This window comes from Schistocerca nitens, chromosome 1, assembly GCF_023898315.1.
Source record: "Schistocerca nitens isolate TAMUIC-IGC-003100 chromosome 1, iqSchNite1.1, whole genome shotgun sequence".
NCBI lineage: Eukaryota > Metazoa > Arthropoda > Insecta > Orthoptera > Acrididae > Schistocerca > Schistocerca nitens.
In genome coordinates, this window is record NC_064614.1 from 948,352,261 (window position 1) to 948,490,019 (window position 137,759).

The window sequence follows — 137,759 nt, forward strand, 5'->3', positions numbered from 1 at the left end:
TCCCAATGCGAATTCCAATAAGCACGAAATATCAGAGTGGCTAAAATCTAAAAACATCGATTTCGAAGACGGTATGTTGAAGAAAGAACTTTTAGTTATAGTTAAAAATCACAGAACAGCGCACAACGAATATGCAATAGATGAAATGGTGAAGAGTGCAGGGAAAACTGTTCTCAGAATTCCTTCGTACCACTGTGAATTAAACGCCGTCGTGTTAGTGTGGGCCAGAATCAAAGGCTATGTTGCAGCTAAAAACAAAACATACAAAATGCCGGAAGTTAAAGTACTGCCAGAAGAAGCAGTAAGAACAGTGACTGCAGTGGATTGGAACAAGTGCATCCTCCATGTTGTAGAAAAAGTGGAATCTCAAATGTGGAAATTAGACTGCATTATAGAGGAGAGAGAGGAACAGTTTGCTATAAACCTCAATGAAAACATTTCAATTTCGACAGAGTGAACCTTGTTTCGTCATTTATCATTATTATTACTGGTATTGTTATTAAAATTAACAATTAATTGTGTTTGAATGGAGCGTTTTGTTAGCAACCTGAATGATGGCTCTGAGCACTATGTGACTTAACTTCTGAGGTCATCAATCGACTAGAACTTACAACTAATTAAACATAACTAACCGAACGTCATCACACACATCCATGCCCGAGACAGGATTCGAACCTGCGACTGTAACGGTCACTCGGTTCCAGACTGTAGCGCCTAGAACCGCACGGTCACTCCGGCCGGCAACCTGAATGAAAATAAATATGCTTCAACAGAATGAACTCAGTATAACATTATTTTAAGATTATTGTTAAATTTATTTCGTACATTGTTGCCCACGGTCTGCTGTGACAGCTCAGCAGCCAGCCGAACGCCACCAGCTGCAAAGAGTGGGCCAAGGATTTTCCACACTCCTACATATCACGTGAACACCGAATGCTTTCTCTGGACACTGTTTATGTTTCGTCCCAGCTCTCGGTGAATAGACTTTAGTCTAAAGTATTTTAGAATGTTAATTAATTGGATACAGCAACTGTAGTGATGAAGAAGCCATGGGTCAGAATCTATTGGTGGTTCACTCTATAATGACTGCATTGCTCTTTGAAAGGTTTGGAACAATCACATAGGTAAAGTTGGTACCAGACTGCAGTTCATTGGTAGAATACCAAGGAAATGGCCTGAGTCTCTAAAGGAGACTGTGTACAAAACAGTCATGTGATATCATAGAATATTGTTCAAGTGTATGGGATTCGTACCAAATAGGGCTAACAGGAGATATAGAATGGATACAAGATGAGCGGTACAAATCGGCACAGGTCTGTTCGAACTATGGCAGAGTGTCAATATGATGTTGAAAAATCTGAAAAGGCGCCCGTCTGAAGATATATATAAACTGTTCTACAAAGCCCTTCTTAGAAATATTTTAGAACCAACTTTAAGCGATAATTGAGGGTTATATTGGAGTCTCCTACCTATCGATCCTATAAGGATCCCAAGTGCAAGATTAGATAAATTACAGTGCACACAGGGATATTCAAGCAATCATTCTTCCTGCACTCCATACATGAATGGAACAGGCCTAATAACTTGTCTAACTGGACATACCTTATGCCAAAAACTTCATATTGGTTTGTGGAGTAGGGATGTAGATGTAGATCTTGAGGTATCATTGACTGTACTGGGAGATTAACTGCTTGAGGGGGAGTTGAAGGGATCGTTACCATTTCTGGAGGGCGAGATGTAAGGCAGTGTTATCGGCATTTTAGGATGAAATTGACAGTAGAAGAGGATTTTGCAATATTTGCTGGAAGTCCCTTTTCTATTATCTACAGTCTCACTAGGGGAAGGGAGGCTCCTGCCTTTGATTAAAATCGTTAAGTGCATTTAGTGGAATACAAGTAATAGTCTTAATCTTCATGAGATGACGATGCATGTGGGCCTTAGACTTGTATGAATGATGGTGCTGTGGGCTCCTCATAAAATTTTCTAGGCGATGGTTTTGGTTGCATATGGTTGTGGACTAAGTATTTTGTGAATGGAAAGGGGTTAGTATTGGGAAGGGAGAAAAGAAATGTAAGTGATTGGAGGCGAGTAGAATTGCAGCAATGTGGGGAACAGGTTTGCTGGAGCCTTTATTTGAAATGGAAGATGTAGGGTAGGTTATTGTTGATAGGATAGATAGATTTCAGGAATAACAAAATAATTCGCTGTGAAGCTGGTTGCAATTATCTTGGAAGAGAACGTGGTGTGTGTGGAGACGTAAGGAAAGTGGGACATGCTGATAGAAGCGAGACAGCAGGCTCCATTCTCAAGGATAGGGGTACATTGGGGTGCAGAGAGCTGAAACTGCAGGAGACGAAGGACATGCAAAGGTATTACAATTTTCTTCGGAGATGAGTTCTGCATCAGCTGGTACAGGAGGCAGGTTAGCTGAAACTGCCTGAATAGGCCTCAGCATAATCAGTGATACCGATCGACTGCTGTACCATCCTCAGCTGATAAGCAATACTGATGTGGATATGAAGGAGCCTGTTGTCAGCACACTGCTCTCCATGCTGTTGTCAATTTTCGTCACTGAAGCCACTACTTCTCGGTCAAGTAGCTTATCAATTTGCCTCACAAGGGTTGAGTCCATCTGTTTGCCAACAGCTCTTTGCAGACCCAGATATTCACCCACCCAATTGCTAGCCAAGCCCAAGAGCGCTAAAATTCTGTGATCTGCTAGAAACTGATGTTACTGGTGTAGCAACGTGATTGCCAGTGGAGACAGGTAGAGTAGGATAAATGGATACAGAAGTCTAGGCGGAGAACATACATTCATGGATATGAAAGGTATGCAATCATTACATTAACTATTTTGTGTAAAATACAAGACAGGATGCTTTGTGCAGAATAAAAACCTATATGAACAGGATACAGAATAAAAACACTCCCGCCAAACACGTTAGTACACTTTGTTAGACAAATGTAGTGAATTTTGAAAATCTGGTTAACATGAGATGAAAAAAATTCTAAAAAATAAGTTGCTTTCATATATTCTATATGGATGTATATTTGAGTTAAATTCATTGTAGTATGACAAAAAAATCCTACACAATTATAAGATGATCCTTGGATTATTTAATAAATATTTAAAGCTCACTCCTGAGATACACTTAGTTGTTTACATCTGGGTTTCCATAGGCATGAATTTCTTACGAGTGCATCCCCTCCCATCATTCCCCTTACTTTATCATTAGCGTTTTCACACACCTGAGTTGGAAACACTACTTAGGCGACTTTCAAGATGGCGACAAGTGAAATTACTCGTATGGAAGCTGCACAGAATTTAGCCGAGGAGCTTATAGTGACGTTTACGGAAGAAAAACGCAAATACATGTGATGGATACGGATATGGGCATCTTGTAGGAATCGTTTGAGAACATAAAATACACTAATGAGGAAGGTTTGAGACGAGGACGATGTTTAGTTCGAAAATAATTTTGGATTGAATAAAATACATTTTGAAATCTTTTAAAGCCATATTTCAGGCTGTTGTACAAAGTCGAATATAATTATGCATTATGCAGTGCCAGTTCATATTAAATTACAAGCAGCACTGAAATATCTAGTAACTGGAATCACTGCAATATACATGTTGCATTCTGAAAAGTGCTGTCTTTAATTTTTATGTTATCTACAATACACTGAAGGTACAATGGAAAGTAAGGTTTCTGTCTCAACAATTCAGTTTTGTTTTTATTTTCAGAGTTAGTCAAGCTTTTGATAGATCACAGGTGCTGTAAATGTATATTTCTTTTACCCACTTCATTTTGTAAACAAACGTTGTACTACCTCTCAGAACAGACATTATTCAATGCCGCCGCTAATGTGAACGCGTATGTTTATATAAGACTTTAAAGAGGGCCAAGATTACTTTTAAATCCCTAAACCCACAAATAAATTTCCATTTCACCGTAATGTTAATACTCAAAAGCTACAGCAAAAAATTAGTATCATTATATTGAAATAAAAAATACCTGGACAGTGGTATTGACTGTTCTCCAATGAAATTGATCTCAGCTAGTTCACTTCCTTAGTTTCAACAATTTTTAAACCATTTCATCACCCCAAACGATGGTGTAGTGTTAGAAATAAGTGTTTATAAGAAGTTGTTGGATGCTCGAATGATATTCCTATCGCACTGTCTAAGAACATTTTGCAACGTTAAATGTGTTTATTTACTTAGTTGAAGACTGCTAATATTTTGACATGACGCTATCTTTTCCCGCATATTAACAAACGGTTTCAGATATCTGCTGTCGAACTAGAGCAGAATGAGAACAGATCCACCAATCTGCAGTTGCTGATTCTCGTAGGCGAAGGTGGGGGAAGCGACATCGAGAAAAGAAAACGCCTTTCAACTTTCGTAACTTACGCGAAAGTTGATATGACAGTGTGCATGTAGGGTTCTTCTACATGTAAGTTGACTTACGCGAGCGGTGGCGGGGGGGAAGCACGTGTAAGAAATTCTTGCCTGTGGAAACCCTGCTTACCGTGACGTTGAGTGGCATAGATGTAGTTGCTGCATTAAAGTCTTTGGTAGGTTTTCCGAAAAGGAGGGGTTGGGACGTATTTTGTTTCTATATTTATATTTACCACAGTATTAAATGTCTCATCAGACGGGGATACGCGGTAAAATACCATTTTTGATTTTTTAGCATTTACGGAAGTAAACATTCATTCAGAAATATTCATATCTTCTAAAATACAAATCTGAAGATATTTAATACTCACAAATTCGTCATGAATAGTTGATACAAAGTACTGAGTTCAGTTTACCGGTGGTTAAACGTAAGTCGTAATCAGATTGTAATGGATGACTTTGTTACCAAAAAAGACTTGTAACAATTTTCTTGTGTAATTGACTTTCATCTCGTAGTTACAGTACACGATCGAATTGTACTCCAGTGGGCCGGGATCATGGGTTTATTGGATGATTAATTTCGGGCACATGTAGCCGAAGTATGCAAAAATTATTAAAAGCTTTAGGGGAAATATTCACGTGTGTGACCTGAATAGAACTCGTAACGAAAGCCCGTATTGTCAGTTTTCGCGTAGTTTAAACCACACATAGAATGAGTAATTAATTTGTTCAGAGTTTCCAAATATGTATTTTCTGTTGCAGCAAATGACGCCCTCAAAAAGTTTTTTGGAAAATGCAAAGGAGGAAATATTCGTGTATTTAAGGTCTCTATAGAGAATGGTGAGTTAAGTATATTGTTCTCTATAGTGCAATTGTAATGTTTGGAAGTAAATAAATGTTCATTAAAAGCTTAGTCATAATTTTTAAAAGCCCATCCAAGGGAGAGAAAAATAAAGTAATTGGTCAAAATCGCCCATAAACATTAAAAATATTGGCTTGTCACCAAGTCAACAGGAAAACGTTAAGATACTGGAGTCGTCTTCAGATTCTTGTTCTACCATCCTGAGTGATTATTTGTGTATTTGCAGTGCATGGCCTCAAGTGGATACTAAGTTGACTTCAGATACATGACACTTGAGGAATGTATTCATTTGAAGTGTCTTTTTTTTTTTTTCTTACTGCTGTTTTCTTTTTCTACATTCACTATGGTGGAAATTCAGTTGTCTATCGATCCTATTTTGACAATAAATATCAGTGTTACATAACAGCCAGACCATTACAATCAGTCTTTGACCCAGATATTACGTGTATATTGACTCTTAAGGAATATGTGTGGAACTACCTCGAATTTTGTGTTTACTGAAAGCAGCGCTGCAGAAAATGTGACTGAAGTAGCCATAAAGAGCTTCAGCAATTGGGTCACTTCTGGCTTGTGTGGCATGCTGTTAGCTGTTAAATGTGATTATACCATATGTTGGCAGGTTCAATAAAGAGTTAAAATTATATACACATCAGAAACAAGCTGCGCAATCATTAGAACACTGGATGGGCATACTGGTTGAGTGGGTGGTTGTGGCTGATTTATAGCATAGACTGAAGCCTAGGCTTAGTTGGAAGGTAAGCTTCGTTGCAAGTTATTGAAGCCAATGAATGTTGTTTTGAAATAAAGGCTGTGGCAAAAGATTGATCTGTAGGGGTGCTTGCGCTATCCACTTTTACACGATATTTAAGGCACTTTGCTAGGAAGTTAGTTCAGAAAACCTATGTTAGATAATACACAAGTCTACGAACCATATTTTTTTCACATATTATGTACATATATTGTACGCATAAACTACAAGAGACACTACATAACTGTTACTCAAAACCCTTTATGACAATACCAGTTTCGGCATATGCTAGTTTCCTAAAGTTGTTGAAGGCAATAATCCTGGACCATTCCTTTAAAAGGGATGGAGCCAATTTTCTTATCCACCATTGCCCGTTCTGGGATTGTGCTCAATTTCTAGATTACCTCATCAGTAGTGAGGTACAGAACCATGTTTTTCCTTCCATACTACGTACAAAGACATATTGGTAGAGTCATAAATGCTACATCTAATATGTACTGCATTGAACAGAGGTGCTGTGCAACAGTATGCCACCTAGGGATAAAAAAAAGCTAATGATATTGACAATATTAGAAACAGTAAGAAATAGTTCAAATTCCGGGATTACGGAAGTGTCAGATTCCACCCGTCTGCTTCTACCCATGACGTCATAAATATGGCGGAAATGGCTGATCTAAGCGTCTTCAATATGGCGCCAATGATGTCACTACATACACATGCCAACAAACACGAAAATATGTATAAATAAGACAATGTCTCCCTCCTAAAATACAATCAAACCGTGGGAAACTGGGGCGTTTTAGGGAGGGGACAAGCTAAATGTAGCAGTTAAACAAACAAACCGCGATCCATAAACACACAAAATGATGAACAAAAAAAATTACAAAATCTACTGGAATCAGACACTTTCCTTGACCTATATAGGTCAGCTGCACCAGACGATACCAAAACACCAATGCCTACAGCAAAAACTATGAAAATTGGAATCAGACATTTTCCTTGACCACAGCTGACGATACCAAAACACCAATACCTACACATAAAACTATGCAAATTAGAATCGGTCATTTCCCTTGACATATATAGGTCAACCATAACTACTGATACGAAAAAACCAACACCAACTATGGAAAACAAAACCAAAACACCACCACTTCTCCGCCCCTCCCCCCCCCCCCACACACACACACAGCGACATTAAAACCAACAAGACAACATCAACTAACACAACCAACTCATAAACTCTGCACCTTAATGACATATAACACCCTTATGCCATGGGTCAAAGCAGACGGGTGAAATGGAACGCTTCCATTTACCTCAAATTCCAGCATATCGTTAGAATATTTTGGGAATCATTGTTTGCAGAAGCTATTGTTTTGATTTTATGTTTGACACCTGACGTGTAGATGTGACTTATTTCTCAGAGCAGATATCTCTGTGATGGTTATGTGACCACAATGAACAAATATTAAACAATTTAAATTAAGATCAGATAATAAAAGTAAAATACAGTAAATCAAAAATATCTCTACACGGTTAGACAAAAAAAAAAAAGAGAACATATAAATAACAGATTTGTTGTAGTTGATTGTATTGAATACTCCATTCAAACTCTATCAATTCTCTCCCTTTGCATTTTTAACAGAAAATATGTAAATGATTACACATTGTGCCGCACCAATATTCTTTTGAGTGAATACGATTGCATCATGTATTCTGTTTGTTGGAGTATCCAGAAACTTGTGTATATAAAGTCGCTTGTGCCACAAAGCGGTGGTTCCATTTAATTCTTTGGATAACACTTTTGACAGGCTCGGTATAGCTCAGAAGTAAAACTTAGTTTCAAACAAATAACCATAAAATAAAGCAGGGATATGTCATGCTACAAACTTGTTCCTACTGAAATTTACCCCTCAGGGATTCAGCATTCATTGGCTGGATACTGGGTTGGTGATCTGAGGGTTCCTGAACTGGTGACTGGTAACGCCACCAGCCATCTGTCACTCTTAAGCTCTGGGTGTGCTTCAGCGACCACCATGCAGTGCAGTCATGCGGTGATGCAGCAAAACATTGTGTGTCACACGGAATGGGGATCTTGGCTTGACCGGCTGGATTAAGAGGATGGCAAAAACCAATATTAAAAAACCCCTCAGTTTCAAGGTGTTCTGTGTGCTGATGAGATGGATGACTGTTGAGGTGGAACAATCATTAGCAGACAACCTGCCGCACCTAAGTTATTCAAGGCTAATACAGGCATGTAGGGCTCTGTCCAGGTGAACGGTTATTTCCCTAGCTGCTAGTGGCCTCAAGGTGCAGCCTTTGAAAAATTTCCCTTCTTCCTCCCAGCGGAAAGGATGATCCTCAGGAAGGTAGCAACATCTAGTCTAACAAAGAGAACTCGTGTAACCAGTATTCCCAACTTTGAACTCTTTCAGAACTCTAGTTTGTATAGTAACTGAATACATGCTACTAGTAACAATGTATTTTTATTAGATAAAAGGAAAGAGAAGCTTTGACAAAGTCTTGCCATTTTACATTCAAAAGGGTTTAGAGAGAATTGCAGGTACATTAAGATCTATTACACAGTTGCTAAATGGGACAGTGTTGGTGGAAACTACAAATTCCCGACAAGTGAAAAAACTGTAGAAGGCCAAAAACTTAAGGGAATTTGCCATTGAGACTACATTAAATTACAGTAAAAGTGTTGTGACATGCAGGGACCTGGTGGATATCCCCAAAGAAGACCTGAAAATTGAGTGGCCCAAGAAGGCTTTGTAGAAGTGCAGAATATTGTGAAAAGGGTGCTGATATAATTAAATCTGACTCATTCATCCTCATTCTTAATAGTAAAAATCTCTCAGAACATATTTGGGTGGATTTTCTTTTGTTAACAGTGTGGCCCTATGTCCCCAACCCGGTGTGATGTTTTAAATGGCAGTGCTTTGAGCACACCACTCTCGGATGTAAGGTAGAAGCCATTTCTCGCAAATGTGGTAAGGCTGCCCATGAAGGAGTCGAATATTCATCTCCTCAGGTGCGAATTCTGTCTGGAGTAGGGATTGCTGTGTTTTTCTTGAAGAACAGAAGATACAGGAGATCAAACCTACAACACAGACCTCCTGTGATGAGGCCAAAAAGATTTATAAGGCCACGCAGCTGCCCTTATTCACTGCCTCCTTTGCTTCAGTTGTTTAACAGCCAGTTCAAGAAACCGATGCTGTTACACAAACTGAGGTTGCTACCATCAGCATTAGTACCTGCATTTGTCAGAGTACTTGTGCTGCTGGCATTACTTCAAAGCCTACACTTCCTCCCAGAACTTCAGACAAGGTCGTGGTAGTTGACATTCTGGAGCTCTCTGTTCCACAAAATTTTCAATCTAGTCTATCATCCACTGGTGCCACTATCGTGCTGTGATTGTAGCTCCAAAGCGTAGCCACGGGAAAAAATCAGTCAAGTGTTGACCACCGATGGAGTCTGAAAGTGAACAGTCATATGATGACTTCATCCTCTGTGATGTCTCTTATGATTCTTCTATAGAGCTAATGGACATTGGTGTTGGACTGGGGCAATCGTCATGCCCCAAGACTGAGCCTCCATCCATTAGGGGTTCCCCTCCCTGGCAGAAAGACCGGGTGAAAGTGAAACCTCTATAATAAGTGGCTCCCATTTTACAGTGGAACATTAATGGGTTCAGTCTAATGCAGAGGAACTGAAACTTGTGGCACGGGCACAATTCCTGTGCATGTTTTTACAGGGACCACATTTTAAGGCCACTGAAACCCCCTGTCCTACAGGGCTATACCCTTCACTGGAGAGGTGACATGGCTGGGGAATGAGCCAAGGGATGGGTTGCTGTGTTTATCAGTAACACACCCACTCATCTGATCTGTCCTTGGTTACTGATCTACAGGCAGTAGCTGTTGCAGTTCATGTGGGTCAGAAGATCACTGTCTGCTCCCTGTACTTAATGCCTGAGGATGTGATACGTTCTGAGGTTCTTGCAGGCCTTATTGTACAACTCATCTGCTTATTTCTCCTACTGGGTGGTTTCAGTTTCTTATAATGCACTTTGAGGTTTGATCTGTACTTGCTTCAGGGGCCGAGTCTTGGAGAAACTGATGTTGCCTCAGGAGCTGTGAATCCTCAACACAGGCAGTTCCTCTCATTTCTCGACTGCTACTGGTTCATTGAAGCTGGTTCTGCATTTCTGATGTATGTAGATGGTAGTAATTTGGCAAAGCAGTACAGTGGATGGGTGTTTCTGCTTGTCTGAATAACACGACGAAATACTAGTGGGATAAATTTTGCACTCTGTTTTCAGGATTATGGTTGAAGAACCTCACCCCAAGAAGACACAGCACCTCTCTTTGTCCCTTTGAGTGTAGGTGTAGCTTGTAATAATTGTTAATCACGTGCAAGACTCAGATGGTACAATGTGCTCGCTACAAAACAAACTGTATCTGTTATAAATTCTTGCCTCTGTCAAATCAGGCCACTTTACTTAATTTTGATCCAATTCAAAGGTTTATGAAAGTAGTTATTTTCCCTCTTTGTTACTAGAGACAGGCGCATTACAGTTCCTAAATGAAATATTAATTATTTGTCCCAGCTAGCACACAGTTACGTGAAACGAGAGATTTTAACTGCACATTGCATTCAGTTCTCTGAAACAATTGACTACCAGATAGTGTATTGTTCACTGTTTGCAAATTTTGATAAGTAAAGCTGAAAATAGTTACTTCAACTTCACATTTTTTTTTTTTTTTTTTTTTATACTGATTCTGTTTCTCTGACCAGTCTAGAAGACACTGCTTGATATTCTTTTATTAATTTCAGTTTTTAGGGGACGACTTGGTCTTTTGGGAAATGGAATTTCCATCCTAGTGGCTGATTTCACTTTTCATAAATGATTGGGTACACAATTGAAATGAATGTGATATATATTGTTAAACATTTCTTTTTACACACACCACAAAGCAATTGCCTACAGAGATTATCTAGAGCACAGTGTGTCTAACACAGAACAGAACAAAACTGAGAGCATACAGTGATTGTCCGTGGCTTATATCCTATGAACCAGTCTAAGGTAGGAAACTATAGCTTCCTAAACTTTTGTATTCTTTGCCTCTTTCTTTCATCATTGTATTGTGTTTGTATTGAAAATTTCCAAATATTTTCATGAAAACTTTTACTGAAGGAAAGAAATAACTAACTTAACTGGCTTACCAAAAGTTCTGGAAATCAGGGAATTTCAAATGTGTCAGGGAAATTTGAAAAAAAAAAGTAGATGAAATGGTTTGTTTACTGAGATGTCGTGCATCATCGCTAGCTGGGGGCAGCTGAGTATGTGCGCTGCTTCCCTACTCCTTCACTCGTACTGCTTCTCCCTTCCTACAACTTCCCGCAGTTTGCAGTCATTGCTGCCACCAGTTCTTGCCACTAGCCTAGCAGCTGCCGACGAGAGGCAGTGAGGCTTGGTTTGTTTGGATCTGATTCTCAGAGATTGTTGACGCAGCGGTCATGTGTCCATGAGATGTGTCTGAGTGACTGTGTGAGTGTGTGTGGCTCTCATTTTCTGACAAAGCCTATGGCAGAAAATTTAGTTCTAAGAGTGTGAGTGTCTTTTCTACATGTCTGCCTGCGGCTCATCGATCATCTTTACAGTGAGTTGCTACCTATCCTCATTATTATTGATTCTCAGAATATTTTCTCAAGTTATCTGTAGCATGGATTGATCACCGCAGATTCATTTCATCGATATGGTGTCTGTGAGACATGAACAGCTGACCTACGAGTGGATTTCCATGATGGGCCAATACCGCAGGCCATTTCTGTGGGTATCACTAATGGATCGGGCCTGCCGATCTGAAGCCTGTCATTTCCCACGAATGTGCAGGCCCTGCCAGTAGGATCTAGTCTCACCATCTGTCCGCAGGCTGAATTTGTCTATGCGTGGTGTAATGCAATGGTTTTTCGTGATTTATCCATGGATCCAGGACTGTGATGCCAGAGGCTATGGGCGATGGATTTCAGGAATTGCGACTGTTTCAGCACAAGCACATTGTACAGTGCGGCATTTTATAGGCTTTTATTTATTGTAGTACATTTTGGCACTTCATAAGCAGTTTATATATTAGAAAGCATGGACAATTAGAAGAAGAAAATTGTGGCAGTCGCTGGTGGTTTGTAAGCTATGCACTCGTATATTTCTCGAAAGAAATATCACACAATACCTGTAAAATGATAGGCACAACACAGTGGGTAATAACTGATGATAATGTACGTGGTAGAACCAACATTTTATTTTTGGCCACCTATAGTGTTGGTTTACACAACTTTTCCCTGCCTTATACACTTCTTTCTAGAGGCTTACTTTTTTCTGATGTTATTTCTGAAAACAGTGAAGGTATTTTAAATCTGTCTTGCAGCTCCAAGGAAATGCATATTTTTGTCACCAAATGTGTTTCGCTTTATTGAAGGATCATTCCATGTCAATTCAACTCTCTTCCTGCCCCTATCTCTGACCTTCTCCTTCTCTTTCCGTTCTCTGTCCATCTCCTCGTCTCACATCTGTCCATTTCCTCCTCCCCTGTCTCTGTCCATTTCCTCCTCCTCTCCCATTGTCCAGGATCTCCTCGTAAACTGGTCCAACACAACTCGCCAGTCGTGCAGGGCGACCAAAAGTATGGTTATTCTCACATCGTGGGCGACACTTCTTTTTCACCCCCACCCCTTTGATAAGTGGTCGGTTCTTAACCCACAGTGATTCTTCCTCAACAGTAAAGGATATGTGTACAAGTTTAGTTGAAATTGGTCTAGTGGCTTAAGAGGAGATGTAGAAGTTACATCACACACACACACACACACACACACACACACACACACACACACACACACACACACACACACAGGTATAGATAAGAGCAGATGTGGAACTTACGTACATACATAAATACATTTTTGTAATATATTTGCAACACCAAGTAGGACTGGAGATATTACAGCCAAATGATTTGGGAGATAACATTTTATACAAAGATCATGTGCTTGAAAATACAGCCCCATATGAAGTGAGGAAGATGATGAAATCAGTATGGAGTGTTACTCCCATTGCTGGCTATAACTGCTGCTACACACTTGAGCATTGAATCAAAAAGGCTCTGGATGTGTTGTTGGGTATAGGAGTCCATGCTGCCTCCACATATGCCATAGTTGATCTGGTATAGCAGCGGATTGTGTATCCCGAACCAGTCGTTCCACAATCATCAGGTGTGGAATCCAGTACCACCCCAAACCATAATACTGGTAACAGGACACTATGGTCATGCATAAGGCAACAGTTGAACTATCTCTCACGATGATGTCTCCAGACTCTAATCCAAACATCGTGGTACTGGCAGAATTGTGAGTCTTCAATAAAAAAAATGTCATTCATCACACCATTGCGGGTGCAAAAGCCTGTGGTGTTGACTCAGCGGTAAATGCAGCAATGGACTACTCACAGACGTTCCTCTCTGGTGCAAATGATGTCTAATGGTAAATGCGGACAATGCTTGTTGCGCAACAGGTTGAATTTGTAGTGTGATATAATTCGTAATGTGGCAAAGGGATCCATGACTGCCATGCACATAGTATGCCTATCATCATGTGTAGTGGTGCAACAAGGTGGCAGGCTGGGGGAAGCTTAAGTTCCACTACATATGGGCAAAAACTATCAATTGAGACTGGAGGAGTTCACAATCTATGCTCACTAAAGAGACTTACAAAGGGACCATCAGATCTGTTGAATCATGGATTTTGATGAGTCTCAGGCGTGTTGTAGAGGGAATGTCCTGAGTACCTGGGTAGCGGCTTTGTTGTGTGTGACAATCCTTTGTTTCCGAGAAAATCAATGTGTAAGTTTAATTTGTACTTTCTATACCTATAATTTCAATCATGGTTTGTTCAGCTGTAAACCTCTCTGTCGTTCATCACACCTCTCTTATAATGACTGCCAATGGAGTTTGTTGAGCATCTTGGTAACACACTCGCACCAACTAAACGATAAAAGATTGATTGCGCCAATCTTCATTGGATTCTCTCTCTCTCTCTCTCTCTCTCTCTCTCTCTCTCTCTCTCTCCTGTCAGTTCTACCCGATAAGGATTCCACAATAATCAAGAATGGTTCGAACAAGCGCCTTTAAGCCATTTCCTTCATGGATGAGTATATGCAGATATTACCTTTACTTCTATAGATTTTTTACCATTACAAAGTATTGAGTTGTATCTACAAGGAAGTCTAGATTCCAATCAGAAGTCTGATCCTATACTTGACAGGCTAATATTTTTTTCACTAAATGGCTGTGTAGGATGGTGTCAAATGCCTTCCTGAAGTCAAGGAACATGGTATCAACATGTGTGCTGCTACTAAAACTGCCATACAGAATTCTGTTTTAGCACAACAAGTAAGATGATTTTGTAATCTGTTCTATAACAAACTGAACAGGTATCTGAAGAAATTTTTCTGCAATGATTGATTTATTAGTGACATTATTACGGCAAAGTGGCCATTTTTGAATAATTTTGCATGACATAATCTAAATGATGAATAGCAATATGAAAAAAAAGCAGATGGCTAAAATTTCAGCCTATTGTGCCAGCATGGTAGTAGTGAACCTTGGCTGGTGTGCTACTTCCGGTTGGTCAAAGCATTACTCAAGTTACGGTGTGAGAGATATGCACAAAACTTCACCATCAATTTTCTTGGGAACTAGGGGCCATTGTATCAAAAGTCAGGTACTCGGGTCAGGTCTGTCTGCAGTATGTCTAAGACTAATCAAAATCTGCAATTAATAGATCTGGTGATCTTTATTAGAATAATTATAGACTCATTGAGAGCATTAGTATTGCCACAGTTTAATTGAGTTCGACAGCTTTGTAGATGGTCTAAGGGAACTTCTAAGGCTGTAGATAATGTAGTTGAGGATACTTAGTGGCCCAATGTACTCTCCATCTATGCACCGTCACAATGTTGTTGAATCGCAGGATCATTTGTCAAGATGGTGGAGTGGCATTGTGTTGGAGAGGGGGAGGAGGATTGGGAGATATGGGCGATGATCTGTTATGATGACTACCAGTAAAACCAGCTTCCTGGACACGGCTTGGTACAGCCACCAGGGCATGCGTTTAACATGCAACGGGTTTGGTTAGTGTTGTAAAACATGTACACTGTGTGATCAAAAGTATACAGACACCTGGCTGAAAAGACTTAAAAGTTCGTGGTGCCCTCCATTGGTAATGCTGGAATTCAGTAAGGTGTTGGCCCACCCTTAGCCTTGATGACAGCTTCCACTCTCGCAGGCATACATTCAAATCAGGTGCTGGAAGGTTTTTTGGGGAATTGCAGCCCATTCTTCACGGAGTTCTGCACTGAGGAGAGGTACCGATGTCGTTTGGTGAGGCCTGGCATGAAGTCGGCGTTGTAAAACATCCCAAAGATGTTCTGTAGTATTCGGGTCAGGACTTTGTGCAGGCCAGTCCATTACAGGGATGTTACTGTAGTGTAATCACTCCGCCACAGGCTGTGCGTTATGAACAGGTGCTAGATCATGTTGAAAGATGCAGTCGCCATCCCCAATTTGCTCTTCAACAGTGGTAACGAAGAAGGTTCTTAAAACATCACTCTAGGCCTATGCTTTGATAGTGCCATGCAAAACAACAAGAGGTGCAAGCCCCCTCCTTGAAAAACACAACCACACCATAACACCACCGCCTCTGAATTTTGCTGTTAGCACTATACATGCTGGCAGTTAATGATCACCGGGCATTTGCCATATCCACACCTTGCCATCGAATCGCCACATTGTGTACCATAATTCGTCACTCCACATAAAATTTTTCCACTGTTCAATCGTCCAATGTTTACACTCCTTACACCAAGCGAGGTGTTGTTTGGCATTTACCGGTGTGATGTGTGCCGCTTGACCATGAAATCCAAGTTTTTTCACCTCCCACCTGTCATAGTACTTGCAGTGGATCCTGATGCCGTTTAGAATTCTTGTGTGACAGTTTGGGTAGATGTCTGTCTATTACACGTTACTGACCCCTGTTTTGATGAAATAATCCAGTTCCAGATAAGGTCTTTGCTGAATTTGGCTTTCAAACTAATTGCTGCGTAGGAGATCTTAGTGTTTCCTTTTGGGGCTGGTTCCTCTGTTTATTGTGTAGGGGACCAGCCAGCTACATTTTGCTGACTTGATATTTTACTTTCTTCTGTTGGAGTATAAATTTTCAACAGTAGATTAAAAGACGATGACTTGGCAGCTTAAGGTTCTGTGCACTCAAGGCTTAATGGTGCTTGGCTGGCAAGTAGAGTGAGGACTTTAAAATATTTTATGCTATCAGTTTTGCAGTTTATAGTTTTTAGCAACATTCATCTTGTAATGATTTAGTAACTAATTTAGGAGTAAAAGATAGCACTGTTTGGAATAAATTCATTGTTGAAGTAGAGTGTCAAACACACACAATCCCCTACAGTATGCTGTCTGGACACAGGGGGGGGGGGGGGGCAGAAACATTGATGGGATTGCATTTCGGCAGGTGGACTAGGTAGAGCAAGGTGACCACATACCGGTAATAACGTGAATTATCAGTGAAGTTCAGAAAGTATCAGAGAATTATGCTACATTGTGCTGTCTAGACACAGTGACGTGAGATGAGTGGACACATTGGTGAGATTGCATTTCAGCTGGTGGACTAGGCAAAGCAAAGTGACCATGAACTGGGAATATCATGAATTATCAGGGAATTTGTGTGTAACTGCCCCACAGAGAGGGGTTACTTTGTAGTATCACGATCTTAACCACATAGTATGCCATCTCACATATGCATGTGCCTATTTCCTTATTCATGATTCTAGTTGGGACTACTGGCTTGTCAGATTACTGGTCGTATTGGCATAATGTGTTAATACAATTGATTGCAGACACTCTAGCTGCAGCGTAGTTGTTATGCTTCTGGATAGACTTAAACTGCTGAAACACACCTCCCCTACCATGTGGTGGCCCCTCACAGAGTAACCCCCACCATTACTGTTGGCCATTCGTCCACAGGGGCAGAGTTGTTTTGTGTGCGCTCCACTTGCAGTTTCAGGAATAGATGTAATATTACCATATTGGTTGCATCTCCTCCCCTTCCCTAAATCTATGAAGAAAACTTAAGACTAGGAGCTGTATTTCTGGGTGTCCAATGCAGTATATGTTAATATTCTGCTGCACAAGTTTTTGTGAACTAACCCAATTGTCAAAATATGCAGAAAAATAGAATTTACAATCTTGAAAATATTTCTTTTATCAGTAACGGAGGTAGCACTTCAGAACTTCTTAGAAACCTTTGCCGTGCACCTCACAGTGATTTGCAGAGTGTAGATGTAGATGTAGAAATGATAATGATAATGATAGTAATAAGAAATGCCCAGTGCTGCAATTTTATTTTGTCATGAGTACTCAAATAGCTGCAAGTATTTAAATTAAAAACTTGACATGACACAGTTCTGTTGCTACTTTAGGCACACAGATTGCTAGATTGGGCTTAATATTAACAAAATGACACTAGATACTCAAGGAATAAATGTCAGTGCAATACTTTGACAAGCATAAAATGATTTTGACACTATTTGTAAATTGTACTGCATGATGTTTCAATAAATTCCTCTTCCATTTCATGTTTCAGCACTTTGCCTGTAGATGTATTTTAATCTTTGTATGTTGTCTGTATTGTCACTCCTTTCTATGCATCTCCCAATTCTCTGTGCATTTTCTATAGAGTTTACTCTTTAGTGTAACGTCATTGTAAACATATAGTGTGCCTATATACTAGAAAATCTTAAGCAGGAAAAGGCAAGAACCGATTTGTCTTCACATGTAGTGTTGTAAATTCTGTTCTGGTGATATACATTTGTATGTTTCAGAGCAACTCTCTTTGGCAAAATTTAAAGAGGCAGTTGGAACATGGCAAGAAGATTTTGACAACTGTATTCTTCCTCTTGTCGAAGATGAGCAGCCATCATACGTATTATACAGGTGAGGACAGGGCAGTATTTTGTACTTTGGTTAGATATAGAAAGGTAGCATTATGTTAGTCTCCCTATCGCAGCTTAAAATTGTGGTAACCAAGATGATCATTTATGCTGTTAAGGTGTTCATAATCATTCACTATTCTACAGTAGCTTGAAGAATAACAATAATAAAAAAGAAAGTTACAAACACATATATCATGGTTCAACCTGTCCCTGGTTTGTCCTAGGTGCTTGTGGTAAGTGCAGTCTGATCATCTCTCTGAACCTTGCATTTACTTGTAAGTGGATGTTAATGTACTCATGCATAACATTGCTTGTTTTTTAATAATAAGTATATTAAATGGTGATTATGTCATATTTCCTCATACTTAATGCTCTCATTTCTATTATCTTAATGGAGTGGGTGTAACAATCTACTCCTCTTGTTAACAGTGTGATTTAGTAAAAGCATGTCTGTACTGCTGTCTATGCACGTGGGATCATTACTACATTGCGTTTCCACCTTTGTTGGCAAAAAACTTGCAATCAGTTAGTCCAACCCAGAAATTCATACATCTGTGATACAGTTGACATTGTCCTGCAGCAACATAGCAGAAATGTAATTTTGCCCAATGTGTCACAGTGTTTGGATGTAGGAAAATCATCCTGAGGATGTCAGTAAAGGGAATATCCTAAATTCAGTGCTCTTACGGACATCTTCCAAAAATCCCAGAAAGTGCCTGCCTTCTTCAGCCATCAATACCTGTTGGCTTGGAAGATAAACACAACACTGTCCCCTCTTTTTAACGACATTGAACACATACTGAAAAGAAAACTAAAAGCAGTAGCTGAAACCATTAATGACACAACATCAAAGGGTAGCTGGTTGGTATTAACATGGAGTATTCACATGTCTCACATGTGGTCAAAATTGACACATTGCATACGTTTGTAAATGAAAAAGAAATTACGGCACTCAGAAAAAGTCCTCAGTAGTAAAGGAGAACAAGTAGCGTAGTAAAGGAGAACAAGTAGCAAAATAATGCAGCCTCATTAGATTGTGAAGTAGTATTGCTGTAAATTTTAAGTGATTATTAATAAAATAACGGTAATATACAGCGAATGCCAAAACATTATGACCATTGCTCATGTGATGTTGGATGCCACCTGGTGGCATTGCGGTCATGTGACACAGTAAGGAAAGTATGTAAGCCGAGCAGACGGATGGAGGTTTACCCTAGTGAAAATATGGGCTGCAAATAGGGAAATCCATTGAGATAAATGACTTTTACAAAGGGCTGATTATTATTATGTAGAGCCTTTGAATGAGTATCTCAAAAACAATGAAGCTAGTCGAATGTTCATGTGCTACTGTCATGAGCATCTACAGAAAGTGGTAGAAAAACAGTGAAACTACCAGTAGCCACTAAGTAGTTAGACAGAGTGTGGGGTTCAAAGGCTTTTCTGCTATGTAAAGTATAGATGGTGATCTGTGGCATCTCAGCTGAAAGAGCACAAAGCTGGGGCATGCACAAGTGTTCTGGAGCACATTGTTCATGGTACATTGCTGAACATAGAATTCCACAGTAGATGACTCCTTACATGTTCCCGTGTTGACCCAATAACATTGACAATTATAAATGCAGTTGCCATGGGACCATAGGGATTTGACTGTGAATCATTGAAAACATATTGGCTCTTTGGACGAATCATGTTTCTTGCCACACCAGGTCAGTGGTTGTCTTCACAAAAGCCATCATCGGGGCGAAAGGCAGCTCCCAACATGTACTGCTAAGGAAGACATTCTCCTGTGCTTGCATGGCCCCTATGGTAGTAATCAAAGACATCATATCAGCCGCAGACCACCTGCATACCATCATGCTTGTCCATGCCTCGAAGCCAGAATCATGCTACAGTGGTTTGATGAAGAGGATGACAGTGAAATTAAGTTGATGTCTTGGCCACCAAATCTGCATGATGTGAATTCAGTGGAACTCTTGTGAGTCACTAACAGTGCTATCACCACGTACACAAATCAGCAGCCCATTGTTTATGGAAATTATGTGAGTGGTGTGTAGACATCTGATGCTACACACCTCCAACAAATCTACCAACAAATTGTAGAATTGATGGTACACAAAATCGGCGCTGTATTGCATTCCAAAGATGGACCAGCAAGCTATTAAGCAGTTGGTCAATCTTTTGGCTCATCAGTGTATAAACATATAGCGTGAATCCCTATAAGAAAAGAATAATTTGAAATTTCAACAATTTACAAGAATTACGAACATCAATAATAAACAAAACAACTATTCTTGTAGTATCCTTTAAACTTTCTAGTACTAATGATTCAAATATCAAAAACTGCTGCTGGGAATGGCAAAGTGCCCTTCTATGCATGAAGCAACAAAGCCCAGAATCTTCCAAAGATGAGTCAATTTATACAGGTGCAGAAAGGTGTGTTAAATAGCCCGTGGCAGATTCAATCTACCAAAGAGCCTTGTAAAATCAAAGAGCTTATGGAGCTGGTACAAAGTGTATATCTCTGCTCAAATTATCGTGCTGTAATTGAATCTTGACTTGTTGAAATTTAATTATAAAGGAGAACTAAAATTACATTACAGCACAGTTGTTTCCATAAAGTTCAGAGTGCACACATGTTAGGAGATAGGAGCAGGCTTTGGACGCCAAGCAAAAAGAAAAGAATGATGCTCAGTTGTTAAAGAAATGGCTGTCTCAGAGGTGGTGGCGGTTCCTTATTTGTACAACATCACATGGCTCCTTGGAGGACTGAATCTTTGCAAGTGTACATATTTGGCCAGTCTCTGGTGAGGTGGACTAGACTGCTTTGTGCTTTAAAGGTTACCTTACCTTACTGGAGTCAGTCAGTTTGAACTCCTTTATGCATAGAGTTAGTTGTCCTCAGATTATATATTACATTCGTATCAGAATTATTTGGACACAAGTACTATGCGCAATGAGATTACACTTTGAGAAGCAAACTAAATGAGAACATAAGACTGAATGACAAGTTTTAAAAACTTTTTTGTTTTTCTTCTACAGAGTCACTATTATTATTATTATTGTGAGGACTGTTCTTACATGGTTGCAACACACTTCCAAACCACAAAGTCAAAGAAAAAGTGGCTGAAAACAGGCGAACCCACTAAACCTGTTGTTCAGTCTTGCAGATATGCTGCAACCGCACACCTTGCCTTACCTACATGTAATAATAAACCATTTCTCCAAGAAATGCTGTCTGAAACTTAACTACTAACAAAAGTATTCATTAAATGTCCTCTCGTCTTTCATTGTTTAGAAGGATTGAGAGTGTAAGCCATCATTATCCCTAAAATAATGTGTTACGCTTCAAGGGACACACAAAAAAATACAAAATCACATGTATAGTCCATAGATGTGTGGTTTTTCCCCTTGCAAAAAGTGATCATATCCGTACAAAAAAGATGAGGAGGGGGGGACAAGACTGCACTCTTTAAAAAAGTGTGCACTGTCATTTGTAACATAAACTACTAATGAGCATGTCAGTGTGAGAAAAAAAAAGAACAATACTATAAACATTAGTGAATATTGGTCATCGAGCACCTGTCCGGCATGAACATGTAGGCTACCAAAAACATGTATATGATATTATTAATTTGCTCAGGTAGAGACCAACGCACATTCAATGAAAAATTTAAATAACACAATTTCTTCTTAGGAGTGTGCATATGAATACAATTTACTCATTTTTGCGTACTGAATCTATGCTTTCTTTATTTATTCTGCACTCTTCGATCTTCAATGAATATTCATTTCATATTTAAATCACCTAATGGGATCACCGGGGGATTAGATTGGATGTCACCCAACTTAACAATCCACTGCTGCTTACATAACAGCAAGATTTCACAAAAGCATGTCTGTACTGTGATCTATGTGTCTGTAATGTACAGTGTAATTGCACCATTACTGGCAAATAAAATGTTCCTCCTACTGACTCTTTGCAATTTTGTAACAAAGGAAATTACGCAGTGCAGCAGTTCAAAGAAATTTGCTCCAGAATCAAATATTCTGGAAACAGTATTGTCTATTTTTACTTTAATAAACATTGGCAGATCAGTTTCTTCTACCTCCATCTCTTTTATGTAATCATTAACTTCTGGGTCTCCTTGTTGTTGGAACTTCACAAGAAATCCACTAGATACTTCATTCAGTGAAAACTTTTCAAAATTCCGTACTATGCTCAGGCTTTGTGGGAGTCCCTTAAGGTTATTAGCAGAGAAATTATCCAAACTCCTGTCTGGTTCAGAATGTCTTCCAAACATCCCAACAGGTGTCTGTCCTCGTCTCAGTGAGTGCAGCAGTCTTTTATCCCCTGGGCCAAGTATGTAAAATTATTCATAAGTTTGAATAAAAACTTCTTTAACAACCCATCTATAACGTTTAGGATAATGCCAGAACTATGGGCATGTTGGAGGAGAATTTTATGCTGGGCAATGCAGTGATACAGAGCACATTCCAAGTTGTTTCACAGTGCAAAATCAAGTCATTATTGAAGGGAAACAACGTGAGAGTGGCCGGCTGCAGATTTAAAATATTTGCCAATCTTGTATTTATATTGTGAATTGTGCTAAAATCCAGACAAGTGCAAGTGTGACTCTCACTCAGAGTGTTCTGCACAAACTTAATTATTTCTATAGGTGGTGGTGGTGGTGGTGGTGGTGGTGGTGGTGGTGGTGGCGGTGATAATAATATTGTATGGCTCAGTGGCATTGTGAGAGTCTATATTTTGAATGCCAGTTTGGTGACTTGTGTATCCCTAACCTACCGCAGTTATCTGGCATAGGAAAGGGAGCCTACTGTTTAATGTGGAATTAAAATGAAGTGTTGTTTATGGCAACTCCTCACAGCATTGAGAGGTGAAGGTTCAGTTAAAATGAAGGGTGAAAAAATCTGTGGTCTGACCCAGATTTGATCCCAAGACCTCAGTTACCAGGCACATGTTTCTTTCACTAGGCCGCCAGGTCTGGTATGTATATATTTAGTTCATCTGTAGACTTTGATGTGGGAGCTAGTGAGTATCAAAATATTTGACATATCTGGCTGCATATTTTAATTGCATTGCCTTAGAAGCTTAAATTTTTTACACTTCCAAGGGGTCGTAAACCTTAGTGTGTGACGTAAATTGCAACTTTGAGTCTACCCATTCCTGAGAAAAGGGGGTGTTAACAGATGGACAACAGATGGCAAAAAAATATTTTTTTATGTGATATAAGTACAAATTAACAATTTCCAGCTCTTTTCCCTTGTACTATGAAACTTTGCTACTTGTAAAATTCCTTGTTCTAAGTGAACAGAAAGTACCCTATAGGTTTTGATGAGTGAGTTCACAAGAGTTTAAATACGTGACATAAATCTTTTGATTACTTTGGCTCAGAAGCTTAAATTTTTTTCCCGACAGGCAAGGGACTTTAGACCGTAGTAACTGAAATAAATCTCAACTTGATACCTATTCCCATTCCTGAGAAAAAAGTGTCTTCACAGGCTGGCAGGTAGACAACAGAGTGATCCTATAAGGGTCCTGTATTTTCTAACTGAGGTGCAGACCTCTAATTAATGTACGAGGTGCGGCTAGAAAAAAACCGGACTGATGCTGGAAAAAACATTTATTTACAATTATTTACAATTTCATGTTATCTCCTTCAATGTACTCTCCTCCTCGGTCTCTACACCGCTCCATACGAATTTTCCACTGTTCATAGCAATGCTGCAGATCATTTTCGGTAAGTCCATACATTACTTCCGTCGCTTTTTCTTTTACTGCTTCAACAGTCTCAAATCTAGTTCCTTTCAAAGCTGACTTGACTTTAGGGAAAAGAAAAAAGTCACAGGGGGCCAAATCAGGTGAGTAGGGTAGATGATCTAAGATGGGAATGTTGTGTTTTGCCAAAAACGTCTTCACTGACAACGCACTGTGAGCTGGGGCATTGTCTTGGTGAAGGATCCATGACTTTTTTCTCCACAAATCGTTCCGTTTTCTCCGTACTCGCTCACGTAGGGTAGCCAGGACGCTAATGTAGTAATGCTGATTCACTGTTTGTCCCTCTGGTACCCAATCAATGTGCACAATCCCTTTGATGTCAAAAAAACAATCATCATTGCCTTGAATTTCGATTTTGACATTCGTGCTTTTTTTTGTCGTGGAGAACCAGGAGTTTTCCAATGCATCGATTGGCGTTTAGTTTCGGGATCATAAGTAAAAAACCACGATTCATCGCAAGTAATAACATTTTGTAAGAAGGTGGGATCACTTTCAATGTTTTCCAGGATGTCAGAACAAATCATTCTTCGGCGTTCCTTCTGTTCAATTGTGAAACATTTTGGAACCATTTTTGAACACACTTTGTTCATGTTGAAACTTTCATGAAGAATCTGCCTAACACTTTCCTTGTCAACTCCTGTTAACTCAGACACTGCTCTGATTGTTAAACGGCGATCTTGTCGAACAAGTTTACCGATTTTTTCAATGTTTGCATCAGTTTTTGCTGACAATGGTCTGCCAGTGCGAGTGTCATCACTGGTGTCTTCGCGGCCATCTTTAAATCGTTTAAACCACTCAAACACTTGTGTTCACGATAAACAATCATCGCCGTACACTTGTAACATTACAAACGTTTCACTTGCAGATTTTCCTAGTTTGAAACAAAATTTGATGTTAACACGCTGTTCTTTCTGTACACTCAACATTTTCCGACGCACAGACAAAACGTCAACTACTTAAAACAGACGCCACGGGCAGACTGAGTGCAGGAGGCAGATGAAACTCGAGCAGTAGGCGGAGCGAGAGTCACGTGACAGGCCACGCGACTTTCAGCCTTATTGCATTCATTTTATTGTTTCACCAGTACTAGTCCGGTTTTTTTCTAGCCACACCTCGTAAATCAAGATCTGTGGATTGTGTTGTAAGGCTAGTAATTCTAGCTTAGAAAACATAGAAAGATAAACAATTAATGGAAGCTAAGAGAATCTCCTTGTGTTAACAAAATATTCTGTTTCTCTTTGCCTGTGGACATTTTTGTTGCATACTTAAAAGTATTTAGGTAACTAGTGAATTGAAACAGTGTATTTTTCCTGAATCTAAAACTGTTGATATTCAGTAAATTTGAATTTTATTGTATTTTGTGGCAGCCACTCACAATAAATGTAATTGGTATTGATTATTTGTCTGGTGTGTTCATATTCTAGTTTTAGATATGGTAAACTACAGTTGCATGTATAAAATTTTACATTTTGCTCCAAATAATCAAGAACCACTACATAGTCATTAAAATTATCAGCAACTGCATAGAAAACACATGGCATTTTAATCTGGCAAAGGAACAGATTGTTTTAAGAAGTGAACAATTTATTGAATGGAACCGTGAGTATGAATTATCAGTTTGGCAGGTATCATTGAGTCAAAGCTTAGAACAAGTTTCATCAAAATGTGTACCGACATCCTATGAGAAACAAGACATCACCTCAGAATGTGTTAAATGTTATATGCTACAAAATATATGGACCAGTGCTACAGCTTTGCTTAGACTACCTCAGGATAGTATCAGATACTTTTTGACTTGAGCCCATTGTAGTCAGAAAACTATTTACATGTTTCCAGCTGCAGCTATGCAGATGTACGTCACATCTTTTTTTGCCCAAAAGTGGAATGACATTTGGTGCACTACTGCCCTCAGCAATCAAGGAGACTACCGTGGTTTGGCAGTCTTCCTTCCACTCCACTGTCATGCTGTCAACACAATGGCCATGCTAGGCTCACCCATTGTTTTCCCTTGCGTAACGAGCCACACGTACAATGTGGTTGTGGAACCAGACTGGCAGTATCCTATATATTGGTGGAAGGTCTCCTTCTTTTGGCCCTTTGTACTATTTATTTGTATAGTCTTCCAAGTTATCTTTAATATTAGCAGATGATTCGTGGATGATTGAACTGGTCCTCAGTTTCCTCCTTGAAAGTTGTTTTTATTTTCAGGTATAAGGTTTTGCTTTACTTCTGGAGCAGGGGCAGGGTGATTGTGGTTGGGGCCTCTCTTCATGTTTTCTCAGTCTGGTACCCATGATCGATCCCCCATGCAAACACCACTCATTTATCCCTCTGTTTTTTCAGTTTTTAGATTTGGTCTACCCTTTTATGCCTTCTACTGTGTGTTTTTTAACTTCCTCATTTTATAGTTTGACTCCTATGACTTTAAGTGGGCCCTCTCTCTTCCACAAGTGACTTTGGAATCACGGGTCTGAAGACCTTGCCGTTTAGTCCCTTAACCCTCCTCAAACAATCAGTCTCTTGATATCTCAGAGTGCATCCTGTCAACCGATCCCTTCTTTTAGTTGGAGTGTGCCACAAATTTCTTTTCTCCCCAATTCTGTTCAGTACCTCTTCATTAATTACGTGATATACCCATCTAATCTTCAGCTTTCTGCTATAGCACCACAATTCAAAAGCTTCTATTCTCTTCTTCTCTTAACTATTTATCGTCCATGTTTCAGTTCCATACATGTCTACAGTCTGGACAAGTACTCCAAGAAAAGAATTCCTTACACTTAATTCTATATTTGATGTTAACAAATTCATCTGCTTCAGGAAAGCTTTACCTGCAATTGCCAGTCTACATTTTATATCCTCTCTACTTTGGCCATCATTAGTTATTTTGCTGCCCAATTAGCAAAATTCATCTACTACTTAAAGTATCCCATTACCTAATCTAATTTCCTTACAATCTCCTGATTTAATTTGACTACACTCCATTACTCCTGTACTGCTTTGGTTGATGTTCGTCTTATATGGTCCATTCAAGACACTGTCCATTTCATTTCTGCCAAGCCCTTTGCTGTGTCTGACAGAATTACAGTCATCAGCAAACCTAAAAGTTTTTATTTCTTCTCCCTGAACTTTAATTTCTGTTCCAATTTTTTCTTTAGTTTCCTTTAGGTGCTTACTCAATGTACAAATTGAATATCATTGGGGATAGGCTACAACCCTACAACCCTGTTTCACTCCCTACTCAAGCACATCTTCCCTTTCATGCCCTTCAACTCATATGACTGCTGTCTGATGGCTGTGTAAGTTGTAAATTGCCTTTTGTTTTGTGTATTTTACCCCTGCTACCTTCAGAATTTCAAAGAGAATATTCCAGTCAACATTGTCAAAAGCTGTCTCCAAATCTACAAATGCTATACATGTAGGTTTGCCTTTCCTATACTTATCTTCTAAAATAAGTCGTATGGTCAGTATTACCTCGCATGCTCCTATGGTTTTCTGAACCCCAAACTAATCTTTTTCTGTTCTTCTGTAAAGAATTCAGGTTAGTATCCTGCAACTGTGAACGAGTTAACTGATAGGTTGATAATTTTCACAGCTGTCAGCAACTGCTTTCTTTGGAACTGGAATTATTATATTCTTCTTGAAGTCTGAGGGTATTTTGCCTGTCTTTTGCACACCAGACGGAAGAGTTTTGTTGTTGCTGGCTCTCCCAAGGCTGTCGGTAGCTCTGACGGAATGTTGCCTACTCCCGGGGCTTTGTTTTGAATTGAATCTTTCAGTGCTCTGTAAAATTCTTCTTAAAGTAACATATCTCCCATCTCATCTTCATCTGCATCTTCATGTCCCTTGTGTAGACCCTCTGTATACTACTTCCAACTTTTGGCTTTCCCTTCTTTGCTAAGGACTGGTTTTCTATCTGGGCTCTTGATATTCTTAAAGCTGCTTTTCTTTTCTCCTAAAGCTTCTTTCATTTTCCTGTAGGCAGCATCTATACATCCCCTAGTGAAATATGCTTCTAAATCCTTAAATTTGATGTCCAGCCACTCCTGTTTAGCCATTTTGCACTTCCTATAAATCTCATTTTTTAGACATTTTCATTCCATTTTGTCTGCTTCCTTTGCTGCATTTTTATATTTTCTCCTTTCATCAGTCAAATTCAGTATCTCCTGTATTGTCTGAATATCTCTGTTAGGCCTTGTCTTTTTACCTGTTTGATCCTCTGTTGCCTTCACTGTTTCATCTCTAAAGGCTACCCATTCATCTTCCACTGTCTTCCTTTCCCCTGTTATTGTCAATGGTTGCCTAGTGCCTCCTCTGAAACTCCCAAGAACCTTTGGTTATTTTCAACTTACCTAGATCTCATCTGCTTAATTTTCTACCTTTTTGCAGTTTCTTCAGTTTCAATCTACCATTCACAACCAATAAATTGTGGTCAGGGTCCATATCGGCCCCTGGAAATACGGTGCAATTAGAAATCTAGCTTCGAAATCTCTGCCTTACCATTATATAATCAATCTGATATCTTCTGGTGTCTCCAGGTCTTTTTCATGTATACAACCTTCTTTTATGCTTCTTAAGCCAAGTGTTAGCGATGATTTAATAATGCTGTGTGCAGAATTCTACCAGGTGGCTTCCTCTTTCATTCCTTTTGCCCAGTTCATATTCATCTACCATTTCTCCTTCCCTTCGTTTCCCTACTTTCCTTCTATCGTATTCCAGTCCTCAATCACAATTAAATTTTCATCTCCCTAAACTATCTGAATAATTTATTTTATCCCATCATACATTTCTTCAATCTCATTATCTGCAGAGCTAGTTGGCATATGAGGTTGCGGTAGTTGGTAGGTGTTGGCTTTGTGCCTATCTTGGCTACAAATATGTGTTCGATGTGCTGTTCGTAGTAGCTTGCTCACATTCCTATTTTCTTCTTCATTATTAAACGTACTCCTTTATTATTACCTCTATTTGATTTTGTATTTCTATCCCTGTATATACCTGACCAGAGGTCCTGTGCCTCCTGTCACCGAAATTCACTAATTCCCGCTGTATCTCTTCACATTGCGTTGTTAGCTGCAACAGGTAGAAGACATGGTTTGTTGGTGCTACACATTTTAGCAGTTTTGATAGAGATAAGCTTACACTCCAGTGCAGTGTTCTTCTTTGGCACGCCATTGTAGAAGTGTGCACAGAATCAGGTAAGTGAAAAATCTGTGCAATACACGTGTGTGTATGTGTGTGTGTGTGTGTATGTGTATCTATTCATCCCTATGAAATCCCCAAACCACCTTCCCTACCCTCTGGCTCCTACCCTTGTAATCGCCCCCGATGTAAAACCTGTCCCATGCACCCTCCCACCACCACCTATTCCAGTCCTGTAACTCAGAAGGTGTACACAATCAAAGGCAGAGCCACGTGTGAAAGCACCCACGTGATTTACCAACTGACCTGCCTACACTGTGAAGCTTTCTATGTGGGAATGACCAGCAACAAACTGTCCATTCGCATGAATGGACACAGGCAGACAGTGTTTGTTGGTAATGAGGATCACCCTGTGGCTAAACATGCCTTGGTGCACGGCCAGCACATCTTGGCACAGTGTTACACCGTCCGGGTAATCTGGATACTTCCCACTAACACCAACCTGTCAGAACTCCGGAGATGGGAACTTGCCCTTCAGCATATCCTCTCTTCCCGTTACCCACCAGGCCTCAACCTCTGCTAATTTCAAGTTGCCGCCACTCATACCTCACCTGTCATTCAACATCATCTTTGCCTCTGTACTTCCGCCTCGACTGACATCTCTGCCCAAACTCTTTGCCTTTACAAATGTCTGCTTGTGTTTGTATATGTGCGGATGGATATGTGTGTGTGCACGAGTGTATACCTGTCCTTTTTCCCCCCTAAGGTAAGTCTTTCCGCTCCCGGGATTGGAAAGACTCCTTACCCTCTCCCTTAAAACCCACATCCTTTCGTCTTTCCCTCTCCTTCCCTCTTTCCTGATGAAGCAACCGTGGGTTGTGAAAGCTTGAATTTTGTGTGTGTGTGTGTTTGTGTTTATTTGTGTGTCTATCAACATGCCAACGCTTTCATTTGGTAAGTCACATCATCTTTGTTTTTAGATATATTTTTCCCACGTGGAATGTTTCCCTTTGGAATTTTCCCATGTGTGAGACTGCATGTACAAGACAATTTGTTGATTTAAAGTTCTGGATTCACATATTTTATTGTTCGTGTTGCTTCTTCTGTGTAATCTTTCTTTGATTGTATCTTTACTCTTTTGTATTGTGATATATTGTGAAATTCCGAACATTCGCGAGTGCCGTGATAAACTAGCACTGTCATCGTCAATTGTAAGCTTAAACTAAATTGTGCTCTTTTAAATTTTTTGAGGACAGTAGGCATATCCTCATTTAGAACAATCTTTCTCTAATTTTGTTGTACAAATACATGAGAAATAGATTAGTTTCAGAATTTTCGAGTGCTTACAAAATTATATTTTCGTAAGTTAGTGGTTCTTGTGTTTTGGATATGTAATTTAATTCATAGCAGCTGGCCGAAGGGGCCGTGCGGTTCTAGGCGCTGCAGTCTGGAACCGCGAGACCGCTACGGTCGCAGGTTCTAATCCTGTCTCGGGCATGGATGTATGTGATGTCCTTAGGTTAGTTAGTTCTAAGTTCTAGGGGACTAATGACCTCAGAAGTTGAGTCCCATACTGCTCAGAGCCATTTGAACATTTAATTCATAGCAAATCAGCATTTGTGGTTCACAGTTAAGCCAAAGTATGTGTCACCCCTGAATTTCATTGTATATCAAAGCAAATGAACATACATTTTTGAGAATTCGACCTGTTGAAGAGGCTGTTCTGGCAGCCATTGAGGGAACAGGGTGCAACCAACAGCAAATTGTGGCACATGTTGGAACAAATGGTGCTCATCATCCAGGCTCCAAGGTCATTCTTGGATATTCCAGCATCTGGCAGAGAAGGTGTAGAAGATCAGTCTTGTGCATGGAGTGCCAATGAAGCTAACAATTTGGAGCATTGTCTCAAGTACCGAACCAGGTACTTCGAAGTTTCTGTGACGTAGGCTGTCTCTTCCGGACCTGCACCATAGGGTTGAGAGCTGTAGGGCCCCCCTAAATAGGTCAGGTGTGCACTACACATAAGAGGCTGCTACTCAGGTAGCTGAAGGTGTGTAGGTTGCTCACAAGGTTTTTTTTAGATTAGGCAGCTCCCCATCCAATCAAGATAACAGTAGCTGTAGTAAATCCAAAAGCATCAGTGTAAGATCAAAAGAAATGCCTCCTACAGGCGAGAGTATTAAAATCTTAATTATAAACTGCCGAAACATTCGCTACAAAGTACCAGAATTTGAAGCACTCATGAAAACCAGTGAAGCCCACTAATACTAGGTACAGAAAGCTGGTTGAAACCTGAAATTGACAGAAGTGAGATTTTTGGGGAAAATTTAAGGGTATATCAAAAGGATAGGCAAATAGGACATGGAGGTGGTGTATTTGTCGCAGTAGTCAAGAAACTCAAATCCACTGAGATATAGATTGAAGCTGCACGTTAGACTGTTTGGGCATCACTCAGTATCAGGGGGTGAGCATAAGGTGATGATTGGAGCCTTCTATTGCCCACCAGACTCATCTCCTGATGTAACCAAAAACTTTAGAGTAAACCTCAGTTCACTTACACGTAAGTTCCCCAATCATACTCTTATCATCGATGGAGACCTTAATCATTCAACAGTTAATTGAGAATATTACAGTTTTATTAGTGGTGGGCGTGATAAATGCTTTCTCTGAAAACTAACTAGAACAAATAATTTGTAACTCCACTTATGATGGAAATAATATTGAATCTAATGGCAACAAATAGACCTAATGTCTATGAGGTTATCCACATCGAAACTTCTATCAGTGATCATGACGCGATTGTGGCAATAGTGATAACCAAAATACAAAGGACAACTAAAACAAGCAGAAAGATATACACGTCCAGTAAACTAGATAAAAAAAATCAGTAGTGTTATATTTCGGTGGGGAACTTGAAACTTTCTGCATGGGTCAGGAGTATGTAGAGGAACTCTGGCCCAGGCTTAAAAGAGTAGTAGACCACACACTGGATAGATATCTATGTAGTAAAACAGGTCATAGTGGGAAGGAACCTCCTTGATATACAGTAACTGTAAATAAACAAGAGATTACTGTAAAACAAAGTGTGGGGCTATAGATAGAGAGATGCTTAATGAAATGCGTTTGGCTGTGAAGAGGGCAGTCTATGATGCCCTCAGTGACTACCATAGCAGGCTATTGTCAAATGTCATTTCACAAAATCCAAAGACATTCTGGTTGTATGTAAAAGCTGTTAGTGACAACAAAGTTAGTGTCCAGTCCCTAGTGAATGAGACCGGAACTGAAACTGATGATAGCAAAGCAAAAACTGTAATGTGTAACTCCATTTTTAAATGTTCCTTTACAAAGGAAAGCCCAGGAGAATTGCACCAATTTAGTCCTTGTACCACTGGAAAGATGAAGAAAATGAGTATTAGTGGCAGTGATGTTTAGAAACAACAGAAAAATTGTTAAAATCGAACAAAGCTCCAAGCCCTAATGGAATCCCTGTCAGATTCTATACTGAATTTTGCCTGAGTTAGCCCCTTGTCTAACCATAATCTATTGTAGATCCCTTGAACAAAAAACAGTGCCCAGTTCTTGGAGAAAAGCACAAGTCACTCCCTCTACAAGAATGGTAGTAGAAGGGATCCACAAAACTACCATCCAATATCCTTGACATTGATTTGTTGTAGAATCTTAGAACATGTTCGGTAGAGATGGGGGATCCGCTCCTGAACTGATTCATAGAGTTGAATCTTTCAAAGGAGTGAACAATCAGTGATTCAGAAAAAAAGAACGGTAGCTCCAAACGTTTCCCACGGCAGAGAGAGAGAGAGAGAGAGAGAGACGGAGCAGATCAGCGGGGCCTCTGCTGGTCAGAGCACACTGCACTCCACACAACACAGCCAGCGCCGGCCTCTGCCATGCTTCTGCCTTGGCTGCCTGCATTGTGCAGTGCCTCATTGGATTTTGTGTTTCACATATGCCGTGCCGTCTCTGTGCTTCCTCTGCCGCGTGCAGTGTCTGGCGCAGCTTAACTTAGCATCGCACTCTGTCGGTGATCATTTCAGTCGCACGTCCTGCCCTCTGGGCAGTTGATGCGAGCAACAGGACAGAGAGCCTCCTAGCGGAGAACATAAGAACTACTTGCAACAACCTGCTCGCAAGAGAACGGACAATTTGTCTTGGAGCGGGTGACTGGTGGCCGTTCACCGCTCCCCCCACCCTCGGAACTCGCCCACTCAACGCTCATCCCACCGTTCTCGACTCTAGCCAGAGCGTTGAGCAAAGCAACTCAGGTGTCACTCTGGTCTCTGCGGTCTTAGCTCACACAGTAATACAGCTCGCGGCTCGACCTGCTTGACTCAGCGCCTCTGCATCGGAGTTCGTGTCTACTGGATATTGTTCTTCGTAGTACGTCTCTACTGGATATTGTTCTTCGTAGTAATACCACTATGTATATTACATTATTATGTTATGTATACATCATTTGTTTTTATTTTATTTTTATTTGTTTAAACTGATCAGATTAGGTTCCTGATGACTCCTCTTACTATAGGATTTTTATTATGGACGCTCGAATTTACACTTTAATTACGAGCGAACCGATAAACTTATTGCAAAATGTGATACACCAATATTTTCCTTGTTTTGTTCTGTGAAAGGCTATATGCAGCACTTTAGTCTTACAGTCAAATTTATATATATTTTTTTCTTATTCTCGTACGGATTTTGTGATTTTAGGCGTCTTCGGAAAGAAACGTTCACTTTAAAAATATATGGCTTGCGATGTATTTGTACGAGGTTAATGACATTTTAATACATTATAGCCAAATATATTGTTAATGTAAATCTCAAGTTACAACATTTTCCGATCACCCAAAAAACCACGATAGTGCAAAATAAATCAATAATCAAAAACTTTGTCATATCGTGGAAATTTCAATAAACAATACAAAATTCTTACTCATTATCTGTGTTACTTCAAAATAGGATCAAATAAGATCAAAATACAGGTATAGTACTGGAATAAACCAAGTTTAAAGGGCAATGTGCCTTCCATTTATTTTCTATTGTGAATGAGTGGTGAGTCATGAAAAAGAGCTAGTTCATTTCAGGGACTGAACAGTTCTGATCCAATCTCTGAAAAGAACAGTTTTGCCCATCTCTAATGTTCCGAGGTCAAACATAGTGAGGTATCTTGAACAGAATGACCACCTCAACTCAGGTGAGCATGGATTTAGAAAACATCAATCATGTGAAATCCAGCTCGCTCTTTTGTTACATGATATACTGAAAGCTTAGGATCAAGGCAACCAGCTAGATGCAGTGTTTCTTGATTTCTGAAAAGCAAATGACTCAGTACCACACCTACACTTAGTGTCATAAATATGATTGTATGGGGTATCAAGTGAAATTTGTGACTGGGTTGAGGACTTTTTGGTTGGGAGGACACAGCATGTTGTTTTGGATGGAAAGTCATCATCAGATGTAGAGATAACTTTAGGTGTGCCCCGAGGGAAGTGTGTTGGGACCCTTGCTGTTCATATTGTATAAACGACCTCGCAGAGAATATTAATAGTAAAATCAGGCTTCTAATAGATGATGCAGTTGTCTGTAATGAAGTACTATCTGAAAGAAGCTGCGTAAATATTCAGTCAGATCTTGATAATATTTCAACGTGGCTCAGAGTTGGCAACTTGCTCTAAATTTCCAGAAGTGTAAAATTTTGCACTTCACAAAACAAAAAAAAGTAGTATTCTGTAACTATAATAATAGTGAGTCACTGTTGGAATCACTCAACTCCTATACCTGGGTGTAACATTGTGTAGGGATATGAAATGGAATGATCACATAGGTTAAGTTATGGGTAAAGCATGTTTATTGCTAGAATACTGGGAAAGAGATTGCTTACAAATCGCTTGTGCAATTGGTTCTAGAATATTGCTCAAATGTGTGGGACCCGTACCAGATTGGACTAACAGAGAATATTGAACATATACATAGAAGGGCAGGACGAATGGTCACAGGTTTGTTTAATCCATGGAATAGTGTCACAGAAATACTTAAGGAACTGAACTGGCAGACTTGAAGACAGACATAAACTACCCCAAGAAAGTCTATTAACAAAGTTTCAAGAAGCGGTTTTAAATGATTGCTTTAGGGGATATGCTACAACCCCTTACGTATCTAGGGTTGCCACAAATTCTGGAAATCAGGGAATTTCAAATGTAACAGGGAAATTTGGGGAAAAAAAAACACTGGAAAAATCTCTTTTTTGTCTCATAGCATGAAATTGTTTGTTTAATGAGATGTCACTGGTTGGGCACAGTTGAGTATGTGTGCCGCTTCCCTACTCTCTTATTCTTACTGCGTCTCCCCTTCCCGACCTCCTCTCAGCTTGCAGTCAGTGCTGCCACCACTACTTGTTGCTAGCTTAGCAGCTGCCAATGAGAGACAGATGGAGGGGGCTGAGGAGTGGTTTGTTTGGATCTGATTCTCAGAGCTCGTTGATGCAGCGGACGAAGACAATGCTCATCTGTGCATGAGTTGTGACTGAGTGATTGTGTGTGCACTCTCATTTTCTGCCAAAGGCTATGGCAAAAATTTTAGTTGTGAGAGTGTGATTGTGTTGTCTATGTGCCTGTCTGTGGCTCAGCGATCATCTTTATGGTGAGTTGCTATGTATCCTCATTAGTGTTGGTTCACAGAGTATTTGCCAAAGCTATCTGTTGCATGGGTGATCAGTGTGAGCTCGTTTCATCAATATGGCGTCTGTGACACATGAATAGCTGTGCTGTTCACACGAAACCACAGGCCAGTTCTGTGGGTATCTCTTAACGGATCGGGCTTGCCGATCTGAAGCCCGTAGGTTCCACCTAATGTGCAGGTCCTGCCTGTCGGATCTAATCTCACCGATCTACCTGCAGGCTGGGTCTGTCTGTGTGTGGCATAATGCGGAGGATTTTCTTGCTTTATCCACGGACCCATCAGTGTGGTGCTCCTTGGCAAGCTAGAGGCCAAGGGCGATGGATTTCAGGGATCGTGACAGGCTCACCACAAGTACATTGTACAGTGCAGCATTTTAGAGACATTTTATTTATTCTAGTACGTTTTAGCACTTCGAAAGTAGTTTGTATATTAGAAGGTATGGACAATAAGAAGATTCTGGCAGTCTCTGGCAGTTTGTACAGTATATAGTTACGTATTTCTTGAAAGAAAATCATGCAATACCTGTAGAATAATAGACGTAACACTGTGGACAATAACTGCCAATAACAAACATAGCAGAACCATTATTTTATTGGCAGTCACCTATAGTGTTGGTTTACACAACTCTTCCCCACCTTATACATTTCTCTCAAGAGGCCTACTTTTTTCTGAGTTTATTTCTGAAAGCAGTGTTGCGACTCCAACAAAATGTGTATTTTTGTCACCAAATGTGTTTTGCTTTATTGAAATAAAATATCAGTGGTCTTAATAAAACATATATGCCATTTGGCATGCTTTCTCCATCTAAACACAGTTCATTACAAGAGATGTTTATGTTAATACTTAAGATTTTTGCTCACACATTTAGAAATATAGAAGTCTCTCTTTTTTTTTTAAACTTATGTCTTAACTTACCCTTGAGCTCTCAAAATTTGTCAGGAAGAAATCCCAAAACTTATCTGGAAATTGGGGAAATATCAGGTAATTTCACTTGGGAAAACTTGCGGCAATCCTGGTATCACTCACGTAGGGATCATGAGGGTAAGATTAGAATAATTACTGCATGCACAAAGGCAGTCCATACACGAATCAAACAGGAAGAAACCCTAATAACTGGTACAATGGGACGTACCCTGTGCCATTCACCTTAAGGTAGTTTGCAGAGTATAGATGTAGAAATCTCACTATATCTTTCCATTTCCCTTTTTAAATTTTCTAATCTACCTTCCCAATTAAAGGATCTATCATTCCACTCTGACCTGCCAAACACAAGTTTTGTTTCTCTTCATGACTATATCCTCTTGGGATAGTCCCTACCCAAAGATTCGAATGGGTGGACTATTTTACCTCTGGAATATTTTACCCAAGAAGATGCCCGCATCATACAATAGAGCTACATGCCATCGGGATGGCTGTAGTTTCCTTTTGCCGTCAGTCGTTCGCATTAACAGCGCAACAAGGCAGTTTTGGTTAATGTTACAAAGCCAGATAAGTAAATCATCCAGACTGTTACCCCTGCAACTACTGAAAAGGCTACTGATCCTCTTCAGGAGCCATGTATGCCTGGCCTCCCAACAGGTACCCCTCTATTGTGGTTGCACCTACAGTATGGCTATCTGAACCACTGAGAAATGCAAGCCACCCCACTGACAGCGAGGTGCATGGTTCAAGGGGGGAAGTTTAATTATAACCACCCTGTATTTTAAAAAAGTTATATCTGATACTTCCAGGACACTCAATATAATTGGAGTCGGTTAAAATGGAAGGTTCCTAAGAGTCTTAAATTTCACCATTATTAAACATACAGCTGTTTAATCGTAATCACTAAATACCACTAACATAAATCATTTGGGTGTGTTATTACTTCTTTTATGAAATACGCAAGTGGAATGCATTTTCGTATGAACCAAAATCATTAGAACTCTCATCAATGCTGAGTTCTGTTATTAAAGGCAAATAGATGTGCTAGTGGTATATAACTGTTTGTTTTATTCTTCAAAATTATTGCACTTATTGGCTTGGTGCCGCATCAGTAAAAATCAAGCCCAATAATTCTTAAGCCATCTCCAACCTACACTTCCTATTCTGAAGGAATAAAACATAAACTAGAACTTGGCTAAAGAATCAGATACTGATCCCCACTCCCTTTCATGATTCCAGCTGCAGCTATGCAAATCTATGTCATATCTCTTTTTGCCTAAAACTTAAATGACATCTGGTGTGCTACTGCTCTCAATAATAAACGCCGCACAATCAAGACGGCTAATGCGGTTTGGTGCTCTTCCTTCTACTTCTCTCAGAAGGAGCCCGCTGTCTTATGCCATCTACGCATTTGTTATGCCAGGCTCACCTATTGTTTTCTTCTGCGTAACGATCCACTGCAACAGTGTGGTTGTGGAGACAGACTGATGGTATCCCATATATTGATGGAATGTCCTCTTTTGGCTCTTCTTACTATGTATTTGTATAGTCTTCCAGATCCCTTATCTTTAATATTATCAGACGATTTGCAGATGGTTTCCTCCATGAAAGTGGTGTTTATTTTCAGATATAAAGTTTTGCTCTACTCCTTGAACAGGGGCAGGGTGGTTGTGGTTGCGGCCTCTCTTCATGTTTTCTCAGTCTGGGGCCCATGACCATGACCACTCCCTCATGCAAAGACTGCTCTTCTATCCCTCTGTTTTTCCAGTTTTTATATTTGGTCTACCCTTTTATGCCTTCTACTGTGTGTGTTTTAATTTCCTGGTTTTATAGTTTCATTTTATAGTCCCATTTTAGTGGACCCTTTCTCAAAACCCCGCTCAATGAATGAATGACTGAATGGATCAACCAATCGATCGTAAACTGGAGCAAATCGTATACAGCTACACCACTCTCACACCTATAAAAGTATTCAACTTTTCCATTATTACTTTCCAAAATGTTTAACAAAATAGACATCCATGTCAACGTCTGGAATTCAAAGCACGCATCCTTCGTGTACTTAACTGTGTTTTAACATAGAACTCCAGAATACGAAACAACACTGTGCTAGATGTACTGCCTCAGGATTAATTATCATGAACAATCTCACGCAGTCACTTAAATGAACACAGTAGCAGTGCTTTTATTCTTTGCAAATGTTGTAACAATAAGGACCTTCTAATTTAATAGCCAGGTAAAATTTATTTTTTTGTTTGGTATCAATCAATCACAGTGACATCCAACAGCATCCGTGGTCCGTGTTCCTGTTGTTCTTGCCAGATGCCTCTGCCATTGCCTTCGCTCTCTCAAGTGATGTAATACACATGCAACATAATATTGAAATCTAAAATAATATATTAGATTATGTGATTTTTGTCACTTTATAACTCCTGACAGAAAAAAATATCTGTAATCAGTGGCTCGACATTTTGATGAGTGGAAACATCCAAAAGAATTGTTCTGAGATCTACAGACAAAATGGTATTTTACATTACTTGCAGATTTCACACCATTGTCAGGAGACCCTAACTTAGGTGTTAACTCATCAACAACGGAGAGGTGCAGGTTGAGAGAGAGAGAGAGAGAGAGGGGGGGGGGGGAACAAGTGAATGAAGGAACAGATTGGAGTGAAGAATATAATTACAATGTAATGAAAATGAAATATGTGGATAGGACAAGTAGCCAGGTAAATGGGTGGTAGACATGCAAAGGCAATTTTTGCTGGATAAGGTAAAAAAAGACCAAGGTGAGGACGAAATGCTCTGTGGGCAAATTACACTAGAAAACATCCAAGAGCAGTGTGAATGTATGATCGTCATCATCATTTCTCCACATGAAAACAAAAAAATTACTTCAGTAATGATTGGTGCAAATTTTCGTCCCATGATAAAAGTTATGGAGAAAGTCTCTTACAGAAGATGTAAGATTTCAACATTGAATTCTGAATGTAGTCAGAAAGACTAAACTGTACATCTGCAATTAATGTGAATATCATGCACAGCAAGTCTTTATTAGACAAGACTGACTCATATTGTTATATTAGGTTTATGACAGTGAAAATACATGTTGAACCTACTTGCAGTGGAAGTACTGTAAGTACTAGTGAAGATATTGTCAGAGGTCGTATGTCTGGTTTGAAATCTGTTACAGTGATTCATGTAGTTGTGTATGAAATTGATGTTTTATAAGCCTTGGTGGCTTAGGGGTTTATTTGTGTTCCTGAACTTCACTGCAGAATTTTTGGACTAGGTTAATGTTTAATAGAAATGTTAAGAGGAGTGGAGTGGTTTATGTTTCAAACTTTCTATTTATAGGTTGGACTCAAAAAATACATCTGGCTATGAATGGTTACTTATTAGCTGGTCACCAGACAACTCTCCTATCCGCCAGAAGATGCTTTATGCATCAACAAAAGCCACACTTAAACAAGAATTCGGTAGTGGACAGATAAAAGAAGAACTTCATGGTACAACTTTGGTAAGTCATGTAATTTTGCTTCTTAACTTATCACTCGACTTTAAAACTAAACAAAAGACATACCTTCCTAACACTGGGGTTTTGATAATCCGCTACATTAAATGTGAGTTTTCACATACTGTGCCAAGTGGACAGAACACAGCAAATGAATGTCTGACAGACCACAGCAAATGCATGTCTGGCAACTACCTGTAACCATGCTTCTCCATTGCAAGAACCCAGCCATCATACAGCAAATATGCTGTCTTCTTGTTGTGTTGGAGGCCTTTGTGAGGCAGCAACGGTCTTCAAACGATGTGGTGAAAGCTGGATAGTGAGCAGTTGTTGAGCAACAAGCTGCACTACTACTTGCATTCTTTAATGTGTGAATGGTACTTTTCTGGGAAATTGAATGTTGATATCAACACAGGAGCATTAAGGGAAGGCCTGTGCTGTCGGATAAGCCTACAGCCATATACAAAGATCACACTGTGGCTACAATTTCCTGGAGAGAAATGTGTACAGCTCTTAATGAATAATTTTAGGCCCTGGAATTGGGATAAAAATGCAGTTACATGTTCATTAACTTAGACTATGCATTAGTTCATGTAGTACATAAAGCTTTTTCCTACATGCAGGTTCGGTATATATCTTGTGAAAGCAATAATTCTTCCATTTTAATGAACTGTGGTATGTACTGCATTTAATCAAAGATTTTGTAGATGTTTCTTCAAATGACAATGTTGCTCATAAAAACTTGTGATAGACATTCAAAATAATATTTTTTTAAATTGTCTTTTTTGTTCCTTAGTTCTTCAAACAGGTGCTGAAAAGCATTGAACAATTATATTATTTCATTAATAGGATGAAACCAAGGCATTCAATGGCACTATTGTTGTCAATGTTGCCAATAAAAATGGACAAAGCAATTAGTTGCTTGTTCACTGGCATCCCAGTTACAACTGTGGCAACAATGAAATGGCTGTGGATAGCGAAAGCCAACAGTTGTTCTGCAGCTGATGCTGTCCACCACCAATATGAACAGAATGCAGTACTCAAACTTGTACCTCACATCCAGTTAATAATAAACAGGAGAGAAATCAGTGTCTTTCAAAGATTAAAATCCTTATTTGAACTTTCGGCTACATTTCATACATCAAAATGTACAGTCTGAAATATGGTGAATAGTAAGTAACATGCAATCGCACCTGAACAAGGAAATTTTGCTAAGTGTATGTACTTGATTATTGGTGAGATTTCACAGTGGTCATTATGTATAACGATAAGCTAAGGTATTTCTACAAAGCTGTTATAGTGTTACATGCAAAAAGTCTGCATCTCATGGTCTAGTAGTTATAGGGTGTATACGATCCGGGACAACCGGGAGATCCGGAATTAACCCGGGAATTTTTTCATCTGGGAGAAAATCGAGAAAACCCAGGAATTATTTAGAATTCCCAAATTTTTTTATTGTTCTAGTTTTCAGTTAAATTTTTGTAACTTTGACTGGTAAGAACCAATACTCTAACAAAGGATATTATTGTATCTCGCTACTACAGAATAATACTGCAGCAATAAAACATGAATGGGAGAAAAAAACGAAAATAAAACTTAAGTTGCAAAGGAAATGCGCCATATACAAAACAAAACAGCGGTCATACAAGTGTCTGCCAACAGCAAAAGTGTCAAATGTAAGTTGATTTTTGGATAGTGTGTGATGTCTCTGCTAGGGGAATCCCCGTCGCATTTAGAAATAAACTTTTCTGCAGACAGAAGGGGATGGGGTTATACGAGCTGTGTGGAATAAGTTGAACTGGTGAATGCCAGTTGCTGTTTGTGTGGTTGACTGGGTTTGCGAATGATCGCTGCGTTGTTACAATTCCTAGCTAAATCCATAGATCCCGACTACCAGAGTGGAAATAAATGACTAACATGAATAACAGGTAAGAAAGATTACATATTATCTTCTCGGTGTATCCTCGAAAATGAAATTTTGACAGAAAAGTTTTGGCCAGACTGCTACACTAGTAAGGCCAGTTCAATGACATTTCGTTTTTTCGAGTAGCTGAACGTTTGATGAACTTTGATGAGGTAATAGATTCTCTCCCAGAAAGGAAAGCATGCCAACTAAAGCTGTTGCAAGATTAGAGAGAAAAAAATGCTAGGACTTCAGGATTGAAGAATTGTGTACTGTATTGCTTGTCTCTTATCTTTACTGGTTTTATGTATCCTGTATTTAATTTTATGTCACACAAACAGAGAGTTATTGGCTAATAGGCAATGAAGAGTACAAATTTTCTGAAGAGCTGTTGTTCTCACGATTACAAATAATCCCATCCAGTATTAATTGCATTTTTTTTTCTTTTTTTAAAGAAAAGGAGAGAGAGGGGGGGGGGGGGACAGGATGTCAAACCAGTCGATTGGGAGCAGGAGAGGCACTACAGGACATTTTAATTTCCACTGTCCTGAATGTAGTTTGATGGCATCAATTACAAAATATAACACGTTTGGAGCGAAATATAGTGATAGCGATTGAAGAACGCTGTGTGATGAGGCATGGCACTGCACTTTAGCACACTTAAGACCAAATAACATGTCTTACATTTCCTCGAACACACATGTTTTATGTATCAGACTCTTCACAAAGTTGTGGACTACAAAATTATTTTTGAAAAGTCAATTTTTTAAAAATTTTGGCATCCTTCCTCAAACACTCGAGGGCGGGGTTGCCACTAACTAGTTTTGCCCCAGTTATGAAATATTGTAGATCCAGGGCTGAGCACAGAGCAGTCTGAGTTGTAGTGGAGAGGTGGGTAGTCTCCATGTGACCCGCGTTTACGTTTAGTGATTTTGCTGTTTCCTCTTCGTTTATTGCTCTCACGTCAAATGAAAACAAAACGGATTTCTGTGGCCGGGAGCTATCAAGTGAATTAAAATACATTCATATAATTATGGAAGGCTAAAATGTGCTATTAGTTACAGGTTTCATTTTATTTCCTCCTTTCTGACAGTCTAGCATTAATCGCTTTGCAGAACAGTGAAGTCATTTTTGTCACTTTGCTAAAGAAATTTGCCTTTCAATAGTCATTTCCACTGAGGCTCTCAATTTATTTGAAATGAAGTGTATAATCCCACACTATTGGCTAGTTTCAACTGTTCGCTGCATTTCAAGTGCACTTTTACATCTTCTAGAACATATGGGATTATGCCAGAAGAAGGAACCAAACATGAGATAATACAGTACTGGTACCCCAAGAAAATTTTCATCTGGACCTGGAGATATGAATGTGTACTTTAAGCTGAATTATGCATTTTAGTATGGTTCACAAAATTCCAATGCTCTTTGAGTATCCTCTAATGTCTCGTTTCTTTATGACAATGTGAGACCTTTTAATGTTTTACACGTACGAACATACAGGCTTCCTGCGTCATCGTAGCTGTGCAAGCATGGTGACGCCTGTTATGTGGTGCTCTCTGCCAACTGCTGAAACGAACCTATTTCTAACAAGTTGTGGGAAAAAATTGCGAATGGTTGTTTGAAAAGTGTTACTTTCAAAGTAAATTTCCTTTTATGCAAGATGAACTATGTGCGAGAATTTATAAGAAGTCTGTTAAACCCAGAGCGTTCGACTCCTGTTTAAAAATCAACTCTTTGAGGAAGACCATTTAGAAGAAATTCGAGCCCAGAAGATCAGACATTTATGTCATTATTAAAAATTTTACTGGCTTATTTGTGTAATGTATCTTAAAGCGTAACGCATGCAAAAAGGATCAACATTATATGTGAAAGCTTAGCTTCTCTTGCAGCTTATTAATCTTATAGATCAATACTATATGTGAAAGCTTTTCTTTTCTCATAGCAACGTTATGTATTTAATTTAAACCATTAACTTTTCCTATTCGTGTGTTCGTGCTACTTAACAGTGATGTATCTATTGGCTGACTACATTGTGTGTCCTATGCACTGAATAACCGCTGTCATCAGCTGGCGAGATCACGTGACATGAACTATGACTGACGTACAAAAGTGCACCGCAGTCTCAATTTCGATGCTTCGGAAAGTAAGATGCAGTCTTTGTTGGGACTAGAATTTGTACTTTCGTAATAAAAAAATATGCAGTGTACATGTTGCTGCACATCAAACATCTTTCCAAAACGTGTTTTTTTTTTTCCTCCGAGGTCTTTCTAAAGTGCTGTGAAATTCTACGTCAGTGTATAAAACCATAACATAACAAGTCAAAGTATTAAAAAGTTTTACAGGTCTGAGGAAAAGTATACGGTCACTTAAAACAGAAAAATTTTATTTTCACCCGGGAGAAAGTGTTTTTTCACCGGGAAGTCCGGGAAAAATCCAGTAATTTTTTTTACTTGTCCGCGTATAGCAAACAATCCTGTTGGAAGAACATTCGCAACAGAGTGTTATACCAGATGTTGAAAATATTGCTACAGTTGTAAATTTCTTTTATTTAACACAAGGCCAGTATTGGCTCTTATATGCCCATCTTCAGGTGTCGTCCTGAAAATAGCAAGAGATGGGAGATAAGTTGTACAGGCAGCTATACAAATAAAAAACAAAAAAATTTAAAAACATTAGAAAACTGTCCTGCGAAATTTAAGTCAATGCCAAAGTGACACAACACAGTACTACTGACGATTGCCTGGGTAAAGAAATATGCAAAGAATACCAGGACACTTAGACTTGGTGCTGTGACCCCGAGCGCCATGGTGTACTTGTACAAGACACAGTGTGCTACCAACGAGCACAGAGCATGGAGTAGCGGGCACGTAGGAGGAAGCAAACTGGTAAACCAGAGTGGCAAAAGAACTGCCATCTGTTGACGGACAGAACAACGCGGGGCCACTAGCCCAGCTGTTCACAGTTTGAATTAGTGATTTACATTTAAAACGAAAAATAAGAAAAAGAAACATTACATAAAAAGTTGACATGAAAACTGTTAAAAGTGCATGTGTGGTAAAGGAACATGTTGTACAGGGCAGTACAGAACTGTAGTAAAACTGAGTGGAAGCTGCAGCATAAAATTTATGTACAAACCGTAAAACGCAATGAAGCTTTTCCTTTACGCAAGTGGCATGCAAGTTTTTAATTTAGTCGGGATATATATGTGGTGACGTGGAACAAAATGCCACAGGTCATCAGTTAAAAGTACATACACTCCTGTTTACAAGCATCTCTCTACCGACCAAAGGGGAAAGTATGAGCACTAAAAGGACACATTAAAAGTGGGGTCAGTTTAAAACCTGCTGACTAAAAGTCAACAAGTAATGTATGCTTACATGAGATAAGACCTGAGATGCATTTTACGTCATGAAAGACGTAAATTTTAAATTAGTGAGGACACAAATAATGATGCAGCACAATAATGCTCCACAGTCATAGGACAAAATAGAAAACATGCAAACTTCTATTAAAAGAGGACAATTTTAAAGCTATCTAAAATGAATTGAGTGGACCTTGCAGATCTCACTATAGGAAACAGACCCACAAAAATAATGGCGAAAAACACTGACACAGTTACAAAATGTACATGTATAGCGTACAATAATCTGAAAACAGAAAATGAAGGAAATGAGGCTCGATGCTGATTCAAAAAAGAAAAGTTTTTCAGCAGAGCTGCATACTTAAGTGCAGTTTGCTCCTTCAAACTGCCAGACGGATCACGGCAAATACTGCGGATGATTTCTATTTCTTCTAAAGTGTTTAAAACCAGGCCCTTATGTTGGATATGTAGAATGCGGCAATTTGTGTTTATATGAAGAAGGCAAACCCAACAAGTTGTTTTCAACTTTTATAGTTTTGTTGCCCTCACTTATGTGTAATGGTATGGTATGTTGATAATTATTACTTTCGGGCCATCTGATCACAACTGAATTAAACATGATTGTTGTGCCATATCTCTTGCACGTTTATTGTTTGTAAGGCACCTTCAGTGACCTGTAATATAAATGTTTTGGTTATACTATTCAGTTTACATTTAGGACATCATATATAGAGGTTATAAACAGTTTTGGCACTTTTTGCTTTTGTACCATTGAAAAGGTCTACCTACAGATTTCATGGATGCTGATCTACATGTGTTGTCCATTTTTATACCTGTTCTTTGTCTGCTTACGGCCATTTGAAGTTTAAATTTCCCACCCATAGGGATTGAACAGCATTTCGGTATTATGTTCTGAATTATGTTGCCAGTTTGTTGAATGTTTGTTCTACCTATTGAATGTGTTTATGTGGTATCGATGGTATCTCTCTCTCTCTCTCTCTCTCTCTCTCTCTCTCTCTCTCTCTCTCTCTCTCTGTGTGTGTGTGTGTGTGTGTGTGTGTGTGTGTGTGTGTGTGTGTGTTTGCTTTATTTATTTGCTTTAATGTGGCTTCATGTAAATACCAGTACACACACACACACACACACACACACACACACACAAGAACACATGTAGATCAGCATCCATGAAATCTGTAAGTAGAGCTTTAAATTATTACTACATCATAGAAAAGCAAAAAGTGACAGACTATTTATAAAGTCTCTTATACAACAACCTAAATGTAAACTAAATAATATGAACAAAAATATCTACATCTTCCAGGCCATTGAAGATGTCTTGCAAACAGTAAAGGCGAAGTAAGTCTGAAACAAAAAATGTGTTTTATTCAGTTGCGATTAGATGGTCCCGAAGTAATAATTATCAAAATATTAAATAAAAAGTTAGACAATGGAAACTCCAGTTGGAATGTCAACAGTATAAGGAAAAGATAGATTGGTACGCAGTGTAAAGATGACATGTTGAGTTGTAGTCAGGCGCAACAAAAAGACACTTACACATTAGCTTTTGGCCAAAGCTTTCTTCAGAAAAAGAAAGGGGAAAAAAAAAACACTCACATATTCATTCACACAAGCAAGCGCACCTCACAAACACAACTCCCATCTCTGGGAGCTTGGACTGGAATGCGGCTGTCACGTAGAACAGAAGCAGTAATCTGGAAGGGGCAATGAAGAAGGCCGAGGGATAGCAGAGTACAGGTGGCGGAGAGAAGAAAGGCACAATGAATGTTTGGTGGCTGAGGGGGGGGGGGGGGGAGATGCCTTCCTTAGAACACCAACCTTTTAGCTGAAGAAACGACAGCCTCAAAACAAGTCCTGACCTAATCATCCTACCTGCCAACAAAGGTTCCACCACTGTTGTAATGAATCGCGGTGCCTACCTGGTGGAAGGCTCCTGCCAATTACCTGACTCCTCCACCTATAAACTCAGCCGGTGTGATCCCATCCCAGAGGTACAACATAACCCCTAACCCCGCTTACATCCTTAGACCCTTCCGAGAACCTCTCCCCTGAATCCATTTCCCTTCTCACCCCTATAACACCCCACTCACACACCTTCTGTATGCTGCCCAAAATCCACAAACCCAACAATTTTGGATGCTCTGTTGTTGATTATTGTGCCCCTACTGGAAGAATTTCTCCTTTCATTGACCAACACCTCCAACCAGTTGCCCCTAATCTAGCCTCTCACATCAATGACCAACTACTTCCTTCACCGACAACCCACCATCGCCACCCCTTTTACCTCCTGGATCCCTGTTGTCACTGTTGACACCACTTTCTATACTGCAACAGTCGTCATGCCCATGGTCTTACAACTATTGAACACTACCATTCCCAACATCCTTCTGACTCCAGACCCACTACCTCATTCTTCTGATACCTTACCAGCTCGCGTACACCCTGAGAAATCCGAGAAAAACATGGGAATTTTTTCATCTAGGCAAAAATGGTGAAAACCTGGGAAATTTTTGAGGATTGAGGATTGCGAGAATGTATCATTATTTTACTTCTCAGTTTAAATTTTTGTAATTTTGACTGGTAACAACAGATACAATAACGAAGAATTTTACTGTATCCTGTTACTGCACAATAATACTGCAGCAATAAAATGTAAACTAGAGGAAAGAAAAAATAAAACTTAAGTTTCAAAGGGAATTCGCCATTTACAACACCACCACAGTGCGCACACACACAAGCATCTGCCAACAGCAAAATGTATCAAAGGCTTTAGGACGAAGACTATACAATACTTCAGAACAACTTACTGCTTCTGATGAGCATGAAGTTACAACTGTTTGCATTAGTTCATTTGAGTGGTTGGCAGTGAGTTCATGTGCATGCACAATTGAGTCATGTATGAGCAGTACCATCATCTGCTTCCGGTTACCTCAAGAAATTTTTTGGCATGCCACAGCCGCCTGATTCGTGAATCTACAGATCAATCTGAGTTGGAGTGCGGAGGGTATTTTCCACCTACCTGTGTTTACATTTAGTGGTTTTGCTGTTTCTTCTTCATTTACAGAACTAATTTCGGTGGCTGGGAGCTATGAAGTGAATTAAAACACATTCACATAATTATGAAAGGCTAAAGTATGTTATTTGCTTCCATTTTCTGACTTTATCTCATTTCCATGTTTTCGATAGTCAAGCGTTAATCGCCTTGCAAAACAATGAAGTTATTTTTGTTGATTTGCTTAAGAAAATTGGAATTTATTAATCTTTTCCACGGAGGCAGTTAATTAATTTGAAAAGAAGTGTTTCACATCACACTTTTGCCTACTTTCAAACTTTTGCTGAATTTCAAGTGCATGTTTTCATCTTCTCGCGCGTATGCCATTGTGTCATAATAAAGAGCCAAACATGAGATAATACAGTATTGGTACACCAAGAAAATTTGCATCCCGAAAACCACACTGGAAAGCTTAATATCAGGTTGAGGCCTATATCACTGTGAATCTGTCTGAATATACGAATGTGCACTTTAAGCCGAATTATGCATTTTAGTGTCGTTTACAAAATTCCAATAATAAGAAACCAAACATGAGATAATACAGTATTGGGATACCAAGAAAATCTGCATCCCAAAAACCACATTGGAAAGCTTAATAGCAGGTTGAGGCCTACATCACTGTGAATCTGTCTAGATATACGAATGTGCAGTTTACGCAGAATTATACATTTTAGTATCATTTACAAAATTCCGATGCTCTTGAAGTATGCTCTGATGTCCTGTTTCTTTTATGATATAATGACCTCTTAATGCTATATATGTATGAACATATGGGATTTCTGCATCACTGTAGCTGCGCATGCACAGTAACACCTGTTTTCTGATGCTCTCTAGCAACTGCTGAGACAAAGCTATTTCTAACGAGTCTCAGGAAAATACGGTGAATGGTGGTTTGAAAAGTGTTACTTTTAAAGTAAATTTCCTGTGATGCAAGATGAATTACACTGAAGAGCAAAGAAACTGGTACACATGGCTAATATCATGTAGGACCACCGCGAGCATACAAAATTCCACAACACGACATGGCATGGACGCAACTAGTGTCTGAAGTAGTGCTGGAGGGAATTGACACCATGAATCATGTAGGGTTGTCCATAAATCTGTAAGAGTATGAGGGGGTGGAGATCTCTCCTGAACAGCACATTGCAAGGCATTCTAGATATGGTCAATAATGTTCATGTCTGGGGAGTTTGGTGGCCAGCTAGAACTGGCCAAGTCCGTTGGAATGCACAATGGACGACGTATATGCCACCTGTCAGTCATATCTATATGTATCAGGAAGTTTTGAACCAGTGTATAAAACCTTAACCATTCAAAGAATTGACAAGAGAGAGTATATGTCCCTTAGCACAGAAAAACTGTATGTTCACCTATGTAGGGTGTATAATAATTATGTGTTATTTGTGGTTATTCAAAGCAGAGATCTGGCAGAAAAATACACTAAGACAGATGTTAAGTGAACATTTTAGAGACTTTGACACATTAAGCCACAATATTCGGAAGTGGCAGCAGTCGAACAAGGAGGCCAATGACCAGCGGAGTTTGCGCAGCAGCAGTCAGCACTTTGACAGATCAACGACAGAGCAGATGGGCAGTGTTTCCAAAGACAGTAATGACCAGCGCAGTTGGCATATCATTGATGGTGCTTCAGGAATTGTCATCATACTGAACTCATGTGCGTGACGTATCTGGCGATGCAGAGGACGATGACAGGGCAATGCCCGACCACTCCAGTATAGAGGTAAGAGAAGAAAAGCCAGCACGTGTGTCAGCATTGGTCATGATTCTGTCCAATGTGGGAAGCATAGGTCGAAGACTGAAGAGTCAGTCGCCGCCCTGGAAACATCGCGACCTTACCTTCAACAAACGGGCATGAGGGGGCCCTTTGAGGGAAGAAAGAAGAAATGAAGAAACATCACCTGGGCAGACAGACCGATGGTTAGTAAGTGGACGTCATACTTCACTGAAACAATTTGGCTGCTACACTGCTCGACAGATGATGATGTCTGTACCGTGCCAATTGGTCAGTGCAGAAGATGACATCCCAAGTGTTATCAGAAAGAAGTTTGTGTGTTACTTACTCAGGTGGCTGGTGAGGATGAAGGGAGTACAACCTCACCAATTGAGTCATCTGTGTGAACCTAGGGGTTGATGAACTTCACCAGACGACACCGAACCTGAGGGTTGCAGGTTCAATTCAGAGATGGAGCACTCAACACCACACTGTAGCAGCTTGTTAATAACTCAACGAGCAAATTCACAAGGAGAAGACCACGCTGCCACCACAGTGGGTCACAGATACGGTACTGAATGGAAGAACACGCCACCTGGCCCTCTGCTGCAACATGAGCCTTTGCTGATTCAGCAGTCACTGGAATCTGCACGCTACGACTCTGTGCTGCACTGCTGTCACAAGGAGTTGAGCAAATTAAAACACAGTATATTAATCTGTTTGTTTAAAGGGTCTTATGTGTCAATAAATTATTGATAGTGAACCCTTTCCATTCCACCGTCCACAAAGTGTTGTTTTCCATCATGCCATCCCTTACAAAATAATTACCTTTGCTCCCTTCTATCACTGATGCTCAGTATCTAGTGTCACAAAACCCTGACTCACAATACACTAGAAAAGTGTATATTTAACTGGGAAATCTGGGAACCTTTCTTTTTATTGTCCGCATATACACTCTGCTTATTAACTTTATCCTTGCTCACAACTACTTCTCCTTTGAAGGAAAGGTATATAAACAGTTCCATGGGACTGCATGGGCATCCACATGGCATCATCCTATGCCATCCTGTTCATCCTGTTCAGGAGACCTCCATAGCATCCCAAAATGTCAAATCCCTAGTCTGATTCTGGTTCATTGATGATCTCTTAAAGACGTCCTATCCTCATTTCTTTACAACCTCAGCACCTTCTCCCCCATTCGATTCTGAAGTTGGGAAGTCATTCCACATCCACCTTATTCACCTGATATTGTGTCCTCAGGTTTTTACCTTTTCCACTCCGAGCCGATCAACTTTCAAGGAACTTCCTTTCAGGATGAAAATGCATTCCTAAAATGGCTCGGTGAGTTGTTCACCTCAAAATTGTGCGATTTCTACTGTCACGGAATCAAAAAGTTATCCCAGGATTGACAGACTGTTTTAAACAGTGAAGGAGAATATGTTATTGATGACGGCTAAAATCTGTGATGGATACCTGTTGTGTATATTAAACTTGTGGAAAAACGTTACAAACTTGTGAACCAACCCAATAAGTGCACCTGTGACAAGTCATTTTAGGGTGACAATGCATGGTTTCAGTATCATGAAGTTGTTAGTACTGGGCTTTTGGTATGATTAATTTGTAGTAGTTGTTTGCTTGTTCATTTGACAGTTATAGTTCAGTTAGATGTTGACGTTATTTTTCTATTATTTTAAGATCTGCAATGGAAACTTGAAACCCGTTACAGAGTGTGACTAGCTTGTCATTGGTGCTGTTTAAAAAACAAAACACAAACAAAAAAATATGCATGAATAAATCTATACAAAGGCATTCATTGCTTGTACAAAATGGAACTGTGCAGAGAATGAATTCTATCGAACCAGTAAACAATCCCATTGCCTACAACTATGCCCTCATTTGTTTCACATTGCTAAACAAAGGGCCTGTAGCACATTTTTGTTGATATACAGTGTGAATGTTAATAAGACTGACAAACGGCAGGGACGGATGCCTGACTGAAAATTCCTCCATTTCCAAGCAGGAATCCTTCCATACATATTGTCAGTTTTATTCATGTTCATCCTGTATATTTACATGCATCTCAGCTGCTGTTTGGAAGAAGTTCCTCTGTTGTTAATTTTGTGCTTCAGTTAATTTAAAGTAAATATTCAGTATATGTAAGTTTACTTTCATTATTCCTTTTTCTGATTTTCAGGAAGACATTACATTAAATGGCTTTATGCGTCATAAACAAGCTGCAAAGGAACCAGCACCTTTGACAACAGCCGAAGAAGAATTAGCAGAACTCAAACGCACTGAAGTTGGTGTTAGTGTTGACTCCAGACACCAGACTTTGTCAGGAGTCGCCTTTCCTATCACAAAAGAAGCTCGGCAAGCCATTTGTGGAATGCTTGATGACACATACAACTATGTACAGTTAAGGATAGGTATTTTTCTGAAAATATGTTCCCCTTAGAAGTAGGTAGAGTAAGTTATGTCCTTATTTTAATCATCCATATTTGCTGTTATTGATTTAACATATTAAATGAAGTATAAATTTGTGTCTTTTTTTTTTTTTTTTTTTTTTTTTTTTTTTTTTTTTTTTTTTTTTTTTTGGCCACTTCCCTTCCCATTTGAGAGTAATGACAGTGATTAATGAAAAACTTGGCACTAATAAGAGAGAGAGCAATTTGTCTGACATAGAAGATATCATTAACTGTTTTATGAAAATCAGGAATTTTGTAACTATATTGTATTAACTTATTAGGAGGGAAAGAACAGTCTTCCCTGTTAATGTATTTTTGCAGAGAAAGAAATGTACTGTCTTATCAGGGCTGTGATCAGTTAATGACAGTGAACATTATTTGGAATCCTTACAATTACAATTTGGGGGTGTGGACTTGAAAGCAGAACACTGATTGCTGACAGGGAGCTTAACCTGAGGAAAGTTAGCACTTATATTCTGGTTATTAGCTTCTGGAGACATTGTAATTTTTTCGCATTTCAACAACTGTTATATCTCAGATAGATCCTGATTTCTGAGTGACACATACAAAGTACTTCAAGGGTTTTATTGAAGTGCATAAAAGAAAGATGATGTCAAAATATGATTAATGAAGTGTGCTATGTACATAAACCTGTAACAGGTCACTTGATTATAAATGCCATATAATTTGTTAGAGCGGAGGTAGCTTTGTTGTAGGAAAAGGATTTTATTTACTCAGTTATTCTGTCAAAAACATCTAAAACAGTAGTGATACATGGACGGTGTGTTTGTGGTTAACATAAACCTAAGCAGCAAGCATGACTGGGTCTTTGTACATTTTAATTTCAGGTTGCACAATAGCTACATCTTTGTATTTGTTTACTTTCAAGGAAATTTATAGTGCTTATGTGCTCATTTCCACCTCTGGTAGTATTGAATGATTTTATTGTCTTTCTCACATTCCCAGTTGAACCTTTGAGTGCTTCAGCTATTTCCTACAAGTTATATTTCATTTTGTACAGCATTTTGTGCTGTGGATCTCTTGGGTCCCATAGGCACATATACTTACATTCTTCTATGAAGAGCATTATCTTTTGATCCATCCACTGCACACACAAGTCAAGTCAACAAAATTAGTTTGCATACAAAACAGAAGACAGCTGCTCTCTGTACTGTTAGCACCGAAATACAGGGGACAGATAGTTGAAACATCTATAGCCGCGGAGAGAGGTGAGAACCAGTGAAAATGAACTGGACACGACCAAATGGTCTTTCGGTAGAACAAAAAACCAGTCCAAGTTGCAAATTTTTACTTTTTATTCGTTTGATAAATAGTTTTGGTCCGAGACACATTTTCAAACCACTGTTATCTATACACACTGTAAATGTTCAGTGCACATTTTTGAATATTCGAAAATGCCATTTTTGACTACGTTACGGTGATTTGAAAATGGGTCTCGACCCAAAACTATTTATCAAATGAGTAAAAAGTAAAAATTTGCAACTTGCGCTGGTTTTTCATTCTAGTGATTTCAAAAGTTGCTGACCCCAAGCTATTCCAGCATGCTGGAAGTTACCAAATGCTCTTTGCTCAATTCGCCTGCCATCTCGCTAGAGAGAATTCTTATTTGCTGATACTTGTTTGCTCTGGTGTAAACCGGGCTGAATGGAAATGGCATGCTTGTCATGCTGCAAAAACAAAAGTTACGACTGCTGCTACTGCTGCTGCTACTACTACTACTACTACTACTACTACTGTAAGTGGTGGTGGTGGTGGTGGAGGAGGAGGAACGATCCTAAAATTATGTTTTGCTTTGTAAGGCGAATTTGGTTAACCAGTGTTGGAGATACAGATCTCTCTTTCCTGATTTCAGTTGTTTGCTTTTATTTTTTATAAAGTTTCACATAATATTGTCATAAAGTAGTCATAATTTAGGAGTATCAATATGCTTCGCATTGGAAATTCTTGAATATTATATGAGTTTCTTGTGGACTTTTGCAGATCTCGATGAAGAAAAGATACATCTTGCCAGTGCTGGAAATGTTCCTGTAGCTAAATTAAGCCAGAAAGTTCCTACTGATAGTGCCCGCTATCACTTATATAATTTCAAGCACACTCATGAAGGTGATTACATGGAAACCATTGGTGAGAATAACATTTATGTCTTACATGCTGTGATTGTGTGTGTCTCGAACTGCAGTAAGATTACAATTGCTTGTTAGTTGATGTCTGTAACTCACCAGTACAGAGTAGCCACATTGTCTGCCACTTGTTTAAAGGCAACATGCAAATGTGGCAGGTCACTTCACAAGAGGGAACTTGGAGCAATGTTAGAAGCAGCTGCCGTCAGGTATGGTGGAAACTCAAGATTCTCTATCCACAGGTGATTTTAAGTGACCAGTGACAGAACTATTGCAGACGACTCTTTTTGTAGCCCTGAATTTACAGTCATGTCCTAACTTAACCAGCTATTAATCACACTTGCATTGTTCATGGTGATTAAAGCTGATCTCTATGAGCAAACTCAAGACAGAAAATTTTCAGTTTCATCTCTAAAAGTGAACTGTAATTTCTCACTCTCATTGTTTACCTGAACCTATCCTCATGCTGGCTACTCAAGCTGACACATTGCCAACCAATGAGCAGTCCTGATTGGCACTTTGGTTACGTGTTATAGGTGACACAGGTTGGTTTCAACCAAAAAAGAGAATGATAGAAAGAAAAAAACAGCACAAATAAAGTCAATACAATGATAAAAAAGATATGACAAAGGATTAAAAAACTAAAAAGTACACTGCAACTGATTAATTGAATAAAAACAGTAATCAGTCATTTTGCTAAAGATTTTAGAATAAAAAACCTCTTATCCCTTATCAAGACTCAAACCCATCAAATTCTGTACATCAGGATCAAAACTTTACCACTACACCATACAACCACTTGTCTTTACAGCACTGTATGTATTCCTGTGCAGATCCAGATGCAACCATGATTTGGTGCCTTCAAAATGTTCAGCATCATGCAGTGCCATTTGAAGCTTACTGCTGGAGCTGATATCTGTGGTGGTGGTGGTGGTGGTGGTGGTGGTGGTGGTGATTGAAGATGTGATGCTGAATCACATCTTGGGTGAAAGAATACAGCAGTGTTTGCATAGTGCCATGTACGAAACATGTATATTTCAGTACCATCATTGTGATTGTGTGTTGTTTTTGGTGCAGTTATCATGTTTGATGAAATATGAAATAATTGGGCCAGACCCAGACTTCAGGATTGAAACAAATCAAGAAAACAAACCAGACAAGGAACTGGAAGTGAATGGACCATTTGCTGTGGCAGTTTGGAACGGCAAACCGTTCAGGCGTGATGTTGAGCGCTGTTATTGGAGAAAAGTAGCTTCAGTGTATGAAGTATCAACTAACAAGTAATTTTCATCGGAGTATAGTAATAGTTTTAATACTTTCATTCACTCTGGATTTTTTTTTTTAAATCCCATGTCAATCATTCAGGTCTGTGCACCACCATGTTCATGTTCTGATGAGAGGGTGATTGCGTCTATGGAGAATTTCAAACACTGATAAATGGTGGAAGCTTCCACAGCTAGAGGATAAAACAGAGGTTAATACAAAAGCAGGACAATCTCTAAAGAATGATTCTTTGGTGGGAAAACATTGGGCATGATTACTGGTATGACATTGGGCATGATGATTGGGTAGGACTGAAGTCATACATTAGTAGAAAATGCCAAGAAAGACACCATGTCATTCTTAAAACATTCTACTAGAAAGGGAAAGTAAAAAATGGACTTAGCAAGGACTGAATGGACTTAAAAATTAAATTTGTGCTTATTTTATCAAACTACAGCATTGAGAAATTTACCTAGGATTGTCTATCCTAAACTGCTTTTGAATTGCAAGTGACTGTAGACTCATAAGATACAGAGCAAAAATAGACACAAAGGTAGGGGAAAAACTGACTTCTCAACCAAGAAGTAAAATCCATAGCTTATGAAAATTTATTTCAAAAGGGGGAGATAAAACAGATTAAATAAGCAACCATTCCATTATATTAGAAAATGAAAATTATGCAGACACTGATTAAAGGGGCAGTTAATAAAATTAGTACCTGCCAAAGGAAACCATAGACCAGGCCAGGATGGCAACATAGGCGTGTTTATGCCTGAGAAACAGGGAGGGGAGTTAGTTAACAGCAGGCACTCCAGTATTCTCACAGGTTGAATGCTCTCACAAGCTACATTTCTAAGTGTCACTGAATGAAATGCCAATTTAGAACATGAATAGAAATGTAACATATAGTACATCTTACCTCAGTTGGCAGCATTCGTAACACTACTACCCTAGTGGTGTTGCTATCTTGTTTTGAAGGTATGTCTGTTTATCATCTGCTGTTTCTGTTATGGATGATAATGCTAACTCTTTGTTCATATCCTAGCAGACTGATTTTATTATATTTTCAGTTTCCTAGTCTGTCAAAGATTGTTTTCTCCAATCATCATCATGAACTTTTTTGAAATGACATGTTATTTTCTGTAGCCTTCCAATGTCACAGCTAATAAACAGGCCACTCTCATATTGTTTAGCATTTTTCTGGTGCCACCAACTTGCTAGGTTCGATACCCTGTTGCGCACATCAGATTTTCTGTGGTGGAAAATTCTGAAAGGAGGTCCACTTACCATGGTGAGGTCTGATGAGAAACTTCTTGAATAAAAAAGCAGCCAAATTGGCACACAAGTTGTCAGAGTGGCATCATATCAAAGGGCTTGTACCAGGCTGGATGAAAAATTATGTATATTTGTTAGCGGCAGAAGCATATATCACACCACCACCACTACCCTCTCCGCAAGCCTGTAGGATGCGTTGTTTGATGTATTACAATTAAGGCTCTTTCTTAGGTTTCAGACTAGTTCTATAGGACTCTGGTCTAGATGATACGGTGACAGTAGGACGAGAACCATTTCTTGGAAAATTTATCATTGGAATAAACAAGAGAAGGTTGCCACTCCATAACAATATCATGGAAAGGAAAACTGCCACTCACCATATAGCATAGATGCTGAGCCACAGATAGGCACAACAAAAAGACTGTTCCAAATAAAGCTTTTGGATTGCTTTGTCAAAAATACACACACACCACTCACACACTCGCGCAAACGCAACGCACACACGACTGCAGTCTAAAGCAACTGTAGTCACAACTGTTGCCTTAGACTGGAGTCGTGTGTGAGTTGTGTTTGCAAGCGCGCGCGCGCGCGCGCGCGTGTGTGTGTGTGTGTGTGTGTGTGTGTGTGTGTGTGTGTGTCGTTATTTTTTATGAAGGCCTTACGGGCCAAAAGCATTATTTGTGCCTATGTGCGACTTAGCGTCTGCTATACGGTGAGTGGCAACTTTCCTTTTCATTATATTATTACATTCCATCCTGGATTTTCCATTGTTTGGCTCTATATAATTAATTTTAAAATTTCAACTTTCATTGTCTATGTTTTTAAAATTCATTCTGTTCTCATCTCTTTGATTTTGTAAAGTTTTGCTGTTTTAGTCATGTAGGAGAAGCGAAGATGAAACAAAACTCGTATCACTGTCTGTATGCATGAGAAGGATGCTTCGAGTGGTGCTGCTTTTTTGGCAGTACTTGTTCTGATTTTGTCACTGTTCCAGTGTTTATTGACAGTGTGATGTGTATGAATTCATATTTCATCTAATTAAACCAATGGCTGCCTTAATTCTGGTGCTTCATTTTTTTTGTAAAAATCTAGTATATTCCACCTTTTCATATGTGCCCTCTTGTTTATTTTTCACCTTTTAAATATGAATCCCACTGATAGAACAGTCTTTTTCAGAATTTCTTTCCTTCCATTAAAGTCCGTATCTGTGCACAAAAAGTTGAAAAGATTCACAAAGTTAGTATTTCCTTGTACTGTTCATAGTGATGCAGAAATTGTTGCCTGTCATCCATATCAGTTGTGTGCATTGTGCTGCTTCTAGCTTGGAGCAGATACCAGACTCCCAGTTTGGTTGGCACCATATCCCTCTATCTACAATGTGCACACCGTCGACATACTTAGCTTTCGAAACTTATTCCAGCAGAATAAACAGCACAAAGTTTTAATCTGGCAAGAAATCAAATCTGTGCACACTCCATTGCAAGTAAAAATATGACCACTTACCTTTTGCTTGTGTACCACTTGCTCCACACTCCATTGACTTCTCTGTTGACACTATCACACCATTCTCCTCCACAGCATCAATAAAATTAATGACATTAACAGCAACCCGTCACGCCTGCCTGCAGCAATATTTTCTGCAATCATTGTGTGTCTACTGTGTGAGAAAACAATGCCTGCAATGTGGAATTGGAACTTCGCTGAACCTAGTCATGTGGCCAAGTCCTCACTGCAGCCAGGTCTAAGATTCTCTTTGTTGAGTAATCACTGTAAGCAAGCACCTCTTTATAGGGTAACATAACGAGTTACAGTTTGTTTGCTTGCTGACTACCACTTATTTTTGATCTGTTTGGTCCTCAGTTGGCGTATTAATAATCAAAGAGTTGTTTGTATCATCACTTGTACAATGGAAAATGTGATTTATATTTCTGGCAAACTGATTTCACATTTTATTTCCAAAAGCATCATCTTTCACCACAGAGCATCTTATTACTTACGTCTGTGGTTATTTTATGTCATGTATTGCATGTTTTTGTTGACATTTAATGGTCACCCATAAATTTTAGTTTATGAGAATGTTTTGATCCTACTTCAATTTTTTCTGAAATTTGTACATTTGTACTGCCGATTTACTTAAATTTGTAATACAAAATCTGTTTGCTATGTTGTTCGATGCTAGCATCACCATGTTTACAACCAGCTACAAGATTTTATTACAAAATTCCAGGGATTTCCTTGCTGTAGAAATGTTAACATTTTTCTTACAGTTGTCAACTTCTGTATCACTTGAGTTTCACTGTGGCAGGGTTGTTTGTGTACTGGTGTGCCATAATGTGGCTTTTGAACTGCTCTGTATGTGTGTTTGTGGAAAGGCTGGAGGGGGGATTGGATGACGAAGGCATGCGAATTGAGAGGAGTAGGGAATGTTCTCATTTAGTATATTTTTCTTTTGATGAATTGCCATTAGGGTGCAAAAGTTTGTGTATTGTTAAAATGCTTTTGTAATAGCTGCTCCTTTTGACTACCTTAGAGTATTTCTTGATATAAGTGGGTGGGTTATATTTTGTTTTATAAGGTATTCAGCATTATACATGTAATCAGTCAGTATGTATAAACTTAAAACTATTACAAATTTGCTATTGTTACCAAAAAGCAAAGTGTTTCCCTGTTTATGTGTAATTCTTGTGTGCTTGACATAAATTTAAGAATGTGGTTTTAGAATGTATTACATTCTTATTTCTGAAATTAAAATTTTTGTGTGTTACAGTGTTCATATATTCAATGCCAGGGTACTCGTGTTCAATAAAGGAGAGAATGTTGTACTCAAGCTGCAAAGGTCCTCTCCTGGAAACAATTGAGACAGAAATTGGTCTCTCAGTTACAAAAAAGGTGAGAATGTTTATGCTTACACTACAATTGTAGGTATTCAGCTTACAAAGACTACTATTTCTTCTCATATAAGAATAATGAATGTTCTAGTAGTATGACGAGTCTTATTGATCTTGAAAATTCCAGCACATATTAGCAACATCACTTCATTTCCATTCCTAGCGCACCCAGCATGTTCAACATTGTCACATGTTTATGTCTGAAAGAAACTGGTTTTCAGAATTTATTGGCGGTTACAGGAGTACATGAGGAACTGCTGAAATTCATGATGAGGTGAGAGAGATCATATGCTAACGTGTTGATGCCTATGATATGTCCTCATTTAATAGCAAGACAGCAATAAGAAACTGGTCATCAAGAGTTTTTATAGTACGAGGTCTGTTCAAGAAATTCCAGAACATTCGTAATTTCGTGCCAATGGCATGTTGGTGCAAAATGGGGTTGACATCCCTGCACACGCCTGTATTTAATGTGTAACTGCCAGTAGTTTCATTGTTGTTTGTCTGTTAGTTATTGTTCAGTGCTGTATTGAGTAGAATGTTGTGTCACACAGTTTGCGAATTTCAAGATGGCAGAGTTAGAGGAGCAATGAGTAGTTAGAGGAGCAACCGTCTGCATAAAATTTTGCATGAAACTCAAGAAACCCTTTACAGAGACACACAAAACAGTTGCAGGAAGCCTACAGTGATAAGTGCTTAAGTCATACTCGGTGTTATGGATGGTTCACATGATTTAAAAATTGCTGGACAGAAGTTACAGATGACCCTCGTTCAGGATGCCCTTCGACATCTACTGACGACGCTCATTTCAGGAAAGTCAACAAAATTGTGTATGCCATTCATAGGCTGACTGACAAAAATTGCTGAAAAATGCAACATTTCAGTTGGATCATGTCATTAAATCCTGACACAGAGTCTTGAAATGCATTGTGTTGCTGCCAAGTTTCTCCTACAGCTCAGGAGTCAAGACCAGAAAGTCGTTCGACTCGCAATTTGTGAATAGCTTTTGGATCGTGCAAATGAGAATGACATGTTCCTTAAGCGAATCATGTTCCTTAAGAGAATCATAACTGGTGGTGAGAGATGGGTCTATGGTTATGATGTTGAGGCCAAGATTCAAACTTCACAATGGTCAGGAAATGTTCTCCAAGACCAAAAAAGGCTCATCAGGTCAGGTCAAAAGTCAAAACCATGCTGATAGTTTTTGCTGACTTCGCAGAATTAGTTCTTCATAGATTCATGCTACAGGGACAAACTGTGAATCAGTGGTACTATCGGGAGGTGTTACGATGCCTGCGTGAAAATGTGAGAAGGAAACAGCCTGAAATGTGGCGAGACAATTCATGGCGCTTGCATCACGATAATGCACCCGCATTATCATCCCTGTTGGTGCATGACTATTGCACAAAAAACGAAATTACTGTGCTGCCTCATCCTTCATACTCTCCAGATCTGGCCTCTGTAGGCTTTTTTTTTATTTCTGAAGTTGAAAATCTCATTGAAAGGGCAAAGATTTGTAACAGTAGGTGAGATAAAAGAAAATTCGCAGACGGGGCTTTGTGTGATCCAGCAAGAGGCTACCAAGGCTGCTTCCAAAAGCGGAAATGCCATTGGGAGCGGTGTATCAATTGTGAAGGAGAGTATTTTGAAGGAGACCAAGGATCATAAGTAAAAGGTAAGTGTAGAAAAATGTTGTGGACAAAGTTCCAGAATTTTTTAAACAGACCTTGTAGGAATGAGATATACCCTTTATCATTATCCATGAGGGATTATCTGAAAGTTTAGAGCAAAAAGTCCACATTTCTTCTTTTCTCAAAGGTTGCTCTGATGTATTTTGAAAGTATTCGCATTCAAGTTTTGTGGACCAATGTGACCTCTAAAACTATGTAGTAAGGGTTGCATGATGCCTCCTTGATGAGATTGTTGAGAGTTTATGATGACAGAGAATGCTCTATTTCCGTTTTGTACTCGATGCTTAAGCATAGTGCTTAAGACTCTAGATGGTCATTCAGGAGTTTGTTTTCAAATCCCATTTTGCAATCCAGCCTTTCTGTTTCCATGGTTTCCATAACACACGTGAGATGATTGCCTGGGTGGTTGTTTTTAAAAGAATGCAGTCTGTTTTCTTTCAGATTGTTATTCAACCTGAATTAATGTTTCCTTATTAATTATCACATTGTCAGTGGACCAGTAAATCCTAAACATTCTTTTTTCCGTTTTTGAGAAGAGATTAGACACCTAATCTTGGGAAGAGGTGTCTTTTGGTGGAACCAAGTCTAGCACAAGCTCATTTATGGCTGGTTCTTCTAGATACTTTCAAAAATCTTAGGAAGTTATGCCCGAGCATATCGTTCTAGAGTTACTGACCACTTTTTTTAAAGTGTGATGGAGGCAATGTGGCCGCTTTTAGTAAAGGATGTGTGTACTGTTCTCTTGCAAACTCTCTTTGCTCATATGACATTTGTTGAATATGCATAATTGAGAAAGAGAGAGATGGAGGTTTACCACTTGTAATATCTAATAAGTGCATTCACATTTTATCACAGTGTGAAATGTTAATTTTGATTTGCAATCGCTCCTGGATTTGAGATTACAGAGCTATGAGCACTTCTTGTTCAGTACTGTGAAACAAGTCTCTTCTACTACAAGCTCTTTGCTTTCCATATTTTAAGAGGTGGCGGTATGAACCAAAACAAGAAAAAGTTCTCTAGAACATGTGGGCTCCAGAATGCATGCCTTTAAGAGCTATGAGCCCTTGTTCATCTTCGCTATCATAAAAGCCCTCTAGTTCTGCTTTGACTGATTGCCCTGTCATATCCCTGAATACTGGGGCACTCTTAGAATGATTACGCAGGATGTTTCTCATTCAGAAACTACATTTTAATGTCGTACTTTTGAGAGATCATCATGTGTGTAAGGAGGATAAATGTCTATCAGTATATGTTGGTATTAGATACAGCAGGATTTTGGCCTATCGGGACTGCAATTTGTTAATGTGAGAGTGCTTGCGTTGGTCAGGTTCATGTGTATATGGAATCATTGGTTTCAGGAGGGCCATATACACAGCATATTGCAGGATCTTTAAGGCCCTACATTACTAGCACCCGAGAGAACAGACATATTGTTTGCTCAGTTTGCAGCGAGACAATCACCCACACAGGCATTGTGATGAAGTCTTGAGCCCTGTAGACTGTCAGCATGGCAACCATTTGTGGCTTCTCTTGACATGTCAGCAGAATGAGGCATGTCAGCAGTTTCACACTAATGACAACACAGGATACAGCAATGAACAATGCCTTAAGACAAACCCAATACTGTGTACAGCATCTTTATGAAAGTGCACTGATCAGCCACAATATTGTGATCACCTACCTAATAGCCGGAATGACTACCTTTGGCACGGATAACAATAGTGACATGTTGTGGCATGGAAACAGTGTGACCTTGGTAGGTTGGTGGAGGGAGTTGGCATCACATCTGCACACACAAGTGATCTAAATTGCGGGAAGGGGATCTATGAGTTTTGGTGCCATGTTCAGTCAAATGCCAGATGTGTTCGATCAGGTTCAGATCTGGCAAGTTGGGGAGCCAGCACATCAATTGGAACTTGCCACTGTCTTCCTTGAACCAATCCATTACGCTCCTGGCCTTGTGACATGACACATTATCTTGCTGGAAAACGACACTGTCATTGGGAAACATGGTCATTATTTAAGTGAGTATGTGGTGTGGAACCAGTGTACAATACTGCTTGGCCTTTATGGTGCCTTGCACGAGCTCCACTGAACCCATGGATGCCCACGTGAATATTCCCCAGTGCGTAATGGAGCTGCCACCAGCATGTCTCCATCTGCAGTAAGATGTCAAGGAGCTGTTTCCCCATAAGATGACAGGCTCGCAGCCTCCCATCGGCATGATGAAGAAAGTATCGGGCTTCATCAGATCATACAACACTCTGCTAGTGCGCCAACATCCAATGCTGATGGTCACGTGCCCATTTCAGTCATAGTTGCTAATGTCGTGGTGTTAACATTGGCACATGCATGGGTCATTGGCAGTGGAGGACCATCATTAGGTGTGTTCGGTGCACTGTGTGTTCAGACACATTTGTACTTTGCCTAGCATTAATGCCGATGTCAGTTCCGTTACAGTTCATTGCCTGTTCTGGTTTACCAAGTCTGCCCAGCCTATGATGTCCAACATCTGTAATGATGGGTGGCAGCCCAACACTAAAAACTCTGGACATGGTTTCATCTTGGTTTCACCATGCGTCGAAGACACCCACGACAGCACTCCTTGAACACGTGACAAGTTGTACAGTTTCCAAAATGCTCATGCCGAGCCTTCAGGCCATCACAATCTGTACTCAGTCAATCTCAGATAAAACATGCGCCTTTCCCATTTACACATGGTCCGCACGCTCACTGATACTACATGCACCATCTGTGTGTCTGGCTAGCAGCTATTCCTTGCCAGACGACACTGCTATCACTTGGGCAGCTTTATATTAATAGCAGGTAGGTGGCCTGGCTGATAAATGTATGTGTTTGTGCAGGCTCCAAGAACTAACAATGCTAGATTGCATTCGTCATTGTCGTATGGGGCCCAACACCTAGCATCATAATATGGGGTGTCTTTGGGTATGCAACATGATCATTTTTGGTTCTCATAACCAATATTGGACAGCGGGTATGACGTATCTAATGCTGGTGGCTGTGCCTATCTTTGAGCCTTCCTTGGTGTTATCTTTCAACAAGACAATATAAGACTACATAAGTGTCCCATTTTGTTGTGACCTACGTTAATACAGAGGGCATTTAACAGCTACCTTGGCTAACATGGCCTTAAAGTGCCTCATTCATTGAAAACGTCTGCTCATGTTTTGCTGAGAGAGTGGCACATCACCACTCATCAGCTGCCACAGTAGATGAACACTGGCCTATAGTTAAAATGGAATGATGTACCCATATGTGTCATTAGAGCTTGGTTCAATTTGATGCACAGTGGGGTTATAACCATTGTTGCTGCAGGAGGTGGCAGTTGTGTTTACTGAATTTGCACCCTGTATACCCCAAATTATCTACAAATTCAATAATGTATTTCTTATACCATTTATATACACACAATAAATAAAATTCTGTTATTTATCCTTTCTGGTGTTGCGGTTTTAATAGCCAGCAGTGAACACTGCAGGAAAATTAGTATCTTATTCTTCATTAGTGTATTGATGTATGTTGCTGCGTTTAATGGAATGGCTATCAAAGATTTCTTTGTAGTTTATTGGTTTACATAAAACCAATGTGCAAGAGCCTAAATAACTTGATCAATTCTGCCTTGTCAGCCCATCATCTGACACTACACTTCATTGTAGAGATGCTCAGTTAGTCTAGTAGCAGGACTTTGCATTCCGCCGTGCTACACTCGTTCCCTCAGATATAAATTATACCGTCGCAGCTGTATGAATGCTCGACAGCAGAGAAAATATTTATAAGAAAATGAAGGTACAAAAATGGAAATCCTTTTTGTTTTCTACCCGCTCTTGTCTCATGAGAGCGGAAGCTTAACTTCACTTATTCGCTAGTCTTGGTGTGATTCAGACGTAAAAACTTATTCGTTAGTCTTGGTCTGATTAAGACGTAAAAACTTATTGATGTGCAGACATATTGTATCGTGAAAGCTTGTATGAAATTTGGAGGATGGAAGCAGCCGTAAAATACATTGCATTCAATATCAAGATGGTTTTAATTCGTAGACGTTAGTAATTCCTGGACGATGAAATTTACTGCAAGATTTTGGAGCAGCTACAACTTTTTCATGCAGAAATGAAGCAGGAGATTGTTGGAGAACAAGACCTGAACGTTGCATGAGAGAAGACATATTAACTTGGTAATGAATGAACTCTTACCTATGCCATTACCCCCTGTTAATCACATTTTGTTATTCTCTGTTCTCTTTCAAATAATTTTGTAGTGGAAATTGGTTTGACTTTTGCTCAGAAACGCCACAAGGACCACCCCAACAATAGCTTTTCCGAATCACTAAGTCCGATAGCTTTTCTGTAATACGAAATCCGATTTGCATTTCATTCTTTCCCTTTTTCACGGTCATTAACGATTTTAAAACCTCTTTTTATTCACCATTTCTTCCCACATTTTCAACCGTTTCTTTTCTCCTCTTTTGCTTTTTTATTAACCACTACAGTCTGAAATGTGGTCTCTGAGCTGGTAATTTGATTTGATGTGATTTATTTCAGATTGATCAAATGACTGAATTTTGGCTATTAACTAACTCGTGGGGAGGTACTATCATATAAGGAAAGAAAAGACCCTTTCCAGATTGTTATCGTAGTACAAATGCACCAAATTGCCTGAAATGCTTCAGCAGCTGGTGAAGACAAAATCAAGAAAATCAAGCCCATGTCTTCCACACTTCTTCATAAGTACGATGCACTACAGTTTGCCGAAATTATGCACATTTGTCAAAATGCCACAACAGGGAAAGTGATTTCTCGCTTCATGAGATAGTTGTCCATGGCTGTAGATTCAGCCAACAGTGTGTTTTTCACTGTTAAAATTTGGCGTGCACATACATTTTTATGTCCCTTGGTTTATGTGTAGTTGCTTATAGGTGAGATCCAATTTCAGACATCAGTTAAAGTTTCCTGTGAGTACTGATATCGTTCCCTGATACTATATTTCCTAATGAAGCTTGGTATATTCAATAACCATTGATGGTCAGATACTTCTTTCTTATTAAATTATTTGCAATACCTGGGGTGGCAAATTTTCTGAAAATTCCAAAATTTGCAGAGTATTTGACTTTGCTGTGAAAATTCTAGGGAATCTTGGAGGATTCTAAAAGTCACAAGAAATTATGAAAGACTTGGACATTTCAACAGTGATTCTTCAGTTTTTCCAGTTTGTATAATGAACAAGAAGTTATTCGGTGACTGACAATTTGGTCATAGCAGATGTACACATTATTTGAAATATAGACTGAATTATTGTCACCAGGTGCACTAATACCAGGAGGCTGGAGCAGTTGCTCCTGGACTGCTAAGAAACTACACTGCAATGACCTCAACTGCATTCCAGTGTCAATGGCTGCGTGCACCCATCCATGGACTCACCAGTTCAGTGGAATGGGACACTTCAGGAGTGGATTGTAGAGAGGCTAAGGAGATCAGACTGGAGATGATGTATTGATAGACACCATGACTGGTGATAAACATCATCTCAAGAAAATAATGTGCAGCTTTGCAACATCAGAGAACAATAATAATACTGAAAGACAGATAAAGGCAACACAATTGTATGGATACTGAAAGAGTGTTGTGTGGAAAAGATTGAATGCATGCTAGCCAATCTTGCCCATAGAAGACAACAGGAGGATTTGACAGAACATCTAAATATGAAATACTGACACATTTCAGAGCTTCTAACATTCTGAAAGAATTTACCAGCAAGATCATACAAAAGCACTTGCACTGACAAGATGTATATAATCATAATGTAGTCACATATACAGTGAATGAGTGTAGGGTGTTAGATGCAGGAATCCTGCATCTCTGTGGGCAAGGTTCTTGTTGAGATGGTTTTCCATTGCCTTGCTGCGACCTGTTTTGAAGTGTCAGATGTGTACCTGTGTCATGTAGATGTACTGTGATGAGTGCTTGTACAGTGTATAATGTTGGGTTTGTGTTTTTATGGATGAAGTGAAAGAAGAGGGTGAAACCCGGTGCCTATGCATAGCCTACTCTTCAAGCACACAGCTTACTCCACTCAAATAGCACCAAGTGCGCCGCTGAGCTCAACATCCCAATCCAACTGACAAATGACTATGCCATACCTGTAGAGTATTCTCAATACATACATTAGGAAATAAGGATACCTCATATCTAACTCTCTGGATTTCATACACTAGCATAGTTGATATGAGCTTAAGGACTGGGACATTTTGTCAGCTGTGATGTTTTTCCTTTTCAAAAATTGCACAACTTGACGAAAAGGAGGGATCGGTTGATAAGACACATCCTGAGGCATCAAGGAATTGTCAAAGTGGTAAAGAAAGGAAGTGTGTGGAAGTAAAAATTATAGAGGTAGACCAAGGCTTGAATACATTTAGCCGGTTAAAATGTATGTAGGTTGCAGAGATAAAGAGGCTTGCACAGAGTAGACTAGCATAGAGGAGGACATCAAAGCAATCTTCAGAATGATGACCACAAAAACAACATCCATAAGACAGTGTGTTGCACAGGATATGGAGTAGGATTGGTAAACATCAGAAGGGGGGTGCTGAATCGTGTTGTCTACTTCATTAACCAACAAGCAAAATTTGGCGTGATGGTAGCTCTGTGGTTTGTAGGCACTGTGGAACTGGTGCTGGGATAGTGTTTGAGAGATATGCCTGGTACCTTTGAAATAAAAACTTTTCACAAAATCCCTAAACTATTTGTTTTGTAAATAAAAATCCCTTAACTGTGTTTAGGCAATTTGGCCAAACTGCACTGTGTTTTGAAGTTTCCTTTAACAGGTTGAATTGGATCCTAGTGTTTTCTATGAAGTTGCATAAGATCGCGATGTCATTGGCAAAAGCTACTAAACTTAAAAAGACTTTTTTTTTTAGTTTTTGGCACAAAACAAAAAGGCAGTGCCTTGTTTTACACTCTGGATATGCTTTTGGCAATGTGAGCATCTTTCTTCTGGAGTAATACTTGTTCATTCTTTTTGAATGGCTTTTACAAAAATATTGGGCACCTCAGTGTGCAGTGCTGTTTCGAAAAGTAGTTATTTAATGTTAAGATTGGCTGCTACACTGTTTATTCTGCTTGTCAGGTGTCTTTGTCCAGAGAGGTCTATGTTCCTTTCTCAATTTGCTTGAGATAACCATTTAAACATGTTTTGTTCATTAGCACTGAATTAGTTGGGCTGTGTCCCCTTGTCCCCCACCTATGCAGCTTGAAGTGTGTTGCCATGAAGAATTGTTATATACTTTATATTGTTTCATGCTGTCCTGGAATTACGACAGAACTGTAACTATGAGCTCTCCAAGGGTGGTAAACAACTTTTAGAACTGTTGATAAAACTTCAAACAAACTACTGTTGATTTTCCACTAGTTATTTGTCTGGTTAGCAATACATAGTCACAATATTCTCTATTGGTCTACTTGGAAAATCTGACTCGTAGATTTTTTTGTTGTATTTCATGCCAATAATTTCATCAGACAGGGGAGAAAACGTCACTCAAGAAGTATTTTGAGAAACTTTTCTTGCACAATTTTTGTTTTGTCATTTTTGCTGCATGTTTCCAGTTGAACTGCTTATCCTAATTGAGAGCTCTCCAAAATCTTTTCTGATACTTATCCATTAAAGTCAGTTTATTAGGGGGTTGGAGACTGCAAATGTCACAAACGTTGCAATTTCCATCACTCTGCATATCAGTAAATTCATTTAGAACAGAAAGACAAACTTGATAATTTTAATTGCAAGAATTGTAAATGAGTCATAAAGTTTCCCAACAAATGATTTTTTTTTATTTTGTTGCTGTCTGATTTGAAGACATTTCTCTGAGAATCGTAGTGCAATGTGCTGTCAGTTCCATTTCTACAACTGCAGAGTCCAGGGTTTTCAAAACTTCAGTGCAACAATCAGACCTATCTGAAATGAACACTGTGTCAATAATATGCAAAATATTCCTTCGATCTTCATGAACTTTTGTTGACAGAAGCTGATATTTGGTTTGAGCCCAGTGTGATTAGAACAAATCCTGCTTTGAGCTGTAAACAATTAGATAAATATCTTTCAGTACTTGTAGAAAAGAAATGACTTTGTGGATTGCAGCTGCTGTGCCCATGTTCTGTGAACTTATTACATGCTCACAATCGATTGAATCATTGAGAAACTCCCATGATACAGGAAAAAGTTTGATTCTCTCTTGAGAAAGAGGCATCTGTATGCAAAATATTCAAACTACATAACTGAAAATAATTTGGTCTTTGGCACAAGAGTGTGAAAGTATAGTAGTGCTTCTCCTTCAGTCTTTCAAATCCACTTCCAAACATTTAAAAGAAAAAGACCAGAAGACCTGTTGAAATGGAGATGATGGAAGTACAGAAGTATTAATTACTATTTCCTCAAATACACTATCCAGGAAAAAGTTGCTGATCATTTCAGAAAGATCATACAGTGAAGGCCTTCAGGGCGAGAATTTATGTTCTTGGTGGTTTTGTTGTGTGGCATAAGCAGTTAACTAAGGCATACCTAACATTTTGCCTCCTAATGCTGGAGAAGCTATAAAGGTTTTACGAGTTGTGTTTCAATATCAAACAAGCTCAAGTAAGCATGGTGTACACTGTAGAAACACTAGTACAAAATCTTGAGTTAAGTATATCAGAGCCATAGAATCTGTTAGAGGAAAACCAAGGAATGGACGTATCTGGCCTAGCTGTGGCGTGTGTGTGTGTGTGTGTGTGTGTGTGTGTGTGTGTGTGTGTGTGTTTGCTAGTGTGCACATGTGACATATCATTGGTCTGTCAAGTTTTAGCAGTCACATTGCAAAATTTATATTCCATTAGCCAAATGATTATACTTTGGTTCAATCCTAAATTAATCTTTGGCTTGTTTCTATCACTTCACCATTTTATCTCTAAGACCATGAAAAATGCCAAGGTTTACTGTGAATAGGATTGTACCATAAACTGCGTTGTACAATGCCAGTAACTAGTCTGGTGAACCAGTTCCCAGATCAGGGAACTAGGGAATATCTTGTCCCATAGAACTGGGCCTGGTAAAGTATTGTGATGTAAAACCAACCCAACCAATCCTTGAGTTCATGACTGCTTTATTTAGTTATTTATTCATTCATCCATTCAGGTTGTCAGTTTCAGCAATTGATTAGCCGAGGAATTACTGATTTCCATAAATGTGCACACGAGAAGAATATACACAGAGTAATGTAACGCTCTTTACAGAATTCTGAATTAATAATATTGTAAGTTAGATTCTGTATAATGAGACACAGAGAAAAGTCATATTTTATTGAAAATTCCTATATTTTTTACCAACTTTGATGTTATTTTTCACAAATTTTGGTGTTCTTTTTGATAGGTTATTTTACAAGCACTGTATTTTTGCTTTTCAAAGTTAGGTATATTTTCATTTTCAACATATCAACTACATTGTATTTATTTGTATTACACACCACATTCAGTTAGTTTATGGCAAAAGGAACATACATTCCTTCTCTTCCCTTCCAGTAAGTCTCCCCTGACCCAGGGTTCTGGGTGACTTTCCTGAACTGTACCCCTTTCCCTAAACATCCCCAGTACTTTTCCTTCACCCCTCTTCCTCCCCTTCAACTATTCTGCCAAAAGAAGGAACCACTGGTTCCGATAGTTTGTAAACGTTAAATCCTTTTGTGTGCATGTTCCCCTGCCGCCGCTTGGTGAGTAGATTCTTTTATCTATCCATTTACATTATATTATTAATAATTAATTAAACTTTTTGCTTTCATATTACACAAATGTAAATACAAAAGCTACCAGATGCAGTACTTTCTCTCTGCAAACACACAAATCAACATAGTGCCTTCTCTGTTTGCTTGTACCTCAGCACATCATAGGAACAACTAATGATGTCCTGTAGAACACTGTGAATGTTTGTTTTGATATTAATGCAATATTTTTACTGTTTTGTGAATGATTGTGATGACAGCCCAACGAGTGTCCTTGGCATTAAAAGTCAACAACCAGTTTCAACATTAAATATCTATCATTTATCAGTATTAGTGAACTGCTGCCCTCAGATTTATGATACTATATCACAGTACAGGGAAAATGTTTAATTTTACATTATTTCATAAAATCTACAATTTTGTATTATTAGTGTGCCATAAACCTGCCAATTTTTCATTATCAGCATTTCATTAACACTCCAATTTCACATTATTGTTCACTAAAAATTTTATGTCCCTAGTTATAATTTTTTTGGAACTGATGGTTTTATTGCACCAGGGAATAGAAATGTGGCCTCAGTCACTTGTGTGTGGGGGGAAAAAACCACCTCCAAGTATTGTACGTGACCAGAAGCATCTCTGTTAAGGAAAGTGTTCTGGAAATACATGGTGTTGAAATTTCAATTTCAGATGGAAATAGATGGTGGAGATGAGCTCACAGAAGCTGCGTTGTATGATGCAATTCATCCAAAAACAAATCTTCACCAGCCAAAATTTGCAAAACCAAAGGGCCCACCAAATCGTGGAGCTAAGAGATTAACTCGAACCCAGCAAGCTGAGTAACATTCACATCGGGCAGCATGGTTATGCTGCCTGTCAGGAAGTGATGGTTCTGCTGGACCACATGAAGTGTGAAAGTGGACATGGTCAAACTGCTTCAAAACTTATCATGCTAATATTTGCGGAAAAGCCTTGAAAAAAATATTTTTTTCTGTGAACAGTATTTTTGATAATGTAACGAGCTGATTACGTATAAAATATATATGTGTGTGTGAATGTAATGATGCATATATTTCTGTGATATTATTCAGAAGGCACTAAAGTAAATTATGATTGCAATTATTCTCCTTATGGGAACATCAGTACGTTAATACTGAAAAAATATAATAGTGGTACCTTATTTATTATGTAAATATTTAAGCTTTTAAACTTTCTTTATAAATATTTTATCAGTCTTTAAAGATAGGCAAAAAGTTATATTTATTATATTGTAGCTTCTGCTTTATTCAAAATAAAACTGTTTCTGAAGAAAAAATATCCTTTCATTATAAAATATTTGGTATGATCCATTGCATGATTTTATTGTGATTCATTGCATTATTGTATCATTTCTTTTGTTCAGAAATATTTTTAGGAAGTAACTGTTCTTTATTAGAAAGTGTACAGAGATAAGAGAAAAATGGAAATACAAGAATGCTGTCAAAACTTTGGTTCATAATGTACCTTTCAAGTTCACTCCATTTCATGCTGGTGCTGCACTGGATTTTTCATAGATATACCCATTCAAGGGAAGCATGTGTCTTGGAAGGAGAATGGGCATGTTAGAATTAATTCAGGTGGAATGTACTACAAAAATAACTGAACACCATGCCACAGTGCTGTCCTCATCGCGAGGCCCACACTCCACTTTCTTGGGCTTCTTTTCATTATTAAGTGTTATTTTTGTAAAACATTGGATTGTTCAATCAGGTGGTATATTTATACAAAAGGTTAATGTAGGTTACTTTCTTTGTTCCTCACATTGCATTACTTTTTAAGTTATCTTGACTAGACAAATTGATGTAAAAACTGCATGATTTATACATTTAGTGAAGTTTTACTTGCTAAACAATGTTTTATTCTGTCTATGCTCATTTACTCTGCAGGCATTTAAAAAAATAGTTGAAAAAATAGTTAAAATATTAAAAAGTCAGTTGAAAGGGACTGCTGGGCTTATAACTCATTGCTACAGCAAAGGCCATATAAATCATAGGTCCACATTCCATTCATATTACCCATATAGATTTAATCTACCATTTCAACAAATTATGAACAAAAAGATGACTGTCAAAGTACTGTACAGATATTGTAGGTGGTCTGTTGGCAGGGAACAGTGGATGCTTGGCACATACAGTTTTGATAAAACCATATTGCTGAGAGCTGTGCTGCATGTAATGTAGAGTACCACTTTTGTTGGCTGGTGTACTATGGATCACCAGTTCAAATCTGATTTCCAGCAAATATTTGTTCTTTACTATTTGCCATTTCTAGAAGGTTCTCGGAATTTCTTTTTATAATATTCTGAAATATTCATTGATGGTCCTTCTTCTGGATTTGATTGTGGCTATAATGTGATATTGCTTGGAGGAGATGCTGAATAGTTCAAAATATGTAAATCACTGGTTCCTATGAAGCAACAGTAAAAGCTGGCTCCGTAATGGACAGGTACTGGAATACAAGCAGTTCATCTTTCCCAAGGTCTTCATATTTGGTAGACCAGTGGATTCCAAAACAGTGTTTTCCAGAACCTGTGGTCATGATGGATGAAATTGTGCATTTGGAAAATTTGTACTTGGACGTGAACAGCACAGACCAGCATTGATTCGAGAACAACAAAGAGAAGCCCCGATAGCTAGGAGAAATTCCAGGCCAAACTGAAGAAAACATTTGTTGATAACCAGCAGAAAATCCACTTAAGCGCAAGAACAACTGAAGTACAGGGCGTGGTGCCATGGTAAAAATGACAGTCTTATATACAGAATGTTTTGCCCCTGTGCCACACTGTGAATCCAAAAATGACAAGCTGAGAAAATCTCACATTTGCTGAAAGGAGTCACAAAAGACACTTACCAAGCTCATCTGGCCAAGTTTGTCACAACAGGGGAAGTTCTCAAGTGTTGCCAGCACATCAAGGAAATGCAACATAAAAAGAGGTGGACAGAAGTAGTATGATTGACTCCCAAATATGGTCTCATGGCAGTTGTGGAAGACCCCATAATGTTGCCCCTCTCATACACCAGATAATAAGAGATCTTAGTTTATTTATGGCAGCCAGAAATGTCGGACTGAGTACACAAGACATAGCAGCCATGAATGCTGACCCCCATGTCAGGAGTGAACAGAGTGTGTTGAAGAAGAGGAGTATCAATCTTTAGTAACAGTCTCTGCCACCAATCAAATGCGGCTTGAAGAATAGACTGGGCCACCTTGGTCTTATGCTGCAGCTGTCAAATGACAGTTTAGCATCCAACCAATGAAGGTACAATTAACTCATCCACCAAGTATATCACCTCACAGAACTACAGACATTTGGGGGAAAGAGGGCAACATGCTGGTAATTTTTCCGCTTTGCACATCCTGAACACACATGCTACTGCAGAGAAAGAAAATGAGTGTATGACAAGACAATAAGACATCAACCATCACAACAGCCCTATTCATGCCAGTCAGCTGCAGACAATTATAGTTGATCTGCGAGATGAAGCCCATTACTGTATCCTGGATGAGGTCAAGGTCGCTTTCCAATATGCCAGAGTCATTTACAGTCACTATACATAGGTATCAGCTGCTCACCTAGTCACTGAATTCAAGAAAACTAAGTGAGGCAACAGATGAAAATCCTCCACGGACAATAATTACTAAGATGTCAGAAAATCTCCTTGATGGCCAACTTGTCTGAGCACTAGTTGACTCTTGTTTCTTTTTCTGTAGCATTGAACAGTAATCACTGCCAGTTAAGAGTACTATTTTCTATGATATGAAAGCAACTGCACTGAGGGTAATTGGTAAAAACATCCAGCCAACAAGAACATTTTTGAAAGAATAATTATCAATGACAGAACACAGTCCAATGAATTTGTAATTTTAACAGGCTAGTCATTATATTATACTTAAATGTAACTTCTTGCAGACATCACAAGTGGTCATAAACTGTGGAAGATCAGAACTCCAGATTGACAAAGCTATTCTAATAAGCGTACTTAACATAGAATGTTTTGGGTGGTTGTTGGCCATTGTTATCCTGCTGCGAGTTCCAATCAGTAGTGTAGATTCTGAGTTAAACTGTGAAGCTTTTGTCAGTTGAAAAAAGCTTCTCAGGCTCTCAAAAGAAATCTACATGTCAGCTACAATCATAAGCATTGCTGGTGGTAAAGAGATCTTTAGATCAATAACTGTCACAAGCAGCCACAACTTATCTCTAAAGGTGTGTTTGTGGGGGGGGGGGGGGGGGGGGTGTCCAGGATGAGCAGCTCAATGTGTTTGATGAACTATGCTGTGCTACCATTGCAGACAGTGCAGTGGAGGAAGCTTCTATCAATCTGGTGTGGTGAAGTACATCAGCAGGTGTTCCTATTCTGAATCATTTTTCGGATGCTTGAAAGTGGAGTGGAGAGAAGACAGACCAAGTGACCCATGATGAAGCATCATGTGGTATCTATCATCCACCAATTATCCAGTGCTCAAAAAATGTTGCAGGCTGAACGGCACATAATTCTGGAGGAAGTGGACATGATGTTGCGAGATGACATCATTGAACCTTCAGAGACTATTTGGTCCTCTCCTGTGCTCCTTATGAAGGAGGAAGATGACACATGGTGTTTCTGCATTCACTACCAATGACTGAACAGAATCATGAAATAAGATGTCTGCCCATTGCTAAGGACTGATGGCACCCTAGACTAATTGAAAGGGGCAAAGTATTTTACAGCTAAAGACATGGATACAAGCTATTGGGAAAAGACTTGTCTTCCTAATGCCTGGCGGCCTCTACAAGTTCAAAGTTATGGTGTTTGGACTGTGTAACACAACAGCTACCATCGAACGTGTGGTGGGCAATCTGCTTTGACTCCTTATATGGCCAGCATGTCTTTGCCATCTGGTTGACATTGTCATTCTTACAGAACATCTAAGCCACGTGATAAGAGTGTTGTTGTTTTTCAGACTGCATTCGTCTGTCTGAATCTGAGGAAGTGCCTCTTCATTGCCCAAGCCATAAAAATCTTGGAGCACTTGGTTAATGGTGATGAACTATTGAGAGAAAATGAGAGCAGTCATAGATTTTCCACCTCTTTGGCACATTCCTGATGCAAGAAGTTTCATCAGAATGTGCTCATACTACTGGCAGCAATTTATAAAGGATTTCTGTATTGAGTCATATCCTTGTAAGAACTATTTCAGGGAGATGCCAAATTTTCCAGGAACTATTTGCAAGAAAAATCTTTCCTTGTCCTTACAATGGCCTGCTTAGCATTTTATGAAGAGAATGCCAAGCTTGAACTTTACACTTACACTTGCAGTTATAGAATAGGTGTAGTTCTTGTGCAAATTCAGGAAGGTACTGAAAAGCTGGTGGCTTATATTTCAACTATCTCCAAGTCGGAGATGAACTACTTTATATCCGAGAAAGAGTGCCACGCAAATTTGAGCTGTAATGCTGTCACTAATTTTGGGCATTACTCTGTCTGATAGTAACCACTCCTTAGATCTAAGGTAGAGAAGTACTTGCACTACCCAAATTGTTAATAGTTTTAGCGATGTTCGGGATTAAATGTACGTCAGTCAAAGTGTTGGAGTTTCTCCCTCTCCAACCTATCTGTACCTCTAAGATGCTCCAACTTCCTGCACAGTGTAGTCTTATCCGCAGTTGGCAAACTGACTGAATTCCTGTCTACACCATCCACGACTTCCAAATTGGCTACCAACATTCCTTTGGTGAACTCAACTCCATCGGTGCAAAATTATCAAAATACGAGGGCATTACTTTTGCATCAGGTTCCTCCCGTACAAGTACAATGTTCCTCTTGACAAAGCAACATCATTTTCGCCAGTTGTTCTGCCAAGCACAATGTATTAACAGGCCATTCAAGTCTCACATTTACGCAGACCAGCTTCACAGTGCCTTAAGGTACAATAATATGTGAAATAATCATTAGTGTTGTTGGCCACAGTTGAAGTGTTTCGCTAAGATTGAGGTACTTTGCGTCTGTAATTTACTGATGACTGTCTCCTCTAGCTGGAACTTTGTCCTATGCCACTTAACGCAGCATGTCAAAACTGACCATATCAGAAAGTATAATCCTAGGATCATGCAGTAACCATCATTCACCCTGGTTGGAGGGTTTAATCGCCTCTGCCTACTAGGTCCATACTTGCCATCGACACGTGTGCCCCTTTATCCAATAAAAAAATCCCACTGTACTACATTCCATCTTTGCATCCTTTTTAATTGCATCAAACTTTAATGAGAATTCTGTGTGTATTTAATTTCTGCTCTTTCGTCCCGTTTCCCCTTACCATTTATGCAATCTCAGTTTTGGTGTCCAACCACACCACTTACCCCACTAAGGTTGGCGACATTGCCTCTGCACGTCCTGTCCTCCCACACCTATAACATGTTAGTGGAGAATATTCCTCTCTTACCCTACATTTCTATTACTATAGTAATTTCTTCAAACTGCATAGCTAATTTGACAGCAGAGTATAAATCCTTTGAGGCATGCATTCTCTCCCTTAAAAATGCCTCCAGTGCCCTCTGTTCCGCTTCATGGAGTAAGACTCCATTTGCCTTGTCACTCTCCTCTTATTCATACACTCCTGGAAATTGAAATAAGAACACCGTGAATTCATTGTCCCAGGAAGGGGAAACTTTATTGACACATTCCTGGGGTCAGATACAGCACATGATCACACTGACAGAACCATAGGCACATAGACACAGGCAACAGAGCATGCACAATGTCGGCACTAGTACAGTGTATATCCACCTTTCGCAGCAATGCAGGCTGCTATTCTCCCATGGAGACGATCGTAGAGATGCTGGATGTAGTCCTGTGGAACGGCTTGCCATGCCATTTCCACCTGGCGCCTCAGTTGGACCAGCGTTCGTGCTGGACGTGCAGACCGCGTGAGACGACGCTTCATCCAGTCCCAAACATGCTCAATGGGGGACAGATCCGGAGATCTTGCTGGCCAGGGTAGTTGACTTACACCTTCTAGAGCACGTTGGGTGGCACGGGATACATGCGGACGTGCATTGTCCTGTTGGAACAGCAAGTTCCCTTGCCGGTCTAGGAATGGTAGAACGATGGGTTCGATGACGGTTTGGATGTACCGTGCACTATTCAGTGTCCCCTCGACGATCACCAGTGGTGTACGGCCAGTGTAGGAGATCGCTCCCCACACCATGATGCCGGGTGTTGGCCCTGTGTGCCTCGGTCGTATGCAGTCCGGATTGTGGCGCTCACCTGCACGGCGCCAAACACGCATACGACCATCATTGGCACCAAGGCAGAAGCGACTCTCATCGCTCAAGACGACACGTCTCCATTCGTCCCTCCATTCACGCCTGTCGCGACACCACTGGAGGCGGGCTGCACGATGTTGGGGCGTGAGCGGAAGACGGCCTAACGGTGTGCGGGACCGTAGCCCAGCTTCATGGAGACGGTTGCGAATGGTCCTCGCCGATACCCCAGGAGCAACAGTGTCCCTAATTTGCTGGGAAGTGGCGGTGAGGTCCCCTACGGCACTGCGTAGGATCCTACGGTCTTGGCGTGCATCCGTGCGTCGCTGCGGTCCGGTCCCAGGTCGACGGGCACGTGCACCTTCCGCCGACCACTGGCGACAACATTGATGTACTGTGGAGACCTCACGCCCCACGTGTTGAGCAATTCGGCGGTACGTCCACCCGGCCTCCCGCATGCCCACTATACGCCCTCGCTCAAAGTCCGTCAACTGCACATACGGTTCACGTCCACGCTGTCGCGGCATGCTACCAGTGTTAAAGACTGCGATGGAGCTCCTTATGCCACGGCAAACTGGCTGACACTGACGGCGGCAGTGCACAAATGCTGCGCAGCTAGCGCCATTCGACGGCCAACACCGCGGTTCCTGGTGTGTCCGCTGTGCCGTGCGTGTGATCATTGCTTGTACAGCCCTCTCGCAGTGTCCGGAGCAAGTATGGTGGGTCTGACACACCGGTGTCAATGTGTTCTTTTTTCCATTTCCAGGAGTGTATGTCAGCATATTCACTTTTCTATTCTATCCACAAAATTCTCTACGGACGTATTAAGTACCCAACTGCCCGCAACTGTAATATTGATACCATAACCACCCCTCAATACTAGCTGCTAACTAAATGTCATTCAAAAAAGACAGTATATCGTCAGTCGACTTTCCAGAGAAGGCTGTGATCACACTGGCTATGGTTGGATCTAATAAAAAAGTACACTGCTCTGCTGATTTCAGCTCTCTATACATAGCTCCAAATCTGTTACACTAGTCTGTATTATCTGCTCTCAGTTGTGCCATTTCACTAGCCAATGCTTGTACTGCCATGTACTGCCACCTGACTAGTGACACCTATTGAGACTGTACCATTTCAGAACCCAAATTTACAAAATGCATAAGAAGCACACAATACACACACAAATGGTCTTATGCCACAACATGCACTTACATCTTACGTCTCATCATCATCCATTTTGACTCTTTGCACTGAACAGCCATAGGCCCATTCCAACGACAATTAACACAAGCTACTGATACCGACTCCTACATGCTGCTGAACACTCTGGGCAAATTATGTTGATTACATCTCACAAGTCTTAAATAATGCTCCTTTGCATTACCACAGAATTCTGAAATATCAGCTGGTTCACCTGGCTGCACAAACATACCTTCAAAATTACTTGCTTAGACTTCATGCCTCTATACATAAAACAGGACAACACCACAAAAACTAATAGTCTGCACACTGACCAAACTGTATGTTGTGGTTGCAAAGTCATGTTGTGTGGAGATAACTGTGTTGGCACCAGCTTCCAGATGAGGCCCACTGATACTAAAATACTTCTGACACCACTCTGTAGTTATCCAGGGTGAGTGGGGCTGCTTCGGTATAGAGATAGTAGGTTGTGGAGGCAATGGCACCGATAGGGAGGGCCTAGAAAAACTCAGCTTCAAGTTGTAATATCTTTTATTTAGTCTTGAGGTACAATGTTGAAGTGCTGTGACCCCCCAGGATATGTACTCTGCAGGCATGTGGTCTACCAGCGGTGCCATTGATGTCAAAAGATCGCAGTGACGGGATGGACGTTTGACGTTATCATCCTTTGCTGACATTTACCCCAGTTGGCAGTGCATGCCTGAGTCAGCACTGTGCAACCAAAGTAAGCAGTGGCAGTGATGCAAATGCCCGCTGAATTATAATAGGCACCTATCACTATTGGGGTAGATGGTGCAGATGGATGGTGGCAGTATCGCCCTAGCTGTGAACCACTGCCTTCCAAAGCAGGAATTTAGTTGCTAGTGTGGAGTCGGGGAATGGTTAATCATGAACTGGTCTGGTGGAGATGGCTGCCTATATTGCCTTCAGCTGCTGGCTAGCACATAAGGTGATGGAGAGTGCTGCCAAATTGCACTGCAATGGCACACTTGTTGGCCAATGCATTGTTCCCAGGTACATACAGATCCACACTTTTGTGTCTCAAAGGTGTGGAAATTCTCTGCAGGCTGCTTTTGTAGCTGCATGGCCTTTCTGCAATGTTTTCACAATGCACAGTTCAACCTGGCCACCTCATGTACAAACAGGCTCGCTTGTGAAACTGCATATGAGCACCACCATGCCTGCATGTTAGCCTCATGTACGGCTAAAATGGAGCTGGTTCTCACTCAAAATTAGTGACTGTGTTACAGAGCCACCAGCAAGTTACAGCCCTACATATTTGACAAACCATTCACTGTTTTGATGGACCAACATTCTCTGTGTTGGCTGACTACCAGAAGGATCTGTCAGGTCAACTGGTAACATGTGCATTGAGGCTTCAGGAGTACGACCTCACAGTGGTATATAGAAACAAACACAAGGACATTGACTGCCTTTCATGGAATCCAGTAACAAAACATAGCAATGTGGATGAAATCTCAGCCATTGCTGCATTAAATGATATTGCTGCTGAAGAAAGAGAAGTTCCAGTACTGCTGGAAACCATAGAAACCTTGAAGGAAGAGGAACTGATCAAAGGAGAAATCCTGTTAATAAGTGCACCATTGTCGAGGAGGAATTCTGATCCGGTTGAGTGGAAATGGTTGCTGCTCATTGTTCCAGGTCCTAAGACACTACGAGGTGTGGCTAGAAAAAAACCGGACTAGTACTGGTGAAACAATAAAACGAATGCAATAAGGCTGAAAGTCGCGTGGCCTGTCACGTGACTCTCGCTCCGCCTACTGCTCGAGTTTCATCTGCCTCCTGCACTCAGTCTGCCCGTGGCGTCTGTTTTAAGTAGTTGACGTTTTGTCTGTGCGTCGGAAAATGTTGAGTGTACAGAAAGAACAGCGTGTTAACATCAAATTTTGTTTCAAACTAGGAAAATCTGCAAGTGAAACGTTTGTAATGTTACAACAAGTGTACGGCGATGATTGTTTATCGCGAACACAAGTGTTTGAGTGGTTTAAACGATTTAAAGATGGCCGCGAAGACACCAGTGATGACACTCGCACTGGCAGACCATTGTCAGCAAAAACTGATGCAAACATTGAAAAAATCGGTAAACTTGTTCGACAAGATCGCCGTTTAACAATCAGAGCAGTGTCTGAGTTAACAGGAGTTGACAAGGAAAGTGTCGAACAAGTTTACCGATTTTTTCAATGTTTGCATCAGTTTTTGCTGACAATGGTCTGCCAGTGCGAGTGTCATCACTGGTGTCTTCGCGGCCATCTTTAAATCGTTTAAACCACTCAAACACTTGTGTTCGTGATAAACAATCATCGTCGTACACTTGTTGTAACATTACAAACGTTTCACTTGCAGATTTTCCTAGTTTGAAACAAAATTTGATGTTAACACGCTGTTCTTTCTGTACACTCAACATTTTTCGACGCACAGACAAAACGTCAACTACTTAAAACAGACGCCACGGGCAGACTGAGTGCAGGAGGCAGATGAAACTCGAGCAGTAGGCGGAGTGAGAGTCACGTGACAGGCCACGCGACTTTCAGCCTTATTGCATTCGTTTTATTGTTTCACCAGTACTAGTCCGGTTTTTTTCTAGCCACACCTCGTAGACTGAATTAGCTGCAGGTATCGTATATCACTGACCAGGTTCCTGGCTGGGTCGGAGATTTTCTCCACTCAGGGACTGGGTGTTGTTTTGTCCTAATTGTCATCATTTCATCCCCATCGACGCGCAAGTCGCCGAAGTGGCGTCAAATCGAAAGACTTGCACCCGGTGAACGGTCTACCCGATGGGAAGCCCTAGTCACACGACATTTACACTTTACTGACCATGTCTCTACCAATCCAGTACACACTATTTGAGTCCAGGAAGAAATTCCAGGTACAGAAATACATGCCACTGTTACCTCCAGGGCATTTGATGTCTACAGCAGTGTTATTCCACCAAATTGGAATTGAAATCTTGAGGTGGTTCCCGAAGTTGACAAATGGGAAATGTTGAATACCAGTCCACACTGACTACATCAACCATTACGCTATGACCAAAGCTGTACCAACTGCCGAAGTTCCGAAAATAGCAAGTTTCCTTGTAGAAGACATTATTTGGAAGTATGGGGCACCCTGTGTGGTGATCTCTGATCGTGAAGGTTTTTCAGGTGAAGGATAATTTCAGGTTTCAACATCACCCACATGATGAAAATTGTTTACCTCCCACAGACAAATGCTTTCACAGATGCATTAATAAAATGGCAGATATGTTCCACATTGCAACAGTACAAAAAATGTTAATTGGTAATATAATTAAAATTGGGGCATAAAGAGTTGTAACTTGAATGATGAACCCAAACCAAATTGCTTGGGTTTTGTTATTTTGATTTCACTTTCATTTATATTGTAAATGATGTTTATTTAATTTTAGTCCCTGTAACATCAAGTAAACTGGCTCTCTTCACTATTACTCTCATCAATGGACTTTGTTTAATGCAAGCATTGATGAAATTTAATGAATAATTAAAGTTTTAATGTGGTTGTTGTTGTGGTCTTCAGTCTAAAGACTGGTTTGATGCAGCTCTCCATGCTACTGTATTCTGTGCAAGCTGCTGCTTCTCCCAGTTCCTACCGTAACCTACATCCTTCTGAATCTGCTAAGTGTATTCATCTCTTGGTCTCCCTCTATGATTTTTACCCTCTACACTGCCATCCAGTACTAAATTAGTGATCCTTTGATGCCTCAGAACATGCCCTACCCCCTTCTTCTACCCAAGTTGTGCCACAAATTTCTCTTCTCCCCAATTCTGTTCAGTACCTCCTCATTAGTTATCTGATCTACCCATATAATCTTCAGCATTCTTTTGTAGCACCACATTTCGAAAGCTTCTATTCTCTTCTTGTCTAAACTATTTATTGTCCATGTTTCACTTCCATACATGGCTACACTCCATACAAGTACTTTCAGAAACGACTTTCCGACACTTTAATCTATACTCGACGTTAACAAATTTCTCTTCTTCAGAAAAGCTTTCCTTGCCATTGCCAGTCTCCATTTTATATCCTCTATACTTTGATCACCATCAGTTATTTGCTCCCCTAATTGGAAAACTCATCTACTACTTTAAGTTTCTCATTTCCTAATCTAATTCCCTCAGCATCACCCGATTTAATTCGACTACATTCCATTATCCTCTTTTTGCTTTTGTTGATGTTCATCTTATATCCTTCTTTCAAGACACTGTCCATTCCGTTCATCTGCTCTTCCAGGTCCTTTGCTGTCCCTGACATAATTACAAAGGGCGTTCAAAAAGTTTTACTCAGTCATCTCTAATTTTTTTTTTTTTTTTTAAATTTATTCCAGGAGGAGAATGAAATATTTTGTGAACTTTCTTGGAACATTTAGCTATACATTGCGCCTACTCAATGTAGTCTCCATCAGCTGTGATGCATCTGGCTGACTGTTCTTTCCATGATGTAAATACACTTTGGTAAAATTCTGGGGATTGAGTTTTACACCAGGAAATAAGGTCTTTCTCGCTATCAAATGTATTACCGCACAGGTGGACCTTCAAACGACCGAAGAGGTAAAAATCAGACGGAGCCAAGTCCGGACTGTAGGGAGGATGAGGAACAATTTTCCAACCCATAAAGGCTGTATGGGGGTTTGGCATTGTCATGGTGTAATGCGATGAGCTGACCCTGAAGCTGTGGTCTGTGGGTCTTGATGGCACATCGCAGCTTTTCCAGTGACAAACAGTAATGGTCCAAGTTAATTGTGGAGCCAGGTTCCAAAAAGTCAATGAAAATGACACCACACTGATCCCAGAAGAAGGAGGTCATCACCTTTCAGCCTGCTGTTTGTGAAAGTCGTTGTTTCTTCTTCCGAGGGGAACCCGGATGACACCACTCCATGGATTGGGTTTTGCTCTCAGGTTCGGACAAAAACAATCATGTTTCATCCTGGGTAACGACGCCATCAAAACACTGTTTCCACTCTTCAGTAAAGGTCTTCATGAGACCCTTGCACACATTCTTCCTCGTCGTTTTCATTTCTCTTGTCAATAATCTAGGCACCCAACATGTACAGATATTTCTGTACCCTAGTGAGTTTATCAGTGATACTACACTACCCAATGACAAACGAGTCATTTCAGCAAGCTGTCATGTCGTCTCACTTCTGTCATTTTGAATGATTTGATCAATGATCTCCTTAGTCACATCACTCACTGACGTTGATGGTCTACCACATCGTGGATTGTCCAGTAGAGAGAAATCACCTTCTTTAAACGTCTGCAGCCACTGCTGGATACTGCTGTGATCCACTGTGTCCTCCCCATAGACAGGGAGTAACTTCCTGTGAATTGATGTGGCAGAATCATCGCCAGTGTTGAAGAGGAACTCCATCACCGATCGTTGTTGTAACCTGACATCTACTTCACGGTCCATTATGGCTCACCTGTAAATAAAAGAAAATACTTTTATATACCAACTTATAGCTAAATGTTCCAAGTATGTTCACAAAAAATTCCATTCTCCTCCTGCAAAAAATAAAAAAATTAGAGATAACTGTGCAAAACTTTTTGAATGCTCTTTGAGCAATGTCATCCTCCATGGATTTTAATTCCTACTCTGAATTTTTCTTTTGTTTCCTTTACTGCTTGCTCAATATACAGATTGAATAACATCAGGGATAGGCTACAGCTCTCTCTCACTCCCTTCCCTACTGCTGCTTCCCTTTCATGGCTCTCAATTCTTACAACTGCTATCTGGTTTCTGTACAAATTGTAAATAGCTTTCACCTCCTGTATTTGGCCCCTGCCACCTTTATATTTTCTCCTTTCACCAATTAAATTCGATATTTCTTCTGTTACCCTAGGATTTCTACTAGCCCTCGTCTTTTTACCTGTCAAAAGCTTTCTCTAAGTCTACAAATGCTAGAAACATAGGTTTGCCTTTCCTTAATCTATCTTCTAAGATTTCTATGGAATCCAAACTGATCTTCCCCGAGGTTGGCTTCTACCAGTTTCTCCAGTCATCTAAAGAATTCGTGTTAGTATTTTGCAGCCATGACTTATTAAACTCATAGTTTGGTAATTTTAACATCTATCAACACCTGCTTTCTTTGGGACTGGAATTATTATATTCTTCTTGAAGTCTTGAGGGTATTTTGCCTGTCTCACACATCTTGCTCACCAGATGGTAGAGTTTTGTCATGGCTAGCTCTCCCAAGGCTGTCAGTAGTTCTAATGGAATGTTGTCTACTTCCAGGGCCTTGTTTTGACTTACGTCTTTCAGTGTTATGTCAAATTCTTCACACAGTGTCATATCTTCCATTTCATTTTTATCTATGTCCCCTTCCATTTCCATAATATTATCCTCAAGTACATTGCCCTTGTATAGACCCTCTATATACTCCTTCCACCTTTCTGCTTTCCCTGCTTTGCTTAGGACTGTGTTTCCATCTGAGTTCTTGATATTCGTACAAGTGGTTCTCTTTTCTCCAAAGGTCTCTTTAATTTTCCTGTAGTCAGTATTTGTCTTACCCCTAGTGATTAATTTGTCCTCTAGCCATCCCTGCTTAGCCATTTTGCACTTCCTGTCGATCTCATTTTTGAGACGTTTGTATTCCTTTTTGCCTGCTTCATTTACTGCAATTTTATATTTTCTCCTTTCACCAATTGAATTCAATATTTCTTCTGTTACCCGAGGATTTCTACTAGCCCTCGTCTTTTTACCTGCTTGATCCTCTGCTGCCTTCACTATTTCATCTCTTAAAGGTACCCATTCTTCTTCTCCTGTATTTCTTTCCCTCGTTCTTGTCAGTCAATCCATAATGCTCTCTCTGAAACTCTCTACAACCTCTGGTTCTTTCAGTTTATCCAGGTCCCATCTCCTTAAATTCACACCTTTTTGCAGTTTCTTCAGTTTTAATCCACATGTCATAACCAATCGATTGTGGTCAGAATCTACATCTGCCCCTGGAAATGTCTTACAATTTAAAACCTGGTTCCTAAATCTCTGTCTTACCATTGTATAATCTATCTGAAATAGCTAAGATTAAGTTACGCTCTGTGCAAAATTCTACCAGGTGGCTTCCTCTGAAAATTCCTTACCCCCATTCCATATTCACCTACTGTTTTTCCTTCTCTTCCTTTTCCTACTATCGAATTCCAGTCACTCATGACTATTAAATTTTCGTCTCCCTTCACTATGTGAATAATTTCATTTATCTCATCATACATTTCATCAATCTTTTGGTCATCTGCGGAGCTAGTTGGCATATAAAGTTGTACTACTGTGGTAGGCATGGGCTTCGTGTCTATCTTGGCTACGATAATGTGTTCACTATGCTGTTCGCAGTAGCTTACCTGCACTACAGTTTTTTTATTCATTATTAATCCTACTCCTGCATTACCCATATTTGATTTTATATTTATAACCCTGTATTCACCTGACAGTCTTGTTCCTCCTGCCACCGAACTTCACTAATTCCCACTATGTCTAACTTTAACCTGTCTATTTCCCTTTTTAAATTTTCTAACCTACCTGCCCGATTAAGGGATTGGTAACTTTGCTAAAATCGGCAGTCACATACTACTACTACACCTGCAATACTTGTTTTTTCTTTTTCTGTTGATAGTCACGCAGCACTTGTTCACAAAAATGCAAGCCGCCAGCCTTGTTCTGTGTGTTCGTCACTTCACTCTTTACTAAATAATAAACTTTTTGACACAAGGTCCTATAGAAAATATTTAATTTGAGTAAGTCACAAAATAAATTGCAAATTGAATTGATTGGCGATTCAGTCCTAGGTAAAACATTGCACTACTTTTAGTACACATTCACACTTCCTATCTTACACACACTGTTGTGCGTTTTGAATTCCAGTCAGTGGTAATAACAACAGACAACCTCAGCATGACTTGACAAGAGCATTGATCACTTGCTGCAAGTTATCTCCCGTCAAGAGTTGACTAATTCTACAAAGATCGGTCACCAGCTCTGAAGGAGTGGATTTTGTTCCATGTTTCTGAAAGAAATGTGAATGTATTGAAATTTCAAACTTGAATTTTTTAGCAAATTTTAGATGACTTTACTGACTTGTTTGACTGAAAAGTTACCTGTGTGAATGAAATTTTATTTCTTTGTAAACTCAGATGCAAGAAGGAAAACAGATCTGAATTTTTAATATTCTTAGCAGTCTTGCTACTAATGCAGTTCTGATGTTGATAAAAAATGTATGAATTTATTTTAACTATAAATAATTATTTGCAATAACTTTTGTAAAGAAATGAAAGATAATTTTAAACAAATGACCTATAAAAAAGTGACCATATTCTCTATGCACTAACAGTGCTGCTCTGAAGGGTTATATAACATTGTAATGTAACCATGTATAAGATGACAAGTTTTCATCTTTATACTGTGCTACAAATAAAGTTGAATACTAGTACTGATATTTAAATTGAATTTACTTTTTAGAACAATTGCAATAACTTGTATATTACTACTAAATCAATCACAAATTGCAATTACTTACTGGCAGTATTCTGAAAACTGTTTAACAAAACTTTTCTGACTTCCTTTTGTTGTTACGAGTTGAGACGTCATAGTTGAGTCAGAATAGTGGCTAGAATGTCTTCACGTCTCTGTACTGTTAACCATTGTTACATGTACACCTATGTGGATCTCAACACCATTACATCCTGGTTAGGCAGACTCCATGTTGCCATCAATTCAGTGGGAAGTTCTTGCACTCCAAATTGTGTTGTGGAGATGACTTTTCCTATCATCCAAAACTGCTGTCTTCAGTCGTGATGCCTCTCACATTTCAATATGCATACTTCACATTTTTGCACAAGAACGAGTCTCACTCACATTCTTATCATAACAATCCATCGCCACCTTACCACTGCTTTCAATCCTTGTCTTTGTCCGCACTTTTACCTTGCGCAAAGCCACTCAATCGTAATGCTTGTACACTGTTTTGTGTATTGGACAACATTAAAACTAAGAAAGTGCCAGTCTATTACATTTTCAACAAAACAATTACTGAGTGAATTAAACTAATAAACAAAAATTGTATTTAGCAGATAAATATTTTGATATGAAGTACATCTTATATGTAAGTGTCATGGCTTTACTGGTGCGAGCATATGGACAGTATGAAAAATTTCTTGCACCCTGTCATATATTATGGAAAATTTAGTACTCAGAGCTAGGTTACATTGCAAAATGTATGTTGATGTTGAACATGGAGATCGGGACACAATACTGTCCAAGGTGACATTTCCATGTAGCGTAGTGAAGGCTTTACACTGTTCTTTATGCTTCAGGGTTATGAGACCAAAATGACTATGGACACACTGTTCCCATTTCAGCCACATCCTCATCTTCTCATCAACTGTGAAACAACGTGAGCAACACTTGATGCAAGTTTTGAAATGGCCAAACAACTACGGTGTAGTGCTAAACACAGCCAAGTGTGTATTTGGACAGCCACGGATTGGTTTTTTAGGGCACTGAATATCATCCAAAGGCTCACTTCCTCTGCCTGAAAAAGTAAAAGCCATTTTGCAGATCTATACCCGTTCGGGTTTACAGTGTTTTCTCGGAATGTTAAATTTCTACTGCTGACATTTTTCACACTCAGCATTACAAGAACCACTCACCACAGCACTCTGAATTAAAAGCACCCAGACACTGGAAATTGATATGACTCAAAACAGCAATCGGGCCTTTTCTGCAACAGTTAAATAAAGGTAAATGGAAACTTTTGGTCTCTACTCCTATAAACCGCCACCATCTCGACAGAAGTGGAGCGCATACAATTGGGAACTCCTCATAACATATGAGGCAATGAAATACTTCCGCCAGCAACTGGAAGCAAGGGAGTTCACAGTTTTTACAGACCTTAAGCCACTGACGTTTTCATTTTGGCAGAAAAACAGCAACTGTTCACCTCTCCCACAGAACCAAGTCATTTTCATAGCACAGTTCTGCAAGGACATTTGGCACATATCTGGTATTGACAGTGTGGCAACTGACTGCAGCTTTTTTGCATAATAAAGTAATGAGAGACGGATTATAAGCATTCCAATTGAAATGTGTTTTTACCTTCTACTGTTTTGTCTGCTGTTCCTTTTTCAGTGCAACAGTGGTTAAAAAACCACTTAAAGGTTTATACGTAAGGTAAGGGAAAAACTTACTCCATTATTTGCAGAAGTGTGTACAATCAAAGGACTGTAATTGTTTGTTGACATGGCAGGATGAGTGACTGCTGATTGATCCCAGATGAGACCAACCAACTGCACTGAGGGTTTAACACGTTCACGGTCGTGTCGCAGCCATAGCAGGCAGCTCTGCTATGCTGCTGGCGACCTAGTGGCAGTCAATTTGTTGAAGTAACAGATAAATTTTGTGAAATCAATCATAATTTGAAATCAAGCTGTTGCTTCATTAGCATCAGATCACTAGAGGACGGGTGAATACATAACCTTAAATCTGTTTAATGCTCATCTGCATACATAGTAATTTGGTTGTGCACTGTGCCCTTAAGAAGACATCTAATATTTATACAGCCAGCCTAATGAACAATCAGTGAATAACATACAAAAGCACACAAATGAAGATGGAAATTATTAAATAAAAGGGTGATCCCTCAGAATATTAATGTGCCATAATCACAGAATCACACACACATTACTTTGAATGGCGGCCTTACGGAGGATAATATTACACACAGTGAAACAAATAAAATATGAAATAACCGACTTACTAGAGTATTCGCAGACAATGACTAATGTAAACAGAACATATTGTGCAGTGCACCAAAATCACCTAAACTCAAATTTGCAATGCTCAACAATTCATCCAAGTTTGTGTGTAATAACAAATTCACCTCAGCAAAGTTCAGTCAGTCATCTAAACTAGCACTCAGTGTTCAAATACATTCAAACCACAAGCTGATATACAGCAAAAGGAGTAGGTCACTAGTAGGTGCACAGTGTGTACATCAAAATAACATAAAATATGCTCTGCTTGCCTTTTTTATCACTTCCATCATATGTGACTGACTATACGGTAAAGTGAATATCTGGAAGTTAGACCACCATTCTATTGGATACAAGTTTTTACAATTTTAAATATTTCAAATATACATGTCTAAGTGATTTTCAGATAGCTGTTACTTCCTTATACATTAAATATCGTAGGATAATCATCTTTAACTAATATTTTACGTTTCACACGAAACAGAACAGACTGGCAAGTGCTAATCAAATACACTACTTTATTTAGCTTGCCACTTCCTCACTATGTTACTCAAACACATACTGATAAACATTGACTTACAAATTTTCTTAAGAAAACATAAACAGATTGGAACAATAATATAAATCTTTTGTGCTGAAGCTAATCCATTATGTAGACATGGAGAATTATTTGTTTTGGCATTCAGTTAATACTGATAACACAATTTATTCATAACAATTAGTCAGTCTTTTCTGTACTATAATGAACATAGTTGACTTCAAGCACTATCAGACAGTGTGTTGTAACCATGTAACTTATGTTACTATTGTTATGAACAACTTCACACACAAATGTTAATACTGTACCTTTATAATATTTGTTGCATAAATAAGATAATAATTTCATTGGACTCATCACTCTATTGCAATTTCAACCCTGTCATTAGATTTTAGAATTTTTGGTGAATATTTGAAGTTTTAGTTTTAACACAGAATAACTGCAGGCCAACCTACCCGATCTAGCAAAACTTGCCAGCTGCATGATGCTCCACTAAACCCCCCAGTTCTTTGATGAATTTATATGTAGTGGACATACCACTCCCGATGTTACTGTGTGTTTCATTTTTTTCTTCATTTACTTGTACTCTGTCTCAGTTTCATAAATGTATGCAACAGCTGAGACATAGCTCATTTCTCAAATTAAAAATGAAATCAGAATAAAAAGGGAAAGGAGGGAGAGGGGGGGGGGGGAGAGAGAGGGGGGGAGGGGGGGTTAGGGGTGGAGTTGGGTTGCATGTTGCAAGACTTTCACCATATTTCTGTGAGTTGCCTAGCAATGGCATTTTATAAAGTCGCTGCTCTAATCATCTCTAATTATATCGGTTAACTCAGGAAGTATTACTTTGCCTTATTCCCAGGCATGGTCCACAGTAGCAAGCTCACTTTGAGTCACTGAAAGTGAGTGGTCTAAATTCAATAGGCAATAGTGTAATACTCATATTCAAGAGTTAGTGACACTACAATGTGAAATTAATGTTCTTACTCCTTCAGCAACTCACCATGTTTGATGATACATCTATGGGGAAGTTGGAAAATTTGAGCTAAGCTTCTTGTCCTCTGTGAACATGCTTATAACACTGCACAGTCATTGGCAGAAAATCTTCAAAACTCACTAACAAAAGAATAATGCGGAACTCAGTGGGTTGCCAACCAACTGGAGTGCATTGGACAAATCAGTCATACCACAGACATTGTCATGCTTAACCCTACTACAGAAGATCAATGCTGAAATAACAGAATGAGGAAATTATTGTGCAACTCAGTACAAAATCAAGAAATTCTGAGGCGAAAAGCCAACTCATGGACTGTTTCCAGCAAAATCTTATCCAATAACCAAGATGTGATTGTGTGCAGTGCGCCTAGACCCACATGAAGTACTGATTCTTTAAAAGTATTTTAGAAGCTCACATACAGAATCACAGACACAGGAAGATTTAAGGTTTACGTGGAAGGAAAAGACAAGAATATAGAGAACTTCACCATGTGGTTATTGAGAAACTACTTTATAGCTCGAAGAAGCCTTTTGCAAACAATTCTACAGTTAACATTTGTAAAGTTGGGAGCATTAGGCGTCAAATAGAGTTAAAACCGGCTGCAAATGCCAACATGTTCATGAACACAAGTGAAAGGTGAGAAAAAATTTAGATGCTCATATTCCTGCAGATATGGTTCGTGGACCAGGAATCATCTGAAATGTTGCTAAAACCACAACTATTGATAGAAATGAAATACATCATAAAATCAGATGTGCTCGCTGTCAGTGCTAAGAGCTCCACCAAGAAGTTGGTGCAAGATAATCTGTTCCTCTTCTTGAAATTTAGACATTATTGCTAACATTTCTCAAGATTTTCTGACATATATTGTTATTTGTAGGGTATGATGCCAGGAGTAATCGTGTATTGCTATTGAAAAGCATGCTTAAATTGTTTCCAATTTGGTCACGTCAGCAAACAATGCAAAGGCCAAACAATGTCTTCCAAATTCGGCAAACATTTTGCCACAGTATCACGCATACAATTTCACAGAAATATAATGGCTCAGAAGTTGAGCAATTATCCACAAAATATTTTTACATGTCTGTCTGTCATATTCAAACTCTATGACTGTTAAGAACCAACATTCACCAGTCCACAGGATATGGTACAATCTACAGCTATTCATCAGCTAAGTTTGGAGCATATTATAGATCATACTCGCACAAAATAACACCTAAAACCTGACCGACAACACATCGCAACATGTCTTATTTTAAGACATGATGTTGCCTAAGGCCAATTGGATCCAAATGCCACACCAACCACTCAGAATAGAATCATGTCTACAAATGGAACTTAAAATCCTCCAATGGAATGTACAATCAGTGCAATCTAAGAGACAGTCTCTTCCATGTGATGCATATTATTCATCCATCAATTCTGATAATTGCAGACACATAGTTTAAATATTACTTCAAAGATAGATTCACCAGACACAATATGATTTGAGAAGACTGGATTGATAGGAAAGGTGGAACCACCTTATTCATTCATAAAATTAAGGCATACTGTCAATTCACAGTACAACACATACTACCATCACCACTCCAGCTTGTGACAGCATGTATGAGTCTACAAGGTGGCTCATTTACAATCACGTGACTCCACTACCCACCAAAACCAGTCATATCACATGACATATCAGGAAATTTCCCAAACACTCACCTTACTTAATTTGTGACAGGCATAGTTCCTGTGCTCTAGCATTGGGCTGTAAGTCAAGAAACATAAATGGTGCAGCTATTCTTACATTAATAGAAAACCAAGACAATATAATTAAGTGAGATTATGGAAGCAGCTCAGCTGTTGATATTCTCCTTGTCTTCCCCATCTCTCGGTCTGGCATGTGTGACAATTTTTGAAAAACCTGATGGAGTTGTACAACTCTGTTCAATTTGCCTCCTGTTTTCCAAATAGACAAACATAACTTGGGAGACTGTACGACAAAAGCAAAAGAGGAAATTACCAATTTCCAATCCCACCTCACTGTATTTATGAACACTCCTCGTAAGTGTTTGCAAAAACAATGAAAGATGTCGTTCTTCAGTGTTGCCTGACATGTTTGTTGATCAAACAGTCCACGGGTGCACAGTCGGTTCGTGTCCAATGGACACAATATTTTGGTGATCAGTCATGCCACCATCATCAGGTTGTAACAGGATATCCTCCTCTAGCATTACTTTTCCCCAACAGTAGTTGTCGATCGATCCCAGTATTATATTTTGAATTTTGGACAGCACAATATTATCTCACTTGCTTTTCTGAAAACTTTCATATAATTGTATACACAGTATGTTATAATTCATGCTAAAACTTAGGAAAAAGAATTACTTTATGAAATACTTTAGTTTTGGTGTTTTAATTGATAATTACTTGTTCTGAACATACAGTTAAAATTAATTTTTTTCTTTAGAAACATTTGAAATTACAAATTATTTGCACACTTAAAATTTCTATTATTAATTATGCAATTATGTACTGTTTATAATGTTTATTTCTGGATTCATTTATGAAATAATAATTGAAACTAATAATGTAACAAACGCTAGTGGGAATTCATTTATTAAGAAAAATTGTAAACCATTTGGAATATTGTTATTTCTGCAGAGTGTGTGTGTCGTATGCTTGCCTCTTGTGTGATCGGATATATTTTTGGTTAATAGGTGTGAACAACATAATTTTGGCTTTGTTAATGTGAAAAATCAAAATACTGTGTGGTAAAATGTGAGAAAATCAGTGGAAAATATATTTACATAAAAAATTCTGCAACAACAATCTTCAAATTAATTTCGTTCAAACTAAATGTGAGGACCTGACGTTAGATTTTCATTTTCAAGAATCAGATCCCTAGACAAGAAGAGCTGGAGCCATCTCAACATGACAAGCTAAGTAAACTTGAAAGTTTATTGTGATCTTTGTTCCTCTCAAATATTCATAACAGACTTTTGGACTAGACATTGTTTAATGTAGACAATAGATGGAAGAAGGAAGGAGGTGGAAGATTACAAGGTGCACTGATGAACTGAACTCCTGAGGGAGTACAGCCAATTAACATCTCCTGCCGCCGCGAGCCATTCCCTCCACAGAGTGGACTCAGCAGCACATCGGCAGTCTTGGAGATGCTGGTGTCGGCATCTGTAGTGGCGCTGATGTAGGTGCTTTGCTCACCCTGGTTGCCAGATCATTTGTTTGCTGAGAGTCTTGTTAATTAAGCTCAGTGTTGGTTCCTAAGCCTTGTTAAGATTGCAGCTGCAATTTTGGTTGATGGTATTTCCCTGGTGCAAATTTATACAGCCTAATGATGCTGTCCCTGATTTCGGAAGCATGTGCCAAGATCCTGGTAAATTCATACTGTGGGACAAACAGCACTCTGCGACCACTGACTTGTTGGAATACATCAGTCAATTGTGTGGCTCTGGTGTTCTTGGCAAAAATCTTCAACAGTGTGCACTATCTTTCCAGTATGTGTCTTTCCATGTTAACACAAAATCTGATATACACTGGGCTTGCGCAAACCGAGATCATCTTTGACACTTCCCAATAATGCTTGTGTTTTATTTGGCGAGGAAAAGACAGTTTTTTCTTGATCCTTCTTCAATATGCATCTGATTTTCCCTGATAGTACGCCAGTGTATGGTATAAAGGCAGTGACTGCCTCTCTCACTGTGACTTCTTCCATCCCCACAGGTTGTACTGTTGTGGTGGGGTGGAGAGTGCACATAATCTGCCATTTTGGGAACCCGTTTTTTCAGAATACAGTTTTTAGGTGTTTCAGCTCCTGGGGCAGACTCTTCATCTGAAATGGTGCGCACCCTATGTACTAGTGTTTTTAGTACCTCATTTCTTTGTGAAGGGTGATGGCAGCTGTCTACATGTCAAATAAATGTCAGCATGCATTTTCTTCCAGTACACACAGTGGCTCAGGGTGTTGTAAAATCTCCTCCTGATGATAATGATGATTGGTTTGTGAGGCGCTCAACTGTGTAGTCATCAGCACCCGTACAAAGTCCCAATTTTTACACAGTTCAGTTTAACTACCGCCACGAATGATGATGATGATGTTGATGGTGAAATGAAGAGGGCAATATAAACAGTCCCCCACCAGAGAAAATCCCCAACCCGGCCAGGACCCGAACCCAGGACCCCACGATCCAGAGGCAGCAACAGTAGCAACTAGACCACAAGCTGTGGATATTCTGATAATGACGTCCAGGAATGGTGATATTCCTTCTGCTTCAGTGCCCTTAGTAAATTTGATTTTGGGATGCACAGAGTTCAAATGTGCAAGGAAGTCAAGGAGTTTCTACTTTCCATGGGGCCACATGATGAATGTATCATCCACATAAGGAAAAAACACATGGGTTTCCATTGGGATGATGCCAGGGCTTCCTCCTCGAGGTACTCCATATACAAATCCGCAACCACAGACAAGAGTGGACTCCCCACTGAAACTTCTTGCATTTGTTCATAGTATTCTCTATTAAACAGAAAATATGTGAAGGTCAGGACACGTGTGAAAAGGTCAGTGGTCTTCTCATCATATTCCTGACGAATAAACTCTAGTGACTCATGCAGAGATACCCTGGTGAATAAAACAATATCAAAACCCAGCAGGATACCTGAGTTTTTCACCCTGAAGTTGTCAATACATTTTACAAAATCCACAGAATTGAGGATATGATGAGCACATTTACCCACATAAGGACTTAGTATTTCCATCACGTATTTTGCCAGCAAATAGATAGGTGTCCTAATGTTGCTGACAATGGGGTGCAATGGCACCCCACTTATGTGGACTTCATAGAGTCCATAAAGTGTAGGCGGTACAGGTCCTTGAGATAACAGTTTCATGGTGACCGCCTTAAGTAAATCCATGTCCTTGACAAGAGCCCTAGTATTGTTCTCCACCTTCCTTGTGGGGTCAGCGCTGATCTTCCTGTAGGAGTCATCTAGCAGGCTTTGCAATGTAGTCCTTGCGGGAAAGAACAACAAGTACGTTGCCTTTGTCACAGGTAAGGCGACACTCTCTGGGCTTCCGCTCAGATCCCGAACAGCCACCCTATCTCTGCTTGTAATGTTCAACTTCACAGGCTTAGTTCTCATCAGAGCACTACAGGTTTCACGACATACTTCTTCAGCTGCTTCAGGTGATAGTTACATCACACATCACACCCTGTTCAACTGCACTGACAATGTCCATGACTGGAGTGAACTTATGGGTGGGATCAAAGTTAACACCTTTCTCCACAACTCAAACAGCATTGTCACTCAGCTCCACGTCAGTCAGATTGATCACCGTCTTGCATGGTGCCTCCAGTGATGGTTTGTCAGAGAGATGTAAGAATTTTGATATCTGACACCTTGTGGCCTTCCTATGGGCAGAATCGGCTACCACCCAGGTAACACCATCAATCCAGTTCCAGGTCCACGAATTAAAATGATTGGCCAGTTGTAAATGTAATCTATATAGTTCCAGGAAGTTGTACTCAAGGCTCCAATGGGTGAAGTGAACTCTCTCGTGTACCAAGGCAAGGTTGGCCTACTTCCTATTCTCCTAGCTGCTGCAGAATTGATGTGACGCTTGACCTTAGCAAAGTTTGGCACAACATGCTGGGCATGACATCTCTTGAGAAATGCAAGAGCATTCAGCAGATGGCGTCTTTGGTGGCACAACTTGTCAAATTTCTTCATGCTGCAATACATCTCCTCCCCATATAGGTATATGATGTGATTCTTCAGTTTCTACTGAAGTATTTGTTGAATGAACAGTCCAAAGGTTGTACTACTGGTTCATAGTGTCCAACGCCCCATTGTCAGGTGTGCTGATGAAAGCTCCTGAGGGCGAACGGCCGACTAATATTCCCTGTCCCCGTGAGCCGTTTCCTCCATGGACTGTGCCCATAGCCACGTATTTTGGCATCAGTTGAGTGAGTCTCTGATATTATCGGCAATGATCTTCGATGGTGTGCACTGTCTGTCCAGTATATGTCTTTCAACAGACATGGAATCTGGTATACACTGGCCTTCCACAAACTGAGATCATCTTTGATGCTCCTCAATAACGGTCTATGACAGTCACTAGAGCTTAATGGTCAGAAATTTGACAAGAAGACCACCGAGCTTTTCAGGCATGTCTTGACCTTCATGTATTTTCTGTTTAATGGAGAAGACTGTGAACAAATGAAAGGAGCCACAATGGGCAGCCCACTCTCACCTGTGGTCACAAATGTGTATCTGAAGTACTTTGAGAAGGAAGCTCTGGTGTCATCCAAATGGAAACCCATGTGTTTCCTCTGTTACATGGATGACACATTCATCACGTGGCCTCATGGAAGGCAGAAACCCCTTGACTTCCTTACACATTTGAACTCCATACATCCCAGCATCAGATTGACTATGGAGACCAATACAGAAGAAAGAGTGTACCAGAGGAAAATGTGCACTGACCTGTATTTGCATGCAGACAGCTGTCACCACCCTTCGCAGAGGAATGGGGCACTAAAACACTAGTACATAGGACGTGCACCATTTCACATGCAGAGAGTCTGTCCCCAGAGCTGGAACACCTCAGAACCGTATTCTGAAAAAATGGGTACCCAGAATGGCAGATTAGGTGTGCGCTCTGCCCCAACACTACAGTGCAACCTGTGGAGACGGATAAAGTCATGGAGGAAGGAGCAGCAACTGCCTTTATACTGTACACTCGCAGACTATTGGGAAAATCAGGTGCGTATTGAAGCAACACCGATTAAAAACTGTCTTTTGCTCACACCATAAAAAGTTAGCATTATTGGGAAGCATCAAAAATGACCTCAGTTTGCAGAAAGCCAGCATATGCCAGGTTCCATGGAAATGTGGACAGACATATTGGACAGACAGTGCACACCATCGAAGATCGTTTCCAAGAATGCCAGAGGCACACTTGACTGATGTATCTCAAGAAGTCAGTGGTCACAGAACACTGTTTGTCTGAGAATCATGCAATGGAGTATGAACATACGAGGATCTTGGCACAGACTTCCAAATACCGGGACACCCGTCCCCAGAGAGGCCATAGAAAATCTTTGTTGTTGTTGTGGTCTTCAGTCCTGAGACTGGTTTGATGCAGCTCTCCATGCTACTCTATCCTGTGCAAGCTTCTTCATCTCCCAGTACCTACTGCAACCTACATCCTTCTGAATCTGCTTAGTGTATTGATCTCTTGGTCTCCCTCTACGATTTTTACCCTCCACGCTGCCCTCCAACGCTAAATTTGTGATCCCTTGATGCCTCAAAACATGTCCTACCAACCGATCCCTTCTTCTAGTCAAGTTGTGCCACAAACTTCTCTTCTCACCAATCCTATTCAATACCTCCTCATTAGTCACGTGATCTACCCACCTCGTCTTCAGCATTCTTCTGTAGCACCACATTTTGAAAGCTTCTATTCTCTTCTTGTCCAAACTATTTATCGTCCATGTTTCACTTCCATACATGGCTACACTCCATACAAATACTTTCAGAAACGACTTCCTGACACTTAAATCTATACTCGATGTTAACAAATTTCTCTTCTTCAGAAACGATTTCCTTGCCATTGCCAGCCTATATTTTATATCCTCTCTACTTTGACCATCATCAGTTATTTTGCTCCCTAAATAGCAAAACTCCTTTACTACTTTAAGTGTCTCATTTCCTAATCTAATCCCCTCAGCATCACCCGATTTAATTTGACTACATTCCATTATCCTCGTTTTGCTTTTGTTGATGTTCATCTTATATCCTCCTTTCAAGACACTGTCCATTCCGTTCAACTGCTCTTCCAAGTCCTTTGCTATCTCTGACAGAATTACAATGTCATCGGCGAACCTCAAATTCTTACCAGGAACAATCTCAGCAACCGAGATTGCGGTTATAGTTTTAGCAAGGCTTGGGAACCAACACTGAGTTTAAGATAGGAGATTCTCAGAAAAAAAAGGTGACCAGAGTGAATCGAGCACCTACATCACAGACACTGATGATTGCGTCTCTGAGACCACTGACATGCAGCCACAGGCATGGAGGGAATGGCTCATCGAGGCAGGGGACATTAGTTGTACATGTGCGCTCAGAAGGTCAGTTCATTAGCGCACCTGACAATGGCGGCATGTCTGATCACCAAAATACAGTGCCCTGTGGACTATTCGAACAATGAAAGATTTTTTTTTGTATATATTGTCTCTGAGAATATTCAACTTTAATACAATTCTTCAAAGTGCTGCCCACAGTTGAAGGCGATACATCCCAGCAATGTAATATTGCCTTTGTTTTCGCAGACTGAGCTCATCCTTATGAAAACAAAACTATGCGTCTTTGTGTTTCTGAAGAATGTGGCCACTTCCTCAAGGAATGCCACTGATGTCAGATGAGATGATCGTATTTGATTAACTGTCCACAGTCTTATTTTACCCAAGTATTGGTTGAATTTTATCACTAACATGTCTCAGTATGTATCATACCAATATACAGCGACTTGCAGATACAGATCAATGTTTCTCTATTTCCACCAAACAAAATTATTGGTTTGTGGACCAAAGCACATGTGGTTCATTTTTTCCCATTTGTATTCCTATGTTCTTGAGTACTATGGAGTTCCTGCAGCTGCATCGGATGTCATACTCATGAATCATAGGAGTGAGCATTTTGATGTTTATAAAGTATGTACAATTGTAGTGATAATAGGAGGCCTTATATCCTGATAAAACACAGAGCAAAAGAACAAAAATTGTGATCATAAATATAGGCAAAAATTTAAAACTGAAAATTATTGCTTACACTATAACAGAAAGCAACAATTAAACTATTTATGGTAATCCCAGGAAAGAATGGTTGAGAAAAGCAACATCCAGTAAAGAAATAAATTTTAAATTATAGTACTTTCAAAGGAAATGCATGTCATAACTGCTCATGATAGAACCAATGTTAAGAGATGTGCTGTTTGCAATGGAATCTTCACATGGTGAAGATATGTCAGAAAAGAATGTAGCTTATAATTTTTGTCATTTATTTGCTAAGTGAAAGCAAGTTACATGCAAAAGGGGATATGAGGAAGGGGAGGGAGATGATAACTGTGCGAGAGTTTACAAACTCATATAGTCATAAAAAGAATAATGATAGGATCTTATACAGGATATTGGACAAAAGAGGTTACTTTTACAACTTGGTAACTGGGATCCCCAACTCAGACATGGTTGAAACCTTTAGTTAGAAGTGCATTTAAGGTGTCAGCAGCTCTTCTGCTATATTCTGCAGTTAGTAAAACAGTTATATACATTTTCCATATATCATTAGAATGAATGCTTTATTAAAATGATGTTATTGGGCAAAAGATCAAAAATGTTTGTTTCTGCATATTGAACTGAGCCACTGACAGCTTTAATAACTGTTCGCTTTGTGAATGATGGGAAGTGAACACGAAAAATCATGAGCTGTATGATTAGAAAGATAGCAAAACCAATGACAAAACAGGGTTGAAAAAATGTTGTCACAATCTGCAGTGTATGAAATTACATGGCAACATAATGGAATATAATGTGTAAAATGCTGTCATGTAAAACACAATATTCCATAAAATTTAATCTGCACTCTTAGGGTCTTGTATAACTGCAACCATGGAAACCAGAACATTTTGAAAATACTCAACAAAATCAGTGCAACACCACAGCCAGTTTTCCTTCAGTCACATTGGTAAGTCTCATCAACTTACAGCCAAATTGTAACATTTTAACCTAATCCATACCTCAGGTTACACCAATCTAACATTTCTACCTAATTTTTTTTTTTTTTTTTTTTTTAGATCTCAGGCTACACTAAAGATCCATTTGTTACCGCAGCCTGTTTTCCTCCAATCACATTTTCTGGCTTCGACAACTCACAACCAAACTATAATATTGTAATAACTTTGTCAAAAATACACATAAATATACAGTCACTATTGTCTGAAATTATTACTACTTGCTTAGATTTATTCTTTGTTCAGTGTAATAACTTTCGAAATTTCTTGCTATGTTGAAATGTCAAGCTGTCAAACAAACAAGACAGCATATACGTGAACCACAACAAGTAGAAAATGTATGATGACGCCATTTAAATGCATAAAGGATATTTTCTATTGCAGAAAATTATCTTTCTAGTAAGTTAAACTAATGTAATTGCATTTCTATTCAAGGAGGAAATATAGTGTGCTCTCTTTTATTTGTACATAGAAAATCGCTAGTAAATTGCCTAGAAGGCAGAAACTAGTTGTGAATCAATAAAATAAATACAGCAGAAGTGGAGTAGTGCCCCTTCTTTTACATATTTTTTGTTTGTCCTGCTGGAAAAGTCAATAATTAAACACAAATTCTGCCTCTTCATCGAAATTTAAAGATTGAATTCTCTAATCATAAAACAACATTTCTGTCTGTTACTAATAGCAACTGCTAGATTATTTCAATAAGAACATAATCAGAAAATAGCTGTCTTTCTAGACAAGTAATAAGTCAATTTATATCAAAATAACAGTAAACCAAAAATTTTTGTAATTTCTTTTGTTTCAAGCAATTTTCTTTTTCTTTACTCTTATCGAGAACTGTTTCAGTATTTAAATGTGTGCTATACTATTTCTGTGGCTGCTGAATTCCAGAAGAAATGAACTTCACATTGTAACAGGGTATTTTACAGAGGATATTTGATTGGTTACACCATTATAATTCTACACAGGCTCTACTTTATTCTCTTGACAGAGCAAACATTATAAGAACATCACATTTTAATGTAAAGTGTATCAACAATTCACAACTATCACAGTCATGTTACTCTGCATTACAGTCACTGTTTCTCACTTTTCTGAGTCGACTCGTTTGAGTCCTTTGTGTGAACTTCGTCATGCCATTTTATCAGAGGATCATCGTAACCTCTGGCAGCACCTGCCTGTTCTTTCTTCATCCTGTAACATACACACAGATTCAAAGTAGCTGTGACACAGCCGATTAAAGTTAAAAATTGTTAGAAATTCTTCACTGCTAGGCATCTAGCAATGTAAACATACTCAGCTGTTAAAAAAAACTATGGTTGCAAATCTTTATTTTCAACTAAACCATCAGCATCAGTTAAATTTACACATGGCAGTTTCATGGAATGTTAAGTTACAGCAGAGTGAAAAAAGAACTGAATGGGCTTTTCATCCATTCACACATTTCTTCAGTACTGATGTGAGAACAAAATAAATACGGAAAAACTGTTAGTCCAAACTGCTTCTTCATATCACCTTCACTGTTAATTGCTTGTGAGACATCAACCACAAAAATTATGATTGCAGTAAAAAGTATTAACATCTTATACATATAGGTCCCTAAGAGAGGTTAAAAGTACAATTACAAATTGGCAGTTTTTCACATGACGTGCAGCCTATTGGTAATGGCATGATTAACCACGGAAAATCAAAACAATTTATGTTTTTATATTATCAGTACGCATCATAAAAAATGTCAAAAATCATACGTTTGGAAGTAATGGCCAAATATATTTGAAAACCAACAAATTAATATGAGGAATCAAGCTTCATTTTTTGGCAGTGGTGAAAGTACACTTGCACTGTGAACAGCTTTTTCGTGGCATAATAATATGCAACTTCAGAAGTGCACTTGCAACAAATTAAGTTGTGCTCTGAGGTTCCTGTCTAACAACACATTCAGAAAACGTGACATATTTGTAAAAAACAGCACAGTATTTTTGACAAGCAAGACTGTAAATATTTTTGCTGCTTGTTCAACATGAGCATGCAAAGCCATGTGGGTATTAGCATGCTGCAAAAAATACACCAACACTGAAAGCACTTTTACAAAATGCGACACTTTCACAAAACTAGAACTGCACTGAAGTGCACTTAGTACGGGTCATTTCTGATATTTATAGTGTTCATTGTCAGAAACATATAGCTGTAATTTTTAAACACACATTAATTTACAATGTTATTCACTAGATGCATATTAATATCAAAACTTAAATTTCTACAAATGAAAGAAAATATGAGGTATCATTATTTACAAAGCAAAAGAAAACAACAACAACATTCTTGTTGGATACAGTATGTGCACTTTAATTTTAGCAGAGATTTGCATTCTTAGAATCAAGTAATATAAACAAGGAGCTGTTCAGAAGACACAATTTTAATTTGGGAGACAATTTTAATTTGCTTTTCTGTATCTGGGGAAACCAATCACTTCACATATCTTGTAAAAAGGTGTTGCTGAACAGGTAGATTTCTGAAAGGTGTTCAACACTAATGTATTTTCTACTGGACAGAATTCAAACACACTGTAGAACTGTTTAAAATCAGGGTAAAGTTCTTATAATTCCAAAACAAATGGCGTGAGATTTGGTGAAATTTAACAGAGATGGTGATTTGTGGAGACAGACAACAAAACAATTTGAACAATGTGAGAGTGTATTCATGTAAAGAGACAGATTCCTTCTGTGGCTGACTTGTCCTCCATTTACCAGCAGTAGCTAGACAGAAAAAGAAGCAAGCACGAAGCGCCTCCTCATGCCATGAACCAACTGAAATTACTAACATTTATAAGGATAAATATTTTCTATTTCAAATGAATTTTTGAAATGGTTGCTCATGACATTTGAACGGAAATCAACAAACTCACCAAGTAATTGCAAAAATTTAAAGTATTCAAATGATTCGAGTTTAAGTCAGATTCTCTGGAAATGTGTATTTGTGGCAGATACATGAATCCCACATTTCCATCATGGGCAAGGTCCTAGTAGAAGTGGATTGCCTTGCCTTCCTCTGACCCATTACAAATTGTCAACTAGTGCACATCACTGTCAAGCAGTTGTGTTGTTACGGTTGAAAGGAACAAGTATGATGAAATCCGGTGCCAATATATAATCTACTTGCTTCATGGGGACCATCAAACTTAAAATTTCCATCCGATGGATGTATCACCGTCAACAGTACCACATGTCCTCACACTCCATAAGACAACATGGAGATGATTGGAATTTAATCCAGACACAAAGGCTGGTGATCAATAACTGTACACCGTCACCACTCTTTCCTTTGCCCACCAAATGTTAATGAAGAAGATTTCTTCTGCCAGCAGGATTAGAACCTCAGAGTCGAGCACCATTGAACACAACTGCATTAGCAATCTTGGCTACGGATGCAGGTAATTAAAGTACTAATAACTGAAAAAAAGGGAAATGAGTATTTCAAATCTTGCCGATGATGATCTCATTATAAAAAGAACACTACCTCAGATTGGGCAAGGATGGGGAGGGAAATTGATTGTAACCTTTGAGAAGGCATCATCTATGCATTTGCCTTAAATAATTTAGGGAAAAAATGGAAAACGTTAACCACTACACCACCTCATTAAATACTAACAATTAAAAATATGGGCTGTATTTGTAACCAAAGAATTAATCTACTTATCACCTCTTTTCAACAGACCGTAATGCACATTAGATGAATGAATACATGAAAGCTCTATTTCTTATTTAATTACTGTATTTACTCAAATCTAGGCCGCACCCGAATCTAAGCCGCACCTGAAAAATGAGACTCGAAATAAATAAAAAAAAAATTCCCAAATCTAAGCTGCACCTGAAATTTGAGACTCAAAATTCAAGGGGAGAGGAAAGTTTTAGGCCGCACCTCCAAATCGAAACAAAGTTGGTCCACTGTAATATGAGACACAATTTAGGTCGAATGAATGATGATACAGCTACAGTAGTTTGGTTCGAGTCTTAATGTTAGCAGTTAAGCTGTACCATGTAGCCATTGCTATGCGTCAGGTGCTCCGTCCGTATTTATAGGGGTACCATTTCTTTTTCACGTGCCTGTACCAGCACCCAGCGCCAGCCACCGAGCAGCACAAACGCACAACGTCAAGGTATCGACATGCATGATACCCACTACTAACAAAGCCTATCCTTGCACAACCTATCGCAGGCAGCAAGACAACCGCTACTGCTCTTGCCGCCCGACCTAACTTTCGCAGAGGTTTTTTTCCCTTGGCTCTTGCTTTGGCACTTTTTTTCCTCTGCCCTTCAAACCGCTACCCTTCATCAGATTTCGACCAATCTATCTCCAGATGAGCGCGTATTAATGGTTAATCCTAACCAGACGAACGCAAACATCGCAGTACCCACATCCTGCGACACCTCACTTTAGTGAATACTAACCCTTATGCAGAGATGGCAGTAGACCTTTTGTGATGGCCATCATGCCAGTGTGGGCATGGAGGGGCTCCACCTCTATATTTAAAAAAATTTTTCACGTGCTTCGTCTGCTTTGAATTGATTGCTTATTTTTCTTTGATCTGATAAATGACGTTCTCTTTGTTATAGGTGTTTACGTCACTCTAAGCTGAAAATGCATTACAGTACTGTGTCATGCATTGGTTGTCGCATTCTGATAATGAGTGTTTACGACCTGTCACCGCTTGTGGCATGGTTCGCTTTTGTGCACGCTACCGCCGCTTACAATTTAAAAAAAAGAAAAGAGGAATCATCTCTATAGCGAAACAATGGCAAGAGACTGCTATTTCTTGTTACTTCCACTGCTGCTTTCTTTGATAATGATCAACAAGAACCAAATAATAGACTGCATATGATAGAAGATGTTCTGCACGAGAGTTTAGTGAAAATTTTTCTCCGTTTTAAAATCTTTGCAGACGCCTCTGTAGTACATTACATTCTGCACAGAAATTAGTCATCTTAGATTTAAAAATCTTGTCAACTGACATGCTTCATTTCTGACTGTATCAATACTAGGCATAAGAATAATACGAATATAAACATGACATGATATGTATATTATTCCGCGTTTGCTGTTGTCTCACTCTAGTTTCGTAGTTTATTTAGGCAGACAGGATTTAAATGAGATAGCAGCAAACACGAAAGAATGCATGGCAACATGTTTATATTCGTATTTTTCTTATGGTGGAGAGAATACTGCATGTGATTCACAATTCATAAAAGTTCCTGTTAGCAACCATCTCTTCTCACAGGTAGGAAAAAATTCAGAACGTAGAATTGGCCATATTGACAAACATCCCGAACAGTCTAGCCAGTCGGATTTTCGTAGTGCATTGAAATGCTGCCACATTTGAAGATGAACAATACGGAATTTGTATTTACTTCGTTGGATAATGTATGGCAATGCAGTGGTCGAAACTCGGAGTGGAGAAAAAAAGCTCGTCTTCCACCTTTTTTTTTTTTATTTATTTATTTACTGACGCAGAGGTTTTGTCGCCAGTGTTTATCTTTGTGCCTGCAAAGCATTCCTGTGTAGTGCTACATAATTCGACGGCAGAAGTTAGCTGTGGCAGTACCTACCAACATTTTTCAGAACTTCCGCTTGCTTTGCACTCAATTCTAAGCCGCCGGCGGGTTTTGGGATTACAAAAACTGGAAAAAAAGTGCGGCTTAGATTAGAGTAAATACGGTATACATTCAGGTACATTTTCCTGAATTCCTCTTTTCCTCTGTTTATCTTCCACCTCTTCCATAGGTCATCCAAGGTTTTTTTTTTTTTTCTCCTGCCAGTGACGTATATGTAGTCTTTCACAAGTGCCTGACTGTAAGGTGACCATCACACTGATTAAGTCGGAGCCAACTTTTACATGCTACAATAAATTTGCCCAGCAATCTGAAAAAGCAAGTAACTATGGCTGCTGGGATAGTTTGTGGATAAAATGTTCGCTTCCCCTTGAACTGTCCTTTGGTATATGTGTTAGTGGTCCTGTGGTAAACAGTGTGCAGCTTAAATGCAAAGCGACTCATTAGATAAGTTTTTTATATCACATTTTGTTAACAGTAACTAAGTCTGATTATTTTAGTTACAGACATGTTAAATGAATTAAACGTAGTGTCTAGCTAGTTAAAATAGAGGCAACAGGAAACAGTATATCAATGTATCAATTCAGCTACTTCCATCTGCCATATCACTGAGAGTTTCTTAGAATGCACATATAGTGGTGTTTTATTTTTATTTTGAGGGTAGTTCCAATGGGAGAATTCTAAAGAAAATCAATTTTTGGGTCTACAATAAAAATAATATATGAAACATTTTCCACATGACTACTAGAGAATGCTTTTTCAATAAAACCATCTGGTGAATGAGGTTTTCAATTTGTGCACTTAAAATGAAAAACAACATAAATAATGAGTGCAGGAGGCTTCCCATGCTCAACTAGAAGTGGAGTTTCTATTCAGTGCCCCAAGTTAGTGCAGTATGTTCCTAATTTAATACTTGGTATCCTAAAATGCATTATTAATATGCCGCCATCAGAATACTAACAGTTTCTGAGATGGTACTGCTACATCAAATGGCTGAATATTACTCAGTCGGTACCATTAATTTTAATTTCACTAAGTGGTGTGTCAGCTTACAGTTGAAACTGAATGCAGAGATGTATGAAACTTTTCACTGTTGGAGTCAAAAGAGACACACTTCTTAGCTTGTAGTCACTCAGTAGAACCATTGGTAAAATAACTAAGAGTCTAACAAAAACAACTCCATAAATAAAAGTCTGCGAGCAGTAACAATGCATGCATGGAAATAACTGTTTGGCAGAAGCATGGATATAACCATCTGGAAGGCAGGACTTTTATCAAAGACTAAACAAAATAAATCATTGTAAAAGTGGACAGTTCAGATTAAAATTAGGGCCACCCTGATTTTTCATATACAAAAGAAACATGTGATCCAGAAAAGAAAAGTTTTGAAGTTCTGACATAAGTGTTGCAATCACCATGCTGGTTTGAAGCACATAAAATTCTCACCATAAATCTGAAAAAAATCTCTTACCATGTATGGCTTTATAATACGGGATACTCACGTATCTCTCGATGTCTTCCATTTGTACTGCCAGAACCTTACTTCTTCCACTGAAGTACCAGCTGCCGTCAATAACAGCATTGATGATCCACCAGCCATAACTCCTAAAACGCAACCTGTAAAAGTTGAACAAAGTACACATAGTAAGCTAACAAATCCCAGAATGGGTTTAAATGATGACCATAGGAAAAGTGTTTAACACTTTTATTTACACTGCACAAGTACAACACCTTTTATTGTGACTTCATTTGTCTCCTAAGTTACTATTTCCACTGGTTCTTTACTCTCACTGTAACCTCTGAACACTTATCCTATCTCTCCACTCTTTTTCACTCTGAAAGAAGGACCTGCTCGCCCTGCTAAATCAAGAGAAGCAAATATTTGTTTCCAAATCGAGTTGTCACTCTGCAGCAGGATGTACACTGATTTGAAATTTCCGGACAGATTAAAACTGTGTGCTGGACCTAGTCTTAATACCAAAACCTTTGCCTTTCATGAGCAAATGCTCACAGTCTAACTTGTGATGGTATCTCTCCAAGAGTGTTAGTCCCACAAGGTACGCACAACTTCTGTGAAGTCCCGAAGTAGGAGATGGGATACTGATGAAAATGTAAAATTGTGCACTTCACACAACAAAAAAATGCAGTATTCTATGAATATAATATTGGTGAGTCACAGTTGGACTCTGTAATCTTGGTTGTAATACTTAGAAGGGACATGAATTGGTTCAGTCTTGAGTAAAGGAGGTAGCAGACTTCAGTTTATTGGTAGAATACTAGAGAAATGTAATCAGTCTACAAAGGAGATTGCATAAAATCACTCGTGTGACCCATCCTAGAATATTGCTTAAGTGTGTGGCACCCATGCCAAATAGAACAGGGGCTATTGAACATATATAGAGAAGAGCAGTAAAAATGGTCAGGGCTTTGTTTGATCCACAGGAGTGTGTCACTGAGATGTTGAAAGAACTGAATGGGCAGGCTCTTGAAGACAGACTATCCCAAGAAAGTCTACTAACAAAGTTTCGAGAAATGGGTTTAAATTATGACTCTAGGAATATACTACAGCCCTCTACATATTGCTCCCATAGGAGTTATGAGAATATGATTAGATTAATTACAACACACACAGAGGCATTTAAACGGTCTTTTTTTGCATATGCCAATGGGATGGGAAAAAGCCCTAATAACTGGTTCACTGGGATGTACCCTCTGCCATGCCCTTCACAGAGCATAGATGTAGTAGGTAGTAGAAGTAAAGTTGAGAGGATGGACTTTGAGTTGTGGCTGGATAGTTCAGTCAATAGAGCATTTACCAGGTTCTAGTTTTTGTTCGGCAAAATAGTTTTAATCTGCCACAAAATTTCAAATATTTATCTAGCTATCATCATATAACTGGTAGTTGTCTGTTAAAGAAAACAATAATTTACTGCAGTTCAGATACTTCACACAAAAATTTAAATAACCAGAGTTATTCTTAAAATTATCAAAATAGTATCAAGAAGTCAGTAGGCACATGTTCTGAGGTTTCAAATAATTGAAAAGCACTTGCAAAATTAAGGTACAATCCACAATTATTCCATCTGCACTGCAATATTATTGCTCTTCGGTTCTGGAAATCAATAGTTATACAGCTGTGTCCCCATCCCCCAGTTAATACATATCACATATGCTAATTGAAGATTCTAATTATTTTCAAATACGTCAACTATCAGTGAACAAAATTACAATTTATGAAAAATTTACAAAAGTTATAATGAAATGTTGTTGGAGCAAAAACAATGAAGAAGGAATGGTTGGATGTACCTTCAGTGATGGCACCACTGAGATTGTACACAAGCTTGGATAGGTGGCATGTCTTGTTCAATGGAATCACCTTGGTATTTGTCTTAACTGAAAGAAACCACAAAAAAAACTAAATCTAGTGGATCACATGGGGATTCTCCTAAACAGGAGTCATTGACTTATCTGTCGCATCACCACACTCAATAGGATCAGAAAGATCATTGAACATTATACAAAGGGTAAAGGCATTTTTGTAAGCAGTGTATTATTAAATGATGTGTTCCATTCGACAGCAGTTTCTGCTGAGACAGGACTGACATTAAAATTGTTCTGAATTGAGAGAGACTCAAATATGCACCACTGGCTTTCATAGGCACTTGCTCTGTCAGCTGAGCAAGCAAAGCTTTCCTAAAGAATAAACCTAATGTTACAGCTCCTTTATCATTCTTGTGCCACTCAAAGTATTGTTGTCTCTAAAAAACTTCATTTCAGCATCAGTCAACAGCTGAGAGAAAGAGTGTTGTATGTAAACAAGCTATTCACTTCCACAGCCTTTACACTATAATGTTACTTTTTCACCATACCAGAAAGCCTCTAGAGGCTGAGAATTTCAGAAGAGGTGCAGCAGCAAAGACATCCATTGCACTCACCAGTGATGGGACAGGTAACACGATTGGAAGGACCTGTCCCTTCGAAAAAATATGGGCCTATGATAAATGATGATGTAAAACCGCACCACACAGTGACCTTTTCAGGATGAAGTAGTACTGGTAGATTTGCATGTGGATTTTCTGTTGCCCATAATCGACAATTCTGTGTATTGACATATCCTGTCAGATGGAAGTGGGCTTCATCTGTCCACAAAATCTTCTACGGCCAATCACTGTCCATTTATATGCAAGCAAGAAATTCTAAAGCAAAGGTCTCTCTCGCTGGCAGGTCACCAGGAAGCAACTCGTGCACATGGACAATTTTGAATGGATAGCAAAGAAGGATGTTACGTAGGATTTTACGCACTGTGCTCATGGGTATGTCCAATGTTCGGGCACATTTGCACACCACCAGTCATCTCCTCTGCATTGCTGTGGGCACTACTTCCACTGACGTCGAATCAATTCGTTTCCTCCCTCTACCAGGTTGCACACCAAAAGAACCCATCTTTTCAAATTTATGAATCATTTTCTCCAGACTCATGGCAGTGATCAGACCAATACCTTTTTCCAAACCCTTCAGTGTCCGGAACTTCTGCAGAGCGACATGTGCACAGTCATCATTCTTGTAATACAGCTTTACAAGCAGAGCGCGCTCCTGCATTGAGACAGACATGGAAAACGTTAAGAGGCCGAAGGAGGAAAACCCGTCTACCCAAGCATGTTTATACCAGCTGATCAATTTTCATACTATTCTTTTTCTTCTGACATACATTTTCCCACTTCTCCGATAATTCGGGATACCAATTCGATTCTACACAGAGTACGCGAAAGAACTTGCCCCCCTTCTAACAGCCGTGTACCGCAAGTCTCTAGAGGAACAGAAGGTTCCAAATGATTGGAAAAGAGCACAGGTAGTCCCAGTCTTCAAGAAGGGTCGTCGAGCAGATGCGCAAAACTATAGACCTATATCTCTGATGTCGATCTGTTGTAGAATTTTAGAACATGTTTTTTGCTCGCATATCATGACGTTTTTGGAAACCCAAAATCTACTCTGTAGGAATCAACATGGATTCCAGAAACAGCGATCGTGTGAGACCCAACTCGCTTTATTTGTTCATGAGACCCAGAAAATATTAGATACTGGCTCCCAGGTAGATGCTATTTTCCTTGACTTCCGGAAGGCGTTCGATACAGTTCCGCACTGTCGCCTGACAAACAAAGTAAGAGCCTACGGAATATCAGACCAGCTGTGTGGCTTGATTGAAGAGTTTTTAGCAAACAGAACACAGCATGTTGTTATCAATGGAGAGATGTCTACAGACGTTAAAGTAACCTCTGGCGTGCCACAGGGGAGTGTTATGGGACCATTGCTTTTCACAATATATATAAATGACCTAGTAGATAGTGTTGGATGTTCCATGCGGCTTTTCGTGGATGATGCTGTAGTATACAGAGAAGTTACAGCATTAGAAAATTGTAGCGAAATGCAGGAAGATCTGCAGCGGATAGGCACTTGGTGCAGGGAGTGGCAACTGACACTTAACATAGACAAATGTAATGTATTGCGAATACATAGAAAGAAGGATCCTTTATTGTATGATTATATGATAGTGGAACAAACACTGCTAGCAGTTACTTCTGTAAAATATCTGGGAGTATGCATGCGGAACGATTTGAAGTGAAATGATCATATAAAATTAATTGTTGGTAATGTGGGTGCCAGGTTGAGATTCATTGGGAGAGTCCTTAGAAAATGTAGTCTATCAACAAAGGAGGTGGCTTACAAAACACTCGTTCGACCTATACTTGAGTATTGCTCATCAGTGTGGGATCCGTACCAGATCGGGTTGATGGAGGAGATAGAGAAGATCCAAAGAAGAGCAGCACGTTTCGTCACAGGGTTATTTGGTAACTGTGATAGCGTTATGGAGATGTTTAGCAAACTCAAGTGGCAGACTCTGCAAGAGAGGTGCTCTGCATCGCGGTGTAGCTAGCTCGCCAAGTTTCGAGAGGGTGCATTTCTGGATGAGGTATAGAATATATTGCTTCCCCCTACTTATATCTCCCGAGGAGATCACGAATGTAAAATTAGAGAGATTCGAGCACGCACGGAGGCTTTCAGACAGTCGTTCTTCCCGCAAACCATAAGCGACTGGAACAGAAAAGGGAGGTAATGACAGTGGCACGTAAAGTGCCCTCCGCCACACACCGTTGGGTGGCTTGCAGAGTATAAATGTAGATGTAGATAATATTCCATTGAAATTTGACGCCATTCTGGCCAGTAGTGTTACTTCTACAGCGTTTTGGAAGTTTAATTTTGATTATAATCACATCTTGATCGGCAACGCATTTAACTATCTGCATTGCATTTTGCAGTGTAGTAAAGCCCTTTTCACATTTTGTGCTTTCAAGCAATAACTAACTATAGGAAACAATTCAGTATTCCTCAGCAGTCATAAGCCAAATACAGCGTCCTACAGTCCTATAGAAAACAGAAAATATGTGATTCATTCACATAAAATAGTCTCCAATCATCACAGTCTTCAAAAGTGGGCTTTAAAAATTTTATGCAGTTGCCTTAGATTTAGGAAGTCCAATTCTCATTTCTTTTTAAAGGCGCATTAATTTTATTGTAAACAATTATGATCATTCTACATAAATGATAACATTCTTTGGTACTGGTGTTGTCTACACCCAAATCTATATTTACACTGTAATTATTCATAGCTCACAAAAAAATGTCTGCATAACAAATAGGAAACAAAGTGGACACATGTACCAAAATTTCATCAAAAAATACAAAAATGGAGTAATGAAGATGGTAACAAAAAAACTTAAATCAAAGAAAGATTAGGATTTAAATGTCCCATTGACAATGAAGTTATTAGAGATAAATCACATATTTAAGCTTGACAAGAATGTGACATGAAACTGGCAATGGCATTTCACGAGTTCATTTACATGATCACTATTTGTGACTGATATACAAAGTTCACAAAAATAGCAATTAGCTTAATGCCACAATATATATATTTTTGATAAGTAATCTCCAATTATCATATTAGTCTTTTGCACTTTCTACTACAATAATTATACTTACAGAGTATGTATACCTACTGGAAACACAGAAAAATATAGCTAAAATAATTATATTTACAGAGTATTTATGCCTACTGCAAACACAGAAAAATATAATCACCTGCAAACTAATATTTAACAACATACCAAATAGCATTTGTAAATAATATTGCTGCATTCTAAAAACAAAAATTTCATAAAATCTTACCTAGTAATCCTCCAACCAGAAAACCACGAACACCAAGATGTAACCTGTAGCAAGCTCCTGTAATTCCACCAGCAGCCACATAATCAACTAGGCGTGACTCTCCCCGGTATGTTTGGAACATCGTGGAAAGCAACCTAGACAGTAGAACATCGTAACATGTGACAGTATGGAGCTTCTGTTTATGTGTTAGAATTATTTACCTATTTTCTTCTAACAGACATAATCATACATTAAAAACTTCAGTATCTCATATCAAGACATCTACAAAAATTATACACTAGAAAGGGACCTTAATGTTAAATAAAATTCTTTAATACTTAATAAGAAATGTAATAAATCCATCAAAATACTTACACATATGAACTGCTAAAAAATCCAACACGCCAAGCCCATTTTAGTGCACCTTTTGCAAAATTAACTGTTACATGGTTCTGTAACTGTCTCTGTAATAATACCAGAACTATAAGATTATGCCAATACAATAAATTCTTGTGTAAGACCCTATCACTGTTAACACAAAACAAGTAATTATTTATAGCACTGACAGAAAATCCATGATGGAATATGGGAGAGATTTTCAGCAGCAAATGGACACATAATAAAGATAGATTGGGGCTGTGTGGAGTGGTGGGAGGGAGGAATGGGACAATGGGAGTAAAGGTGGTGCTGTGGTGAAAGAAGTATATGTGTGCAAGAGGCCCACTAGGAGGAATACAAAGGGGGGAGGAGGGGGGGGGGAGGGAGGAGAATAGGTGTAGATGGGAAAGCAACTGGGTAGCAGCATTAGCAGAGACTTAGAACAGCTGGACTGGTTGCAGGGAAAGTCAAGCAGCAACTGGAGACAGCCAAATGTGTTGTGTAGCATGCTCTTCAACTAGGTGTTCCAACTGTCCTTTGCCCATAATGTAGCGATGACAGTTCATTCAATCAGATAATTTTTTATGGTCATAATAGTGAGAAAGCTCTAAAATGGCTGCAGTAAAGTTAGTATATGACTGGCTTTTTCACAGATAACCCTTTCTTTCTTAGTGTAAGAAATAACAGTTAGTAGGCCCGATTACTAGATGGTAGGCATATGAAAGACAACATTAGCTGTGTGTGTGAGGGTCAAATTTGTTTGTCAACTCTATCAAACAACTTCCTCCAAACAATAAGCATTTTTCTGCCTTTACTATATGTGTATCTGCTTCTCAGTGTCTCTCCTGTTTGCTAAATGATAACTTGTCTGCAAATATCTATAAAAAGTACATACTAACCAGATAAAAATGGTACATCCTGTACATTGTACAAATAATTTAGTATCATCTTTAACACCTAATAAAATTCAAAAACCACATATCAGAACACAGAAAAAATTATCAGATAGTGACAGACACACAAAAGACGGCAGTTCTCAGACACTGAGGTTTTCTTTCATTAACAAAAGAGGTAGAAGCAAGAGCTGAGGGGAACTTGTTTTCAGACATTCAGTAGGTTACAGATACCTGCAAGGCAAAACCAGACGAGAATAGACTTATTTGTTTGAAATATAAATCTTCAACAGAAAAAAGAAAAGCAACAGCATTATTGGTTTATATAGGTTATTCATTAAACAGAGTTTAAAAAAGAAAGCTTAAAAAAATGGCTCTGAGCACTATGGGACTTAACATCTATGGTCATCAGTCCCCTAGAACTTAGAACTACTTAAACCTAACTAACCTAAGGACATCACACAACACCCAGCCATCACGAGGCAGAGAAAATCCCTGACCCCACCGGGAATCGAACCCGGGAACCCGGGCGTGGGAAGCGAGAACGCTACCGCACAACCACGAGATGCGGGCAAGAAAGCTTACCTTTGCTTCTAAGTGACTTGTAAATGATGTGGCCTGATTGCGTTCAATGAATTCCACATATGCTTTTCGTGAAAAAAGGAAGCCTCCATAACAACCTCCTAGAAAGGAACCAAAGAATGCAGTCTGAAGAACACTAAATACCTCTGGACTGATGTTTCCAAATTCACTGAAAGATAAAAAGAAGTTTCATGCTTAATTAAACAATGGAAAGTCCAGGATAGAATAACAACAACACTGTGAAAAGGGTAGACTGCTACTCATCGCATAGAGGAGATGCTGAGTTGCAGACATGCACAATGAAATGACTGCTATACATCTCAGCCTTTGGCCAAATTATCTTCTTCTGAAGTAGAAAACGCACAACATTCACACAAGCACAATTCACATATACATTACCGCTGTCTCTGGCTTCAGTAGCTGGACTGAGTCGTAAATCCACCTGATGGGAACAGGAATCTGTTTGTGGGGTAAGGAGGCAGAGACAGTGGTAATGTGTGTGTGGGCTGTGCTTGTGTGAATGGTGCGTGTTTTCTACTTCTGAAGAAAGCCTTTTGAGAAAAAGCTAAAATGAGTAGCAGTCACTTTATTGTGGATGCCTGCGACTCCGCTCTAAATGGTAATCTACCCTTTTCCATAACATTGTTGGTATTTCATGCTTAATTAAGAAGGTCAGTAAAAAATAAATCTTTGGAAAAGAGATTTATAGTGTAATAGCTTCAGGTTAGTTCAGAGGTGTATACTGTGATGTCTGCATGCTTCCAGTATGAAACAATGGAAACTCCATGTAGGAGTATCAACAACAGAGGAAAAGACAGATTGCTACTTACCATAAAGAAGACACCTTAAGTTGCAAACAGGCACAACTAAAAGACATTTACATCAAGCTTTCAGCCACAGCCTTAATCAGGAAAACAGAGACACACACCATTCACACACACAAGCAAGCACACCTCATGTCCACATAACTGCGAACTCAAGCTTCTTGCACTGGCCCAATATGCTGGAGAAGGCGATCATGTGGGCATGAGGTGTGCTTGCTTGTGTGTCTCTCTCTTTTACTGATGAAGGCTGTTGCCGAAAGCTTTATGCAAGTGTCTTTTAACTGTGCCTGTCTGCAACTTAACATGTCTTCTTTACGATAAGTAGCAATATGTCTTTTCCTAAATCATTGATATTTCCACTATGAAGATTTTATAACTTTCCACGCTGTCACAAAAACTGGTGAATTAAATATCTAGTAACATGCGGTACAGGAGATTTTATCTGATCTGTAACCATCTGATGCCATTTGTTAAAATAAGTTGTTGTAATTAATTATTAGTTTTTTTATTGTATGTGTATTTTTATATTGTACTATTGTTATGGTACCATTTGTTAAAATCAGGTGTTGTATGTATATGGTAAAACTTTACCAAAATTTTGACATGTCTCCTGTACCTAAATCAAATGATTTAGATTATTTATGTTATGAGACTAATAAACCACAATTCACAATTCATCTTTTTTTTTTTTTTTTTTTTTTTTTTTTGCCTCAAATGGAAGGAAGGTTATGTTCATTGGACAAGGATGGGGACAGCAAACAACTAATTCTTACACAAGGAACCACCAAAGAGTTTGCCTCCGCTGATTTACAGGTGCCATGGAAACCTTCAATCTTGATGGTCACAGGATGATTTGGACTTAGCTCCTCGGAAATTAGTTTATTTATTTTCTGTTCAAAATGTGGACCATATATGACAGTTTTATACCTGCATTATTTCTACCACATTTTCCAAAATATTTCTGTGTATGTAAGCACAGGAACAAACAAATTTAGTTGGTACATAAACATGGATGAAGATACTGATTCCTGCAAATATTCTCCATTCTTAAGGATACCACAGATAGTGAAAACATTAGAGGTTATTCATGAAATCAGCATTTGATAACTGTAGGAAGTATTGGCTGTTACGATTTTGAAAAATTCATCCTGATATCCATCTACAGCAGTTTAGAAAAAAGAATCACAGAAATTTTTAAGTAATGTGACAAGATCAATTTGACTATTTCCAATGTAAAGTCCAGCATCTCAGCATTATAATGTACCATTTCTGGCAATAAATAATGTGTTAGTACAAAAATGTGGAATATCATCCGAGTCCTACTATTTAACCCCTCAATGTTTCCCAGAATCAGCAATCTACTCAAATGAGATCTATTAGTTCAGCAGTAAAAAAAAAGAAACTGTGGAAGAAAATGTGAACATGGTTCCACATGTAAGAGTTTTAAAAATGAGAGAGAGAGAGAGAGAGAATGAAAATTCACCCACACACATTGAAAGTGGGTTGCACAACTCATAGCTGTCTACAGTTGTTGCATTACTCTTCTTGGCTTATTTTTGTTGGAGCTCCTAGACTCATAAAAATACATACACTTTGCAAATTAGTTCTAGATGACACACACCTGACACAGAAGAAACAAGGGATAGTTATGTCTTTTACCATTCGTAAATTGTAGTTTGAGCAGATTGATCAGATGGCCTTGGGTAATTCTCTATCTCTCATGATAGCTATCTATTGAATGGATGACTTTGAACAGAAAGCATGGCATTCATCAGCCTTAAAACCTTACTGCTTTTTGCAGTATGTAGATGACACATTTGCGGTATAGACTCTTTGAACAGAAACACTACCCATGTTTCTTCTACATTTAAATTTGCTCCTTCCAAGTATTCAGTTTACAACATACATGGAAAAAGATGCAAATTACTCTTCCTGGAAAGTTTGGCACAAAGGAAAGCTGACAGAACAATGGGGCATAGCAAACCCACTCACGCCAATACATATTTTCAGGCTAGAAGTTGTCACTACACAGCATAGCGCAGTTGCATATTTTGCACTCTGGTTCACAGAGCAAGTGTTGTTTATAGCCTGCTGGGTGAACTTGAACAGCTAAAGACATTTTTTGACAAAACACGTATTTCAAAACATAAATTCATTGTGCATTCCAATGAAAACAAGTCCAGCCAAGGGAATAAAATGAATAAATGGAGGCACACATTGCCATAGCTTTCTTGTTGTACATCATCAGAATTTCCTTAGGAATTAGAAGAGTTCTCAACAAACATAATATTAGATGTAGCTTTTGTCGACCTACAAAACTGAGGAATTTACTGGGTCCTGTCAAATATACTCTCAGCCTTAGGGAAAAAGATTTATATATATAAAAGATTCTGCAACAGTATGGAGTGACATATTGGCCAGACACACCATACGGTGCAAAACTGGCATAATGAAGGCCAATCTCATATAAATCTGCAATAATATAGCATTGACTGTATGCAGGTGAGTGCATAATGTATGAGACGATAAATATTACATCCCCAGTTTCTCGCTTCTGGAACTTTGTGATACTGAAGGCAATAATATTCATATGACAATCTATATTGCCGAATGGCTAACACAGTCACCACATACAGTTGCAGGTCGCCTATCAAATGGCTTCCAGGGGCAACAAAAATCGGATTTTTTTAGTATTTCATACAATTCCTGGCGGAATTTAGAAATTTAAAATGCTGTCATAATCTATCCCTTAAGAGAGAGTCTTGCATTAAAGGCTTAACACACTAAGTCAGTTATTAATGTTAGAAACTGTGTATAGGTCTTGAGGCACCATAATACACACTGCTCAAACTATGCAGTCTACATTCATCTAGTATTTGAGAATGAGAGCATTTAGCAACTTTTAGCAAATTTCACACATAATTTCACAATCATACTTGACACTTTTCTCCACTGACACAGCCCACAAAACGACAACAGGAAAAAAGTTTATCACTTGGTACATTTTCACTGTTCCTGTAGCAAAACTTCAGCATCAGGCATGTTTTAATTTATTACTTCTTTACTACTAACTATATTCACAAAACATTCTGCAGATAGTTTTAGATTTGACTCTTCAAATAGTCAATGGGTGAATAATTCAAAACTAATAAAACTACCATAATTAGGGTTTTGGATCTCCAACCACAATGTCAATCATTTGTAAAGTAATCAGACGTTTGAAGCTGTTTTATACATGAGACTTCAATTCTTTAAAGAAATGGGGCAGAGGGGGGAGGGGGAGGCTGGGGTTACTGTTAGGCTTAGGTGGTTTTCCATTGCCTTCCTCTGACTGTAATGGGGATGAATGATGATGATGAAGGGTTAACTTACTTCTGGTTAACTTCGAATATAACTTACATACTGAAAGCTGGCCAAATTGCTTTTCTGAATAACCATCACATTGGACTTTCTATTGGTTGCTAGATCAAAAGGGATCAAAAATGAGAAAATTATCATTGTGGCATAGGTCATCATTGGTGCTCTATTGAAATAAATGTTTGAGGGTTGGACTATAATTTGTGAGGCCTATGGCAAAGTATGTGGCGTGAATTGTACTAAAATGAGATGGAGCTCTAGAATTCTATAGGCACAGATTGAGCTTTGTCCTTATTTTCCTGATATTTTATGTCTTCTAGACTTATTTGTACTACCCAACAGTGGATTGTCAACATCTATGTCCTCCAGAAGTTATAAGGTTGGGAGAAGCTGTTCCATAAGGCCTGTTATATCTTGGGATGTATTTTCCATGTCTGGTGGAATTCAGGCACAGCATAATGTTACCATATTGTGAATCTGAACATGGATGCAACTGCTTCTAATAGTGTTCAGGAACACATGCTCACAATAGATATAAGAGCAAACCAGTCTTCAAATTCCCCCAAATGCTGTGTTAGAATTAGAACAGTGCTTATTGAATGAATTACAGTTTTCTTAGAGCGTAGTTTCTTATAGTGCAACGAAGATAACAGGATAAGTAGAGCTCAGTTAGGGTACTCAGCTAGAAGATAGTAAAAAGCATTAAGCTCCACTTTGTCTTGAAGGAAATTTTAGTTTAAGCTTCTACATCCATATCTATATTTTGGAATCCACAATGATGAGCATGGAAGTGGGTACTTTGCACAGTACCATGTACACCATTTGTGTATGGATTGCAGAGGGAATGACAACTTAAATGCAATGCCCGATAGTTAATCTCATCTTGTTCCCTGGTCACTATGGGAGCAATGTAAAGGGGCAGTCATATACTTCCAGAATCCTCACTTAATACTGGTTCTTGAAACTTTGTAAGTAGGGTTTTGGAGGAAAGTTGACATTTCTCTCCAAGTATCTGCCAGTTCAGGTTTTCCAGTATTTCTGTAACACTCTTGTAGGTCAAACAAAACTGTGACAATTTATTCAATACCTCCCATTAGACCTATTTGATATAGATCCCACATACTTCAAAGATATTCAAAGACAGATCGCTCCAGCATCTTATAAGAGAACTACTCCGTAGACTGATTACATTTTCCCATTATTCTGTCAATGAAGCAAAGTCTGCCACCTGCTTTACCTATACTGAACATTTGTGATCATCCCATTTCAAGTACCCACAAATTGTTTGTATGAGTTGACCGGTTCCAATTATCACTCAGTGATATTTTAGTTACAAGATACTACGTTTTTAGTTTTGTGAAATGCACAATTTTATATTTCTCAGTACTTATCTCAAGTTGTCAAGCTTTGCACCACTCTGAAATACAATCATCACCTGTCTGAATATTCATGCAGATTTTACAGATAGTTTTATTACTGCTCCCACAAAGCTTGAACTCGTGTCAACTGGACAGTGTGTCTCCTATTTCCTTCTGGTGTCTTGCTATAGGAGACAGTCAAGAGTTTTATTTTCTTACATTTTTCCTCTTTTTGAATGCAGAGGTGGTTAGCAAAAGAGTGTAATGTTGCCCCGCAGTTCACGTATATGGAGACTGTTAGAATGGCGTTTCTTTGTACATTAGCCTAATTCGGTTAAGACTGCAGGTCCAGTAGGGGGACATATGCCTAAGCCTTAGAACTTAAAACACCTCATAGGAGAAGGGTTTAACTTCACATCTGTACATCATTACCTTAGGCTTTTATGGTAGGATGCACATCTCAAAGGTAAAGGATTAATGTGCTGCTGTTTACTCTTCCTAAAGTCCTCACTATACCCGATGAACAAAGTGAACACATCAGCACTCATAACTAGGGTACAGTTCCTCAGCAGTTTGTAGTGTGAAATATTGATGAAATGGGAGCTCCAAGTTATGTTCAATATTTTATAAGGAGTAAAGGAGACTGGTATGTTGCCTAGTTCGTCACAAGACTGAAGAGCATCTGACTAAGCAGTGTTTTGTGTCTTGATTAATTGAGAGCACCTACCCATCTCCTCTAAAAAAGCAACTTCAGTAAACCTATTTCAATGTTATTTTGTAGCCATAGCATTCTCCATTATTACTTGAGCAAACAAGGTACTGGGCAAATTCCTTGAATCAACTTCTCCTCATCTGACCATCTTCCCATGGTGTTGATAAGAACAGAAAAACCATGGAACTATAGTTCTCTGTATTAAAACTCTCATTCCTTGCTAATGATTTAATTAGAGAGCCATTTCAGTGTGGCTGCCATTGTGTGTTAGTTTTACCCATTTCATTGCAGATAGTCCAGACTGGGATCCCTGCACATGTGAGCGGACATGCCTTAGCAATACATGGCATGGTAGCCTTTTTCTGTGAGTCCTAGTGCCCCAGAACACATATGCACCTACTCCTTGGCATGCCTGACATCAAGAGTTTACAGCTCACACATCAGCATTTTGATCTCTTCACTGACAGTCAGGTGGCTGCAACTGTAGAGGAACTTTCCTCCCCCCTCCCACCCCACCATAGGTGGGCACCAAATTGGATACTGGGCTATAGTGTTAAGCCGTTCAGCTGATGAGTGATTTAGGTTTTCACGCACAGTGGATAGGGACTGTGCTAAATAATGTGTGTCCCTGCAGCTGGTTCATACTTCTGTAAAGTTTTGAAAGATGTATCAATGCAAAAAGATATAAGTGATTAATTAATGGGGTAAATTGAGAATGTCATCTCAAGTAAAGCATTCCCTACAGGTTGTAAAACGAATGCCAAGTTGCGGTCATGAAAGATAACCTTGTATTAATTTCCAGACAGGTGTTACCACAGGCACACTATAGCCCCTATTGTGCTGTGGGGTATTAATTCTGAAAGAAAGGGGGGGGGGGAGGGAGGGAGGGAGGGAGGGAGGGAGGGAGGGAGGGAGGGAGGGAGGAAGAGAGAGAGAGAGAGAGAGAGAGAGAGAGAGAGAGAGAGAGAGAGAGAGAGTGCAATAAGGGAAAGGAAATAACGCCGCAACTGTTCAATTGCTGTGTTCACAAGCCATGAGCCCCCTGTGAGACACATGAATTATGACGGGGTGATTTCACCTCAAATCACACAGGTCAAAAGTCGATGTGTCACATCACTATTACAGTTTTCTGAAAAAATATATGTTGAAGTTCCACATGACAGCTCTCCAAAGCTACAATATTTTGATTTTCTGATGACTTATTAAAACGCTACAGACCTTTCTAAATGAGAGTATTTGTGAAAATGTTGAAATGAAAGGGAAAACTGAGAAATTGTAATAAAGAAACCAACAGTGATAGAGATATTAATATATTTTCAATAAATATTTTGTTCCCAATACTATGAGGCATGATAACACACACACACACACACACACACACACACTTATGAGCTTTTTTCCTTTTTTTTTTTTTTTTTTTTGGAAAAATAAACTATGAAAATTTGTAACTTTTTGCAAATTTCAAAACTATGGTTTGAAAGTATGAATAGTCACCGCATGTTATCTGCCTTTAGAAATTATAAAGTGTAAGGACTGCTGATTGTGAGCTATCACAATAATGCATGAAATTCTTAAACTGTCAAAATATTTGAACATAAAGATGAAAGAATTTGAAATTTGTTGGTCATTGAAAAATTATTTTCTTCAAAAACCCCACCCTAAATGTTGTAAAAATTTTATGGTACAGTAGTGGGTCATTTTACTTATTAAGTGTACAATCAGAGTGGGCAATACTTATTTAAATTGACTGCTAATTTTACATCTACATCTACATCTACATTCATACTCCGCAAGCCACCCAACGGTGTGTGGCGGAGGGCACCTTACGTGCCACTGTCATTACCTCCCTTTCCTGTTCCAGTCGCATATGGTTCGCGGGAAGAACGACTGTCTGAAAGCCTCCATGCGCGCTCTAATATCTCTAATTTTACATTCGTGATCTCCTCGGGAGGTATAAGTAGGGGGAAGCAATATACTCGATACCTCATCCAGAAACGCACCCTCTCGAAACCTGGACAGCAAGCTACACCGCGATGCAGAGCGCCTCTCTTGCAGAGTCTGCCACTTGAGTTTATTAAACATCTCCGTAATGCTATCACGGTTACCAAATAACCCTGTGACGAAACGCGCCGCTCTTCTTTGGATCTTCTCTATCTCCTCCGTCAACCCGATCTGGTACGGATCCCACACTGATGAGCAATACTCAAGTATAGGTCGAACGAGTGTTTTGTAAGCCACCTCCTTTGTTGCTGGACTACATTTTCTAAGCACTCTCCCAATGAATCTCAACCTGGTACCCGCCTTACCAACAATTAATTTTATATGATCATTCCACTTCAAATCATTCCGCACGCTTACTCCCAGATATTTTACAGAAGTAACTGCTACCAGTGTTTGTTCCGCTATCGTATAATCATACAATAAAGGATCCTTCTTTCTATGTATTCGCAATACATTACATTTGTCTATGTTAAGGGACAGTTGCCACTCCCTGCACCAAGTGCCTATCCACTGCAGATCTTCCTGCATTTCGCTACAATTTTCTAATGCTGTAACTTCTCTGTATACTACAGCATCATCCGCGAAAAGCCGCATGGAACTTCCGACACTATCTACTAGGTCATTTATATATATTGTGAAAAGCAATGGTCCCATAACACTCCCCTGTGGCACGCCAGAGGTTACCTTAACGTCTGTAGACGTCTCTCCATTGATAACAACATGCTGTGTTCTGTTTGCTAAAAACTCTTCAATCCAGCCACACAGCTGGTCTGATATTCCGTAGGCTCTTACTTTGTTTATCAGGCAACAGTGCGGAACTGTATCGAACGCCTTCCGGAAGTCAAGAAAAATAGCATCTACCTGGGAGCCTGTATCTAATATTTTCTGGGTCTCATGAACAAATAACGCGAGTTGGGTCTCACACGATCGCTGTTTCCGGAATCCATGTTGATTCCTACATAGTAGATTCTGGGTTTCCAAAAACGACATGATACTCGAGCAAAAAACATGTTCTAAAATTCTACAACAGATCTACGTCAGAGATATAGGTCTATAGTTTTGCGCATCTGCTCGACAACCCTTCTTGAAGACTGGGACTACCTGTGCTCTTTTCCAATCATTTGGAACCCTCCGTTCCTCTAGAGACTTGCGGTACACGGCTGTTAGAAGGGGGGCAAGTTCTTTCGCGTACTCTGTGTAGAATCGAATTGGTATCCCGTCAGGTCCAGTGGACTTTCCTCTGTTGAGTGATTCCAGTTGCTTTTCTATTCCTTGGACACTTATTTCGATGTCAGCCATTTTTTCGTTTGTGCGAGGATTTAGAGAAGGAACTGCAGTGCGGTCTTCCTCTGTGAAACAGCTTTGGAAAAAGGTGTTTAGTATTTCAGCTTTACGCGTGTCATCCTCTGTTTCAATGCCATCATCATCCCGGAGTGTCTGGATATGCTGTTTCGAGCCACTTACTGATTTAACGTAAGACCAGAACTTCCTAGGATTTTCTGTCAAGTCTGTACATAGAATTTTACTTTCGAATTCACTGAACGCTTCTCGCATAGCCCTCCTTACGCTAACTTTGACATCGCTTAGCTTCTGTTTGTCTGAGAGGTTTTGGCTGCGTTTAAACTTGGAGTGAAGCTCTCTTTGCTTTCGCAGTAGTTTCCTAACTTTGTTGTTGTACCACGGTGGGTTTTTCCCGTCCCTCACAGTTTTACTCGGCACGTACCTGTCTAAAACGCATTTTACGATTGCCTTGAACTTTTTCCATAAACACTCAACATTGTCAGTGTCGGAACAGAAATTTTCGTTTTGATCTGTTAGGTAGTCTGAAATCTGCCTTCTATTACTCTTGCTAAACAGATAAACCTTCCTCCCTTTTTTTATATTCCTATTAACTTCCATATTCAGGGATGCTACAACGGCCTTATGATCACTGATTCCCTGTTCTGCACTTACAGAGTCGAAAAGTTCGGGTCTGTTTGTTATCAGTAGGTCCAAGATGTTATCTCCACGAGTCGGTTCTCTGTTTAATTGCTCGAGGTAATTTTCGGATAGTGCACTCAGTATAATGTCACTCGATGCTCTGTCCCTACCACCCGTCCTAAACATCTGAGTGTCCCAGTCTATATCTGGTAAATTGAAATCTCCACCTAAGACTATAACATGCTGAGGAAATTTATGTGAAATGTATTCCAAATTTTCTCTCAGTTGTTCTGCCACTAACGCTGCTGAGTCGGGAGGTCGGTAAAAGGAGCCAATTATTAACCCAGCTCGGTTGTTGAGTGTAACCTCCACCCATAATAATTCACAGGAACTATCCACTTCTACTTCACTACAGGATAAACTACTACTAACAGCGACGAACACTCCACCACCGGTTGCATGCAATCTATCCTTCCTAAACACCGTCTGTACCTTTGTAAAAATTTCGGCAGAATTTATCTCTGGCTTAAGCCAGCTCTCTGTACCTATAACGATTTCAGCTTCGGTGCTTTCTATCAGTGCTTGAAGTTTCGGTACTTTACCAACGCAGCTTCGACAGTTTACAATTACAATACCGATTGCTGCTTGGTCCCCGCATGTCCTGACTTTGCTCCGCACCCTTTGAGGCTGTTGCCCTTTCTGTACTTGCCCGAGGGCATCTAACCTAAAAAACTGCCCAGTCCACGCCACACAACCCCTGCTACCCGTGTAGCCGCTTGCTGCGTGTAGTGGACTCCTGACCTATCCAGCGGAACCCGAAACCCCACCACCCTATGGCGCAAGTCAAGGAATCTGCAGCCCACATGGTCGCAGAACCGTCTCAGCCTCTGATTCAGACCCTCCACTTGGCTCTGTACCAAAGGTCCGCAGTCAGTCCTGTCGACGATGCTGCAGATGGTGAGTAAATGTCATGCAAAACTGGTATTTCCGTATCAAAATAATTACTGTACTACATTATAAATGAGTGGGAAAACAATTCATAATTTTGTTTGAAAGTGTTTTATAACAAAAATGAGATACAGAATATTTATACCCATTTTTAATGATATTATTCACAAATTATAATTGTCTTCTGCCATGAGTTCACTTATTCATGATTTTCCATGAATTAAAATTGCCTAAAATGTAACAATCAACACTGCACCGCTTAAAAAGAATTCATTCGTTTTCTTTTCTCTTCTCACTGAACTTGTATAGCCGAGCTGAATTCGCACACAGACGAGGATGATCCAACAAGACCAGTACTTTGGAAACAGGAACTGCACACTGATCTTTTGATGATGGTCATTTGAAAGCATTAACAGAACTATCAGTTGTCATAAAGTAGATGGTTATATCTAGCAGTTCATGAGACACACTTATTATCTGTCCCACCCACCACTGATTATCATACATATCAGTAATGAAGAGGCTCACTACAAAGTCTTCTAATGTATACTGTGGTCTAGGCATTCACACACAGTAACAGGCTGCATTTTGTGGAGAACCTTTCTTGTAATGTATGTGCCACTCATTTTTAAATGGAATTCCCTTAACATACTTTCATTTAGAATTAAGAATTTCATGTACGTTACTAATGTTGACATAGCATGTACAAATCCAGTAACATCTCTTATAGTGTCAACAGCTTCATGATGGAGATTAAATCTTGTTGCAAGATGTTTACAGGGACCTCCTACCCCATCACATGCACTTTTTCCATGACCTGTCACTGAAAATATCAATTTTTGTCTTAATTCCTGTAGTACAGTGCTTACCAAGCTCAAGAAGCTGAAGGCAGATGCCGCACCATCAGTCTCATACACATGTTTAGGAAATACATGGGCTCTAGATGCTACGACATCAATCATCATACTGGCAATCAAGCTGCGCGCCTATGGGGTATTGTCTCAATTGTGCGACTGGATTCGTGATTTCCTGTCAGGAAGGTCGCAGTTCATAGTAATAGACGGCAAATCATCGAGTAAAACTGAAGTGATATCAGGTGTTCCCCAGGGAAGCGTCCTGGGACCTCTGCTGTTCCTGATCTATATTAATGACCTGGGTGACAATCTGAGCAGTTCTCTTAGGTTGTTCGCAGATGATGCTGTAATTTACCGTCTAGTAAGGTCATCCGAAGACCAGTATCAGTTGCAAAGCGATTTAGAAGAGATTGCTGTATGGTGTGGCAGGTGGCAGTTGGCAGTTGACGCTAAATAACGAAAAGTGTGAGGTGATCCACATGAGTTCCAAAAGAAATCCGTTGGAATTCGATTACTCAATAAATAGTACAATTCTCAAGGCTGTCAATTCAACTAAGTACCTGGGTGTTAAAATCACGAACAACTTCAGTTGGAAAGAGCACATAGATAATACTTTTAGGAAGGCGAGCCAAAGGTTGCGCTTCATTGGCCGGACACTTAGAAGATGCAACAAGTCCACTAAAGAGACAGCTTACACTACACTCGTTCGTCCTCTGTTAGAATATTGCTGCGCGGTGTGGGATCCTTACCAGGTGGGATTGACGGAGGACATCGAAAGGGTGCAAAAAAAGAGCAGCTCATTTTGTATTATCACGTAATAGGGGAGAGAGTGTGGCAGATATGATACGCGAGTTGGGATGGAAGTCATTAAAGCAAAGACGTTTTTCGTCGCAGCAAGATCTATTTACGAAATTTCAGTCACCAACTTTCTCTTTCGAATGCGAAAATATTTTGTTGAGCCCAACCTACATAGCTAGGAATGATCATCAAAATAAAATAAAAGAAATCAGAGCTCGAACAGAAAGGTTTAGGTGTTCGTTTTTCCCGCGCGCTGTTCGGGAGTGGAATGGTAGAGAGATAGTATGATTGTGGTTTGATGAACCCTCTGCCAAGCACTTAAATGAGAATTGGAGAGTAATCATGTAGATGTAGATGTAGTGTGCATGTGCAGCTGTCATGAATGAGATCATCACTGACAATAGCCAAACAACGTGATGTTCCAAGGAAATGAGCAACGCATGTAAATATTGATACCTGTGGTGTGTGCCAGTGGTAACTTTGAATTTTGTTCTGCAAAACAACAGACCAGTTCTCAGCAAAGGCCAAATGAAGAACTAATGTGCCAATATTGTGGGATGTGGCTGATTTAACTTGTGCTATGGCCTGTCTCTGAATCCTACAGATATGATGATGAGCTATTCCTTTCATGACCCAATGCCTAACTTCAGTAACAAACTTCACTGTCTCTATTGACTTCTTCACCAACTCTCCTCCCTCCCACAATGCATAAGTTACATCATTGTCAGTATCCTGAAGGTGTAATAATTAAACAGCCATCGCTTCAGCACCAGGGGACAGTGCACACTCCTGGAACCAACATTTATCTTGCAGCTCTTGACATGTGCACAAAAGGATCACCTCCATCTCTGTGTACATCTTTCCTCTGACACTGCCCATAGCGAAACAAACAAGTTTCAAATTGGTGCAGTAAATACATGTGCAAACTCCCTTCACCGCTTAGCATTTCACCCATTTCGGTTGCATGGAGTAGAATTTTGTGAAACCAATTTTTAAATTCGGGTTCTTCTTCTTCATTAGGAGATATGTATGCTTCTCTTATTGATCTTGTAATATATCTTTTTAAGCGTCTCACCATTTTGACTAACAGAGATAATGTCAGCCTTGTTAGGGCTTTGCCTGTTGCAATCTTTGACATCACTTAGGCAATATTCCAGAGCAACAGTAAGCATATATTCTTGCAACGGATGCCCACAGTAACAATCTGGGCATTCCCAAATACCTTTAACCATTCTGTATTTTATGAGCTTTTGAAATCAAATAATGGGAGGAAGTAGGTATGTATTTCTGTATCAGCTACCTGGCATCAGCATCAGTAACTGTACCTTCTCATTATAGGTGGCTGCTGTCATAGCAGTATGTAGGTTTTGAAACCACCCATCACATTTCGTACTCATATCACTATGTCCAGGTTCTGCACCAAGGGCATCTACATTATACACTTCACAAAGTTTTGAAGCCATTGCTTGCGTAAAACTTGTTTCAATTTCTTCCACTTTTATTTTTACATACTGTTTTCTTCTTGTACTTCTTACCTTTCCTGGACGTTCTAGCGGGGATATAGTATGCTAACATTCAACATATCAACAACCTCACACCCAGGAATATAAACATCTGCACTGTCTTCTTCAGTTTCATATTCGGGTGGTGATGATCATTCAGGTGGATTGTCACTAAATTTCTTCTTGCAGTGAGTATAGCAACTCCTGTAGAAAGGATGTGATGCTAATACCGTTACTTGAGGACCAAGATATTTTTGCAATAAATCTGACAGATTTCCAACAACTGTGAAGTGTTTTTCACTTTTCTTAAATACTATTTTCTTGTGTCTTTTTTTCACAGTCCACACACCACACTCTTTCACTAGCCTACTGTATTTGCTCACTGACACCATATCTAACAAAAAGTTAAACCAAACACAATACTCAATGCAGAATGGCTTATGTGCAAGTTCTCACTCATTTGTTATAAACAGAAGAGCACTGGAAGCAGTGTTTTCAACATACATATTTTACACTAGAAATTCAGTGATACGAAATATGCAGAATTTTGAAAAATTATTAACACTTTACACAGAAAAATATTGCCCACTGTGTTTGCACTGACTACCAACATATTAAGCAAACAATATTTTGCGTAATTCTCAAAAGTTTTCCACTGGTGGTTTTAAAGTAAATGATTCATAAAAACTAAAAAAATGCAATTTTTCACATTTTTAGTAATAAATATTTATATAGTACAGATAGCTGGAACTGAGAAGATACTGTTTATAATTACACCAGTCATTTCTGGTAATATGACAGAAAATATAGTGTTCTGGGACATTCCAAAGTAGAAAAAAAAAAATTTTTTTAATTGGAAACATTAACTTAAATCTCATATTTTCATCTTAAATTTATAAGTTAAAGGAAGCCCGTAAGCGTGCGGGTGTCAGCTAAATTTTAGCACACTAAGAGGGAGCTTTAACACAAAACATCCGCCAGGTCTTCAGTACTTTTAGTTTATTAGTTATATTTTTTTGCTCTCTACTGTTTTAAGATTTATTTACAAAATAAACATTTTTCAAAGGGTCATCCGTTTACAAAAATTAAGATAAAACTAAAATATTTTATTTCTTAACACTTACGATACAGACGTCTAATACATATTTTTTCCAGAGAAATTCATGACCGCGAGTCGACATGACCTGTATGATTTGAGATGATATCAACTGAAGGAAAGATTAAGATTTAACATCCTCGCAATGGCATACACATTTGAGACAGAGCATAAGCTCTGAAAGAGAAAGGAAACTGGTCGTACCTTTTCAAACAAACCATCACAGTATTTGCCTTAAAAATTCAGCAAACCCAAATCCAGCCGAGTTTCGAACTGCCGCCCTTTTGAATAAGAGTCCAGTTCTCATGACTGGCCCATCTCAGTCAATGGCACATGAACAGAACCAGCAGTTTTGTACATACCATTCACTGACAAATGACACCCTCACTTGAACAGCATATGCCTGTTTGGACAGCGACTTTTGCCAGCTTAAAGGTGAAGCTGTCCTCAAACTAAAGATTAGTTTGAACACTGCAGTGCTTTACATGACACAGAGTAATGAATGAGGTATATCCTTCCCCTCCGCTATTTTAATTGATATACCGCCTAGCCTTTTTAACATCAACGAATCATTTCCAGAAGTTAAAGAAATGATAAGTGACACAGAAAAGTCCTCGGATCACCTGACAACCCTGTAGACCTTTAATCTGACATCCACCAATGCATGATAATGTTGGGAACAGATTAGTTGACGAATGATGGAATTGAATATGACTACTCATGAGTCAGCTTTCGGTTACGAGTCTGTGCGCTCATTTGTAATGCCCTATGCATCCTAAATGAATTCAGCAGGTATCTTAGTCTTTTAGGCTACAACCAACAAATCCTGTCTCTTTAAAGAATCCAACTCCCATGTATAAAACCACGTCAAATGCTTGATTGCTTTACAAATGAGTTAGTGTGTTAAATATTGAAACTGTATGTAAAGTTTGTTGGAAGTTATTACGAACTCTCACTCTCAAATACTAGATGAATAAAGTCTTTGTATTTGTGCACCATCAGTTATTCTGCCTTAAGATAAATATACATTTTCTAACAGTAACACACTGATGTTGCAAAAGTCATGGTATACCTCTCAATATTATGTCAGACCTCCTTTTGCACAGCATAGTGCATCAGCTCAAAGTGGCATGGGCTCAACAAGTTGCTGGAGGTCCCCTTCATAAATATTGAGCTATACTGTCTCTATAGCCATCCGAAATTGCGAAAGAGTTGCCAGTGCAGGATTTTGTGCACAAACTGACCTCTTGATTATGTCCCACAAATGTTTGATGAGATTTGTGTCAGGTGATCTGGGGATCATACCTTTTGCTCGAATTGCCCAGAGTGTTCTTCAAATCAGTTGTGAACAATTGTGGCCAAATGACAAGGTGAATTATCACCCATTAAAATTAAATTGTTGTGTGGGAAAATGAAATCCATGAATAGTTGCAAACGGTCTCCAAGTAGCCGAACATAACCACTTCCAGTCAATGTTTTGTTCAGTTGGACCAGAGGAACCAGTCAGTTCAATGTAAACACAGCCCACACCATTATGGAACCACCATCAGCAGTGTCTTAGAGTTTGCGTCACACTCGAACCCTACCAATTGAAATTGGGACTCATCAGATAAGGCCACAGTTTTCCAGCCATATAGCGTCCAAATGATATGGTTGCGAGACCAGGAGAGGCACCGCAGGCAATGCCGTGCTTTTAGCAAAGGCACTCACATCAGCTGTCTGCTGCCATAGCCCATTAACCTCGTATTTTGCTGCAATGTCCTAACAGATACATTCCTCATACATCCAACACTGATTTCTGTTAGTATTTCACCCAGTGTTGCTTGTCTGTTAGTACTGAAAACCCTTTGCAAGTGCTGCTGCTCTTGCTCATTAAGAGAAAGCTGTCAGCCACTGCATTGCCTGTGGTGAGAGGAAATGGCACAAATTTGGTATTCTTAGCACACTCTTAACATTGTAGATCTCAGAATATTGAATTCCCAATGTGGAATGTCCCATGCATCAAGCTCCAACTACGATTCTGCATTCAAAGTCTGTTAATTCCCAATGTGTAGCCGCAGTCACGTCAGATGCCTTATCACATGAATCACCTAGTACAAATGACACCACTGCCAATGCAGTGCCATTTTATACCTTATGTACATGATACTACCGCCATCTGTATATGTGCATATCACTATCCCATGATTTTTATCACCTCAGTGTACTTGCCTTATTGTGTTGTTATGGCTGTGCTACCTATTTGACACACAACTACCTCTCCTTTCAGTGAAAGGTACATGAACAATTCTGCGGTATAGCCACGGGCACCAACAAGACATCCACCTAAGCCAAACTTTTTATGAGCCATCTAGAGGAGACATTCCTAGTCTCCCAATATCCTCAAACCCATTGTCTAGTTGAGGTTCGTTGATGACATCCTCATCATCTGCACTCAGGGCCAAGACACCCTATCCTCATTCCTTCACAACCTCGACACCTTCTCTCCCATCCACTTCACCTGATCCTCCTTAACACAATGTGGCACCTTCCTGAATCTTGACCTCCACCTCTCCGATAGTTCCAGCCACATCTCTGTCCATATTAAGCTCACTAACTACCAACAGTATCTGCAATTGGGAACGATCATCCTTTCCACATAAAAAAGTTCCCATACAGCCTTGCAACTTGTGGACAACATATCTGCAGTGAAGATAACTCAGTTGAACAGTATACTCAAGGCCTCATGAAGTCCTTCACAGACAGGTAATACCCCACAAAACCTAGTCCACAAACAGATTTTCCATGCCATATCCTCACACACCCTTGTCCTCCAATCTCCCCCCAAGAATCAGCCACAAAAGAGCATCAACCTCGCCACCCATTACCATCCTGGAGTGGAACAACTGCCAGGGTTTTGATTATTATCTGTTATCATGCCCTGAAATGAGGTACATATTACCCAGAATCCTTTCCACCCCTCCTTATGTGGTGTGATGTCTCCCACCCAACCTACACAACATCCTATTCCACTCCTACGCCACTCTCACTTCCAACCCCTTGCTACAAGGATCATATCCCTGTGGAAGATCGAGGTCCAAGACCTGCCCAATCCACCCATCCAGCATTTCCTACTCCTGTTACCTTCCTTGTGCACCAGTCCCCATCAGCTCCAAAACACATGCACCTGTCATCTCTCTGTCCCACATTCGTAGCCAGTAAAGCAGCTGCCTCCCTCCGAGCCATTAGCTACCCACCCCAAACCCCTCTTCGTGCCTCCCGTCTCTCTCTCTCTATCTCTCTCTCTCCCCCCCTCAACACCTCCCTACCACACAACGTCTAGTCCACTGCACATCAAGTGGGCGAGCACGATTTGTGAGTGCCTGTTGACAACTCAATGCTTCTGCGTTTTGGTGAATAAGCTCCTTCACTCCTGAGGCTAATATGAAGTTATAATCAGAAACAAGAAAATGGAACAGAACACAAACTTTATACATTATTATAAACTCTACAAAATTATTCTATAAATTTAATAAATAAATAATTCTCACCACTGTATCTCCTCCGCCACAACATGCATTCAAACAAATATGAGGCAAAAAGGTTCTTGAAATTATTCACACCATTCGCACAAAACTTTATTACAGATCATATCACTTTTACACTGTTTGTGTACGCAGCTGTGATTTTTGATATGTTGGAATTGGGCAAATGTGTGCTGTTTATTATGCATAAATTTGCAATATGATGTGTATCATTATAAAGTGTGATCTCTGGAAAAAATAAACTAAAATTCACACATAACTGGAAGAACCCTTTTTCCAACAGGCTATCATAGACTGGAAGCACTGGGAAATGACAGTTGTTCCTAAATAGTAGCACACATTTTTAAGCACATTTAAAACCAAGTGTTTTGTTGTTCTGAAAACTCTTTCAAACCCACCGTACATCCATCTGTCGATAATGTATTTAACCCTCCCAAAATTTTGTCACCTGAACTTGGATTCAACAAATACACACCACTCGAAACTTTCTGGTGGTTTAAAACTGTGTCATGGACCCACGTTTGAATCCTGGTCTGGCACACAGTTTTAATCTGCCAGGATGTTTTGAATCAGAACACATTCTGCTGCAGAGTGAAATTTTAATCTGGGTATCATCATCACATACACAATCATCAACACAAACATCGTGGCAGAAGCAGTTCTTTTTTCCAAATTTTCCTTTCAGTTGCTGTTTTAATAACAAAAGGGAGTTAAATATTGTACGAACATAGGTATCGCGTTACTTTACAAACCAAACAATTACCACAACATTCTTCAATAACTTCACAAACTCTCATTAAAAATGTCAACTCCCAGCCTAATCTATACCTCTATCTACGCTACAGTTCAATCTGTTATGGAAATTTGCTGTGGTTTTCCACGGTGGAGTAGCACACACAATACGTCATTCCGTTAATGCACCTACCCAGCATTGGGAAAGCATGCTAACAACATTTGGAATAGTATCTGCTCTTGAAACCTGCGTTCTAATTATAACCTACAATACACTACGCAGTTTACAAATCCGAAAGAAATTATACCTCTTCTACTAATCTGTGTGTACGATAGACACGGTTTCTGAACTCAATAAAATAAATCTAAGAGTCTGAACCACTTCTTTTAGTCAAGTTGTTCCACAGATTTCTTTTCTTCCCAGATCTATCTAGTACCTCGTCCTTTGCAAAGCGCTCAACCCATCTAATCTTCAACATTATTCAGTAGCACCACACTTGAAAAGTTTCTTTTCTTGTCAACTTTCTATCGCCTACGTATCACTTCCACGTTTTTGGTAAATGTCATATACGTATTACTACAAATGACGAAGTCCATAACAAACTTTGCTTACTCTGTGCTGAACATCATCCGTACTCTATCCCATCCATTTTCAGCGTTCGAAGACTTGTAAAGTGATAAATAGTCATGTTTCTCCTTGTCAACACTGTCTAAAGATGTTATCGTTGTCGGTAACAGACCGCCAAGAAACGTAACCACACGCGACTTTGGCAACATCACCCGTATCAGCTGATTGGTGTACACATTCCCAAACCTAAACAAGAGCAAAGATGAGTGGCAGCACTGCAACAAAGATAGACTGGCCCCCTGGAAAAGTCTCGCGCCAGTGAAACGCCGTGCGGGAATTTCTCGCACCAGTAAAACGCCTGGGCGCGCCGGCGGTATATGCTATACTTGTCTACTCACATAACGCTCACTTTTTCTCACATGCTTGCTTTCTTTGTTATTTTTTGTTGATATTTGTTGCTGGAATTTATTTACATCTTACACAGTTAATGCTGTTAAAGAGATGAATAAAGTATGCTGGCCCGAAAGGATGTAGGCTGCATTAACTACTCAGAGATGAAGAAGCTTGCACAGGATAGTGTAGCTTGGAGAACTTCATCAAACCAGTCTTGGGACGTAAGATCATAACAACAGCAACATT

The 137,759-nt window shown here is 39.3% G+C and overlaps 2 protein-coding genes across 2 annotated transcripts; one reads left to right on the plus strand and one right to left on the minus strand.

The window, feature by feature from the left end:
• Window positions 1-4,578: 4,578 nt before the first annotated feature.
• LOC126194446 (twinfilin) lies at window positions 4,579-72,881 on the plus strand. The gene is made up of 8 exons (XM_049932766.1): window positions 4,579-4,671; window positions 5,165-5,242; window positions 17,966-18,077; window positions 39,980-40,142; window positions 52,397-52,628; window positions 54,669-54,812; window positions 60,114-60,235; window positions 72,376-72,881. Exons 1-8 carry the CDS (start codon window positions 4,647-4,649, stop codon window positions 72,526-72,528), a joined length of 1,029 nt encoding a protein of 342 aa, XP_049788723.1. The 5' UTR covers window positions 4,579-4,646; the 3' UTR covers window positions 72,529-72,881.
• A 30,335-nt stretch (window positions 72,882-103,216) lies between these two features.
• Window positions 103,217-137,378, minus strand: LOC126194462 (RPII140-upstream gene protein). Its single transcript, XM_049932767.1, has 6 exons — window positions 137,166-137,378; window positions 116,930-117,095; window positions 115,449-115,537; window positions 115,095-115,228; window positions 109,373-109,487; window positions 103,217-103,458 (listed from the first exon to the last, which is right to left on the minus strand). The coding sequence occupies exons 1-6, from the start codon at window positions 137,327-137,329 to the stop codon at window positions 103,341-103,343; spliced, it is 786 nt and encodes a 261-aa protein (XP_049788724.1). The 5' UTR covers window positions 137,330-137,378; the 3' UTR covers window positions 103,217-103,340.
• Window positions 137,379-137,759: the final 381 nt, after the last annotated feature.

Bases quoted from the DNA above. Each gene is read 5' to 3' on its own strand.
- LOC126194446 (XM_049932766.1), top strand. From the start codon at position 4,647: ATGTCTCATCAGACGGGGATACGCG. The intron at 5,243-17,965 runs GTGAGTTAAGTA...TGTATGTTTCAG, and splicing joins TAAGGTCTCTATAGAGAATG to AGCAACTCTCTTTGGCAAAA. The intron at 52,629-54,668 runs GTATTTTTCTGA...GGACTTTTGCAG, and splicing joins CTATGTACAGTTAAGGATAG to ATCTCGATGAAGAAAAGATA.
- LOC126194462 (XM_049932767.1), bottom strand. From the start codon at position 137,329: ATGTTGCCAAAGTCGCGTGTGGTTACGTTTCTTGGCGGTCTGTTACCG. The intron at 117,096-137,165 runs GTAAGCAAAGTT...TTTATCTTTCAG, and splicing joins CGGATGATGTTCAGCACAGA to TGAATTTGGAAACATCAGTC. The intron at 103,459-109,372 runs GTGAGTATCCCG...TGTATGTTACAG, and splicing joins TGGAAGACATCGAGAGATAC to GATGAAGAAAGAACAGGCAG.